The 108,029-nt window shown below is 44.3% G+C and overlaps 2 protein-coding genes across 3 annotated transcripts; one reads left to right on the forward strand and one right to left on the reverse strand.

The window, feature by feature from the left end:
* Nucleotides 1–5,893: 5,893 nt before the first annotated feature.
* Nucleotides 5,894–66,416, forward strand: LOC121535434 (SLAM family member 5-like). 2 transcript variants are annotated; one of them, XM_041842494.2, is made up of 5 exons: nt 5,894–5,980; nt 53,029–53,331; nt 53,503–53,784; nt 53,877–53,981; nt 54,147–54,352. In XM_041842494.2, exons 1-5 carry the CDS (start codon nt 5,923–5,925, stop codon nt 54,236–54,238), a joined length of 840 nt encoding a protein of 279 aa, XP_041698428.2. In that variant the 5' UTR covers nt 5,894–5,922; the 3' UTR covers nt 54,239–54,352. The 2 variants fall into 2 exon arrangements, with proteins under 2 accessions (XP_041698428.2, XP_045061916.1); XM_045205981.1 differs by lacking the exons at nt 53,877–53,981; nt 54,147–54,352 and adding an exon at nt 65,785–66,416.
* A 1,416-nt stretch (nt 66,417–67,832) lies between these two features.
* On the reverse strand, nt 67,833–71,378 carry LOC123481551 (natural killer cell receptor 2B4-like). Its single transcript, XM_045205983.1, has 4 exons — nt 71,278–71,378; nt 69,321–69,620; nt 68,877–69,158; nt 67,833–68,209 (listed from the first exon to the last, which is right to left on the reverse strand). The coding sequence occupies exons 1-4, from the start codon at nt 71,324–71,326 to the stop codon at nt 68,055–68,057; spliced, it is 786 nt and encodes a 261-aa protein (XP_045061918.1). The 5' UTR covers nt 71,327–71,378; the 3' UTR covers nt 67,833–68,054.
* Nucleotides 71,379–108,029: the final 36,651 nt, after the last annotated feature.

Raw genomic sequence — 108,029 nt, forward strand, 5'->3', positions numbered from 1 at the left:
CCATACCAACCATGAAGCACGGGGGTGGCAGCATCATGCTGAGGGGCTGTTTTGCTGCAGGAGGGACTGGTGCACATCACAAAATAGATGGCATCATGAGGAGGAAAATTATGTGGATATATTGAAGCAACATCTCAAGACATCAGTAAGGAAGTTAAAGCTTGGTCGTAAATGGGTCTTCCAAATGGACAATGACTCCAAGCATACTTCCAAAGTTGTGGCAAAATGGCTTAATGACAACGAAGTCAAGGTATTGGAGTGGCCATCACAAAGCCCTGACCTCAATCCTATAGAAAATGTGTGGGCAGAACTGAAAAAGCGTGTGCGAGCAAGGAGGCCTACAAACCTGACTCCGTTAAAGGGTTCAAGACTGCCATGATGCGTTCATCCATGTATACGGGTAAGAGTGTAGCTACAATTTCAGGTATTATAAGTTTCTAATTTTGTCAGGAAGTCATTTTTGTTGAAAGTTAAAGTGTACTGTTAGCTAGCTAGCGAACGTTAGCTTGCTGGCTCGCTAGCTAACGTTATGGGTATGGTCTGTGTAGTAATATTATCAGTATCAGAAAACCATTTGCATTGCTAGTTATAGCATAATGTTAGCTAGCTAGCTAAAATGTAACCAAGTTTGTTAGCTTTAGCTACCTGCAGATTCATACTACAGCTATGACAATAAGTTTGTATTGCTAGTAGTATGGGTTGTGATTGTGGTTCATTGTTTAGCTAGCTAGCTAGCTACATGTCTAAACAAAAGACTCCACTTCGCCAGATGATTACATGACTCATCAAGTTAGCCAGGTGCATCTGGGGGTGATTACAGCCATCTATTGTATTTCATGAACATGTGTACATACATTTACATTTTAGTCATTTTAGTCAGTACTAGTCAAAAGTTTGGACACACCTACTCATTCAAGGGTTTTTCTTTATTTGTACTATTTTCTACATTGTAGAATAATAGTGAAGACATCAAAACTATGAAACAACACATATGGAATCATGTAGTAACCATAAAAGTGATAAACCAATCAAAATATATTCTTCAAAGTAGCCACCCTTTGCCTTGATGACAGCTTTGCACAAGTGGCTTTCTCTCAACCAGCTTCCTGAGGTAGTCACCTGGAATGCATTTCAATTAACAGGTGTGCCTTGTTAACGTGTGGATTTGTTTTCCTTTGTAATGTTTTTGAGCCAATCAGTTGTGTTGTGACAAGGTATGGGTGGTATACAGAAGATAGCCCTAATTGGTAAAAGACCAAGTCCATATTATGGCAAGAACAGCTCAAATAAGCAAAGAGAAATGACAGTCCATCATTACTTTAAGACATGAAGGTCTCAACAGATACATCTCAACATCAATTGTTCAGAGGAGACTGCGTGAATCAGGCCTTCATGGTCGAATTGCTGCAAAGAAACCACTACTACAGGACACCAGTTAGAAGAAGAGACTTGCTTGGGCCAAGAAACACGAGCAATGGAAATTAGACCGGTGGAAAACTGTCCTTTGGTCTGATGAGTCCAAATTTGAGATTTTTGGTTCCAACCGCCGTGTCTTTGTGAGACGCAGAGTAGCTGAACGGATGATCTCCACATGTGTAGTTCCCACCGTGAAGCATGGAGGAGGAGGTGTGATTGTGTGGGGGTGCTTTGCTGGTGACACTGTCTGTGATTTTATTTAGAATTCAAGGCACACTTAACCAGCATGGCTACCACAGCATTCTGCAGCGATACGCCATCACATCTGGTTTGCACTTAGTGGGACTATCATTTGTTTTTCAACAGGACAATGACCCAACACACCTCCAGGCTGTGTAAGGGCTATTTGACCAAGAAGGAGAGTGATGGAGTGCTGCATCAGATGACCTGGCCTCCACAATCCCCCGACCTCAACCTAATTAGCGTCATCTAATAATTATAACATTTTTTTAACTGGGTACTTTCCTTTTTTCATATTGCTTCAATGCAAATATGCAAGTAAACAATTCACTGTACCGTTTATGCCTTCTGTATCCTGTGCACGTGACAAATAATGTATGCACACATGACTGTAAGTCGCTTTGGATAAAAGCGTCTGCTAAATGGCATATTATTATTATTATTATTATTTGACATAGTGTGTGTTTACCAGAGACAGTAATGTGAAGAACAACATGACCTGCACCAAAGTCAGATTAGGATATAGGCCAAGGACTAGATAAAGTGTATTTTTACCTGGAGTTTTCCCTTATTCTAGGCCATTACTTTCACCACTTTTAGTCTTAATCTTTGGTTGTTTACTACACTACCTTACTCCCTCTGTTTAGCACATGGCCTCAGGGTGAATGCGTAAGACAAAATACTTAAGTGCCTTTGAACGGGGTATGGTAGTAGGTGCCAGGCGCACTGGTTTGTGTCAAGGTTTTTCACGCTTAACATATTCCCGTGTGTATCAAGAATGGTGCACCACCCAAAGGACATTCAGCCAACTTGACCCAACTGTGGGAAGCATTGGAGTCAACATGGGCCAGCATCCCTGTGGAATGCTTTCTACACCTTGTAGAGTCCACACTCCAACAATTCAAGGCTGTTCTAAGGGCAAAGGGTGGTGCAACTCAATATTAGGAAGGTGTTTCTAATGTTTTGTACACTCAGTGGAATTGGCTATTGTAAGCACTAAGGTTAAAAGAGTATATGAGCATTGTTTCCAGAGAAAAGTGAAATATTCTTTGGTATCTGGAAGTGTGACCTGTCAGATTCAGTGAAACTGAGCAGAATTTATTTGAATTGCACTGAATTAAATTATTCTTCCTGTCATTGAGCCCAAACCTGCTAGGTTTTCACTGAAAAACTTGAATGTTGTCTTCCAAATGTTTAACTGAATGTTGCCTTTTATGTCCTAGTGACATTATGTGTGTACCTTTTGATACAACACTCAATTTAAGAGTTGGATGACATAGACCTATGCTTTAACTAAACCATGTTAAAAATTCCAATAGTGTGTTTTCATTCAAATAAATTAGTTGTTTTCTCTGAAAATTTCCATTTTGGTATGTCCCACTACTAGAAAGATTCTAACCCATGTTTTCACCATCATTGGTAAAGCCCTCGTTATTTTATTGCTTTGACAATGTCATATCTGAAGATTAATCACTAATCACATGAAATAAATAATAATGTACATTTGTCTCTGATGTTTAACCCAATGAGTCCCACTGTAACGCTGGCGCGCATCCGTAGATACCAACCATTAGTCTGTGTGATCACTGAGCGGTGTTTGTGAGACGGGCAGATCCCGTCTTTGCTTTTTTTAGCTGTTTTTGCCATAATATGGACTTGGTCTTTTACCAAATAGGGCTATCTTCTGTATACCACCCCTACCTTGTCACAACACAACTGATTAGCTCAAACACATTAAGAAGGAAAGAAATTCCACAAATTAACATTATACAAGGCACACCTGTTAATTGAAATGCATTCCAGGTGACTACCTCATTCAGCTGGTTGAGAGAATGCCAAGAGTGTGCAAAACTGTCATCAAGGCAAATGGTGGCTATTTGAAGAATCTCAAATGTAAAATATATTTTGATTTGTTTAACACTTTTTTGGTTACTACATGATTCCATATGTGTTATTTCATAGTTTTGATGTCTTCACTACTATTCTACAATGTAGAAAATAGTAAAAATAAAGAAAACCCCTTGAATGAGTAGGTGTGTCAAAACTTTCAAATGGTACTGTACATTACACTACGATCAGAGCCGGCTGCAGACAATGATCAGCTACGGGGGAATCTGATTTTCCACATTTTGATGCCACATTTTTTATTATATAAAATACAGTATTTTCAATGAATTTTCCACCAACAGGTTTCTGTGCCAATGCACCACACAATCAATAAACAAAGCATACCGACTTTGGGCGCTTCATCATGGTTTGCGTTTTCAACACCACAATAAACAGACTACTGGTATGTCAATCTGGACAAACAGAACATACAGTGGGGAAAAAAAATATTTAGTCAGCCACCAATTGTGCAAGTTCTCCCACTTAAAAAGATGACAGGCCTGTAAATTTGATTGTAATTGTAATTTTGAGTCCCTGGCGGCGTAGTGTGTTACTGATGGTAGGCTTTGTTACTTTGGTCCCAGCTCTCTGCAGGTCATTCACTAGGTCCCCCCGTGTGGTTCTGGGATTTTTGCTCACCGTTCTTGTGATCATTTTGACCCCACGGGGTGAGATCTTGCGTGGAGCCCCAGATCGAGGGAGATTATCAGTGGTCTTGTATGTCTTCCATTTCCTAATAATTGCTCTCACAGTTGATTTCTTCAAACCAAGCTGCTTACCTATTGCAGATTCAGTCTTCCCAGCCTGGTGCAGGTCTACAATTTTGTTTCTGGTGTCCTTTGACAGCTCTTTGGTCTTGGCCATAGTGGAGTTTGGAGTGTGACTGTTTGAGTTTGTGGACAGGTGTCTTTTATACTGATAACAAGTTCAAACAGGTGCCATTAATACAGGTAACGAGTGGAGGACAGAGGAGCCTCTTAAAGAAGAAGTTACAGGTCTGTGAGAGCCAGAAATCTTGCTTGTTTGTAGGTGACCAAATACTTATTTTCCACCATAATTTGCAAATAAATTCATAAAAAATCCTACAATGTGATTTTCTGGAAAAAAAAATTCTCATTTTGTCTGTCATAGTTGACGTGTACCTATGATGAAAATTACAGGCCTCTCTCATCTTTTTAAGTGGGAGAACTTGCACAATTGGTGGCTGACTAAATACTTTTTTTCCCCACTGTACATCCCTCCCTACATTGTAGACTTACCCAGTATCAAAGGCTTGGCTTGACAATCTCCCAATGTCATTCAACTTTTTGGTGTTTTGTAACAGAGGTCTCTTTCAATTCATCAATTTGCCGCTGCACAGTTTTGAATGATTGACTTTATTTGTCAGTTAAAAAAATATACATATGAAGTGTATATATATATATATATATATGAAGAGAAGCTTAGGCCTAACCCCAGAGAGATATGCCGGTGGCATGCTACGACACCGACATGCATTTCTTTATGTCAGATGGCTACTGCATCTGCTGTACAGAAGGAGGGTACATTTTCATTCCAAACATTTAGCATAAAGATAAGCATTATATTGTTAGATTATAGGAGTAACTCTGGTAGGCCTGAAACAGTCTTCCTCACCTCAAGTTGAACTGTCGGAGTCCGTTGGAGCGCCGGGGTGCACTGCCTTCATATCATAGGCCTGCAGTAGCTAAAGCTTAATAATAGCCACCAAGATTCTTTATTTCTGAGCTCAGAGAGAATAACAGTTACACAGCACAGTGTGTAGACAGTCTGAATTCTCACCCAATGGGTAATGAGCATGTGTCTTTACAGTTCCTGTCCTTGGGTGGGATGCTCCTGTGATTATGCTCACTGCTGCTGTTTTTCCCAGCAACAGTGTTAAACGATAGGATGTCACAATCCAACCTTGTTCTCTGCCAGGAACATCCCACTCAACAGGAGAGGCTCAGTTCCCTTTTATCAATACAGAGATACTTGAGCAAGCTGTTTCACAAAGATTAAACTCTGCAAACCAGAAGATTACAAATGAGACAGTTTCACAAGGTTACACATACTCAGTTATGTGGACACATACTATTTAAAATGTTCCATTACACACACCATAACAAACCTTCATAAGCGTTTCTAAACTTTATTAGGGTAATATCAAAAGAAAGTCAAGGAAAGTACGAGCAGAAGAGTGACTGTAAATCAGGGGGAAACCCACTACCCACCCCTGTGCCCAAAACCCCCCACAACCCTCATGTATTTTGGACCACCCTCCCCCCATTTTTTTTTATGACACAACACAAAAGGCACTCTATTGGTGGAATGCCCCATTACACTGAAACTATTTCCTCTTTCTTAGACATTTGTCAAAGTATGGGGACCCTCGTACATTTCACCATCGCTATTCTACTGACTTTTATCCTTCAAGCAGGTAAAACAATTTTTCAAGACATCTTTATATTGATTGCATTCATTAGACATGTGTACCTATAATCATTTGGGGTGGGGTGAAATGTTGGTTCTGTCACAATCTCTCCTTTCTCCTGAGGTGTGCACTTTTTCACTTCCTTTTATGGATTTGAAAGGAAATGGCTGGTGAAAAACTCCCTTTAGTCTATGCCAACACAAATCCAATGCGTTTTACATTGATATGGAAATAGTGAACGAGTGCACACTTCAGGAGGAAGGAGAGATTATTGGGACGCACCCAGGGATGACAGAGGGAAGAAGTCATATGATCTAATGAAATACTGAAGGTTTAAGTCACTGTTGTGATGTTGTGAATTTTACACCATTCAAGTAATTCATGAAGACTTTCGTTATAGGGTGTTATCAAATTTAGGGCAACAGTTTTTGATGATACTGTCATTTTAAACATTATGAAGCTAAACATGTTTATTTACCAAGCCTGAAATAACACAAACAATTGAGTAATCAAACCATTTTTATTATACTGTGAGATAAATGTGTCAGTTAGGCTACAGGAAAGTCAGTAACAGGAAGCAGCGCCAAACCTTTGAAGCATAGGAACTTCAACTAGATAGACAGTCACAGCACAGACCGCTATGCATAGCGCAACTCATTTACAGATATGTCTGTCACAGTTGAACCACAATGAAAAGTGGCCAGAAAAGACAGCCACTCTGAGCACCCAACTTATAGCTACAGCAGGGCCCATAATTATTGGATCCTTGATAAAAATGAGCCAAAAGGACTCTATACAATAAATAACAAATACCTCAGCTATATTGTATGCTGAATTTTTTTTGGAAATGTATATCATTCTATACTAATACAACTGCTCAGAGAAAGAGATTTTGTTTAACAATAATAATAAAAAAGATAGGGTCAGAATTATTGGCACCCCTGTTTTCAATAGTCCAGCACCCTCCCCTTGTGAGGATAATGATACTGAGCCTTTTTCTAAAATGTTGTATGAGATTGTAGAACACATTGGGAGGGATCTCAGACCAATCCTCCATACATAAACACATATTTTTTTTTTTTAAATTACGCCAAACCCACCACTGGTGTGTGTGGCCAAAGACCTCTATTTTCATGTCTTCTGACCAAAGCACCGCCTGGAGTTTGAGAAACGTCATTGGCACTTGGATTGGAACTGGTGCTATGGTCAGATGACATGGAAATAGAGCTCTTTGGCCACACACACCAGTGGTGGGTTTGGTGTGGAAAAACAGAAGTATATGCAGAAATGTACCTCATGCCTACGGTAAAATACTGTATGGTGGTGGATCTTTGATGTTATGGGGCTAGTTTGCTTCCACTGGTCAAGTGGCCCTCATTTTAGTAGGCTATATTTTGCCGTAATGATCTCATCACACCATGCAACAAGGGATGTACAGCTGACAGCGACCATAGCCTTGCAAGCCAGGGCCAAATTGCCTTCTTCGAGTGAGCAAAAGAATGTGATGGAATTTTTTGAAAATTGAAAAGTATTCTTATGTTTGCATCAAATACCCTACTCCTTGAAAGTCGTGATTATGCTGTATATAGCATAGGCTACATGATTAATGATGATCACTGATAATCAACAGCTACATTGTTGCTCTTTGGATTACCCCATGTCATGGGATAGGCTGTGTGAACGTTTATAAAGACAAAGGCAAAACACATGGAATTGTTTGATTTAGATGGATGACAGAATGGTCGGCAGATATTTTCTTATCTAAAAAGGTGGGTGAACGTTTGCAAAATTTCTCGAGCGCATAAAATATATAGGCTGTGTGTTGTGTCGCACACGGGTTGTGTCGCGCCTCGTAAAAAACCTTATATCCTATTGCGCAATATGTTCCAAAATTCTAACAAAATACACCAGCGACACCATTTAGGAGGTGAAGGTTGTGAGCAGTGTTTCGGATCGGTTTGACAATTATCTTCTAATGTATTACAATGCCATCTTTAGCCCACAGCATTTTCTGCAGATCATCCGTTCAACCACACCGTGTCTCACAAAGCCACGTCGGTTGGAACCAAATATCTCCAATTTGGACTCCAGACCAAAGGACAAATTTCCACCGGTCTAATGTCCATTGCTCGTGTTTCTTGGCCCAAGCAGGTCTCTTCTTGTTAATGGTGTCCTTTTAGTAGTGGTATCTTTGCAGCAATTGGACCGTGAAGTCCTGATTCACACAGTCTAATGTTGTGCTTTATGGGAAAACCAAAGGGTTTGTACAGTGAGGGAAAAAAGTATTTGATCCCCTGCTGATTTTGTACGTTTGCCCACTGACAAAGAAATTATCAGTCTATAATTTTAATGGTAGGTTTATTTGAACAGTGAGAGACAGAATAACAACAACAAAATACAGAAAAACGCATGTCAAAAATGTTATACATTTATTTGCATTTTAATGAAGGAAATAAGTATTTGACCCCTCTGCAAAACATGACTTAGTACTTGGTGGCAAAACCCTTGTTGGCAATCACAGAGGTCAGACGTTTCTTGTAGTTGGCCACCAGGTTTGCACACATCTCAGGAGAGATTTTGTCCCAGTCCTCTTTGCAGATCTTCTCCAAGTCATTAAGGTTTCGAGGCTGACGTTTGGCAACTCGAACCTTCAGCTCCCTCCACAGATTTTCTATGGGATTAAGGTCTGGAGACTGGCTAGGCCACTCCAGGACCTTCATTTGCTTCTTCTTGAGCCACTCCTTTGTTGCCTTGGCCGTGTGTTTTGGGTCATTGTCATGCTGGAATACCCATCCACAAACCATTTTCAATACCCTGGCTGAGGGAAGGAGGTTCTCACCCAAGATTTGACGGTACATGGCTCCGTCCATCGTCCCTTTGATGCGGTGATGTTGTCCTGTCCCCTTAGCAGAAAAACACCCCCAAAGCATAATGTTTCCACCTCCATGTTTGATGGTGGGGATGGTGTTCTTGGGGTCATAGGCAGCATTCCTCCTCCTCCAAACACGGCGAGTTGAATTGATGCCAATGAGCTCGATTTTGGTCTCATCTGACCACAACACTTTCACCCAGTTCTCCTCTGAATCATTCAGATGTTCATTGGCAAACTTCGGACGGGCATGTGTATGTGCTTTCTTGAGCAGGGGGACCTTGCGGGCGCTGCAGGATTTCAGTCCTTCACGGCGTAGTGTGTTACTAATTGTTTCCTTGGTGACTATGGTCCCAGCTGCCTTGAGATCATTGACAAGATCCTCCTGTGTAGTTCTGGGCTGATTCCTCACCATTCTCATGATCATTGCAACTCCATGAGGTGAGATCTTGCATGGAGCCCCAGGCCGAGGGAGATTGACAGTTATTTTGTGTTTCTTCCATTTGCGAATAATCGCACCAACTGTTGTCATCTTCTCACCAAGCTGCTTGGCGATGGTCTTGTAGCCCATTCCAGCCTTGTGTAGGTCTACAATCTTGTCCCTGACATCCTTGGAGAGCTCTTTGGTCTTGGCCATGGTGGAGAGTTTGGAATCTGATTGATTGATTGCTTCTGTGGACAGGTGTCTTTTATACAGGTAACAAACTGAGATTAGGAGCACTCCCTTTAAGAGTGTGCTCCTAATCTCAGCTCGTTACCTGTATAAAAGACACCTGGGAGCCAGAAATCTTTCTGATTGAGAGGGGGTCAAATACTTATTTCCCTCATTAAAATGCACATAAATTTATAACATTTTTGACATGCGTTTTTCTGGATTTTGTTGTTGTTATTCTGTCTCTCGCTGTTCAAATAAACCTACCATTAAAATTATAGACTGATCATTTCTTTGTCAGTAGGCAAAGTACAAAATCAGCAGGGGATCAAATACGTTTTTCCCTCACTGTATGTCCCTACCCTCTGAACATTTGAAAGTTGGTTTGAGGTGTCTAGGTCATGTGATCAAGGAGCTATTGAATTTTAAGTGCTTTTGTATATACACTACCTGTCCAAAAGTTTTAGAACACCTACTCATTCAAGGGTTTTTCTTTATTTATGGTTTGGGATGAGTCGGACGGCAGAGTGAAGGAAAACCAGGTGGGAACACAGGTGAAGTGCCAAGAGTGTGCAAAGCTGTCATCAAGGCAAAGGTGGCTATTTGAATAATCTCAAGTATATTTTGATTTGTTTAACACTTTTTTTGGTTACTACATGATTCCATATGTGTGATTTCATAGTTTTGAGGTCTTCACTATTATTCTACAATGTAAAAAATAGTCAAAATAGAGAAAAACCCTTTGAATGAGTAGGTGTGTCCAATCTTTTGACTGGTTCTGTATATAAAAAGTGGAATTATTTTTATATAACTACAGTTGAAGTCGGAAGTACACCTTAATACATCTTAGCCAAATATATTTAAACTCAGTTTTTCACAATTCCTGACATTTAATCCTAGTAAAAATTCCCTGTTTTAGGTCAGTTAGGATCACCACTTTATTTTAAGAATGTGAAATGTCAGAATAATAGTAGAGAGAATTATTGATTTATTTAAGCTTGGTGTTCTTCGCTTGCAAGCATCCCCCTTATTCCTCCAAACATAACGATGGTCATTATGGCCAAACAGTTCTATTTTTGTTTCATCAGACCAGAGGACATTTCTCCAAAAAGTACGATCTTTGTCCCCATGTGTAGTTGCAAACCGTAGCCTGGCTTTTTTATGGCGATTTTGGAGCAGTGGCTTCTTCCTTGCTGAGCGGCCATTCAGGTTATGTCGATATAGGACTCGTTTTACTGTGGATATAGATACTTTTGTACCTGTTCCTCCAGCATCTTCATAAGGTCCTTTGCTGTTGTTCTGGGATTGATTTGCACTTTTCGCACCAAAGTACGTTCATCTCTAGGAGACAGAACGCGTCCTAAGCGGTATGACGGCTGCATGGTCCCATGGTGTTTATACTTGTGTACTATTGTTTGTACAGATGAACATGGTACCTTCAGGCATTTGGAAATTGCTCCCAAGGATGAACCAGAGTTGTGGAGGTCTACACTTTTTCTGAGGTCTTGGCTGATTTCTTTTGATTTTCCCTTGATGTCAAGCAAAGAGGTACTGAGTTTGAAGGTAGGCCTTGAACTACATCCACAGGTACACCTCCAATTGACTCAAATTATGTCAATTAGCCTATCAGAAGCTTCTAAAGCCATGACATACTTTTCTGGAATTTTCCAAGCTGTTTAAAAAGGCACAGTCAACTTAATGTATGTAAACTTCTGACCCACTGGAATTGTGTACAGTGAATTATAAGTTAAATAATCTGTCTGTAAACAATTGTTGGAAAAATTACTTGTGTCATGCACAAAGTAGATGTCCTAACCGACTTGCCAAAACTATAGTTTGTTAACAAGATATTTGTGGAGTGATTGAAAAACAAGTTTTAATGACTCCAACCTAAGTGTATGTAAACTTCCGACTTAAACTGTATGTAAGGAATAAACTAGGTTGAAATGAAGTTGCTAAGTCATGTGGTTGATGAGCTATTTAAAATCTAAAGTTTCAAATACTTATGAGGGGCGTTTTGTCAAAATAACATCTAAAAGAGTTGATTTTTCAGGGTGTTTAAAGTTGGGGCAGGTTGGTTCAGTTATCAGCAAATTTAGCTTTATCTCAATGCAGATATCTTTCAGCCTATCAGAAGCTGGCATCAACCAATGCTATTTAAGATCACCCAAAATGTATTTTTCAGATTTAGTACAGTTAGCTGATTTTCTGACTTGCTATCTAAGAGCACAGTTTGAGGCAGAGGGAGGGCAATACATTCCCACTAGACTAAGTTAGACATTATTAGTTCCACGTTTAGGACAAGACATTCAAATTGCTTAGGGACAGAGGTAGTGAGAGATACAGAAACATTTAAGTTATCCTTTGTAAATATGGCGACACCTCCACCAGATCTAAAAATGTTATAACCAGCCAGAGACACATCAGTATCCGGCACAGAATGATTTAACAAAGTTTCAGATATTACCAGAATGTCCATGTTGGATTAAGAGGCCTGAGTTATAATGAAGTCAATTTTCGAGATCAAACTTCTGGCATTTACATTTACATGAATCAGTCCAATGCCACAGCTGCAGGATTTCAGATCAGACGGAGACTCTAATACAAGCATACTATGCTCAGTTGGTAACCACAGGTGTAACTTGAATTGGTATAGATACAATATGGTCTAGATCTGTACCGTTGGGCCTATGCCTTGAGCGAGGATGTGGGTTAAAACAGAGAGTCAATACTGGTTACCTGCAGTTTGATGATAAAGCTGATAATTTATGGTTGAGATTACCTGAGCGGGACTTGGGGTTTTGATAAATCAATGTCTCAGCGCAGCCTTGAAATGCAAGGACAGGGTTCAGGCACCAAGATGAATTGGATGGACCCCATCCTCTCTGAAGAGCATCTTCTGTTTTCCAAAAGGTGTCAAAGTTATCCACAAAAGTAACTCCAACAGAGCTACAGTACACTCGTAGCCAGTCGTATAGTGCCAGGAACCTACTGAATCTTTCGCTGCACCTACTCAGTGATGGCACTGGGTCTGAAATAATTGAACGCTTGTTGGAGTCTTTCAGAGTTCCAATCAGTTCTTTAAAATCCCATTTCAGCCATTCCAAGCCAGCGAACCTAATGTCATTAGATCCCACATGGACTACGACAGCAACAGCCCCCGTGTTCTGGCGTAGAACGGTAGGAAGCAGCCTAGTGATGTCTTGTACTCACCATAAAGCTGCCGACGATAACGGCTGGTGAGATGGCAGAGGAGGTCCGGCAGTTTTTGTGCCTCGAGCCGACCGCAAAACCCATTGTGGCTGACGGAGCCGGTGCGTCAGACACCCTTGAGGTGCGGTGAGAGGGAGAGTGCAGCGGATCCGAGGCCGAATCCCCCCAGGAACGTGGAGGATCCGTGTCCGAAGCTGTTCGACAACTGGATTTGGGCCAGGCTTCCCAATGCCAAAGAAGCCCCACTCTCCACAGGCCACTTCCCTGCATTTGGCATACGGCGGGTGACGCTCTTCTATGGTTGGGCAGCAGGATTGGTGACAATATAATCCGCTAAATCCAGCAGAAGCGATGGTTCTGCTGAATTTCTCAGGGGAGTGGAGACTTCTTCGGAGAAGGGTCCCCTGGAAGGCATTGGCCATTCAGTCAAGGAATGTTGACATGGCGGTGATACTCTCAACACATCGGAACTGCGTCCAGCCTGTGGTGTAGAAAAGGTAGGCGGGGGTACTTTCCCCAGTACGCTACCGGTCAAAAGTTTTAGAACAACTACTCATTCAAGGGTTTTTCTTCATTTTGACTATTTTCTATATTGTAGAATAATAGTGAAGACATCAAAACTATGAAATAACACATATGGAATCATGAAGTAACCAAAAAAGTCTTAAACAAATCAAAATATATTTTATATTTGAGATTCTTAAAATAGCCACCCTTTGCCTTGATTACAGCTTTGCACACTCTTGGCATTCTCTCAACCAGTGTCATGAGGTAGTCACCTCGAATGCATTTCAGTTAACAGGTGTGCCTTCTTAAAAGTTAATTTGTGGAATTTATTTTCTTCCGAATGCGTTTGATCCAATCAGTTGTGTTGTGACAAGGTAGGGGTGGTATACAGAAGACAGCCCTATTTGGTAAAAGACCAAGTCCATATTATGGCAAGAACAGCTCAAATAAGCAAAGAGAAACGACAGTCCATCATTACTTTAAGACATGAAGGTCAGTCAATTCTGAACATTTCAAGAACTTTGAAAGTTTCTTCAAGTGCAGTCGCAAAAACCATCAAGCGCTATGATGAAACTGGCTCTCATGAGGACCGCCACAGGAATGAAACACCCAGAGTTACCTCTGCTGCAGAGGATAAGTTAATTAGAGTTACCAGCATCGGAAATTGCAGCCCAAATAAATGCTTCACAGCGTTCAAGTAACAGACACATCAACATCAACTGTTCAGAGGAGACTGTGTGAATCAGGCCTTCATGGTCAAATTGCTGCAAAGAAACCACTACTAAAGGACACCAATAAGAACAAGAGACTTGCTTGGGCCAAGAAACACGAGCAATGGACATTAGACCGGTGGATATTTGTCCTTTGGTCTGGAGTCCAAATTGGAGATTTTTGGTTCCAACCGCCGTGTCTTTGTGAGACGCTGTGTGGGTGAAAGCATGATCTCCGCATGTGTAGTTCCCATTGTAAAGCATGGAGGAGGTGGTGTTATGGTGCGGGGGTGCTTTGCTGGTGACACTGTCTGTGATTTATTTAGAATTCAAGGCACACTTAACCAACATGGCTACCATAGCATTCTGCAACGATACGCCATCCCATCTGGTTTGGGCTTAGTGGGACTATCATTTGCTTTTCAACAGGACAATGACCCAACACACCTCCAGGCTGTGTAAGGGCTATTTGACCAATAAGGAGAGTGATGGAGTGCTGCATCAGATGACCTGGCCTCCACAATCCCCCGACCTCAACCAAATTTAGATGTTTTGGGATGAGTCGGACCGCAGAGTGAAGGAAAAGCAGCCAACAAGTGCTCAGCATATGTGGGAACTCCTTCAAGACTGTTGGAAAATAATTCGAGGTGAAGCTGGTTGAGAGAATGGCAAGAGTGTGTAAAGCTGTCATCAATGCAAACGGTGGCTATTTGAAGAATCTCAAATATACTAAATGATTCCATATGTGTTATTTCATAGTTTAGAGGTCTTCACTATTATTCTTCAAATTAGAAAATAGTCAAAATAAAGAAAAACCCTTGAATGAGTAGGTGTTCTAAAACTTTTGACCGGTAGTGTATGTTGTGCAAGTTCTTAATCTGTTTGCTAAGAGTAGCCACTTATTCCCTATAGTCCTCCGCCAGTAATCAATTTTTGCATCGGAACTTCGGTCGGTCCACATCGTCCCGGAAGAGAGCATAGTAAATACAGCTCCTGCAGCGCATGAAACATTCTGTATTTCCTCTGAACGGGGAAGCCTCATTGAGAAGACATAGCAACTCAATCAGTGTCGCAGAGATAGCAATTTACAGGCAGAGTTTTTTAAAAAGAAGAGAAAATAACATGTATTTTTTCCGGACCTGTACAGGCCGTCGGTAAATACAGCCAATACAAAACATTTTTTGAAACTAAATAGGCTCTAGCCTGTTACACTTAACTTTTTGGGTGAGAAAATCATGCATCAAGTGGCAACAAACAGCACAGTGAAGTAGTGAAGGTTTTCCAGTAGACCTAGTCCAGGGCTGCCCAACCCTCTTCCTGGAGATCTACTGTCCTATAGGTTTTCAGTCCAACCCTAATCTGATTCAGCTAGTTAAGGTCTTGTTGAGCAGCTAATAAGTAGAATCAGGTGTGTTAAATTAGGGTTGGACTGAAAACCCACAGGATGGTAGATCTCCAGGAAGAGGGTTGGTCAGCCCTGTCCTATTCCTTCACATATTCCATTCTGATCATCAGTCACCAGGCTGCTGATTTTCAGCACCTGGCTCAAGGTGGAAGGCGTGCTTTCCTGAATGTTGCATCTATCTCCTTGCAGTGTTGCCAACTCCTCAGTAAGGAAAGTAGCTATTGGCTGTCTTAAAAGTCGCTAGAAGTCGTTGAATGACGTCATCAACTAATTTGCGTAATTGGCCATGTGCATGTAATTGTGATGGACACTGTAGTAGAGAGGAATAACGTAGTGGGAGAGACAAAAAGGGAGTAAAAAACACCCTACATTTACATCCTGCCCTGAATGTAAGTCAGGGCGGGATCAGCCAGCAGCGGCTTTCCGCATGCGCGATTCATTTGCAGTCTGGACGCGGAGGGGTGAACATCTCCTGCTCTGACTGCAGCTGGGAGGGACTGCTACACGAGGACTGGGCCGGCTGTGAGTGCGTTGGGACGGGGGTAACAAAGCACCCGCTGCTCGTTGAGAAGAGTAAGAACAATACGCACTTTCACGTCAGTCTCCAAAAGTCTCCAATAACACCAGAAAAAGTAGCTAGATTTGTCGCTAGTCGCTTTTTTGAAAATGTGTCGCTAGAGGGGTCTGAACCCGCTAAATATAGCGACAAAGTCGCTAAGTTGGCAACACTGTCTCCTTGTTTTAACTAATGAATGTTGAAAATCACAATTGAGTGTTTTAACTAAAATCCACATGCTGGCGTGAAAGTCAAAGACCCTACACCACGTGTCAAACTCATTCCACGGAGGACTGAGTGTTTGCAGGTTTTCACTCCTCCCTTGTACTTGATTGATAAATTAAGGTCACTAATTACTGTCAAAGTCGCGTCAATTCAAATCTGGTATCAGGAACAAAAGAGGTCAACACGACTTCTGTTGGTGAACACATTTTTTGGAGAGGAAGTACAAAACCAACGACGCTAGACAGAGAGGAATTTGCTTTAAGCAAAAGGCAGTTTATTAAAACAGAGATAGCTGGTACTGCTCAAGCTACATGCATGGGCCCATTGCATGGACCCAATCAATTGCCTCTTATGGAGACAGTTGAGAAGGATGATTAAAAAGAGTTTACAGCATTACTTTATACAATGTAACATAAAGGAAGGGGTCCTTCTTCTAGTCCCTTGATTGGTTCCCGAGGCGTAGGAGGCGGGTCTGCTCTGTCCAGAGCAGATGCCCCATTGGTGCACGGCAGAGTCCTCTGCCCTTGGCACCCGACCAGTAGAAGGGGAGTTGAGAATGTGTGTGCGTCCACAGTGAGATGTGTGTGTGTGTGTGTGTGTGTGTGTCTCAAGGGAAACTCGTGGGGAGCAGCAAGTGATTGTGGCCTGTGGCGTGGGTGTTGTCCTTGGCCACCTGGTGACAAGATATGGTCCTCTGTCCATTGTTCTTGCATAGGAACAGCATTTATTGAAAACAAGCTCCTGACACAATTTGTCTTGCACAACCTTTTGCACAACCTTTTACTCAGATCAATCTATAACATTTTATATTTACTACGACAAATCCCCTCTTCACGTCTTCTAGACGTGATCCATTAATTATGTTGGCATTAAGCATAGTTGAATCAGTCTTAAAAGAAAAACAATAATGCAGGAAAGAAAACAAAACTAGCATACTAATTATATGGCCAGTTAATTAAACAATGTTAGTCCCCCTCTAGTGCACGATTAAATACATCAAAGCTGTTGTTCAAATTCTATTTCATCTTCATTTTGGTGTCAAATTTTGGTTTTGGCTGCTCAAATCAGCTCTGACTTCTGTCAGTGTTCTAGAAGGAGTGGGGGCTGGTGTGCAATGAGTTAGATGGTGCCAGGGTGCGCCTAATTTACCTCTGACCTGGACTGAATGTGAAGTAACCTCCTTCACTTCGTACGGTCCAGTCCACCTGGGTTCCAGCCACTTTCTCTTGTGGACTTTTACCCTCACCCAGTCTCCCACTTTTACCTTCAGTGGCAGCGTACTTCCTGTCAGCTCCTCTCCTGGACCTTCCGCACCTGAGAAGAGAGTGCTGCAGAAAGCTCCGTCAATTTCATCACATAATCAGTCATTTCTATCTGTTGTACATCAAGGGCGGGCATATGACCTCCCTCCCTTGGCTAGGTTGGCGCTTTCCACGAGTCCCTGGGACCGAGGATGATAAACTGAACCGAATCCGTGCATGATTCCGAATCTTTCCTCCACCTTTTTCAGGTGTTTTTTTTGCTAAAATGTGTGGTTGTCAGATCTTATCTGCCTTGGTATACCGTATCTGGGTATTAATTTAGTTTGTAGCCACTTAATGACTGACCTATCATCCTCTATTTCTGTAGTTTTCTGTAGGAATTGCCTCTACCCATTTTGAAAACCTGTCTACAGTTTCTGTCATGTGAGGGTGCCACCAGATGTGTGAAACCTTTTTGGAGGGTCTTAAACTTCCCCTCATGTGTGGGCCCGTGAGCTTCACTCAACAGTTCTGGGCAGAGTCTAGCTGGTTCAAATAGTCTTCCATCATGGCACCTCCAGAGTTCGTCCTGTCCTCTGCCGCCCCCTCCTGGGCCCAGACTGAGTGTTCATAGGGTCCTGCTGAGCTCTGTAACTGTGCTATATCGCCTTGGTTGAGTTCAGTCTGTGATGTCGGTGGTAGTAGTATTGGATGAGGATCACGCCTTCGGGCACCTGGTGTTCAGACAGGTGGGTTTATGGTTGTTGTGGGGGTCCTCCCTTCCTCTACCTCTCCATTGTGGTGTACCTCTGCCTCTTCCCTCCCTGGGGGTTGATGGTTAGATTTCTGCAGATCCCAACAATCACGCTTGAAATGTCCAGTTCTTCCACAATGGTAGCACAGGTAGTTCCCTCTTCTAGGAGGACCCGGTGGAGTGCCGCTGAGGCCATGGTTGTGGTTGTGGGCCAAAGTCATGGTGCCTTTTAGGCTGTATAGTGAGGTGGGGCCAGGAGTGGTGCTGGTGTCTGGGCGACTGTAGGAGACCCTTTCACACACATTGTGTCAGATTTTTTAGGTTGCACCCTCCTACTCTCCTCTATTTCCCATGTCCCTACTCTCAACTCTCCCTCTGCTCTCTCTGTCATTCGTTGTTCTAGGCATTCATTAAATTTGGGTTTAGTTATGTTTGGCCCTGCCATCTTGCTTTCTCTATCTTTATACACTTATCCCGTCCCTGGTGTTTTATTTTCCAAGGATGTATTATCGGTATCAATACAAACTTATCTCATGTACGACACCCTCGTATATAAAGAGTTAATTTATATAATTTGTAATGCAATCATTATCATAAAAATCAGAATTCCAGTCACATATACCAATGCAGTTATTCCTCCACAGCACACAACACGCTTTAATTGTCTCAGCTCTTGTTAAAGAATATGCACAGATCCAATATCAGTTTCCCCAGTCCCTGGTTCCTGAAAGCCTAGGTCAAATTCACTCAATTCCACAGATTGGTATTCAGTTTCGTAAGTCTCACTATAACTTCCCATCATCCATTACACGTTTAAGATATAACACAGACACGTTAAAATATAAACATAGACACGTTAAAATATAAACACAGCAAAAACAAAACTGCCAATTAGAATACAATACCTTAAAAAATTTAGGTTACCAGAGCGTCCCTAAAACATAGTCTCAGTTCGACTGCACCCTTCACACAACCTTAAAAGGCACCTTCATTATGTGAAGTCACAGAAGCAACTGGATCCCTATCAAAGGATTTTTAGTTTAGACAACTCGATCACTAGGAAAGACTTAATCTCAGCTTAATTGTACCTTTCACACAACCATTTATATGGAACGTTTTAAATGTGAAATCACAGAGATAACTGGCATCCCCGGGAATTTAATACCTCTGGTCAATTTCGGTGATTCTCCCCCACCTAATGATGGGTCAAATCTTATCCACTCATACGTCAAAAACACATCCCCCACACAACCTATCTAAAAATAGGACCTTTTAAATGTGTAAACCCCACACAACCTATCTAAAAATAGGACCTTTTAAATTGTGAAAACTTATACATGTGACTACACACTTCCACACAACCTATCCAAAAAATAGGACCTTTTAAATTGTGAAAACTTATACATGTGACTACACACTTCCACACAACCTATCCAAAAAATAGGACCTTTTAAATTGTGAAAACTTATACATGTGACTACACACTTCCACACAACCTATCCAAAAAATAGGACCTTTTAAATTGTGAAAACTTATACATGTGACTACACACTTCCACACAGCCTATCCAAAAAATAGGACCTTTTAAATTGTGAAAACTTATACATGTGACTACACACTTCCACACAACCTATCCAAAAAATAGGACATTTTAAATTGTGAAAACTTATAACTAAATCACAGTACCAGATATCTCACTTATGCCTTAAATCATTTAGGATGGAAAATTATTTTAATAAGTATTCATACTCACACTCAGTACTTCTGATCAAAATTTGGTATTGGTCTATAATACAATATGCAAGATTTCGTTTTAACAGGCTCTGCATACCTTTTTTTTTGGAGAGCTCTCTGATCAGGTTCCTGAGGTAAGATGAATAGTTGATGTCTCCTGGATTACAGGTCACTCTTCCGTCTGTTTTTAGATCGATGATTTGCCTTTTCCTCTCGCACCAACTCTTTAGATCGAATTAGAAACCATCCTCTGCTACCAATTTGTTGGTGAACACATTTTTGGAGAGGAAGTACAAAACCAACGACGCTAGACAGAGAGGAATTTGCTTTAAGCAAAAGGCAGTTTATTAAAACAGAGATAGCTGGTACTGCTCAAGCTACATGCATGGGCCCAATGCATGGACCCAATCAATTGCCTCTTATGGAGACAGTTGAGAAGGATGATTAAAAAGAGTTTACAGCATTACTTTATACAATGTAACATAAAGGAAGGGGTCCTTCTTCTAGTCCCTTGATTGGTTCCCGAGGCGTAGGAGGCGGGTCTGCTCTGTCCAGAGCAGATGCCCCATTGGTGCACGGCAGAGTCCTCTGCCCTTGGCACCCGACCAGTAGAAGGGGAGTTGAGAATGTGTGTGCGTCCACAGTGAGATGTGTGTGTGTGTGTGTGTGTGTGTGTCTCAAGGGGAAACTCGTGGGGAGCAGCAAGTGATTGTGGCCTGTGGCGTGGGTGTTGTCCTTGGCCACCTGGTGACAAGATATGGTCCTCTGTCCATTGTTCTTGCATAGGAACAGCATTTATTGAAAACAAGCTCCTGACACAATTTGTCTTGCACAACCTTTTGCACAACCTTTTACTCAGATCAATCTATAACATTTTATATTTACTACGACAAATCCCCCTCTTCACGTCTTCTAGACGTGATCCATTAATTATGTTGGCATTAAGCATAGTTGAATCAGTCTTAAAAGAAAAACAATAATGCAGGAAAGAAAACAAACTAGCATACTAATTATATGGCCAGTTAATTAAACAATGTTAGTCCCCCTCTAGTGCACGATTAAATACATCAAAGCTGTTGTTCAAATTCTATTTCATCTTCATTTTGGTGTCAAATTTTGGTTTTGGCTGCTCAAATCAGCTCTGACTTCTGTCAGTGTTCTAGAAGCAGTGGGGGCTGGTGTGCAATGAGTTAGATGGTGCCAGGGTGCGCCTAATTTACCTCTGACCTGGACTGAGTGTGAAGTAACCTCCTTCACTTCGTACGGTCCAGTCCACCTGGGTTCCAGCCACTTTCTCTTGTGGACTTTTACCCTCACCCAGTCTCCCACTTTTACCTTCAGTGGCAGCGTACTTCCTGTCAGCTCCCTCTCCTGGACCTTCCGCACCTGAGAAGAGAGTGCTGCAGAAAGCTCCGTCAATTTCATCACATAATCAGTCATTTCTATCTGTTGTACATCAAGGGCGGGCATATGACCTCCCTCCCTTGGCTAGGTTGGCGCTTTCCACGAGTCCCTGGGACCGAGGATGATAAACTGAACCGAATCCGTGCATGATTCCGAATCTTTCCTCCACCTTTTTCAGGTGTTTTTTTTGCTAAAATGTGTGGTTGTCAGATCTTATCTGCCTTGGTATACCGTATCTGGGTATTAATTTAGTTTGTAGCCACTTAATGACTGACCTATCATCCTCTATTTCTGTAGTTTTCTGTAGGAATTGCCTCTACCCATTTTGAAAACCTGTCTACAGTTTCTGTCATGTGAGGGTGCCACCAGATGTGTGAAACCTTTTGGAGGGTCTTAAACTTCCCCTCATGTGTGGGCCCGTGAGCTTCACTCAACAGTTCTGGGCAGAGTCTAGCTGGTTCAAATAGTCTTCCATCATGGCACCTCCAGAGTTCGTCCTGTCCTCTGCCGCCCCCTCCTGGGCCCAGACTGAGTGTTCATAGGGTCCTGCTGAGCTCTGTAACTGTGCTATATCGCCTTGGTTGAGTTCAGTCTGTGATGTCGGTGGTAGTAGTATTGGATGAGGATCACGCCTTCGGGCACCTGGTGTTCAGACAGGTGGGTTTATGGTTGTTGTGGGGGTCCTCCCCTTCCTCTACCTCTCCATTGTGGTGTACCTCTGCCTCTTCCCCTCCCTGGGGGTTGATGGTTAGATTTCTGCAGATCCCAACAATCACGCTTGAAATGTCCAGTTCTTCCACAATGGTAGCACAGGTAGTTCCCTCTTCTAGGAGGACCCGGTGGAGTGCCCCGCTGAGGCCATGGTTGTGGTTGTGGGCCAAAAGTCATGGTGCCTTTTAGGCTGTATAGTGAGGTGGGGCCAGGAGTGGTGCTGGTGTCTGGGGCGACTGTAGGAGACCCTTTCACACACATTGTGTCAGATTTTTTAGGTTGCACCCTCCTACTCTCCTCTATTTCCCATGTCCCTACTCTCAACTCTCCCTCTGCTCTCTCTGTCATTCGTTGTTCTAGGCATTCATTAAATTTGGGTTTAGTTATGTTTGGCCCTGCCATCTTGCTTTCTCTATCTTTATACACTTATCCCGTCCCTGGTGTTTTATTTTCCAAGGATGTATTATCGGTATCAATACAAACTTATCTCATGTACGACACCCTCGTATATAAAGAGTTAATTTATATAATTTGTAATGCAATCATTATCATAAAAATCAGAATTCCAGTCACATATACCAATGCAGTTATTCCTCCACAGCACACAACACGCTTTAATTGTCTCAGCTCTTGTTAAAGAATATGCACAGATCCAATATCAGTTTCCCCAGTCCCTGGTTCCTGAAAGCCTAGGTCAAATTCACTCAATTCCACAGATTGGTATTCAGTTTCGTAAGTCTCACTATAACTTCCCATCATCCATTACACGTTTAAGATATAACACAGACACGTTAAAATATAAACATAGACACGTTAAAATATAAACACAGCAAAACAAAACTGCCAATTAGAATACAATACCTTAAAAAATTTAGGTTACCAGAGCGTCCTAAAACATAGTCTCAGTTCGACTGCACCCTTCACACAACCTTAAAAGGCACCTTCATTATGTGAAGTCACAGAAGCAACTGGATCCCTATCAAAGGATTTTTAGTTTAGACAACTCGATCACTAGGAAGGACTTAGTCTCAGCTTAATTGTACCTTTCACACAACCATTTATATGGAACGTTTTAAATGTGAAATCACAGAGATAACTGGAATCCCCGGGAATTTAGTACCTCTGGTCAATTTCGGTGATTCTCCCCCACCTAATGATGGGTCAAATCTTATTCACTCATACGTCAAAACACATCCCCCACAGAACCTATCTAAAAATAGGACCTTTTAAATGTGTAAACCCCACACAACCTATCTAAAAATAGGACCTTTTAAATTGTGAAAACTTATACATGTGACTACACACTTCCACACAACCTATCCAAAAAATAGGACCTTTTAAATTGTGAAAACTTATACATGTGACTACACACTTCCACACAACCTATCCAAAAAATAGGACCTTTTAAATTGTGAAAACTAATACATGTGACTACACACTTCCACACAACCTATCCAAAAAATAGGACCTTTTAAATTGTGAAAACTTATACATGTGACTACACACTTCCACACAACCTATCCAAAAAATAGGACCTTTTAAATTGTGAAAACTTATACATGTGACTACACACTTCCACACAACCTATCCAAAAAATAGGACCTTTTAAATTGTGAAAACTTATACATGTGACTACACACTTCCACACAACCTATCCAAAAAATAGGACCTTTTAAATTGTGAAAACTTATACATGTGACTACACACTTCCACACAACCTATCCAAAAAATAGGACATTTTAAATTGTGAAAACTTATAACTAAATCACAGTACCAGATATCTCACTTATGCCTTAAATCATTTAGGATGGAAAATTATTTTAATAAGTATTCATACTCACACTCAGTACTTCTGATCAAAATTTGGTATTGGTCTATAATACAATATGCAAGATTTCGTTTTAACAGGCTCTGCATACCTTTTTTTTTTGGAGAGCTCTCTGATCAGGTTCCTGAGGTAAGATGAATAGTTGATGTCTCCTGGATTACAGGTCACTCTTCCGTCTGTTTTTAGATCGATGATTTGCCTTTTCCTCTCGCACCAACTCTTTAGATCGAATTAGAAACCATCCTCTGCTACCAATTTGTTGGTGAACACATTTTTTGGAGAGGAAGTACAAAACCAACGACGCTAGACAGAGAGGAATTTGCTTTAAGCAAAAGGCAGTTTATTAAAACAGAGATAGCTGGTACTGCTCAAGCTACATGCATGGGCCCAATGCATGGACCCAATCAATTGCCTCTTATGGAGACAGTTGAGAAGGATGATTAAAAAGAGTTTACAGCATTACTTTATACAATGTAACATAAAGGAAGGGGTCCTTCTTCTAGTCCCTTGATTGGTTCCCGAGGCGTAGGAGGCGGGTCTGCTCTGTCCAGAGCAGATGCCCCATTGGTGCACGGCAGAGTCCTCTGCCCTTGGCACCCGACCAGTAGAAGGGGAGTTGAGAATGTGTGTGCGTCCACAGTGAGATGTGTGTGTGTGTGTGTGTGTCTCAAGGGAAACTCGTGGGGAGCAGCAAGTGATTGTGGCCTGTGGCGTGGGTGTTGTCCTTGGCCACCTGGTGACAAGATATGGTCCTCTGTCCATTGTTCTTGCATAGGAACAGCATTTATTGAAAACAAGCTCCTGACACAATTTGTCTTGCACAACCTTTTGCACAACATTTTACTCAGATCAATCTATAACATTTTATATTTACTATGACACTTCTAAGGTATACTAGTTATTTTAATTAATGAAAAAACCTTCAATGGTAAATATGATGTTTCGTATATACGGGCTCTCTGAGATGTCTCGCAGAACACCCCAGACAACTCACACATTGTTCCAGAAACAATACCCAAATACTCTGACAGAGGGAGTTTCCCACTTCTCTGCTGGCCAATTAGAGTAAAGACTTGAGTGTGGTTTAAACTTTCTCAGCCAATCCGTTGTTTCAGGGGTTGTTCTCATCTCTTCGGCGCAATTTGTTACACACTTCAGCCAGGCACAAGATTATCATAACAACCTATCATAGCGAGAAGAGCCAGCTCCCTTAGACATCATTCCTAGTCAAAGGAAGGCTCACAGATCACAAATAACTATTATAGTCTAGCATTTGAAGACACAATCCTTATCTTATTTTTACCCCCTAAAGCAGCTCTTCACATCAATCACAGCCTTGCCAGGTGTCACAGCCTACATTAGCCCAGTTAAGAATGCATTCTTTCTAAATTAGTCATCCCATCAGTTTAGGAGAATAATAAATCCCCAATAGTCCCCCTTTTCACACCTAATAAAGTGTGATTCAAAAATAAGAAAACACAGATTGTCATTCATTATAATACAATACAAACAAAAAATCACACTTTTATTAATAGGCCATAATGATACTAAAAAATTCAAACCCTCAGTCCATCTACACCCCACTTGCAAATTGTTACCAGTCACCAAGGAATTTCAAACCATCACATAAGAAAAGACAAACATTCACATGGTTAACTTGATTAATAAAGCATAAAACACAGGATTAATAGAACACAAAACATAAGACTATTAAAACATAAAACACAAACAGAGAAGTATATTTTGGCCCCCTTTAGACACCCTCTAGTGTCACTCCACCAAGCCTGGTAGGTCATATCCTCCATTCCTAGGTTGGAGTCCAGGATTGGGCCTTATCTCACCATCTGTGGGAAATCACCTTCTCCATCTCCTTTCTCACCAAACCTCAGACACAGGAAATAAGACAACATCCACAAAGAACAAGTATACCCACAGAAGCTATAACTTCACCCAGAATAGTTACAACAATAGTTTTTCCATTTATCAAATATGTTATCAAACCAACCGTTTATGGAGCTATCAATATCAGATCTCTCAGCCAGTTTGTTTGTCAGTGTAGTTACTCCCATGAAGCTCTTTTGTCACTGACCCGTCCGGTGCTATATTATTTGAGGATGAAAATACAGCACATAGATCCAAACAGAACACAAACTCCGCCCCTCTCAGCCAAAAGCATATCTAAAGCTATTCTATTCTGCCTTGTCATTAAGATAGTTGCCGCTGTCTGCTCATCTAATCCCTTTTATTGCATCACAAGTGTGGTTTATAAATCTTTGCTGGTTATAGTAAATATAATTTATCCAATCTACGTTTTTATTAATTGTTGACCACCAAAAAATACTTGATTCAAACTCAACTGCGATCTGATTCCTAGCTTTGAATTGTTCTGGAACCTCTCGAGGTACTCCTATCCCATCAAAGGCTCCTTTCATCAAAGGATCCCGGGAGGAGGTCCTACTTTCTACGTGACAACTCACCAGTCTCTGACACGTTTGATTGTTTACATATGTAGTTGAGTTCACAATCAGTTATCACCACACAACCATCAGATGTCGGCACGGGCCTGGTTTTAGTTCCTACAATCCTCTGGCTGCAACAAAGAGGAGAGATTAGTCATGTTCTCTTTCAGTTGTGATATTCTCTGTGTAGGAGCAGAGCTAAGATGCCCTACTCTGTATCCTATCTTACTAGTCCTAGAAAAACAATTAGAATCCCCTGAGACTTCAAACGTAGGCAACCTAGGTCGGAATGACCTTGTTATCGGGGGATACTGATAGTTCAAGTTACTACAAGACTCTTTCACCACATTCCCAGGTGGCTTGTATGGAGGATAAACCTGTTTTTGCGTACTTCAGACTTTCAGACAGTACCTACCCTTCTATGGGTCGCACTGCCATTTCTGGTAATTCCCTATTTTCACAATACTTCACCTGTCCCTAAACTGTGCACGGAGACCTACACATCCCCCACGCTCTCGACATGAGCAACTACATAGTCCCAGGATGTACACGGCGACACACATACAGTGATGTCCTCCCCTAAAGTCCCTAATCTTCCCCTTTCCCTACGTCTAGCTGTCTCCTATGCCTTCGTATACTGTGCTCAGGTATTATTTTATCAACTTGTTTTAGGTTAACTACTACTTTCGGCTGATCAGAAGGGTTTGAGTGTGTTAGGAATATGGCCCCCACAATCAGACAGCTACCTACCGTCAGGGAGACCTGTGAATCCCCACCCTCGCCCTGAGAACATGTCAGACGCCAACCCATTACTTCACCTTCTACCAAACTCACACAGGGATGATCAGACAGGGTAAGGGGAATCTTCGTTAAGGAGCCAACCCCCGAGCCCTAATGGTGATCGGATCTTTCTCCTAACTCTGTGTTTGTTCATCAGGTGTAACTGGGTTTACCTTTTTGCAGTGTGTGACATGCACCCAGATGGATCTAATAGGACTTGATAGGGCCCTTCCCAACAGGCCTGCTTCCAGTTTTTCTTCTTTTAGGGACTGGATCCACACGCAGTCTCCTGGTGTGATAGAGTGGGTCACCTTCTCCTTTAGTTCACCTGTGGGGCACAAAACCTCTGACATACGGGTGTGGTTAATAAACTATCTTCACACATACATGTTGAGCTCTCAATTTCTATTGTTGTTCTTTCTTTTTAAGTAATTTTATTTTATTTATTTAATCCTATCATTATTATTTAATCCTATCACTCCCCCTTTTTGACACATGATTTGCCCATGTGTCAATATTACCACCTTTCTAAACCATTCCTTATGTAATTTATCATCCTATTGCCATGCCTTTCATTTTTTAGATTATCTTTTGCTTCTTTATTGCTCCTCCCACTTCCTTTGTCTTTTATGGCAGCTAAATTCAACTTTCATCCAGTTCAGAATCAATTAGTAATCCAATCAATCAATCTCTTATCTTGTAAAAACACTTATGTTTAGTTCAAACTCTGTTCTACCCAGGCTCTCCCGGGCTTGACCTGAAGACTAATTGTTGGACATGACAAGTCTGTAACGATTCCGGCAGTCTGAGTCGGTTCCTGTCTGTGTATTAGTTTTTCTGCTCGGGATCTCCAGTTTCCCAAGGGTTCTGGAACGCTCCCTGCCTGGTTGCTGGGCTACGTTGCTAGGCGGGAGCTCTCCTGATTTCCACACCTGCATTCCATCAGCAATCTGCACACCTGGCCCTGATCATCACCTTCATAAGCTCTGACCTGACATCCATTCCCTGCCGGATCGTTAGCCATGAACAGTATGTTTATCAGTGGATCAGCCTTAGAGCATGTAAGCGTTAGTTTTGTTGTTTTGCACCTTGTTTGCTTGTTTTGTACTTACCTCCGTTTTGTTCCATCTGCAGTCACTCATCCGGAACCTTCACCCAACCTCTGCCTGATGGTCGGCGGCTGCCGAGCCATTACTGGACCTACCACTGCACCCTCAACAACCCATCCACGCCACCCGCTCTGTTCCCTGGATTATTCAGCCTCACTCGTGGATCTATTAAATAAACACTCACCTTTGTTTCAACCTACCTTGTCCTGGTCTGCTTCTGGGTTCTGGCTTAGTAAACCGTGACAGAACGATCCGGCCAGTATGAACCCAGCGGACCTGGACTCTGTTCGCCATGCCATTTCCCATCAGGAGAAGATGTTGGGCCATCATAGCACGGAGCTACAGGAGATCGCGTTGGCAGTTCGGAACCTTTCTACCGGTCTGACGGAGGTCCAGAACCGGCGCAAGTTTCCGGTGGAGGATCCACTACCGGTTTCACCCATCTCGCCTGCCGCTTCTGGAGCTGTGTCCTTCCGTGAGCCCAAGGTTCCGACGCCGGATAAATATGAGGGGGAGCTGGGAAGATGCCGTTCTTTCCTTATGCAGTGTGGGTTAGTGTTCGATCTACAGCCCTACTCTTATGCCACAGACAAGGCTAGGATAGCCTTTGTGATTGAGTTGCTGCGTGGTCGAGCGCTGGAGTGGGCTTCAGCCGTTTGGGAACGACAGGACCCTGCATGGCTTCATACCAGGGGTTCACGGCCGAGATGAGGAAGCTCTTCGACCATTCCGTCCGAGGGAGGGACGCAGCTAGGCGCCTGTTTTCGCTTCGCCAAGGAACTCGCAGCGTGGCCGACTTTGTGATCGAGTTCAAGACGTTGGCTGTGGAGAGTGGTTGGAATGAGGAGTCTCTGCAAGCGGCCTTTTACCAGGGTCTGTCGGAGCAGCTCAAGGATGAGTTGATCTCCTATCCGGAGCCTAGTGACCTGGACAGCTTGGTAGCCTTGTCTATTCGGGTGGATAATCGAGTCCGAGAGCGAAGGAGGGAGAAGCAATGGGTTCCGTCCAATCGATCAGCTTCTCAGGTTCCAGTCGGGTTCGGTGATTGGACCAGAATACGTCGATCATCGTCCACCACACAGGATTAGTGGAGAGGTCCTGTCTCCGATTCTGAACCAATGCAAGTAGGGCGGCACGGGTTAACCAAGGAGGAACGCCAACTCAGACGTAGGACTAACTGTTGCCTCTACTGTGGTGGTTCGAGACATTACCTCGCCACCTGTTCCCTACGGTCGTCAAACTGCGCGGCTCGCTAAAGTTGGGAGGACTTTTAGCGAGCCAGTTTCGACCTCTCAATACCTCTGTCAGACCCCGTTTCCCGGCTACCCTTATGAACAGGAATCAGAGCTTAGCGATTAACGCTTTTATCGATTCAGGTGCCGATGGAAGCTTTCTTGATGCCGAGTTGGTGGAACAGCTGGGGCTTTCCAAGGAGCAATTGCCGGAAGCCATTGAAGCGACCACTCTGAACGGCAGTAGTCTGGCACGTATCACGATGAGGACTGAACCGGTTAAGATGCTGTTGTCGGGAATCATTCTGAGATGATTTCATTCTTCATTCTGCCGTCTTCCCATGTTCCTCTGGTCCTTGGATACCCCTGGCTGAAGGAACACAATCCCACGTTCGATTGGGTGACGGGCAAGGTAACGAGTTGGAGCCTTGATTGTCATGCTAACTGTCTCAAGACTGCCTGTCCCCATTCGGTTCCCAGTCAGGTGAGTGAGGCTAAACCCCCCAGATTTGTCCCTGGTTCCCGAGACATATCACGATTTGGGGGAAGTGTTCAGTAAGCAGAAGGCTCTGTCACTCCCTCCCCAACCGACCATATGATTGTGCCATCAACCTGTTCCCTGGAGCTGTCTACCCCAAGGGAAGGTTATACAGTATCTCCCGACCTGAACGTGAGGCTTTGGAGACCTACATCAAGGAGTCCCTAGCTGCGGGTCTCGTTCGGTCCTCGTCATCACCCCTGGGGGTGTCAGGATTCTTCTTTGTGGGTAAGAAGGATGGCTCTCTTCGACCGTGTATTGATTATCGGGGGTTGAATGACATCACGGTCAAGAACAAGTATCCCCTGCCCTTGATGAGCTCTGCCTTCGACTCCTTACAGGGTGCTACGGTGTTCACCAAGCTAGACCTACGCATGCGTATCACATGGTCCCGGATCAGAGAGGGGGACGAGTGGTTGACGGGTTTCAATACACCGATGGGTCACTTCGAGTATCAGGTGATGCCGTTTGGACTGACCAATGCTCCAGCGGTATTCCAGAGTATGGTGAACGACGTCCTGAGAGATATGATCGGTCTCTTTGTGTTTGTTTACCTGGATGACATTCTGATCTTCTCGAAGGAACCTTCCGACCACGTCCAGCATGTCCGGCAGGTTCTGCAGCGATTGTTGGAGAATCGCCTGTTCGTGAAGGCCGAGAAGTGCGAGTTTCACGCCCACACGACATCCTTTCTCGGGTACATCATCTCCAGGGGGAGAGATTAGGATGGACCAGGAGAAGGTTAGAGCGGTTCTGGAATGGGCCCAGCCCGGTACGAGATTGCAGCTCCAGAGATTTTTGGGGTTTGCGAATTTCTACCGCAGATTCATCCGGGATTACAGCCGTGTGGCGCGCTCCGTTAACTGCCTTGACTTCCAGTATCAGGACCTTCAAGTGGAATCCGGAGGCGGATCGAGCGTTTCTGGATTTGAAGAGACGATTCACCAACGCACCGATTCTCTCTCAACCGGACACGGCCCGTCAGTTCGTCGTTGAAGTGGACGCGTCTGATGTGGGGAGTTGGCGCCATCCTGTCGCAGCGATGCTCCACGGACAGTAAACTCCATCCCTGCGCCTACTACTCGCGTCGCCTTTCGCCTGCGGAGAGGAACTACGATGTGGGCAACCGGGAGCTTCTCGCGGTGAAACTTGCCTTGGAGGAGTGGCGCCACTGGTTGGAGGGGGCGGAGCAACCGCTTTATTGTCTGGACTGACCACAAGAATCTTGCTTACGTGCAATCGGCTAGACGTCTCAACTCCCGTCAGGCCAGGTGGGCGTTGTTTTTCGGACGATTCAATTTTTCCCTGACGTTCCGACCTGGATCTAAGAACGGCAAGGCGGACGCCTTGTCCCGGATGTTCTCCAAGACGGAAGAGAGTGGGTCCAAGACCGAGACAATTCTCCCCCGGAACTGCGTCGTGGGGAGCAGTTATGTGGAAGATTGAGGAGGAGGTGATGGCGGCCCTTCGGACGCAGCCCGGTCCCGGTAACGGTCCACCCGGTCGGTTGTTTGTGCCTGAGTCGGTTCGTCCTGCTGTCCTCAAATGGTCCCACGCCAGCAAGATGGCTTGTCACCCTGGCGTGGCTCGGACGATGGCGTTTCTTCGCAGACGTTTTGGTGGCCTGCCATGGCCGAGGATACTCGGGGTTTTGTTGCTGCCTGTCCAGTGTGTGCGCAGAATAAGAGTACCAATCGGCCCAGCTCTGGACTACTTCACCCCCTTCCTATTCCCCCGCGACCATGGTCGCATCTGGCCCCTGGACTTTGTCACTGGGTTGCCCTCTTCTGAGGGGAACACGGTCGTTCTGACTATCGTGGACAGATTCAGCAAGTTCGCCCACTTTGTGCCAATTGCCAAGCTTCCCTCTGCCTTGGAGACGTCCGAGATCCTGGTTAGGGAGGTTTTCAGGGTCCACGGTTTGCCCAGTGATATCAAGTTTTCCGACCGTGGCCCTCAGTTTACCTCTGCTGTCTGGAAGTCCTTCTGTTTGGCCATTGGAGCTACAGTCAGCCTCATATCTGGTTTTCACCCCCAATCTAATGGTCAGGCGGAGAGAGCCAACCAGAAGATGGAATCCACGCTACGCTGCCTTGTCTCTTCCAACCCCACCTCCTGGGTCTCTCAGTTGCCTTGGGTTGAGTATGCCCACAATACTCTCCCTACATCTGCCACTGGGATGTCTCCCTTCCAGTGCCTGTATGGCTACCAACCTCCCCTTTGTTCCCTTCTCAGGAGAAGGAGCTCTCAGTGCCCTCTGTTCAGGCCCATATTAAACGCGTGCCACCGGACCTGGCATCGGGCCAGAAAGGCACTCCTTAGAGTTTCGGACCGGTATCAGCTCCAGGCGGATCGTCGCGGATCCCCGCTCCCACCTATACCATCGGAGATAGGGTCTGGTTGGCCACACGGGATCTTCCTTTACGGACTGAGTCTAGGAAGTTGTTACCGAAGTTCATTGGTCCGTTTGTGGTGGAGAAGGTGATCAATCCGGTGGCAGTTCGACTCAAACTACCGAGGACGCTCAGAGTCCATCCCACCTTTCATGTCTCCTGCCTCAAGCCTGTTTTCCTCAGTCCTCTGTTGCCTCCTCCGCCTCCTCCTCCTCCTCCTCGGATGATCGGAGGTGGTCCTGCCTACACGGTGCGACGCATCATGGATTCCAGACGGCGGGGCCGGGGTTTCCAGTATCTCGTGGACTGGGAGGGGTATGGTCCTGAAGAGAGGAGTTGGATTCCGCGGCGACAGATCCTAGATGCTGACCTCATTCGTGACTTCTACCGCCTCCATCCTGGCGCTCCGGGAGTCCGCCCGGTGGCGTTCGTCCGGAGGGGGGTACTGTAACGATTCCGGCAGTCTGAGTCGGTTCCTGTCTGTGTATTAGTTTTTCTCTCGGGATCTCCAGTTTCCCGAGGATTCTGGAACGCTCCCTGCCTGGTTGCCGGGCTACGTTGCTAGGCGGGAGCTCTCCTGATTTCCACACCTACATTCCATCAGCAATCTGCACACCTGGCCCTGATCATCACCTTCATAAGCTCTGACCTGACATCCATTCCCTGCCGGATCGTTAGCCATGAACAGTATGTTTATCAGTGGATCAGCCTTAGAGCATGTAAGCGTTAGTTTTGTTGTTTTGCACCTTGTTTGCTTGTTTTGTACTTACCTCCGTTTTGTTCCATCTGCAGTCACTCATCCGGAACCTTCACCCAACCTCTGCCTGATGGTCGGCGGCTGCCGAGCCATTACTGGACCTACCACTGCACCCTCAACAACCCATCCACGCCACCCGCTCTGTTCCCTGGATTATTCAGCCTCACTCGTGGATCTATTAAATAAACACTCACCTTTGTTTCAACCTACCTTGTCCTGGTCTGCTTCTGGGTTCTGGCTTAGTAAACCGTGACAAAGTCTATTTTTTAAGTCACCTAAGTCTTCTGTCTAGCAACAAAGAATAAAAATCTTTATGTTCATGATTAACCCAGTTATATCTAATAGCCCACCAAAAAACTTCATCATCTTTAAATCACTACCAATGTCATATCCCTCGTTACTCTCTACCATTTGGATAACATCCCTGATGTATGTATGCCTCCTTAGAGTTCCAAATTACTTTACCATGGGCTACCATTGCCTTCCCATAGATAAGATCACTTAATTTACCCATATGCAGTACATAATGGAGTACGCAAACTTTACAGCACTTTATCATTACCAATAAGCTCATCATTTGTTTTTTGTTTTAACGGTTTTGGCGCTCCAAATATAGCAGTTTTCCTGGATGAGTTTAACATTCGCCCTCCTGTGTTATAGTGTGTCCTAGGTAAATGACCTCGCTCTACCAAAGTTGAAGTTTCTTTTTGCTCACTTTGTGTCCCTGTTCTGCCAGGAAGGTTAACAATTGGATTGTATCCCTCTTACATCCCTCCTGAGTGGGATTAGCCAATAGAATATCATCTACATAAACTAACATTTGCGTCCTTCCCTATGTTCAAACTTTCCCCAAATTTTTAGTTATAGCCTGGGCTAAGATTGTAAGACTTTCCGAGTAGCCTTGAGGCATCCTAGCCTAAGTCCATTTCCTTCCCTGAAAAGTAAAGCCAAACCACCCCTGACTATCCGGACGAACTTGGATACTAAAGAAAGCATTAGCTAAATCTATCACTGTAAAATAGGAGTTCTCTGGTTTCAATTGGTTCAGCAATGTATTTCAGCAATGATATTTCTATTAACCCCCTGCAAGTCCATGACCATCCTCCAGTCGGCGCTAGGTGCCTCCTTTCTAACAGGAAATATTGGAGAGTTTCATTGTACCTAATCTCCAGGAATTATCACCCCTCCCTTAAGTAAATGCTCAAATGTAGGTGTTATCCCTTTTATTGCTTCTGGTTTCATAGTATATTGCTTTTGGTATGGTCTATTATCGAATCGAGGAATCACTTGTACTGGAGCTACCCCCTTAATTAGTCCTACATCTGTTGTCCTTGTGACCATAATTTGAACGGAATTGCTTCTAACTCAGCCTCCTGTTCCTGAGTTAAGAAAATCTCTTCCTGTCATCCGTTAAAACGTATCTCCAGATGGACACTGGGCTGGGTTTTTGCTCTCCAATTTAACTGTCTTCTATATCTCCCAATGGAGTGGCCATACTGATCCCCATTTGGTGTATTCTGCCAGTCAGTAATGTTTTTCCCCTGTTTTATCCATTTACCTAGTGATAACCATTCCTCTGAATGTTCTTTCACTAGGGCAACATGGGGGCTCCACCTTTCTCTGTACAGCCTCTGGCTCTGTGAACCCATTTTAACCCAATTTGAAAAAACAACAATCACAAATAGCCAGGCCTCACTCAATTTGATAGCTCACTTTTTATGACCTAAATCCTGCCTAACTGAGATGAGCTAATCTCTTTCTCCTAGTTATATTCTAAAGATGGTAGTACACACAAAACATGATAGATATTCCCAGTCTTAACCCATCAATAATTGTTTGTATCATTCTAATTCCTCCTAACTAATCCATTAAACCACTCAAAATTCCTCGAGTATACAATGATTATTTAATTGATTACCCTAACTCTGCTACATGTGATCTCATCTCAAATGATCCATTTATCAATTATTTATTCAACCCCCTAGGAAAATCTGTCTTCCCTTCTATTGTTCCTGTCCTCCCCTGTAAATGTCATATTTGAGTTTTTAGCCAATACAATCACGGTTACATCAAATGTTCCCTCATTTAATGGTATTTTCTTCCTAATATAACTTCCTAAATGAGATTAAATCCCCTGCCTTCCTCTACTATCCTTATATCATTACTGGATCAATGATAATAACTGTAATAACTATCAATAATACTTGTAATAACTATTTCACATTAAATTGTGTCTTTTTTCTGATAATGTTATAATTGTAGCCTATTCCATCACTTTAATTTAAAATATAAGTTTATGTAACAAATCCATAACTCACTACAGGCTGGCGCTATTCCCCAGCACAACAGCCAATGCATACTTTCATCCTAACCAAAATTAATTATCGTTTTAAAATCGTCCAATTATTCTGTATTTTCCCGCTAACCCATTTCAGTTCGCTATTCAATGTATTTAACTGTTCTCTCTGATTATGCCCTAATTAATAAAACAAATACTTGCTATCGTTGGTCAGCATACGCTTAATGACATTCTTATCATCTGAACTATACTGTCTCTCACCCTCCCCTTGCTCCCTTCGGGAGAGCGCATGGTAACCTTATAACATATTTTCATAGACTTTTCTAGAATACTTCTATTTAAGCTATCTAATTCAATCTTTCACATTTCTCAATCCACATAGTAATTTAGGTACATAGCCCCACTGCGAAAGCTTTGTCTACTGTCCCTACCTGTGTTCGAACCAGGGACATCGCCAGTCACTCCACACCATCTGCGATGCTCTCAAAGTAACTACTTCCAGTTCATAGAGCAAGTGACGTCACCAAATGAAAATCGCAGTAGCTTTCACCTCAGCAAAAACTCTCTCTCTCTTTGATTCCCTATTGAATAAGTTAGTTTTTCTATTTAACCCCTAAACACGCTCGCTACAAATAGTCCATTCAACATTACCAAACCAAATACTCATCGTACCCATTCAATCAACACATCAGCCGTGGAATTTACACTCATAAATGCAGATTGTTACTCCATGCCTTGAAATGATAAATAGATTTCCACCAATAGCATATTACAATGATTTCTCATTTTACCCTCTGACACAAAATGAAGTTCCCTCACTGTACTACGTTAGCTCTACCATGATAATTAGTTCAATTTAACCCTCTATTTGTTTTGTACTATATTATACATTACGTCTAAAACAACATTACTTATGGTCAGTTTATTCCGCCATCATATTATCCAACAACGCCACAATCTTAAACTCATATGGGGCGGCTGGCAGTTTAGTGACCAATAGCGCCGCGCCAACAACCGAGAGGTCGCCGGTTACAATCCCCGAGCCGACCAGGCGAAAAATCTGCCGATGTGCCCTCGAGCAAGGCACTCAACCCCAATTGTTCCCATAAATCGCTCTAGACAAGAGCGTCTGCCAAATTACCACAAATGCAAATGTAAATATTCTCTACTTTCTCACCCAACGCACGTCTACGCTCGGTGAGCAAGTTTAGAACACTCTCTCGTCAGATACCCACATGCGTTCCCAGCCATCTCCCAGTCTTTTCATGGCTCCAAAAGCCACACTTTCGCTCTCTCCAGCCCCTCCCCTCGCAACTCTACCTGTTTGAGGAGCTGTGAGGAGCTGCTTCTCGTCCCAGCGCGCCTCCAATATTCCGCCGTTACTCAAAGTACTCCAGTCCATTTATTTAAATCAAATAATTCCCACCTAATTAGTTAAAGTTGGTGCACGTTTATAAACCAAATTATTTCGGTCTAATTGTTTAACCAGTATTTTGCACGGTCAAACATCAAACGTCAAATCAAATACTAAACCGAATTGCTTCGACACAACTATTCAAATGCAGTATTATGCTATGTCAAACACCAAATGTTATATTTCAAATATATCAATTCAAACGTTCTAGTTCAGTCACACAATTCATCACTTTTCATTTCATGTTTTCGATTGTTACTGACGGGTTATATGGTTTGAGTAACCACAAATCCAACATGTATTCCCAAATTATACCGTTTGGACAGCCACAGACGTCTTATGATTCCCAATTTGTTTTCTATCAAGGTATACAGGTTTATCATTCACACTTTCATGCACACTCGCACTGTTTAACTTTTTATAGTACCTCCTATGGGTGTCTTTTGTTAACGTTTGCACAATTTAAACCTTATTTCCTATTTGTAATTCTCATTATTTACTGTTTTAAAATATTCTTTGTATTCACAGCCAAAAATGGTACACAGTTAAGCGTAGTATACAGTTATCACACAGCAAAAATAGTACACAGTTATCGCCCTCACTCACAATACACAGTCATAATCCTATCATACAGTCAAATATGTCACACAGTCATCAATGACACCCATGTCACACAGTCATAAATGACACCCATGTTCCACACACAATCTATTTGGGCACACAGCCTCTTCTACTATCTTTAAAAAATACTCCGCTGAACCTAGCCATATCCTCGAAGTTATGGAACTTGCCAGTCGCTAGTATTTATCTAAAATTTTCCGAACCTAGCCGTATCTCAGTTACGGACCTTGCCGGTGTAATTCTTCGAACCTAGCCGTACTGTCGTAGGTACGAACCTTGCCGATAGCAATTACTTAAACCAATTATTCCCTATATCTTCCGAACCTTAGCCGTATGTCGCAATTACGGACCTTGCCGGTAGATGTCAGCATTGTCTCCTGAACCTAGCCGTCTCTTAGCGGACCTTGCCGGTAGAATCAACACTCTCTGGTACCATGGTTTTTTAAACATCACATTTAGCAAAGGTTTGCATGTCACAATATTGTGCTTATCTACTCATAATAATTTCATAATTTAGTTCACTTACATCAGACAGGTGTTTCACAAAATTAATTTGGATAAAGCCAATTTGCAGATCTTTGGTTATTTAACAACAGGTATCTGCTTACCTTTATAGAAGCCCGGGCAGTTTGTGAAACACACGGTTCGATGAAAGAGTTGACCAAATGGGCCGGACAGTATCCAGCGAAGTCCCTTCTACCAGAACGCGTCGGGGTCACCAATTGTCAAAGTCGCGTCAATTCAAATCTGGTATCAGGAACAAAAGAGGTCAACACGACTTCTAAGGTATACTAGTTATTTTAATTAATGCAAAAACCTTCAATGGTAAATATGATGTTTCGTATATACGGGCTCTCTGAGATGTCTCGCAGAACACCCCAGACAACTCACACATTGTTCCAGAAACAATACCCAAATACTCTGACAGAGGGAGTTTCCCACTTCTCTGCTGGCCAATTAGAGTAAAGACTTGAGTGTGGTTTAAACTTTCTCAGCCAATCCGTTGTTTCAGGGGTTGTTATCATCTCTTCGGCGCAATTTGTTACACACTTCAGCCAGGCACAAGATTATCATAACAACCTATCATAGTGAGAAGAGCCAGCTCCCTTAGACATCATTCCTAGTCAAAGGAAGGCTCACAGATCACAAATAACTATTATAGTCTAGCATTTGAAGACACAATCCTTATCTTATTTTTACCCCCTAAAGCAGCTCTTCACATCAATCACAGCCTTGCCAGGTGTCACAGCCTACATTAGCCCAGTCAAGAATGCATTCTTTCTAAATTAGTCATCCCATCAGTTTAGGAGAATAATAAATCCCCAATATTACTAAAGAACTCCCCTCACCTGGTTGTTTAGGTCTTAATTGAAAGGAAAACCTCAAAAACACTAGGCCCTCCATGAAATGAGTTTGACACCCCTGCCCTACACATCACACCAATAGGGTAAACCCACTTGGGAATGGTAACGTGGCTCATAATAGCGAGGACCGCTAAATTGCCCCCTCCGAGTGGGAATGGCATGTCAACATGCTTTGACCACATCAGCCTCCTTAAATGTCCGGCCGTGCATTCCAATGGCCTCACGGCCACCATCCCAATTCTGACACCAATGTAGCGAATGGCAGGGCAGGGAAGGGAATGTGAGTCACTGGCATTAAAGGCAAACATCCTACGCTTTGCGCCAACAGGGTTAACTCACTTGGTGGGAATTGTAACATCGCTAAAATACATTTGCAAGTAGCCTCCTTAAAGGGATAGTTCACCCAAATTACAAAATGACATATTAGTTTTACTAACCTGTAAACAGTCTATGGACAACGTATGACAGCAATACATGCTTTGGTTTAGCTTCCCTGACACTGTTTCCAAATACTAATATTTTAGCATTCGTGGCACAAATCCCATTAATCATGGGACTGATATTAGCATATTTCGCAAATCATCCAAAAATATCTCAAATTGATTGTGAAGCTCAACAAAGTCAGTTATAGATGATTTGAACATAATGCGCGAAAAATGCGAATATCGGTCCCATGACTTGAATGGGATTTGAGCCACAAATGCTAAAACGTGCCAGGGAAACTAAACCAAAGCATGGATTGCTGTCACACCTTCTCCATATACTGCTTACAGGGTAAGAAAACCAATATGTACATTTCTCCCACATTTCAGAATGACATATTGCTTTCCTTACCCTGTAGACAATGTATGACAGCAATCCATGCTTTGGTTTTGTTTAACTGTTTCAAATGCTAACCTTTTTATTAGCGTTTGTGGCACATATCCAATGCAAGTCAATGGTGTATATATAATAGTATTTTCTCAATTCATATCCAAATCATCCTAAAGTATCTAAAAATGTATTGTGAAGTTAGCTGATTTGGACAAGATAGCATTTGAAACAGTGGCCAGGTAAAATAATCCATGGTAGGCAACCAATATATCATTTAGTAATTTGGGTGAACTACCCCTTTAAATGAGTAATAGCCTGGGACCCTCACCTAACACGCTGAACAGTATCAATAGCCCATACAATTGGTATAGTTCATAGTGTTAGTCTTCCGAGCTTTGTGGCTTCCAAAATGTGCTGCATTGGTGTCAGAAATTAGACAATGTGTCTTGCCATAAGCAGGGTTGGGTAGGTTACTTTCCATTACATTTACTAGTTACCTGTCCAAAATTGTAATCAGTAATGTAATTTTTGGATTATCCATTTACGTCATTTAGCAGACGCTCTTATCCAGAGCGACTTACAGTTAGTGCATACATTATTCATTTTTATTTTCATACTGGCCCCCCGTGGGAATCGAACCCACAACCCTGGCGTTGCAAACGCCTTGCTCTACCAACTGAGCTACCTCCCTGCCGGCCATTCCCTCCCCTACCCTGGACCAATTGTGCGCCGCCCCATTGGTCTCCCGGTTGCGGCCGGCTACAGCAGAGCCTGGAATCGAACCAGGATCTCTAGTGGCACAGCTAGCACTGCAATGCAGTGCCTTAGACCACTGCGCCAACCTCAGTAACGTAATCTGATTACTTTCTGTTACTTTTGGATCACTTTCCCCTTAATAAGAGGCATTAGAAGAAGACAAAAAGGATCCATCAAACGCATTTGGTGTTTCATCATAGTAGTTTCTGACTTGTTGTCAGACTCGCTCAGGTGGGACAAACTTAAACTTGCACCTTTTTTCAATGCTGAGTTGAATGTCATTGAGAGAACAGAAAGGTGTCATAACATATATTTTTTTGCTAACATCCTTTCTGAATTTCAAAAGTGTATGTAATCTGATTACAATATTTTTGCTGGTAAGGTAACTGATTACAAGTAGTAAAAAAAGCAGGTGGGGGATTACATGTAATCAGTCACTCCCTGACCATAAGTGTAACATAATCAGAGATGGAGGTGCAAAGGTGCAGTGTCTGAATGTAGTGTCAGCATCCTGATTTATAGTGCATTAAGGCCCCTCTTTGGGTCCCCAGGATCAGGATTAACAGACACTGCCTGGGGTATAGTGTTACATATCCACAGCCATTGGAGGCTGGGAAGTCCCGCCTTAACTTTAATTTGCTGGTTGGACCATCCGCCAACATGTTACAGAAATACTGCCTATCTATGGCTAAAACAATGGGATACATTATGTTAGAAGTTGATTCAACTCAATAGACAAGTTGTAGTTATCTTAACTTGACATTTTTAGTCAACACATCTGTTATGTTGCTTCAGTTGATTTGACTTCATGGATGTACATTTTTAAGTTGAGTAAACACATAGGTTTTAGCTGATTCAACTTGATTTCATAAGTTAAGACAATTTGATACGTTATAGTTATCTCAACTCAGGGGTCTGCAACAGCTCGACCAGTAGCTTGCAGCCCACCTATGAGTAGCTCGCCAAACAATTCTGAAAGTATACTCTAAAAAGAAACGTTTCCAGGAAGATCCTTTAGGGGTTCTTCATATTGAAACTGTGGGGGAACCCCTATAAGTTCTTTAGAAAAATAACCCCCTTTAACAGTAGGGTCCATGGGTAAAATCACTGGGCAAGACAAGCCAGTAAAAAAGCCATATTACAACCTATGTTGTGATAATTGCGTTGTTTGCTCTACAGTCACACAGTGGCAGTATAAATTAAACTGCACATGCGTTTGTTTCATCACAAAACCGGAGAGCACCATCTGTCTGGTAAAGTCCACAAAGCCATTATTGCATGTAACCAACAGTTACAGTGGGGAAAAAAAGTATTTAGTCAGCCACCAATTGTGCAAGTTCTCCCACTTAAAAAGATGAGAGAGGCCTGTAATTTTAACCATAGGTACACGTCAACTATGACAGACAAAATGAGAAAAAAGAATCCAGAAAATCACATTGTAGGATTTTTTATGAATGTATTTGCAAATTATGGTGGAAAATAAGTATTTGGTCAATAACAAAAGTTTCTCAAGACTTTGTTATATACCCTTTGTTGGCAATGACACAGGTCAAACGTTTTCTGTAAGTCTTCACAAGGTTTTCACACACTGTTGCTGGTATTTTGGCCCATTCCTCCATGCAGATCTCTTCTAGAGCAGTGATGTTTTGGGGCTGTCGCTGGGCAACACAGACTTTCAACTCCCTCCAAAGATTTTCTATGGGGTTGAGTTCTGGAGACTAGCTAGGCCACTCCAGGACCTTGAAATGCTTCTTACGAAGCCACTCCTTCGGTTGCCCGGGCGGTGTGTTTGGGATCATTGTCATGCTGAAAGACCCAGCCACGTTTCATCTTCAATGCCTTTGCTGATGGAAGGAGGTTTTCACTCAAAATCTCACGATACATGGCCCCATTCATTCTTTCCTTTACACGGATCAGTCGTCCTGGTCCCTTTGCAGAAAAACAGCCCCAAAGCATGATGTTTCCACCCCCATGCTTCACAGTAGGTATGGTGTTCTTTGGATGCAACTCAGCATTCTTTGTCCTCCAAACACGACGAGTTGAGTTTTTACCAAAAAGTTCTATTTTGGTTTCATCTGACCATATGACATTCTCCCAATCCTCTTCTGGATCATCCAAATGCACTCTAGCAAACTTCAGACGGGCCTGGACATGTACTGGCTTAAGCAGGGGGACACGTCTTGCACTGCAGGATTTGAGTCCCTGGCGGCGTAGTGTGTTACTGATGGTAGGCTTTGTTACTTTGGTCCCAGCTCTCTGCAGGTCATTCACTAGGTACCCCCGTGTGGTTCTGGGATTTTTGCTCACCGTTCTTGTGATCATTTTGACCCCACGGGGTGAGATCTTGCGTGGAGCCCCAGATCGAGGGAGATTATTAGTGGTCTTGTATGTCTTCCATTTCCTAATAATTGCCCCCCACAGTTGATTTCTTCAAACCAAGCTGCTTACCTATTGCAGATTCAGTCTTCCCAGCCTGGTGCAGGTCTACAATTTTGTTTCTGGTGTCCTTTGACAGCTCTTTGGTCTTGGCCATAGTGGAGTTTGGAGTGTGACTGTTTGAGGTTGTGGACAGGTGTCTTTTATACTGATAACAAGTTCAAACAGGTGCCATTAATACAGGTAACGAGTGGAGGACAGAGGAGCCTCTTAAAGAAGAAGTTACAGGTCTGTGAGAGCCAGAAATCTTGCTTGTTTGTAGGTGACCAAATACTTATTTTCCACCATAATTTGCAAATAAATTCATTAAAAATCCTACAATGTGATTTTCTGGAATTCTTTTTCTCAATTTGTCTGTCATAGTTGACGTGTACCTATGATGAAAATTACAGGCCTCTCTCATCTTTTTAAGTGGGAGAACTTGCACAATTGGTGGCTGACTAAATACTTTTTTTCCCCACTGTATATTACATTTTAGTCATTTAGCAGACGCTCTTATCCAGAGCGACTTACATGAGCAATTAGGGTTAAGTGCCTTGCTCAAGGGCACATCGACAGATTTTTCACCTAGTCGGCTCAGGGATTAGAACCAGCGACCTTTCGGTTACTGGCACAACGCTCTTAACCACTAAGCTACCTTCCGCCCAGCATGATCAATCAAGTTGATGTTTTCGACAGTTTACTAAACAACTACTGAATTAGAACCACAGAGTTACCGCAAGTCAGCGCAAAGACAACAGGAGCACTGCCTCCACTATTCCAGCACCATTTAAACATAATTAAATCAACGAGTCTATATGTGCTTAGTTTAATATACTGAAAACAAACTTAAGGATACCAAAAACTATTGGTTTGGAGACCCCTGTCTTAACTTGACATTTTTTGTAAACACAATTTATGTTGGTTTATTTTATTTGACTTCTTGGTTCTGATTTGAAAGTAGAGTGAACACATTGTTCTTTGCTAACTCTACTTGATTTTATAGGTTTTGACATTTTGAGTGAATTGCGGAAATGTAATTGACTTAACTACATTAAACCTGTCATTTGACTGAATCTCAATATCTTTTTAACAGTGTAGGCTATGCTTGGTTTTTAATCAAATTCAACGAAATGGTGGGAAACCAATCGTTTTTTCAGCAAAATAAGAAATGTCCCTTTTTCAGGACCCTGTCTTTCAAAGATAATTTGTAAAAATCCAAATAACTTCACAGATATTCATTGTAAAGGGTTTAAACACTGTTTCCCATGCTTGTTCGATGAACCATAAACAATTAATGAACATGCACCTTTGGAACAGTCGTTAAGACACTAACAGCTTACAGACAGTAGGCAATTAAGCTCACAGTTATGAAAACTTAGGACACTAAAGAGGCCTTTCTACTGACTCTGAAAAACACCAAAAGAAAGATGCCCAGGGTCCCTGCTCATCTGCGTGAACGTGCCTTAGGCATACTGCAAGGAGGCATGAGGACCGCAGATGTGGCCAGGGCAATACATTGCAATGTCCGTACTGTGAGACGCATAAGACAGCGCTACAGGGAGACAGGACGGACAGCTGATCGAAGCTATTCATCACATACAGATCCAATTATGAGAAAAATAGAACCCAACAATCCCCCTTTTGACGCCCTCTAGGGTGTCACTCATTAAAATACAATACAAACAAAAATAAACACTTTTATTAATAGACAATTTGATAATAAAAGGCCTTCAGTCCTTCCATCTACACCCAACTTGCAAACGGTTGGCTACCAGTCACCCAGGAACTTCAAACCTTCACATAAGGAAAGACAAACATCCACAATGGTTAGCTTGATTAATAAAGCATAAAACACAAACAGGGAAGTACATTTTGGCCCCCTTTAGACACCCTCTAGAGTGTCACTCCACCAAGCCTGGTAGGTCATATCCTTAATTCCTTAGGTCGGAGTCCGGGATTGGGCCGTATCTCACCATCTGTTTGGAAACCACCTTCTCCATCTCCTTTTCTCACCAACCCTCAGACACAGGAAATAAGACAACATCCACAAAGAACAAGTATACCCATAGAAGCTATAACTTCACCCAGAATAGTTACAACAATAGTTTTCCATTTACCAAATATGTTATCAAACCAACCGTTTATGGAGCTATCAATACCAGAGTTCTCAGCCAGTTCGTTCGCCAGCGTGGTGAGTCCCTGAAGCGCTTTGGTCACGGACCCGTCCGGTGCTGTGTTGTTGGAGATGAAAGTACAGCACATATATCCAAACAGAACACAAACCCCGTCCCGCTCAGCCAAAAGCATATCTAAAGCTATTCTATTCTACCATGTCATTAAGCTAGTTGCCGCTGTCTGCTCAGCTAATCCCTTTATTGCATCACGAGTGTGGTTTATAAATCTTTTGCTGGTTATATTAAATATAATTTATCCAATCTAAATTTTTATTAATTGTTGACCACCAGAAAATACTTGATTCAAACCCAGCTGCGATCTGATTGTGGATCCCATCAATATATATCCTTTCATCAAAGGATCCCGGGAGGAGGTCCTACTTTCTACGTGACAACTCACCAGTCTCTGACACGTTTGATTGTTTGCGTATGTAGGTGAGTTCACAATCAGTTATCACCACACAACCATCAGATGTCAGCACGGGCCTGGTTTTGGTTCCTAAAATCCTCTGGCTGCAACAAAGAGGAGAGATTAGTCATGGTCTCTTTTAGTTGTGACATTCTCTGTGTGGGAGCAGGAGCTAAGATGCCCTACCCTGTATCCTATCTTATTAGTCCTAGAAAAACAATAAGAATCCCCTGTGACTTCAAACTGAGGCAACCCAGGTCGGGATGACTTTGTTATCGGGGGATACAGATAGTGCAAGTTACTACAAGACTTTTTCACCACATTCCCAGGTGGCTTGCATGGAGGATAAACCTGACAGAGAGTTAAAGCCTGTCAAGGGGAACGGAGTATTTGTTAACCTTGGTTTGGCTGTCCTATAGGCATAACAGTCCTCTTTAGACCGTATACTGAACCCATTCCAACCACAGGTTAAAATCTATTTACTCCGTCTCCATCTGTACTACTTCCTTCAGGTCTATAGTTTGCACTGTCTCACTACCTCCCTCAGAGAGGTTTACTCTATAGGGTGCCCCAGTTGAAGAAGATATCTCACTTGTCAGGTCTGTAATCTGTTTTAGCATAATTCAGACTTTCAGACAGTACCTACCCTCATATGGGTCGCACTGCCATTTCTGATAATTCCCTACTTTCACAATACTACACCTGTCCCTAAACTGTGTATGGAGATTGGTGATGTCCTTCCCTATAGTCCCTAGTACTTCCCCTTTCCCTACGTCTAGCTGTCTCCTATGCCTTTTCAACTTGTGTTAGGTTAACTACCACTTCTGGCTGAAACAGGAGGGTCCGTGTGTGTTAGGAATATGGCCCCCACAATCAGACAGCTACCTACCGTCGGGAGACCTGTGAATCCCCACCCTCGCCCTGAGAACATGTCAGACGCCAGAGGCCAACCCATTGCTTCACCTTCTATCGAACTCACACAGGGATGATCAGACAGGGTAAGGGAATCTTCGTTAAGGAGCCAACCCCCGAGCCCTAGTGGTGATCGGTTCTTTCTCCTAACTCTGTGTTTGTTCGTCAGGTGTAGCTGGGTTTACCTTTTTGCAGTGAGTGACATGCACCCAGATGGATCTCTCAGCTATTCTGCTGGCAAAGGCAGTACTTGGTAGGGCCCTCCCCGCCAGGCCTGCTTCAGTCTCCTGGTTAGATAGAGTGGGTCACCTTCTCCTTTAGTTCACCTGTGGGGCACAAAACCTCTGACATACAGGTGTGGTTAATAAACTATCATACATGTTGTTGTTTTTTTAAGTATTTTGTCCTCTCCTTCGTATATATTTAATATTTAATCCAACCATCCCCCTTTTTGACACATGATTTGGCCATGTGTCAATATTACCACCTACCTAAACAATCACTTTGGTAATATTGGTAATTCATTATCCAATTGCCATTCCTCCACTCTCTCTTCTGTTATTTTATGGTTCAAATTAAATATATTATTACCAAATTATAATCTTCTTCACAATTTTCACAGTACTATAAATTACCCTCAACTTAGTAAAATAAACTATCTTAAAGTCCTCCTCTCATGCCTTTAGAATTTACTAGCGTGGATGATTAATTAACCCCAGAAGGTTAAAACAGAGTTCAGAGGCAATTGAAATCATTTAACGAACTGTTTAATCCCATAGTATACTAAACATTACCATTATTCTAAATATTTCATAAATGTTAGTTATCCCAAGTGTTCATTAAGTCCTCATGACATTCATTCTCATAAGAAATCATATATACCCCAAACTCAGCCAAAAGCTAAAAAACTCCATAAAATTCACTAAGACCTATCACCCTTGACCTGCTGAAACCCCCCCAAAATTGAAACAACAAGGCTTTATAAACATCATACTAGGTGTGTTGTTTTTTGTTTGAAAAACCCAATTTGAAAAACAACCACAAATAGCCAGACCTTAATTTGGTAGCTCACTTTTATGACCTAAATACTGCCTAACTTCACTACTGCTCCCCTAGCCCTTGGCAACATTCCAACGAGATGAGCTAATCTCTTTCTCCTGGTTATCCCCAGTCTTAACCCATCAATAATTGTTTGTATCAATCTAATTCCTCATAACTAATCTATAAAACCACTCAAAATTCCTCGAGTATACAATGATTATTTAATTGATTACCCTAATTCTGCTACATGTGATCTCATCTCAAATGATCCATTATCAATTATCTGTTCAACCCCCTAGGAAAATCTGTCTCCCCTTCTATTGTTCCTGTCCCCCCTGTAAATGTCATATTTGAGTTTTTAGCCAATACAATCACGGTTACATCAAATGTTCCCTCATTTAATGGTATTTTCTTCCTAATATAACTTCCCTAAATGAGATTAAATCCCCTGCCTTCCTCTACTATCCTTATATCATTACTGGATCAATGATATAATTGTAATAACTATTTCACATTAAATTGTGTCTTTTTTCTGATAATGTTATAATTGTAGCCTATTCCATCACTTTAGTTTAAAATATAAGTTTATGTAACAAATCCATAACCCACCACAGGCTGGCGCTATTCCCCCATCACAACAGCCAATGTCACTTGCATCCACGTAACCAAAATACATTATCGTTCTTAATTGTACCAAAAGTGATCAATAGTGATCAATAGCGCCGTGCCAACAACCGAGAGGTCGCTGGTTCCAATCCCCGAGCCGACCAGGCGAAAAATCTGCCGATGTGCCCTCGAGCAAGGCACTCAACCCCAATCGCTCCTGCAAGTCGCTCTGGACAAGAGCGTCTGCCAAATCACCAAAAATGCAAATGTAAATATTCTCTACTTTCTCACCCATCTCATCCCTCGTCAGAAACCCACAGGCACCTCTCAAATAATCACCCCGTGGTGTTCCCAGCCAACTCCCAGTCTTTCCTCGCTCCAAAAGCCACAGTTTCGCTCTCTCCAGCCCCTCCCCTCGCAACTCTCTCTCCAGTGCTCGGTGGGAGCAGGCTCCTTTGAAGAGCTGCTTCCCGTTTTAGTGTTCCCAATATTCTGCCATAATTCAAAGCACTTTAGTCCATCCATTTAAATCAAATCACTCCCACCTAATTAGTCAAAGCTGGTGCATGTTTATATTGAAACGATAAACCAAATTATTTCAGTCTAATTGTTTAACCAGTATTTTGCAGGGTCAAACGTCAAACGCCACAGTTCAATCATATCAGCTCAAACGTTTCAGTTCAGTCACACTAGTCATTCATCACTTTAGCTTTATGTTCCTAATTGTTATTAACGGGTTATATGGTTTAAGCAACCACAAACCCAACAGTTATCCCCAAATTATACAGTTTGGACAGCCACAGACGTTTTAATTCCCAATTAGTTTTCTATCAAGGTATACAGGTTTGTCATTCACACTCTCATGCATACGACAACACTCGCACTGTCTAACTTTTAAAGTACCTCCTATGAGTCTCTCAGTCATAGCGTCGTACTATCTAATCTATTTTAAAGTACCTCTTATGAGCCTCTAGTCATAGCTCGCACTCCCATGGGATCAACCATCACATTCATCAAACATTTGCATAGTATATAATGAAATCGAAATAGTATACTGTAATTGTTATTTATAGTACAATAGGGTTCACTTACATCAAACAGGTGTTTCACAAAATTAATTTGGATAAAGCCAATATGCAGAACTTTAGTTATTTAACAATGGGTGTCTGCTTACCAGTGTTTTTAGAAGCCCGGGCACTTTGTGAAACACACAGTTCGATGACAGTGATGTCCAATAGGCTGGGTGAATTCCAGCGAAGTTCCGCTACCAGATCACAGTCGGAGGTCACCAATTGTTAGAAATTGCGTAATTCAAATCTGGTATTGGAATAAGAATCAAGAGATCTTCGATCCAAGCTTAATTTATTACATGCAAAATGCATGTATGATAAGTATGAAGGTTCGTATATACGGTTTCACAGATAACAAAGAGAGAGTGTTCGTATCTGTAAGAAATACAAGTCCTATCTGACCTACCCCCTAACGTTCCCCACATGAATCACAGCCTGCTATGTGAAACAATCCATATCAGTACAGTTCAAACCTATGCTCCTCATTAATGCATTCCTTCCAAGCTATTCATCACATATAGATCCAATTATGAGAAAAATAGAACCCAACAGTAACGTAATCTGATTACTTTCTGTTACTTTTGGATCACTTTCCCCTTAATAAGAGGCATTAGAAGAAGACTAAAAGGATCCATCAAACGCATTTGGTGTTTCATCATAGTAGTTTCTGACTTGTTGTCAGACTCGCTCAGGTGGGACAAACTTAAACTTGCACCTTTTTTCAATGCTGAGTTGAATGTCATTGAGAGAACAGAAAGGTGTCATAACATATATTTTTTTGCTAACATCCTTTCTGAATTTCAAAAGTGTATGTAATCTGATTACAATATTTTTGCTGGTAAGGTAACTGATTACAAGTAGTAAAAAAAGCAGGTGGGGGATTACATGTAATTAGTCACTCCCTGACCATAAGTGTAACATAATTAGAGGTGGAGGTGCAAAGGTGCAGTGTCTGAATGTAGTGTCAGCATCCTGATTTATAGTGCATTAAGGCCCCTCTTTGGGTCCCCAGGATCAGGATTAACAGACACTGCCTGGGGTATAGTGTTACATATCCACAGCCATTGGAGGCTGGGAAGTCCCGCCTTAACTTTAATTTGCTGGTTGGACCATCCGCCAACATGTTACAGAAATACTGTCCATCTCTGGCTAAAACAATGGGATACATTATGTTAGAAGTTGATTCAACTCAATAGACAAGTTGTAGTTATCTTAACTTGACATTTTTAGTCAACACATCTGTTATGTTGCTTCAGTTGATTTGACTTCATGGATGTACATTTTTAAGTTGAGTAAACACATAGGTTTTAGCTGATTCAACTTGATTTCATAAGTTAAGACAATTTGATACGTTATAGTTATCTCAACTCAGGGGTCTGCAACAGCTCGACCAGTAGCTTGCAGCCCACCTATGAGTAGCTCGCCAAACAATTCTGAAAGTATACTCTAAAAAGAAACGTTTCCAGGAAGATCCTTTAGGGGTTCTTCATATTGAAACTGTGGGGGAACCCCTATAAGTTCTTTAGAAAAATAACCCCCTTTAACAGTAGGGTCCATGGGTAAAATCACTGGGCAAGACAAGCCAGTAAAAAAGCCATATTACAACCTATGTTGTGATAATTGCGTTGTTTGCTCTACAGTCACAGTATAAATTAAACTGCACATGCGTTTGTTTCATCACAAAACCGGAGAGCACCATCTGTCTGGTAAAGTCCACAAAGCCATTATTGCATGTAACCAACAGTTATATTACATTTAAGTCATTTAGCAGACGCTCTTATCCAGAGCGACTTACATGAGCAATTAGGGTTAAGTGCCTTGCTCAAGGGCACATCGACAGATTTTTCACCTAGTCGGCTCAGGGATTAGAACCAGCGACCTTTCAGTTACTGGCACAACGCTCTTAACCACTAAGCTACCTTCCGCCCAGCATGATCAATCAAGTTGATGTTTTCGACAGTTTACTAAACAACTACTGAATTAGAACCACAGAGTTACCGCAAGTCAGCGCAAAGACAACAGGAGCACTGCATCCACTATTCCAGCACCATTTAAACATAATTAAATCAACGAGGCTATATGTGCTTTGTTTAATATACTGAAAACAAACTTAAAGATACCAAAAACGTTTGGTTAGGAGACCCCTGTCTTAACTTGACATTTTTTGTAAACACAATTTATGTTGGTTTATTTTATTTGACTTCTTGGTTCTGATTTGAAAGTAGAGTGAACACATTGTTCTTTGCTAACTCTACTTGATTTGATAGGTTTTGACATTTTGAGTGAATTGCGGAAATGTAATTGACTTAACTACATTAAACCTGTCATTTGACTGAATCTCAATATCTTTTTAACAGTGTAGGCTATGCTTGGTTTTTAATCAAATTCAACGAAATGGTGGGAAACCAATCGTTTTTTCAGCAAAATAAGAAATTTCCCTTTTTCAGGACCCTGTCTTTCAAAGATAATTTGTAAAAATCCAAATAACTTCACAGATATTCACTGTAAAGGGTTTAAACACTGTTTCCCATGCTTGTTCAATGAACCATAAACAATTAATGAACATGCACCTGTGGAACGGTCGTTAAGACACTAACAGCTTACAGACAGTAGGCAATTAAGGTCACAGTTATGAAAACGTAGGACACTAAAGAGGCCTTTCTACTGACTGAAAAACACCAAAAGAAAGATGTCCAGGGTCCCTGCTCATCTGCGTGAACGTGCCTTAGGCATACTGCAAGGAGGCATGAGGACCGCAGATGTGGCCAGGGCAATACATTTCAATGTCGGCGGTCCAGAGACATGATCCTCATATTCTGAAAATTCTTCATCTTCCAAAGTGGAAGACGCTCCTTCCACACTAGCTTCTCTCTCTGCCAAAAAATATTCTAAGGCCCTCTGAGCAGAGATTATTTTTGCCATACTGATTGAATGTGGTAAAGAGCCACACATGCAAAGCTATTTATTTGTTGTGTCCCTCCCCCAATTTGCACCTGGCTGGGGTAGAGTGTGGGAAAAGACTGCATTTTTTACAATGTATCGAAACAATGTATTGAAATAATGTATTGTAATAACATTGTGCAGGTTCCCGCAAGACATTGTGAGGTTTCACACACTACAAAGGGTAAAGAGTGTGAGAAAAGCGGGAGACAGGCAGGTTCTTGGTGCTATGTTGAAACAGCAGGCCCTATGAAGGAGGAAGAAGACAGAGTGAAGGCACACAGAAAACCTTTTTTGTTTCATTATTACTTGTTTTCACCTACACACACACTTTTCCACACTTGTATTACCCTCAGGTCCAGTGGACCCGAACACCACATACTGTATGTAATATACATGTGTAGGGGGGTGCACAGTGTGCACTCAATGAAAATGTGTTATTTTACATGTTTTTCACAGAAAATGAGCCAAGGCCAATGAGTCTCAGGTTGATAAAAATAATTAATTGTATAATTTTTCATTTTGTAAACATTGAAAATGGGTCCCACAGACCCGAACACCACACAAGGGTTAAAAACCTCAAACCAGCTATAAATTGTAGAAATTCATACATACATAATGAAAGCATTTAAGCAGACAACTTCATTTACATTGTTTAATTTATTGACGGTCCCTAACTAGCCCCACAGACTATCTAAGTCAAACCAACTTTGCCACAGTCGCACACCGGGCGGCTGAAGCTAATTGGCGAAAGAAGTTGGCTAGCTTGCTAGCTAGTCTAGGGCTAGGCTATGATATCCTTGTTCTTTATCGTAAAGATACTTATTTATTACTTATGGCAAGGGCTGTAACTATGGCTCTGTACACAAGTTGTACAAAGGAGAGTTTGCTGTGGAGACAGCCAAATGGTTGTGTAAATGTTTTTTGTGCAGACAAACTGTGCATCACATTGAATGTGTCAAATGTGCGTCTGATGCTGCAAAGGCAGAAGATATGTTTAATAGGTTCATCTTTAAAACATCTTGCAAATATGGTGTATAGGATAATTCATATTTTCTACTGCTCTATTCGTCATATTGCTTGCTGGATTTTCTTAATCTTTTTCACATAAAGTATTTATTTTCTGTGTGTTTATTTCAGAGCCCAGTGCCGAGACCCCTGTGTTTGTGCTGAAGGGACAGGATGTTCATCTGGATGTCCAGACAAATATTACACTGAGAAAGGATATTGATGTGCTATTTTGGAATTTTGAAACATCAGTCAATGTTGCAAAGTACCCCCCAAAAGTAACCTTTGAAAGGTTCAAAGGTAGGGCTGAAATTATTGAGGGAAACTTCTCTCTGCTACTGAAGAACCTACAGGAAGGAGACAGTGGATGTTATACTGCAGTAGTGTCTGGTAACAAAGACACCAACGTTACTACATACATGTTGGTAGTCCAAGGTATGGTTGACAGTTTTTCTATTTTATTATACAGTGACACAGTTACAGAATCAATCAATAGAGCTAAACATGGTGTTATAGGTTAAAGGCTAATTCTTTAGACGCATTGGTACTCTAGCTCATGGACTCAGGTTAATATACGAACGATAATGGGTTTCTATGTGTTTTCAGCGAGGGTTGAGCCTCCAGTCCTGACAGTGAACTCTGTCTCCTCCATCAATGGCACCTGTAATGTGACTGTGACCTGCAGAGGCCAGAACAGCTCTGTCACCTCCATCTGTAACAACAGCACCTGCTCTCAGGTGGGAGGAGAGAGTAGAGGGGCTGAGACCTCCACTGTCCCCCTGCTCTCTGTCTATGTGGCAGGGGGTTCCATCATCTGTAACCACAGCAACCAAGTCAGCTGGGCCAAAGACACCAAGGAGATAATGGAACTCTGTCGAATGACATCTGGTAAGACATGCTAACAAATGATCTCTCTCACACACACACACACACAGAGAGAGAGTGTAGTGATTTTGATGTTGCTATATTTCCACACCAAGGGAACTACAACTATGCTCTCACAGTCGGGACACCTGTCGGCGTTGCTGGTTTCGGTGGCACTGCTGCCCTGATTGGTTTTATTCTTTGGCGAAAGCAAAAAAAACGTAAGCTGCTGCTGCATCATATTACAGTAACTTCCTTAAACTATTGTGAAAACTGTTAATGTCATGATGTGATGATTTCACATTATTTATAGACTGTGTACTCAAAGCAACTCTGAAGATCTTAGTTTTAAATATTTGTTGGATTTTTATGTGGTTGATTTATAGGTGGCAAAGAGGAAATTATAAGCACAGATTACGCCACAGTCATGGTAAGATACATCAGATATTTAACATCACTGGTACTGTGTCACTGTTGATGACATTTTTAGAAAATGTCGTTAGTGGAAAACGTATAAATTCCAAATGAACAATAAACTCATCTTAATTTAATGCGCATATGTAGAGCATTGAACAGCCACTGAGAGATATTTAATGTATTGATTGCATGTTATACCTGAGTCACCATTCATATTGCAGCTGTTAATTTGTTTTTATTGTCCAGACTCCCGATAACAGCCAAGCAGGTGGTGAAGAGCAGGTGTCTCCGGGTGAAGGTCCAGCATCACTCACCATCTACAGTATGGTGGGACCGCAACACCCCCAGCCTGTGAACCACCAGCCTCCGCCTGTTGACCTCCCCATGTCCACCATGTCCCCCATGCCTGAGAGTTTATATGCTGTAGTGGAGAAAAAGACTAGCAAACAATAATCAGGAATTTTAACATAATCTTAGGCCGGGATTCTATTCAATCCATTTGTCTGTGAAATGCTTACTTACGGGCCCTTCCCAACAATACAGAGAGAAAGAAAATAGAGAAAGAATAGAAAAGTAGAAAACCTATTAAAAAATACACCATGAGTAAAGATAACGTGGCTATATACACGGGGTACCCAGTCGATGTATGAGGTAATTGAGGTAGATCTGTACACATAACTAGGAATAAAGTGACAGACAATAAACAGTAGCAGCAGTGTGTGTGTGATGAGTCAAGAAAGTTAGTGCAAAAAAAGTGTCAATGTAGATAGTCGTGGTAGCTATTTGGTAACTATTTAACTAACTATTTAGCAGTCTTATGGCTTGGGTGTAGAAGCTGTTCAGGGTCCTGTTGGTTCCAGACTTCGTGCATTGGTACCGCTTGCCGTGCGGTAGCAGAGAGAACAATCTATGACTTGGGTGGCTGGAGTCTTTGACAATTTTTAGGGCCTTCCTGATACTGCCTGATTACAGGTCCTGGATGGCAGGGAGCTCGGCACCAGTGATGTACTGGGCCATACGCACTACCCTCAGTAGCACCTTGCGGTCGGAGGCCAAGCAGTTGCCATACCAGGCGGTGATGCAACCAGTCAAGATGCTCTCAACGGTGCAGCTGTAGAACTTTTTGAGGCTCTGAGTGCCCATGGCCTCCTGAGGGGGAAGAGGCGTTGTCGTGCCCTTCTTAACCTCCTGAGGGGGAAGAGGCGTTGTCGTGCCCTTCTTAACCTCCTGAGGGGGAAGAGGCGTTGTCGTGCCCTTCTTAACCTCCTGAGGGGGAAGAGGCGTTGTCGTGCCCTTCTTAACCTACTGAGGGGGAAGAGGCGTTGTCGTGCCCTTCTTAACCTCCTGAGGGGGAAGAGGCGTTGTCGTGCCCTCTTCACGACTGTGTTGGTGTATTTGGACCATGATAGATCCTTAGTGATGTGGACAGCGAGAAACTTGAGGCTCTCGACCCGCTCCAATACAGCCCTGTTGATGTGAATGGGAGCGTGCTCGGCACCTCCGTTTCCTGCAGTCCACGATCAGCTCTGTCTTGCTGACGTTGAGGGAGAGGTTGTTGTCCTGACACCACACTGCCAGGTCTCTGACCACTTCCCTGTAGGCTGTCTCATCGTTACAGACTGGGTCAGGGAGAGGTTGAAAATGTCAGTGAAGACCAAGGGTAGGAACCGGTTCAGGGAACAGAACCGAAAGCAGCATTTTTTCCAGTCCCACAAAAATCGTAAACAAAGCACCTATGCAAAATCCTCACTCTGTCACTCAGAAACGTATTCCAGCGTCTGCCTGCCAGCTGGAAATCTTTGCCAGTGGGTGTGCATGTCTGTGTAGATTACCTGCCCCTCCCCTCTGAAGCTTAGGTTACTGTAGCCTACTGACATTACAAGCGCAATTCAGAAATTAGGGAGAGGTGTTCAATTAGAGAAGAATGGATAAACTTTTTCAATGCTTTTATCACGTTTCACATTGGATGTATGAACTACAAAAAGGTAAGATGTGTGTTTTAATTCTAGTACTGCTCGGCACACACAAGCTTGTTAGCTAGTTAACGTTTGCTCTGGTCCAACGTTAAACCAACTCGGAAGTTCAAAGACATTCAAAGTTCCTCCATAGAAGTTGCTAATTCTGTGGGCCTAATTCAGATCATGTATGTCTTAACAAGATGCCCAGTGCTTCAAGGCAAGATCCTGCATTCTCTCTCGCTCTTTCCTCACCCTCAAAATGTCAGTTCCATCTCGCGCCCTACACTGTGACTGGCAGCACAGTGTGTGTTTGTCTTTCATTATGATTAAACCATGCTGTTACGGCAAAATACAATTTGTTCTTAACGACTTTCCTATACAGATTAAATCGCTTACCCATGCCAAATCAAGCTGCTCTATCCGCACTGATTGTTGAAGTAATTTAATGTCGAGCTAAATGTATATTTCAGAGGTTTAAAAAGGAACTAAAAACCTGTTTATGCTTTGCCAGTATGGGGTATTGTGTGTAGATTGATGAGGGGAAAAAAACATTTTAATCAATTTTAGAATAAGGCTGTAACGTACCAAAATGTGGAAAAAGTAAAGGGGTCTGAATACTTTCCAAATGCACTGTATGAACCCACGTCTCCCATAGGAGCAACCAATGTCTTAGACCAATAGGAAATTCCCAGTTGGGCCGAGGGCAGACACTGGGTTTTGAAGTTCGCAGGTGGGGTTACCTCATCACGAGAACATGACCGACACATGTCCCCTACACAAGCTTAGAAGGCGTTTAGCTACTCTGGTTGGCACGCGTCACTGGGCAGCTCACGTCTGGGTTTCCCTTTCTAATCCATGATAGTTTGCAAGCCCAGCCACATCAGACGAGTTTCAGAGCCGGTGTAGTAGGATTCGATTTTAGTCCTGTATTGACGCTTTGCCTATTTGATGGTTCTTCCCAGAATCCCAGAACATATTCCAGTCTGTGCTAACGAAAGAGTCCTGTATCTTACCATCCATTTCATCGGACCACTTCCATATTGAAAGTGTCACTGGTACAGCCTGTTTGAGTTTTTGCTTGTAAGCAGGAATCAGGAGGATAGAGTTATGGTCAAATTTGCCAAATGGAGGGCGGGGGAGAACTTTGTATGTGTTTCTTTGTTTGGAGTAAAGGTGGACTAGAAGTTTTCACCTCTAGTTGCACAGGTTACATACTGGTAGCAATTAGGTAGGGCGTTTTTCAGTTTCCCTGCATTAAAATCACCAGCCACTAGGAGCGCCGCCTCTGGATGAGCATTTTCTTGTTTGCTTATGGCCTTCTACAGCTCGTTGACTGCTGTCTTAGTGCCAGCATCGGTCTGTGGTGGTAAATAGAGAGCTACAAAAATGTTATGATTAAAAACTCTCTTGGTAAATAGTATGGTCTACAGCTCATCAGAACCTGGAGACTTCCTTAATATTAGAGATAGCACACCAGCTGTTGTCAACAAAGAGACACACACCCCTGCCCTTGAGTTTACGAGATGCTGCTGTTCTGTCCTGCCGATGCATAGAAAAAGGCAATGTTCCCACGTTCGCGGAGACAGCATGCGAAGTAAATGCTGCATATGTTGGCTCAATCAGGTGCGTCCCATTAATAATAATAATATCCCTTTTGTGCACTTGACTGGTATTTGGAAACTCCTTCTAGCCTATGCCTACACCAATCCAATGTTTTTACATTTGTAAGGAGTAGTGAACAATCACGCACTTCAGGAGGAAGGAGAGATTATTGAGACTCACCCTATGGGTACACTCCTCCCTCTGATGGTAACTACTTGTGTACTGTATACCGTATTCTTAAGGAATTTGTGGAGATCAAACATTCTTGGTGTCAGATGAGTCAGGGAACAGTCAGATAATATGGATGAATTTAAAGGCTAAAACAAGGAAACCTATTGGTATACAGAAGATAAGAACCCTGATGGTTATTGATGAGATGTGTTGAGAGGATGGTGAGGTAGATGTGATTATGATGTGATTGTGATGTAGTAGTGATGTTAATCTTGATCATGCTATTATGGAGAAAGTGTTGCCCTGATGGTGAAAATGGTAAAGTTGGAAGTGCATGGTCCAAATCAGGATGATACAATGAGGGGAAAAAAGTATTTGATCCCCTGCTGATTTTGTACGTTTGCCCACTGACAAAGACATGATCAGTCTATAATTTTAATGGTAGGTTTATTTGAACAGTGAGAGACAGAATAACAACAACAAAATCCAGAAAAACCATGTAAAAAATGTTATAAATTGATTTGCATTTTTTAATGAGGAAATAAGTATTTGACCCGTCTGCAAAACATGACTTAGTACTTGGTGGCAAAACCCTTGTTGGCAATCACAGAGGTCAGACGTTTCTTGTAGTTGGCCACCAGGTTTGCACATATCTCAGGAGGGATTTTGTTCCACTCCTCTTTGCAGATCTTCTCCAAGTAATTAAGGTTTCGAGGCTGACGTTTGGCAACTCGAACCTTCAGCTCCCTCCACAGATTTTCTATGGGATTAAGTTCTGGAGACTGGCTAGGCCACTCCAGGACCTTAATGTGCTTCTTCTTGAGCCACTCCTTTGTTATTGTTTTGGGTCATTGTCATGCTGGAATACCCATCCACGACCCATTTTCAATGCCCTGGCTGAGGGAAGGAGGTTCTCACCCAAGATTTGACGGTACATGGCCCCGTCCATCGTCCCTTTGACGCGGTGAAGTTGTCCTGTCCCCTTAGCAGAAAAACACCCCCAAAGCATAATGTTTCCACCTCCATGTTTGACGGTGGCGATGGTGTTCTTGGGGTCATAGGCAGCATTCCTCCTCCTCCAAACACGGCGAGTTGAGTTGATGCCAAAGAGCTCCATTTTGGTCTCATCTGATCACAACACTTTCACCCAGTTCTCCTCTGAATCATTCAGATGTTCATTGGCAAACTTCAGACGGGCATGTGTATGTGCTTTCTTGAGCAGGAGGACCTTGCGGGCGCTGCAGGATTTCAGTCCTTCACGGCGTAGTGTGATACCAATTGTTTTCTTGGTGACTATGGTCCCAGCTGCTTTGAGATCATGGACAAGATCCTCCTGTATAGTTCTGGGCTGATTCCTCACCGTTCTCATGATCATTGCAACTCCACAAGGTGAGATCTTGCATGGAGCCCCAGGCCGAGGGAGATTGACAGTTATTTTGTGTTTCTTCCATTTGCGAATAATCGCACCAACTGTTGTCACCTTCTCACCAAGCTTCTTGGCGATGGTCTTGTAGCCCATTCCAGCCTTGTGTAGGTCTACAATCTTGTCCCTGACATCCTTGGAGAGCTCTTTGGTCTTGGCCATGGTGGAGAGTTTGGAATCTGATTGATTGATTGCTTCTGTGGACAGGTGTCTTTTATACAGGTAACAAGCTTAGATTAGGAGCACTCCCTTTAAGAGTGTGCTCCTAATATCAGCTCGTTACTTGTATAAAAGAAACCTGGGAGCCAGAAATCTTTCTGATTGAGAGGGGGTCAAATACTTATTTCCCTCATTAAAATGCAAATCAATTTATAACATTTTTGACATGCGTTTTTCTGGATTTTTTTGTTTTTATTCCGTCTCTCACTGTTCAAATAAACCTACCATTAATGTCTTTGTCAGTGGGCAAACGTACAAAATCAGCAGGGGATCAAGTACTTTTTTCCCTCACTGTACATACTTCTTCAAAAATATTTAAACCAATTTATTTAACTTACAGGCAACAAACGATCAAAACATTATGGTGGGAGACTATAACACAGTGTCAAGTACCTCAATGGGCCGTAAAGGAAATCACTCTACAAACTATCATCACTGTGCCCTTAAGGAGATCAGAAATATTATGGACACATTAGATATAGTGGATATTTGGAGACTAAAAAATCCTGACCTAGTGAGATATACATAGAGGAGACTTAATCAAGCTAGTCGTCTTGACTACTTTCTTGTCTCTTTCTCTCTTGCATCAAAGGTTAAAAAGGTAATGATAGCAGACAGAATGCGATCGGACCATCATCTAATTGGTCTTCACATAACTCTTACAGAATTTCCACGTGGACCGGGGTATTGGAAATTTTATCAATGTCTACTGGCTAACTATTTATTCTTAACTAAGACAAAATAATTTAGATATACATTTTGCCAGTACAATATAGGTTCAGCAAATCCCGTTATTGTTTGGAATACCTTTTAATGTACCTTCAGAGGTTCAATTCAATATTAATGTCACGCGACGTGTATGTGGTAGCGAAGTCAAAAGCAGGACACAGTGCGGCTGGCAAAGTTTTTTACTGAACACAGTAAAATAAACGTACAAAACAACAAACCTCCAAAACAGGGAGGAAAGCACAAAGACCCTTACATACAAAAACTGCCGGAATGACAACAAACAATAACACACAAAATACCAATGAGAGACAGGGGTTAATGTAGGGAATACAATCCAACATAATGGGAAACAGGTGTAAACAATAAAGACCAAACAAGACAAACACCGAAACATCGATCGGCAGTAGCTAGTACTCCGGGGATGACGAACGCCGAAGCCTGCCCGAGCAAGGAGGAGGAGCAGCCTCGGCTGAATCCGTGATTAATTCATCACAAAAAAATAGCAGTTTCTGTCTAAAGAGAGAAGACTAACAAGGGTAATACAGGAACTAATAGTACAGGTAGATAGCAATAAAAATTGTACTACAGAGATTCAAAGCAAGTTACAGGAAAAACTAAAAGAACTGGAGGAACTTATAAAAGAACGATCTAATGTAATCTATTACACAAATAAAGCAAACTGGATGGAATATGGAGAAAAGTGCACCAAATCCTTCCTGAAACTCCAACACAGGAACACTACCAACAATTATTTGCAGAAACCCGTTACTACAGACGGATTCATCCATGATTCTCTGATTTTATATATTTTGAAAGAGGAAGCTAAATATTTGAAGCAGATGTTTTCTTTTCCATCTCATCCTCACCCTCTGACTGACGATTACTGTAAGGAATTATTTCCTAATAATACAAAAAAATTGAAAATGAACAAAGATCAGTGCGAAGGCCAAATTATTGAGGCTGTTAAGTCCTTTCAGTCTGTAAAAACCCCAGAGCTTGATGGGATACCGGTAGAGGTATATCAAGCCTTTTTTTATTTACTCAAAGCTCCATTAGTAGCTTGTTTTAACTGCTCCTATAGAAATGGTAGTCTGTCAGGTACTCAGCAGGAAGGCCTGATTTCACTATTATTAAAACAAGACCCAGATGGCAAATATAAAGATCCAGTCTATCTAAAAAAAAAAAAAATAGAGGCCTCTTACACTTCAATGCTGTGATGCAAAAATACTAGTGAAATGCATAACACTCAGAATGTAAAAGATTTTACCAGATATTGTTCATCCTGATCAGACAGGTTTTTTACATGGACGATATATTGGAGATACGACAACTACTAGAAATAATAGAACAACATGAAACATCTACAGTGCCTTGCAAAAGTATTCATCCCCCTTGGCGTTTTTCCTATTTTGTTGCATTAAAACCTGTAATTTAAATGGATTTTTATTTGGATTTCATGTAATGAACATACACAAAATAGTCCAAATTGGTGAAGTGAAATGAAAAAAACACCTTGTTTCAAAGAATTCAAAAAAATAAATCACGGAAAAGTGGTGCGTGCATATGTATTCACCCCCTTTGCTATGAAGCCCCTAAATAAGATTTGGTGCAACCAATTACCTTCAGAAGTCACATAATTAGTTAAATAAAGTCCACCTGTGTGCAATCTAAGTGTCACATGATCTGTCACATGGTCTCAGTATATATTACATACAAAAACTGCCGGAATGACAACATAATGGGAAACAGGTGTAAACAATAAAGACCAAACAAGACAAACACCGAAACATCGATCGGCAGTAGCTAGTACTCCGGGGATGACGAACGCCGAAGCCTGCCCGAGCAAGGAGGAGGAGCAGCCTCGGCTGAATCCGTGACAATTAATCACAAAAAAATAGCAGTTTCTGTCTAAAGAGAGAAGACTAACAAGGGTAATACAGGAACTAATAGTACAGGTAGATAGCAATAAAAATTGTACTACAGAGATGATAGGATGGAAGAGGAGAGAGTAGCGGGAGAGAGAGAGCGAAGGTTGCGACGGCACATTACCATCTGAATAGGGGCAGAGTGAGTAGTGTTGGAGGAGAGCGAGAGAGAAAAGGATACAAAGTAATGGTCGGAGACTTGGAGGGGAGTTGCAGTGAGATTAGTAGAAGAACAGCATCTAGTAAAAATGAGGTCAGGCATATTGCCTGCCTTGTGAGTAGGGTGGGACGGTGAGGTCAAAAGAGGGAAGGATTGGAAAGAAGGAGGCAGAGAGAAATGAGTCAAAGGCAGACGTAGGGAGGTTAAAGTCACCCAGAACTGTGAGGGGTGAGCCATCCTCAGGAAAATAACTTATCAAGGCGTCAAGCTCATTGATAAACTCTCCAAGGAAACCTGGAGGGCGATAAATGACAAGGATGTTAAGCTTGAATGGGCTAGTGACTGTGACAGCATGGAATGAGGAGATAGACAGATGGGTCAGGGGAAAAAGAGAGAATGTCCACTTGGGAGAGATGAGGATTCCTGTGCCACCGCCGCACTGACCAGATGCTCTCGGGGTATGCGAGAACACATGGTTAGACGAGGAAAGAGCAGTAGGAGTAGCAGTGTTTTCTGTGGTAATCCATGTTTCTGTCAGTGCCAAGAAGTCGAGGGACTGGAGGGTAGCATAGGCTGAGATGAACTCTGCCTTGTTGGCTGCAGAACGGCAGTTCCAGAGGCTGCCAGAGACCTGGAACTCCACGTGGGTCATGCGTGCAGGGACCACCACATTAGAGTGGCAACAGCCACGTGGTGTGAAGCGTTTGTATAGCCTGTGCAGAGAGGAGAGAACAGGGATAGACAGACACAAAGTTGACAGGCTACAGAAAAAGGCTACAATAATGCAAAGTAGATCGGAATGAAATGAACTAAACATCTGAGAAAGCGAGAGAGCGGGGCCTCCCTCACTTACATTTCACTGAAACACTCAAATATAACTCTCCCAACTTCCACTTTAGAAATTATAATTATTGCAAACTACAGCGGTTCAATGTTTCTAGGAATAGACTAACTTCGTTTATTCAGCTAGCAACTTGGTACAGTATTCTTCCGTGAAAACCGTCCAGGGCACCTATGACGCCAAAGCCAACTAGCATGCCAGCCTCCATGCCAGACTTCCCCCCTGGGCGGCGCTTCACCTTGGTTGCTCCTGTGGTTTGCTCTGGATGCGAGTGTCTGCTAGATGACTGAATGTAATATATATGTTGAGTGGCTTCACTGCTGGTAGATTGTATGTTTTAAAATTCAATAATAACAAATACAAAAAAAACAAGTTGGAAGTGAAGATGATGGTTTCGCAGTGCTTGAGGCGTCACTACAAACCCGGGTTCGTTCCGGGGCTGTGACCGGGAGACCCATGAGGCGGCACACAATTGGCCCAGCGTCGTCCAGGTTAGGGAGGATTTGGCCGGCTGGGATTTCCTTGTCCCATTGCGGTCTAGCGACTCCTTGTGGCGGGCCAGGCGCCTTCAAACCCTGACTACCATTTCCCAAGTCAGATGAAGTTGACTGATCGATGCATCCATCAAGGCAACTGGAGACTGTATGTGGGAAGAACAATCAACTGACTAGCCAAGACCAGTACGACCACCATTTCTTTCAAATAGGAAACCAGCTGAGATAACATGCTGATTAAAATCATCACAAATCTCAACATTTTCAGTAACATTTTCAGTCTAAAACTACTTGCTTATGCAGGGAAGAAGAGGAATTAACGGTTTTCCAGAATTTAGAGGGATCACTAGAAGAGTCTGCCATAGCGCTAAGGACGTAGTTTGATTTGGCCTGTTTAACCGAGGCAATGCACCCATTTCTCAATTGACTAAATAGCTTCCAATCAGCTAACGAGCCAATTTGTCTAGCCTTGACCCAGGCTTGATTTCTTATCAAGAAGAGGTCTGAGAGTAAAGTAGAGTACCATGAATTAGTTCGGTTGTTGACTCTGAGTCGCTTGAAAGGGGCATGTTTATCTGCCAGAGAAGTAAAAATGGATGTAAAAAAGTCAAGTGCCAAAACAGGGTCTGGTATGAAGCTAGTAGAAAAAAAGCTATGAAAAATATAAATCATGAAGGAAAGCCTGGGGCGAGAATCTTTTTATATTTCTCTTCACAATTATACAAGGGTCAGAGTTTCTCAATTTGGTATCTGTAATGCAAGCAATAGGGCAGTGGTCGCTGATGTAATGTATTTAAACACCGCTAGCCAAGTACGTATAAGGATATATTCATTGACGGATAAGGTCAATCAATAAAGAGTTTGTTGGGTTTTTTACATTCATCTGAGTGGCTTTCGTTATCAGCTGAACTCGACAGATATTCTTAACCTTTTACTGCAGTGGGCTAAATCAGGTGGCGGAAACTCTGGATCCAGGGCGGCGAAGCTGTTTGAAGTCTGTATCCGGTCCAGACTTCCCACCGCCAAGGAGGCCCCAATTGCCAAAGGCCATTTCTTTTGACTTCCATGGCAAGTGACGTGCCTCCATGGCTGGTTGGCAGGGTCAAGAATAGGAACATTCACAAAGTCATCCAGATAATAAGGATAATAAAGATGCTGCCTTTTAGGCAGGATGTCAGAGTCGGCACGTCCCAATCCCATGTAGGTACATGCCACCCAGAATCCCTGGGACGTCCCAATCCCATGTAGGTACATGCTACCCAGAATCCTTGGGACGTCCCTATCCCATTGAAGTTGAAATGTAAAATAGTTAAGGTTAGGGTTAGGGAGGGGGGGCAAAAATGAATTTTCAGAATGTGGGGGGTTGTGCCCCTGGTTTTCACATTGTTTGCTTAACATTAATATTACTGTAAGTTACTGTACTAAGGGTAATGCTGCAGCAGGAGCAGTTAGCGTACGTCTATTTTTCACCAAATCAGGACAATTATGATGAAGGCAACGCCGCCGACAGCGACTGTGACAACGACTATGACAGCGTAGTTGTGGTCCTCTTGGTCTGGAAATACAGTCAGCAATCATCAAAACCACTACACCCTGAGTGTTACTTTGTGTGTGTGTGTGTGTGCTTGCCTTTGTGTGTGTGTGTGTGTGTGTGTGTAAGCACGCTTGCGTGTCTTACCAGACTTACCAGACAACTACACATTGTTTCAATCTCCTTGGTGTCGTACAGATGTCAGATCTTAATATGACCCATTTCGTCACAGGAGGAAAATAATCATGCAGCAGGAGTATTTGGATAAATAGGGGGCAGCTGGAAGCTGTGTTTGTAGGCTAAGCAATGCATTACTGTACCTAGGGGGCTATGATTTGGGGAAGGCTCTGCAAACCAACTTACTTCATACCATCAAGTATTCTCACGGCTTGCTAGAGCATTGTGAACTGCTTTAGCGCAGTGGTCTGAGCAGCATGCTACAGCTCTGAGCATCACGAGTTTGCGCCCAGTGCTGGGCAATCGTTTTGACACTTGGGAATGGAAATTCAATATGTCATTGTCCGGATGGATGGCTGTATATTTGCATCTCACAGGAGTCACACCTTTGCCGTAGCAATCTTCAGGACGAAACGTTCTCACCGAAGTCCTGGGGTCACTGTCACCACCAGGAGAGGTGTGAAGACTGATGAAACTTGAATCAACGAAATGAATGTTATTGTGTGAATTAATTTGTCATGTTTGGATTGTTTCAAGAGTTCATAAAGAGCTATGAATGTTTATGTTTTATTGTACTATAAGTGATATGGATTCATTGTTACAGACAAACTATATTATTCTGTTCGTCCAATGGTGGATAGTTCAAAGAGGAGCGACACAGGGGTGTCTTGTCATACAGTGTTGAAGTGTGGTGATAAGATTAGAGAATGTGTGTGAAGTTTCATGTCTTTTGTTTTAATGTTTTGGGCCATGCAAAGTCATGTTAATTACACAATGGGAGATACTGGGATTGGGCGCTCTTGGAAGAATAAAAGCTGGGTTTACATTTTTATGACGGAGTCATTGGTTAACCAATGAAACATAATAATTTTGTAGGTGGTGAAATTTCTATGCTGTTAAGATTCAGGATATTTTGTATTCTTCTTAATGTGAAGATTTCTGGTATGTACCATTTGCTAATTGTATTCTTATTGTGTAACTGTAATAAATCTGATTACTTTTAAATGGATACGAACCGTAGTCCTCATATTTTTTTGGAATATTCCTTGAATTATTATTTAGTAAAATGTGTAATGGTAAATGTTATTCACAATGCACATAGCATATATGCTTGGTCTCTAACTGTGCATCTCTGAGCTAAGGTTAAATCAATTGTTTAATGCTAGGACATCGATTGCAAGATATTAGCTCCTTGTCCATTAGTAACCTCTTAATAATTGCATAACGGTAAACCTAGACACGTGCATCTTATAGTATTTAGAGCAGTGAAGCAAGGCTCGCTACCTTAACTATACACGCTGGATACGATTATGGGCCTAAAGCAGTCACATGATAATGGAATGAGATGGTATATCATATTAGGGTCATAGACCTCTACACTAATTCTCTGTCATCTTCAGACAAAGTGAATTTTCACTATTCTACAGGTTAATGCCATTTGGGACGGGATTCGAAGGCAGCATCACGTGATAACGCATTCACATTCCACCGAGCGCGAGACGTTTGTAGCCACTGTAGAAGTTTGAACAACTGGTGCTAGCAATTCAGTGAAGAACTATCCCAAAATTGAAATATGTGACACGAATCACAAGTAAATAAGTAACCAAATCAATCTCTTGCCCGTTCACACTCTGAATAGCACACATACACAATCCATGTCTCAATTGTCTCAAGGCTTAAAAATCCTTCTTTAAACTGTCTCCTCCCCTTCATCTACACTGATTGAAGTGGTAGCTCAAGTGGTCCTCTGTAGCTCAATTGGTAGAGCATGGCGCTTGTAATGCCAGGGTAGTGGGTTCGATCCACCCATACGTAAAAATGTATGCACACATGACTGTAAGTCGCTTTGGATAAAAGTGTCTACTAAATGGCATATTATTATTATTTAACAAGTGACATCATTAAGGGATCATAGCTTTCACCTGGATTCACCTGGTCAGTCTATGTGATGGACAGAGCAGGTGTTCTTAATGTTTCTACACTGTGTATATACCAGTAAGGGAGCCTGAAGATAAATAATACACTTGGTTAGAGAGAACTTTTTTAATCAGTTTTTTATCAAATTTAAAGTCAGTGTGTATGGGGCAAACTGCCCCCAGGGCAATCAATGCACGTCAATGGTACCTATATTAGCATTTTCCAAATCATGTCCAAATCATGTATAAGTAACTTATTTGAGTTACACTATCAATTTTGAGATACTTTAGGATGATTTGGACAGGAATGGCGAAAATTATCAGAGTGGCCGTACATCAAAACCTAATTCTAGTGAGGATATTAACAGTGAGATGTGCAATGTCATTCTGTTTCGATATTTAAAGCTTGTAACGATTTCTATTTTTTGTTTTGTATCTTGATGACCCGTCAGTATGCATTTCACTGTTAGTCTACACCTGTTGTTTTCGAAGCATGAGACAAAAAAAAATTAGTTTTGATTTGATTTAATCATACTGGGAATTAAACAGAAACAAATGGACCAAAAACATGTGATACGGTATGCTATGCTGTGCTATGTTACGCTATATTATGACAAGCCATTTTATGTTATGCTACCTTACGTTATGTTAAGTTATATTATGTAGCAACTAAAACATTTTAAAAAGTACTTTCATGACCTTACTGTGACACAGAGCAGGAATAATTTTGTCTAAGCTAGAAAATAATACAGTTCACACGATTCTATCCATTGTGGAATCTGTCCCTGATGTGGACAGTGATGACAGCAGAGATCATGATGGCCAGCCCCACAGACAGCAGGATGATCTTCGACATGTACACAGACATGCCAGCAGGGGGGAGACACTGGTTTACAACAAACAGACAATATGTTACAGTTCCTCTAGTCTGGCAGATCAGACACTTCCTCCTGTTTGCAATTAGCCTGGGAACAAGGTTACAGTTCTTCCATTAATACACAGAATGTACAAAACATTAAGAACACCTGATCTTCCATGACATAGTTTGACCAGGTGAATCCAGGTGAAAGCTATGATCCCTTATTGATGTCACATGTTAAATCCACTTCAATCAGTCTAGATGAAGGGGAGGAGACGGGTTAAAGAAGGATTTTTAAGCCTTGAGACTATTGAGACATGGATTGTGTATGTGTGCCATTCAGAGGGTGAGACAAAAGATTGATGTGCCTTTTGAACAGGGTTTGTTAGTACGTGCCAGGCGCACCAGTTTGTGTCAAGAACTGCAACGCTGCTGGGTTTTTCATGCTCAACAGTTTCCCGTGTGTATCAAGATTGGTCCACCAACCAAAGGACATCCAGCCAACTTGAGACAACTGTGGGAAGCACTGGAGTCAACATGGGCCACCTTGTAGAGTCCATGCTCTTACAAATTGAGACTGTTCTGAGGGGAAAAGTGGTGGTGCAACTCAATATTAGGAAGGTGTTCTTAATGTTTTGTACACTCCGTGTATAACTGACATACAATATTTGAGATGTGTATTTGTGTGTCTTACCAGATGTCATTGGACAGAGTTCCACTATATCTTTGGTGTCGTTGGCCCAGCTGACTTGGTTGCTGTGGTTACAGATGATGGAACCCCCTGCCACATAGACAGAGAGCAGGGGGACAGTGGAGGTCTCAGCCCCTCTACTCTCTCCTCCCACCTGAGAGCAGGTGCTGTTGTTACAGATGGAGGTGACAGCGGTGTTCTGGCCTCTGCAGGACACAGTCGCATTACAGGTGACATTAGTGGAGCAGACAGACTCCACTGTCAGGACCGGAGGCTCAACTCTCTCTGAAAACACATAGACAAACAGGGTAAGAAACAGGAAAGAAAACAACTTGTTTTAACAGATGGATAAATAGGGTTGTATACCAGTAGAAAACGTTTAGTCAAACAAAGTGCTACCAAAACAACAACAAGAAAAACAACAACAAATAATGACGGAAAACAAACCTTGAACTACCAACATGTATGTAGCAACGTTGGTCTCTTTGACACCAGACACTACTGCAGTATAACATCCACTGTCTCCTTCCTGAAGGTTCTTCAGTAGCAGAGAGAAGTTTCCCTCACTAATTTCAGCCCTACCTTCGAACCCTACAAAGGCTACTTTTGGGTTGTACATTACAACAATGATTGATGTGTCAAACTTCCAAAATAGCACATCAATATTATCCAGTGTAATATTTGTCGGGACATCCAGACGAACATCCTGTCCCTTCAACACAAACACAGGGGTCTCGGCACTGGGCTCTGAAATAAACACACAGAGGCCTTCATGTGATGAGGATGAAATGAAGAGGATGAATCCATAATTCCACAAGTATTAATTAGGGCACTGTGTTTTGCACAATCATGTAGCATAGCCTACCTGTGTTTAGCTTCAATCATGTAGCATAGCCTACCTGTGTTTAGCTTCAATCATGTAGCATAGCCTACCTGTGTTTAGCTTCAATCATGTAGCATAGCCTACCTGTGTTTTGCCCAATCATGTAGCATAGCCTACCTGTGTTTATTTTCAATCATGTAGCATAGCCTACCTGTGTTTTGCCCAATCATGTAGCATAGCATACCTGTGTTTAGCTTCAATCATGTAGCATAGCCTACCTGTGTTTAGTTTCAATCATGTAGCATAGCCTACCTGTGTTTACCTTCAATCATGTAGTATATCCTACCTGCGTTTTGCCCAATCATGTAGCATAGCCTACCTGTGCTTGGTTTCAATCATGTAGCATAGTCTACCTGTGTTTTGCCCAATCATGTAGCATAGCATACCTGTGTTTAGCTTCAATCATGTAGCATAGCCTACCTGTGTTTAGCTTCAATCATGTAGCATAGCCTACCTGTGTTTACCTTCAATCATGTAGCATAGCCTACCTGTGTTTTGCCCAATCATGTAGCGTAGCCTACCTGTGTTTAGCTTCAATCATGTAGCATAGTCTAGCTGTTTTTAGCTTCAATCATGTAGCATAGCCTACCTGTGTTTAGCTTCAATCATGTAGCATAGCCTACCTGTGTTTAGCTTCAATCATGTAGCATATCCTACCTGTGTTTAGCTTCAACCATGTAGCATAGCCTACCTGTGTTTAGTTTCAATCATGTAGCATAGCCTACCTGTGTTTTGCCCAATCATGTAGCATAGCCTACCTGTGTTTAGCTTCAATCATGTAGCATAGCCTACCTGTGTTTAGCTTCAATTATGTAGCATAGTCTAGCTGTGTTTAGCTTCAATCATGTAGCATAGCCTACCTGTGTTTAGCTTCAATCATGTAGCCTAGCCTACCTGTGTTTAGCTTCAATCATGTAGCATAGCCTACCTGTGTTTAGCTTCAATCAAAGCACATCTTTTGCCTAGTGGTCCGCTGCAAGCGTTCACAATTCTAAAATCTCATAAGAAATGGGATGGTGTTTTTGTCTTCCAGTAACAATATACTATGCTATTATATTAAATTATGTAGAACACTATCATTATGTGATGTTGCAGACATTGATTCATCTTAGATCTGACTTTATTAAACGAGCACAATTTGCCTGAGTAGCCTGTTCTCTATGACTAGAGCAGAGACTGTGCACAAAGTAGAGAATCCTGCACATCAACAGAAGCTTCTGGACTGTGATTGTAGTCTTTAAAAATACTGTCCTAATTGTCAAATAATGGTGTCTTGGCTTTAACTTCAGTATTAGTTAAATTCTAATACAGACATCCAGTATCTTTTTAAAACAATATACTTAAATATGTTTTTCCTTTCATTATAAAAATGCCAGAATTCCTCTCAGACAATAATAATTACAAGATGGATGAATCAGAAGCCGTCCAATATTTGCCTGTCAGTATGTCTTCATTTACCATTGCATTGCTGCTCTTTATGAGGTCCACACAATAGAACCTGAGAGATACACACAAGCCTACCTGATGATGCTATGCAGGACAGCAATCCAAACCCTAAAAGGAGAGACATGGTGTTGAGGTGACGCTCCAATGAATATGATAGATGGGTAGATGGACGGACGGACAGATCAACGTTTGAAATGTCTGTGTTTCCTGTTGAGCAACTTCTCTTTTCTGGCTTAAACCACACTGACAGGGGCCGGAAGGGAAAAGTTTCCCCTTCAGTATCTCTCCTTATTTGGTCCTGCCGTGCATACCTATACACGTACGCTTCAGTCACAAGACGAAGGCCTCCTTATTGTCCCTAGAATTTCTAAGCAAACAGCTGGAGGCAGGGCTTTCTCCTATAGAGCTACATTTTTATGGAATGGTCTGCCTATCCATGTGAGAGACGCAGACTCTGTCTCAACATTTAAGACTTTACTGAAGACTCATCTCTTCAGCAGATCCTATGATTGAGTGTAGACTGGCCCAGGGGTGCGAAGGTGAACGGCAAGGCACTGGAGCGACGAACCGCCCTTGCTGTCTCTGCCTGGCCGGCTCCCCTCTCTCCACTGGGATTCTCTGCCTCTGACCCTATTACGGAGGCTGAGTCACTGGCTTACTAGTGCTCTCCCATAATGTCCCTAGGAGGGGTACGTCACGTCGTGCCAGGCTTTTTTCGCTATACTCGACTTGAGTGGGTTGAGTCACTGACGTGATCATCCTGTCCGGTTTTGCCCCCCTCGGGCTTGTGCGGTGGAGGAGATCTTTATGGGCTATACTCAGCCTTATCTCAGGGTGGTAAATTGGTCTGTTGAGTGGTGTGGGGGATGTGCCTTGGTAAAGTGGGTGGGGTTATATCCTGCCTGGTTGGCCCTGTCCGGGGGTATCATCAGACGGGGCCACAGTGTCCCCCGACCCCCCCTGTCAGCCTCCAGTATTCATACTGCAATAGTCTATGTGCTGGAGGCTAGGGTCAGTCTGTCCTATCTGGTGTAAGTCTCCTGTTATATCTAGTGTCCTGTGTGAACTTAAGTATGCTCCCTCTAATTCTCCCATCTCTTTCTCTCTCTTCTCCCGGAGGACCTGAGCCCTAGGACCATGCCTCAGGACTACCCGTCCTGATGACTCCTGGCTGTCCCCAGTCCACCCGGTCGTGCTGCTGCTCCAGTTTCAACTGTTCTGCCTGCGGCGATGTAACCCTGACCTGTTCAACGGACGTGCTACCTTGTCCCACACCTGCTGTCTCGACCTCTGAATGCTTTGCTATGAAAAGCCAACTGACATCCTAAGGTGCTGAACTGTTGCACCCTCTACAACCACTGTGATTATTACTTGACCCTGCTGGTCATCTATGAATGTTTGAACATCATGAAGAACAATCTGGCCTTAATGGCCATGTACTCTTATAATCTCCACCCGGCAAAGCCAGAACAGGACTGGCCACCCCTCAGAGCCTGATTCCTCTCTAGGTTTCTTCCTAGTGTAATATTCATATGTGTCAGCATACTGAATTGTAATTGGATTCATTATAATGTCATACCATACTGTGCTATGATTGGTTAAGACCACCCAGGTGGTGAGGTCATTCTAAGATGATCATGGCCAGAGACACATGGACATGCAAGTTATAGCTAGTTAATAAAGAGCTACGTTTATAAATGTCCTGCATTTTATTATTTTGTACAAAGCATACAAAACAAGACATGGTGTCAGAGTAAAAGGACTAAAAGATGGATTTTGCTGGAGTTCCTTCACCTCGAATGGATTGGGGGTCTACAAATCTACCCGATGCATGGCGTAAGTTCAAACAGCATGTGGAGCTGATGTTCACGGGTCCTCTGAAGGAAAGAGGAGAAGAGGGAAAGTGCAGCTACCTGCTCCTCTGGATCGGTGAAAAAGGGAGAGACATTTACAACACATGGACACTTACCGAGGCTGAATCAAAGGTACTGAAAACATACTACGATCGTTTTGAAGCATATGTTGTGCCAAAGACCAATATAATTTTCGCTAGGTACAAATTCCATGAGAAAGTACAAGGCGCTAGCGAATCGTTTGAACAGTTTGTCACTGAGCTGCGTCTGCTTGTGAAAGACTGTGATTATGCAAACAAGGATGAGATGGTCAGGGACCGTATTGTATTTGGAATACACTCACCGCGAGTGAGAGAGAAACTTTTGAATGTTGGATCAGAGTTAACGCTGGACAAAGCTATCGACATAGCCAGATCTCACGAGCTAGCACAGGTTCAGATGAAAACCATTTCAGGCGGCAGCACGAGCGCATCACGTGAACAAGCAGTGCACGCAGTCAGGCAGACATCAAAGCACACCTCCAGTGCCCAGAGAGCATGTTTCAGAACGGAGACAGACAGAACTCCAAAACAGAGCGACACAGACTCCAAACGCCCCAAAACATGTGGATATTGTGGCTACAAAGTGCATGGCGAACAGGGGAATTGCCCAGCTAAAGGCAAACAGTGTACTAAATGTGGAAAATGGAATCACTTTGCAAAAGTGTGCAGAGTTTACCGTGGAAAAACAGTACATACAGTGAATGAAGATGAAATGTCAATCAAAGAGTCAAATGCTGATGAACTGTTTATTGATTCAGTGACACAGAAAAGTCAGATATCAGAGACAGAGCAAGCCTTTGCTGACATTGAGATAGGAAGACAAGGCACAGAGCTAAAATTCAAACTAGACACTGGTGCACAAGTAAACATTATTCCTCTGAGTAAGTACAGAAGCTTGACATCTGAGTGTGAGCTACAGCCCACCATGCGCAGACTGACTGGTTATGGTGGTGAACAGCTCCCAGTAAAAGGCACATGCACTCTCAAATGCAAATACAAGGAAAGGGACATGATGTTGGACTTTTACGTTGTTGACACTCGAGCACCTGCAGTGCTAGGTCTTAAAGCATGTTTAGACATGGACCTTATCAAGCTAGTTTTATCAGTGACAGCACCAGTAGAGATAGAGAATGTCATGGAGGAGTTTGCTGATGTTTTTACAGGAATAGGACTATTCCCAGGAGAATGTACCATTCACCTTGACCCAGACGCAACCCCTGTGGTCTACCCACCGAGAAAGATTCCACTTGCTCTCAGCGCCCGTCTGAAGAAAGAGTTGGAGAGCATGGAGCAATCTGACATCGTCACCAAGGTTACAGAACCGACGGATTGGGTCAAAGCGTTAGTGGTGGTGGAGAAACCATGCACAGGCAAGCTCAGAGTATGTCTCGACCCAAGAGACTTGAACAAGGCTATCAAACGCCCCCATTACCCCTTACCGACGCTAGATGGCATCACACACAAGCTAGCGGGCGCACGCTACTTCAGTGTCATGGACGCCAGATCAGGCTACTGGGCTATCAAGCTCACAGAAGAGTCATCTAAGCTCACAATGTTCAACACACCGTTTGGACGCCACAGGTTCCGTCGCCTGCCTTTTGGGATTATCTCAGCCCAAGACGAGTTTCAGCGAAAGATCGACGAGGTGTATGAAGGCCTCGATGGAGTCGTGGCAATTGTGGACGACATCCTTGTCTATGGTCGAACCAAAGAGGAACACGACAGAAACCTCAACACGATGCTGCAAAGGTCCCGCGAGAGAGGAGTCCGGCTCAACCCCGAGAAGAGCACAGTCGGCGCTACAGAGGTCAGCTACTTCGGGCATCTTCTCACAGCGAATGGAATCAAGCCAGATCCGCAGAAGATCTCAGCCATAAAGGAAATGGAGCCACCAAAGAACCGCGCAGAGCTGGAAACAGTGCTTGGCATGGTCAACTACTTAGCCAAGTTCGCACCCAGCCTCTCCAATGCTAATGCACCCCTGCGTCAGCTGCTAAAGCAGTCCAGTGAGTTCCTCTGGGACAACCAACACGACATCGCTTTCCAGAAAGTGAAAGACTTGATCACGAGAGAACCAGGACCAATCCTTGCCTACTACGACCCCAACAAAGAGCTCAGACTCCAGGTGGACGCGTCAAAGTATGGACTAGGGGCAGTGCTACTGCAAGAAGGAAAACCCATCGGCTACGCTTCCAAATCTCTCACAGACTGTGAAATCAACTACGCTCAAATCGAAAAGGAGCTGTACGCCATTCTGTTCGGATGTAAGCGTTTCCATCAGTATGTCTATGGACGACAAGTCATTGTGGAATCAGACCACAAGCCCCTCGAGTCAATCATGAGGAAACCGTTAGCCGCAGCCCCGCCAAGGCTACAGAGAATGATCCTTCAACTACAAAAATACGACTTCACAATCACTCACCGTCCAGGCAAAGACATCCCTGTCGCAGACACACTCTCCAGGAAGTTCCTTACCTACAAGGACAGCAGCCTCAGTGAAGGCATGGACATGCAGGTGCACACTGTGTACCACACTGTGTACCTCTGTAGCTCAGCTGGTAGAGCACGGCGCTTGTAACACCAAGGTAGTGGGTTCGATCCCCGGGACCACCCATACACAAAAAAAATGTATGCACGCATGACTGTAAGTCGCTTTGGATAAAAGCGTCTGCTAAATGGCATATTATATTATTATTACCAGTTAGTGACACAAAACTGAAGGAGATCCGAGCAGAAACAGAAAAAGACAGACAACTCACACAGCTGAGGAAAGTCATACAGTCAGGATGGCCTGAGGAGAGGAGAAAATGCCCTCAGAGCGTCTCAGAGTTCTGGAACCATCGTGACGAACTATCACAGATCAACTGAATAATTTTCAAAGGAGAGAAAATCATCATTCCTACCAGTCTCAGAGAAGAGATTTTGACAAAGATCCATGCTGGACACATGGGCATGGAAAAGTGCAAACAGAGAGCACGGGACATTTTGTTTGGCCCGGAATGTGCAAACAAATAGAGGACATGGTTGGTAAATACACCACCAGTCTTGAACGACGCCCCTCAAACACCAAAGAGCCAATGTTACCTCACCGTATCCCAGACCGACCCTGGCAGGTCGTGGCAACCGATCTGTTCACGTGGAACAACGAGGACTACATTATAACAGTGGACTACTACAGCAGATACTTCGAACTCGACAAGCTTCACAGCACCACATCTGCAGCTGTGATACACAAGCTGAAAGCAGCCTTTGCCAGGCATGGCATTGTAGAGACTTTAATATTTGACAATGGCCCCTGTTACAAATCAAATGAGTTTGAATCCTTCACAAAAGCATGGGAGTTCACACACGTCACCACAAGCCCACATTACCCTCAAAGTAATGGCCTTGCTGAAAAATCTGTGCAGATCGTTAAATCACTCATGGACAAAGCAAAAGCAGACAAGAGAGACCCCTACCTCAGTCTCCTTGAATACCGCAACACTCCAGTTGACAACTTCAAATCACCAGCCCAGCTGTTGATGAGCCGCAGACTTCGCTCAATCCTTCCCAGCACCAACCAGCAGCTGCAACCTGAGGTCGTCAGCTACAAGGAAGTGCATGCAAAACGTGCACAGAGACAACAACAGCAAAAGCGATACTACGACAGGTCAGCCAGACCACTGCCACCACTGAACGACGGAGAGTCAGTTAGAATCGAGGAGCATGGCTACTGGAAGCCAGCAGTCGTCATCCAACCAGCTGACACTGAACGTTCATATCTCGTTCGCACCGCAGAAGGAGCGGTGTACCGCCGCATATCGTCGTCACCTACTGAACACAAAAAGAACAACACACTGACGAGATGAACTGTTCCCCTGAAAGAGAACGGGGTGGACTAAACACAGACACAACACAACATACACCATACTTACCTGCAACACCACAAGAACTGTTGACTGACACAGAAGCATGCTCAGCTTCATATCACACAAGGTCAGGAAGAGAGGTCAAGCCTAGAGCTGTCCTAGACCTGTGAAATGTCAAAGGGTGTAGGCGGATCACTGCCCTAAAAGAGTTCCAGACTGTAAACTTGTTATTGAAAGTTAACTTGAAATGCTTTGGTATGGTATTTGTTTGATATGTTGAGATGTCATTGCTACAGTGAAAAGCTGAGTTGCTGAGAAATATTTGTTCTAAAAGTAACAGTATGCTGAATCATTGTTTGTCTGTTATGTTGATGCAGTTGGTGCAGTTTAAATGGTTACTTACCTCGAGTTCAAACTACAGAGCATATATTCAAAAGAAACGCTTTATTGTTCTACATATTTTTTTTCTTTTTTTTTAAAAGAAGGGGGATGTAATATTCATATGTGTCAGCATACTGAATTGTAATTGGATTCATTATACTGTCATACCATACTGTGCTATGATTGGTTAAGACCACCCAGGTGGTGAGGTCATTCTAAGATGATCATGGCCAGAGACACATGGACATGCCAGTTATAGCTAGTTAATAAAGAGCTACGTTTATAAATATCCTGCATTTTATTATTTTGTACAAAGCATACAAAACAAGACACCTAGGTTCCTGCCTTTCTAGGGCGTTTTTCCTAGCCACCATGCTTCTACATCTGCATTGCTTGCTGTTTGGGGTTTTAGGCTGAGTTTCTGTATAAGCACTTTGTGACATTTGCTGATGTAAAAATGGCTTCATAAATAAATGTGATTTGATTTGATTCTGACTCTACACACCCGCACACCCACTCACATGCAAGCTGCTGCTACTCTGGTTATCTTATATCCTGTTGCCTAGTCCCCTTACCCCCTATACATATCTACCTCCATCACTCCAGTATCCCTGCACATGTAAATATGGTATTGGAACTGTCTTTTTAAATATTTCCTGTATTTAGTATGCTTACTGACTTTCATATTTCGTATTCTTATTTCTTATTTCTAGTAATACATTGATATTGATTATAGCATTGTTGGGTTTTGAGTTTCAAAGAAAGGCATTTCACTGTACTTGTGCATGTGACATTAAAACTTGAAGTAGACACAAACACACCTTAATGTGTTAAAGCAGCATGGAGATGCATAGAGAGGAATAAGAGTCCTCAATAAAATAAAAAATAGATTATGAAACATTAGTTTATTAAATCTATTACATTTTTGAAAAGAATCAAGATTATTCAGTGTGCTGGTGTTGTTCATGGTGAGTGTACAGCAGGGGTTGTAACCGGTTCAGGGAACAGAAACAGAAACGGAAACAAAAGTAATCTCTATGTCACGCCTGCTCCCCCCTCCCCCTCCCTGTCGCTCGAGTAACTGTAATAAATCTGATTACTTTTAAATGGATACGAACCGTAGTCCTCATATTTTTTAGGAATATTCCTTGAATTATTGTTTAGTAAAATGTGTAATGGTAAATGTTATTCACAATGCACATAGCATATATGCTTGGTCTCTAACTGTGCATCTCTGAGCTAAGGTTAAATCAATTGTTTAATGCTAGGACATTGTCGTATCGGGTGAATGGTGGCAATTATTGCTGATAAACAAAGGAGTCCGCTCATACTGAACCTTGATCATAAGGTTTATTCAGATCACAAGCTTTCAGCATAAGTTACAGGTGACATGCCCACCCGGAGAGCGACGCCTCAGAATGGCCGCTCTGACTTCTTCTTCGTTTAGCCCCTACTTATAAACAATGCAAAAAGGTGGGTGGCTCCCTCTTATGGCCAATCACCAGTCTCCCCTGTCTACAACACACTTCCTGTCTGTTGTATGTGGCGTTACACTAAAACATTCCCTCTTGATACTAAAATTAACGTCCTCTCTGGTTCCACTTAAAACATTTAACAAAGGCATAATCCTAATACACGACATTTCCCCCCTTCGAGACGAACTAAAAGTCTCGAAAACAAACAGAATAGGATTATGACAAGTAACAATTTATCTTATTGAGTATCTTTAACATTAAACCAAAAACATTCTTCTCTAGAGTGTAAATACCTTTCTATGAAATATGAATAACTGTTTATGAAGTGTGAATACATTACTATGAAATGTGAATAACTGTTTATGAAGTGTCAATACATTACTATGAAATATGAACAAATCTTTATGGAGTGTAAGAGCGAAAAACTGTCTGGCAACCTTCGTTCCAAATCCATCCATCAATCAAGACAGTAAAATTCTTTCACGGTCCCTCTGCCCCAGGCAACCACCTAGATACTCCAGATAAACTCATAAACCATGTAAATGCATTTGAAACTATGATGCAATTAAATACACATGTAAGCCCCTGCAAACAAAATCCTATCCAAAAAATATCCACTCTAAGGCTGGTCAACCCATTGGACCCTATAGTGGACCTCTCCCTGCCTAGACTCCCTGTCCCTAAGCATCACCGAAATAAACAAAAACATCTAAGATCCCCACATGTATCCAATAACATCAAACATCATTCTACAAAAATTAATACGTAAGAGTATGACACAATTATGTATTACACATCAAATATGTCTATATTTCATTGCAGACACTGGAATGTAGTCCACTACACTTCATCTCCCCGTAGTCTCGACTTCCAATGGACTGTTGATGATGGAATCGGAATCTTTCCACCCCCTCCTTGTTTTATCTCCTCCAGTCATTGTCCTTTCATATTGTCCTTGTTTGAGTATTTCAATCTCCAAATGTCCCCCAAATGCTTCTGGAAGAAAAGGAAAGACCAAACAGTATCTTTTGCAAAACAACACTTTCAAATTAAACATCAATATCAACTAAGAATATAAAAATGATATATAAATGATGTATGAATCACATTAAATGATAGAATAATGAACTAGGATAATTATTAATTCATACACTTCCCCCCTTTGATTCATAAAATCATACCAAAATCACCCTAATATTGAAAAAAAAAATTTTATCAAAACATGAAGAATGATATTTATCCATTCAGTTCCACTTGTCCATCTTCATCCAGATCAGGAACAGTCAACACCGGCATCTGAGTGTTGTCTCCAGGCATCACTCTCCAACCTATCTCAATATCATAGCTTTCTCAAAGGTCAGTAACAAATTACAAACATCACACACAGTGTTATCAAAGCTGCAACTAGAATTTGAACCATCACTGCCCCTACTGGCCTACCTGATCTTGCAACCAAGTCTTCGCTGACTTCCGCTCCTTCAGATCTACCAAATGCATCCATTATATTCTTCAATGCATATATAACTATCTGAACTATCTGGACTCAAAGTATAACTATTATCATCAATATGATCTTCCCAAATGTTACACCATACCATGGAAAAAATCCCCCCTTCTCCCTTAGATTTATCCTTCAATGATAGGCTTGAAGACTATGACATGCCGCCATGTCTCTTTTCATCCAATTTCAAACCTAGATTTAAATGTATCTGTGTCCGGTGCTACCCCTCTTTTAATGGTAAAACCTCATATGGAAGCTTCAACGTTGACATGTAACAACATCCTGTCCATCCATAGGGTAAGAATATATATACTTTATCACCACAAACCCTCCAAATATCTCTAAAATTCCCCATAGTCCCATTGTCAGGCAAAAGCTAATATTTTAACCATCAAATTCCTGCTCTTCTTACTACCTGGTACATAAAAAGTTACATTATATTTGTCATTACTACCCTTAAGGTCATGCATACCCAAAGTTATCATATAGTCATCACAATCTGATATTCCCATAAACATACCCCTTACCTCATATGTTTTATTAGAACCAAACAACTTTTAGCCCTCACTGCTTTCACCTCAAATGCTTCAGGGCTCGCTGTTACCTGATTTTTCTTCCCATCTAACAAATGCACACAAGTTAATTCACTTAACCCAATAACACCTAAACCTAGGCTTAAACAAATGTTTTGACAACGACATTATTTTATCGGTTACTGATTGTTGCTGATACCACAGTCATGACAAAGCATAAGATTGACACATACTTGATAGAGGTCGAGCGACCGTCTCTAACATGTTTGACTGGAATTCTCAACAGACATAGACCCTCAAGATTCCTCACTGATATTACAGAATGAGTTACTGGAACCAAAGATTCCTACCTGCTATCTTTAATTTTTCACAACAGAAGAATCAAACCCATCCATTTAGTTTCTCTCTTCCCTAACGAGCGGTACTGCAGATACCTCTCCTTGTCTGTCATTAAAATCAAAGACCTCATCCTGTACCTCCATGATAGTATCACTATTTCAGATGAATCTATATTGTTCTCTACTACTATCTGCTCTCCTATTTTAACCCTATTCGTACTATCATTGACAGCACTCTCCAATTCGTAACATAAACCCCTGAGTCCTTCTTGCTACCCCCTTTCATTTCAGAAAAGTTGTTGTCGGTGTCGTACTTCCTACATTTGCTATTGCCATCGTATCATTAATCCCTTCCAAAGTTACCATTAAAGTAGTTGACTTAGTTGATGTATTACCACCTTTAATTACGTCCTAGTGGGAAAGTTACCAATATACTCTGTGTATTATTTACTGTTGGAGTGACTACTGTAACATATTCTTCCTGACCTCCTTTGATTAGGTGCAACAGCTTCTACTCCTGGTCCTGATAACAATACTTATTCTCCATAATTATCTCTCCATGTGGGAGGAACGTCCCCATCCTAACCCTAAATACAGCGTTCCCCTAAAATGGGTGCTGGAGATATTGGTTCCCTTATAATCAAATGCGATATATTTATGGCTTTAATAACTATCAATGTTGAAAGAGTTAAATTGCTTCTCACTGTTGTTTTAATAGACTGAAGTGTTAATGTCATTGTTGTTACTTCTAGTTTCCCCAAAGCTTTGAACTCTTTACTTGTACTTCCATCTATCACCACTAGTGTCACTTTTCCCAACTCTCAGTCCTAACTTTCAAACTTTTGATTATAAAAATACACCTATAATTACCTTGATCTCCCTACTCTAAAGTGTAAATATAGATACTCAATCACCCTCAATCTTCTCTTATCATTCAGCAACACATACTTTCTCATGCTTCTAACAGATCTAAACTCCTACCATATCTTCCCACTCAACTCTAAAATGTCCTTCCCCACTGTTCTCTCTCTTACTACTAACTTTGAAACTTAGCTTACTGTCTTAGAGTTCCTTCAACCTAGTTCTCCTAACTTATTTTAATCTAATCTTTTCTCCTAACCTTTAAAAACATTTTCCACTGATTTATTCACAAAATCCCTTTACCACCAAATTTTTAGGATATGTGATTGGGAAAGTCCCCACCTGCTTCTGACTTCTTTACACACAGACTTGGCAAACGACTAAACACCTTTTAACCTAGCCTGAAATCTCTTGGTGTAAGAATGTAACCCAGAATAACAGTCACCCCTTTTAACTTTATTTTTCAGACAGATTGTCTAATAGGCAGTCTAATAGATTATCATCCTTCCTATGATATTATCTTTTGAAGCAAATATGATTCCCAAAAACCCTACTTTTTAAAATATTCTACCAGACAGCCGTTTAGTGTACATCTTATTGTACAATTCAATTTAAACAATGCATCTCTTCCCAACAATGCAATAGGTATATTTTTTAATATTAGTATGTCTATTTTAATTTCTCTTTGAGTTCTTATAGCATAGCTCAATTGGTTCCCTAAGAGTAATTAACTGTTTTACTACCTCAACTCCCTATCCTAATTAGTTAATTCTACATAGTGAGATGTTTAACCTCTTTAGGCTGAACACAGATAAAAGCTTTTACACTATTCACTATCACTTCTCATAGTCCTCTGGTTTTACTTCAATTGTTAGATATTTTCTCTTCTTCTCTAATCGGTGCTATCAGCTGACACCCCCCTTCGTATCTTCTAGGCACTCTAGAATCCTTAGGGTTCACCTGTTACGGTTCGGCACTGTTGTTCTTGTTCCCTCTTGTTTTCTGTTTCCCTTTTTCCCTGTGTGTGTGTTGTTTGTGTCTGTCTCCCCCTGCTGTGCAGCCCAGTCAGAGGATCTAGGTCAGGGGGCGTGGCCATTCTCTCACAAGATCAGTTACATCCAGCTGCGGCTCATTGTCACCAATCAACAAGCAGTTATCTACCCGGGCTGGACACCTCTCCAGCGCCAGTTCGTTCCTTCACCACCTGTGGTAACTTGGCTCCGTACAGGAGTCTCAGTTTAGTTGTTACTCTCTTAGCTTTATAGTTGTTTCTGCCAAGTTTGTAACCTGTTTTCTTCTTCGACCAGATCCCGTCGATTCCTGCTGCCTGCCTGCCTGCCACTCCCACGCCGCAACCCGCTCACCAGTTGTCTGTTATCCTCGGCATCCAGCTCTCGGTGCTACTGGCTCTCCTCACCACGCAGCTCCTACCCCGGTCTGTAGCTGCTCCACCCTCACTACTCCTCTCTGCCAAAACCCCCTGAATAAAACAACATCATATTCACCCTCGTTGTCCGTGTGTCCGTCTCTGCGCCTGAGTCCCCACAAATCTATCAGAACGACTGGCCATACATGGACTCAGCAGAGACGCCACATGAAACGGGTGATGGCGTACAACGCGCCCTCCATTCACAGGGGAATGTTATTGGGACAACACACCAACTCCTCGGGTCTCTATTGGATAACAACCAGCGGTTGTTGGATCAAATATCTCAGCTCACCTCTCAGGTAGCTAACCTGGTAACACTCACTACTCTTCCTCCCTCTGCTTCTCCTCCGCCTGCTCCTCCTACGTTGCTCCAGGCTCGGTTTTCGCTCCTGCCCTTCGGGAACCCCCTACGACCTCACCCGAACCTTTTACCGGGGACCTGAACAAATGCCGTGGTTTCCTGCTTCAGTGCCGCTTGGTGTTCAAACAAAGCCCCTGTCGTTCTCCACGGAATCCTCAAAGGTACATTACGCTCTGGGGTTACTAAGGGGCAAAGCTTTGATTTGGGCAGAAGCGGCTTATTCTACTCAGCAGATTGCCAGCCTGTCGTTTGTCGATTTTTCCTCTCAATTGGAGTTGTGTTTGATCACCCGGACCATGCCGGACCGCCACAAGAGACTGTTGAAGCTACGACAGGGCATGGGTTGCGTGGCTGAATACGCCATTGATTTTTGGACCTTGGCAGCCGATTCCAAGTGGAATGACGACCTCTTCAGGGGGCGTTTGTTAGCGGTTTGAGTGACACAATTAAGGATGAACTAGCTGTTCGTGAGGAGCCTGCTAACCTTCATTCTCTCGTTTCTCTTGCTACCCGTATAGACACAGGCTACGGGGAGAGGGGACAGGAGAGGAGCGGTCGAGTCCGCACTGCAGGCGGGGGGCCCTCGCTTTCTGCAGCCCGAGCAACACCACCACTCGGACACCGCCCATACACCTCAGCGGATCCCTCCACGGAACTGGACCGGGCCCATGCAGCTGGGCCGTGCTCGTCTGTCCCCCTGCCGAAAAGGGCGGCGCATGCGGGCTGGTGAGTGCGTGTACTGTGGGGACCGCACTCATTTTCTGGTTAACTGTCCGGTTCGCCCCAAAGACAAAGCTTGCAGGTGCGTGGGCGTACTTGCAAGTGTTACACCTGACTCCATGCCCTCAGCACCCCGTCTAGTTATCCCAGCTACAGTCCAGTTCAGGAATCTGTCTCTCCCTTTAGCTGCTCTCATTGACTCTGGTGCTGAGGATAGTTTCCTGGACATTGACCTTGTTACTCAGGCTGAGATCCCTGTTAAGCCCCTGCCTAAGCCTATTACAGTAACCGCTATTGACGGTCATCAGTTTGCCAACATCACCCACCAAACTGTCCCGTTTCTCTCATACTGTCAGGCAATCACAAAGAAACCATCCAGTTTAAAGTAGTCTCCTCCCTCTGCCTCCCCTCTTATCCTCGGTTTCCCTTGGCTTAGCCTTCACAACCCCCCATATTGACTGGCAAAACCACAAGATACACAGTTGGAGCACTCACTGCCATTATGCTTGCCTTGGGTCGGCTATTCCGCCCTCTGTAGGTTCCCCTGCATCCCCTGTCAAACCCCAGACCTCTCTTCAGTCCCTGACGAGTACCTGGACCTGGCCGAGGTATTCAGCAAGTCCAAAGCACTTTCACTACCACCTCATGGCCATACGATTGCGCCATTGAGTTACTGCCTGGAGCCCCTTTGCCATCCAGTCGGCTTTTCCAATCTGTCCCGTACTGAGAGAGAAGCTATGGGAAACCTACATAGGCGACTCTCTAGCCTCTGGTCTCATTCGTCCCTCATCTTCCGCTGTTGGGGCGGGGTTCTTTGTTGAGAAGAAGGACAAAACATTACGCCCCTGCATTGACTACAGAGGACTTAATAACATCACAGTCAGAAATACGTACCCCCTGCCTCTCATCAACTCAGCTTTTGAACCCCTTCATGGAGCTACCGTGTTTACCAAACTCGACCTGCGTAACGCTTACCACCTCGTTAGGATCAAGCAGGGAGACGAATGGAAAACTGCGTTCAATACCCCTCTCGGACATTTTGAATACCTAGTCATGCCATTCGGTCTCACTAACGCCCCAGCAGTGTTTCAGGCCATGGTTAACATGTGTTGAGGGATTTTCTACACCGTTTTGTGTTTGTCTATTTGGATGACATTCTTATATTCTCTAAGTCACAGGATGAACACGTCTCCCACGTCCGTCTGGTTCTCCAACGCCTCATGGAAAATAAACTATTGTGAAGGCAGAAAAGTGTGAGTTCCACCGGCAGTCCGTCCCCTTTTTTGGGTTTTATTATCGAGCGGGGACAAGTGTCACCAGACCCTGACAAGATCAGAGCAGTTGCGGAGTGGCCCACACCCACGTCCCGGAAGCAGCTACAACGCTTCCTGGGCTTCGCCAACTTCTACCGGCCGCTTCATCAGGGGTTTCAGCCAAGTGGTTGCCCCCCTGACCAAGCTCACCTCCCCTAAGGTGCCATTCCTGTGGACACCGGAGGCCGAGTCAGCCGTGAGTACACTGAAGGAACTATTCACCACCTCACCAGTTCTTATTCATCCAGATGCTAGTTTGCAGTTTATTGTGGAAGTGGACGCCTCTGATTCAGGGGTGGGGCTGTCCCTGTCACAACGTTCCTCCACGGACCAGAAGATCCATCCTGTGGCCTTTTTCTCGAGGAGGTTGACCCCTGCGGAGAAGAACTACGGCGTGGGTAACCGGGGAGTTGCTTGCCGTTAAGTTGGCATTGGAGGAGTGGAGGCACTGGCTGGACGGAGCAGAGCAACCCTTCATAGTCTGGACAGACCACAAGAACCTGGCTTACATCCAGTCATCCAAGAGGCTAAACTCCCGTCAGGCCAGATGGGCCCTGTTTTTCAGCAGGTTCAAGTTTACTTTAACATACCGTCCTGGCACACGCAATGTCAAGCCTGATGCTCTCTCTCGCCAGTTTACAGACAATGAAGACTCCAGCAATCCTGAACCTATTCTGCCCGCTTCCTGTTTGGTGGCGGCTGTTCACTGGGAAATCGAGTCCCTCGTCCGATCGGCTCAAGAGTCGGGAACCTGGACCGACCGATGGTCCCTCCGACCTTCTCTATGTTCCCGCAGCCGTGCGGCCGCAAGTGCTCAACTGGATCCACACCTCAAGCTTCTCCTGCCACCCTGGTATGAACCGTACACTGTCGCTACTGAAGAGGCACTTTTGGTGGCCATCTGTTGAGGCTGACGTCCGGGAGTACGTGGCGGCCTGTTCCATCTGTGCCCAAAATAAGGCCTCCCACCGGGCTCCTTCGGGCCTGCTGCGGCCTCTCCCAGTCCCGAGTCGTCCTTGGTCTCACGTGGCCTTGGACTTCGTCACTGGACTTCCTATGTCGGAAGGTAATGACACCATACTCACCATCGTGGACAGATTCTCTAAATCTGCCCATTTTGTTGCATTACCAAAATTACCGTCTGCCAGTGAGACGGCCGACCTCTTGGTCCTACATGTATTCCGTCCCCATGGAATACCTGTGGACATAGTGTCCGATAGAGGTCCACAGTTCATTTCTCGGGTATGGAAGGAGTTTTGTTCTGCTCTGGGTGCCTCTGTCAGTCTCTCATCAGGTTTCCATCCCCCAGTCCAATGGCCAGACTGAGAGGACCAATCAGGACCTGGAGGCTGCTCTCGCTGTGTGACATCCCAGAACCCGTCCACCTGGGCCAACACCTCCCGTGGAGTCGAATATGCCCACAATTCCCTCACCTCATCTGCCACTGGTCTCTCACCATTTGAGGCGGCTTTGGGATACCAACCGCCATTGTTCCCGTCTCCAGGAAAAGGAGTTAGCCGTCCCATCAGTTCAGGATAACCTTCGTCGCTGCCGCAAGGTGTGGGTGGACACCCGTGAGGCCCTTCTACGGACAGCAGAGCGCAACAAGAGAGTGGCGGACAGACACCGGATAGTCGCTCCCCCAGTTCCAGCCTGGTCAGCGAGTCTGGCTCTCCTCCAGCAACATCCCTCTCCGCACGGACTCCCGTAAGCTGTCGCCCCGGTATTTGGGTCCTTTCGTGATCGACTCCATCATCAACCCTTCGGCTGTTCGGTTGAAGCTTCCCCAGGCCATGAGAGTCCATCCTACATTTCACGTGTCCCAGCTTAAACTGGTCTCCTCCAGCCCTTTGTGTCCGCCGGTGGATCCCCCCTCCGCCAGCGTATTGTGTCGACCATCCAGCCTACGGTGCGGGAGACTGCTGGACGTCCGGAGGCGTGGTGAGGTTTTCAGTACCTGGTGGACTGGGAGGGATATGGTCCGGGGGGTCCTGGATTCCCGGCGGTTTATACTGGACCCGCAGCTGGTGGCTGACTTCCATAGGGACCACCCTGACAAGCCGGGGGTCGCCGGGTGGCGCCCGTTGAGGGGGGTACTGTTACGGTTCGGCACTGTTGTTCTTGTTCCCTCTTGTTTTCTGTTTCCCTTTTTTCCCTGTGTGTGTGTTGTTTGTGTCTGTCTCCCCCTGCTGTGCAGCCCAGTCAGAAGGATCTAGGTCAGGGGCGTGGCCATTCTCTCACAAGATCAGTTACATCCAGCTGCGGCTCATTGTCACCAATCAACAAGCAGTTATCTACCCGGGCTGACACCTCTCCAGCGCCAGTTCGTTCCTTCACCACCTGTGGTAACTTGGCTCCGTACAGGAGTCTCAGTTTAGTTGTTACTCTCTTAGCTTTATAGTTGTTTCTGCCAAGTTTGTAACCTGTTTTCTTCTTCGACCAGATCCCGTCGATTCCTGCTGCCTGCCTGCCTGCCACTCCCACCGCAACCCGCTCACCAGTTGTCTGTTATCCTCGGCATCCAGCTCTCGGTGCTACTGGCTCTCCTCACCACGCAGCTCCTACCCCGGTCTGTAGCTGCTCCACCCTGCACTACTCCTCTCTGCCAAAACCCCCTGAATAAAACAACATCATATTCACCCTCGTTGTCCGTGTGTCCGTCTCTGCGCCTGAGTCCCCACCAAATCTAACATCACCTGGAGAACAGGTGATCTTGACTGGCCCCTGTATCTTCCTTAAAAATGTTCTCTGTTGTTTCCTCCTGGCCCATTGCACTCACAGGTAAAGTGACCAACCTGTCCATAATTATAACAGTCTTCTGAAAGTTGCTGGAAGTGTAGCTGAAATCTTCCTCCTCTTCCTCTCCAATTCTGTGTCTGTCCAGAAACTGGCTGTGGATATGGAACATCTGGTACCCCCCTTGGTGGCTGGTACATTGCATTTGATATTGTTCAGTTGAAGCTGTAACAGTGATTGTTGATTTGGTTCACTCTGAGTTCTTCCTAACCAAAGCTTCTCTTCTCCACCAGTTGTATGATTGAGTTTCTTGAGAGTTTCTTCGTCCTGTTCTTTCTTGTTGACATATCAGGATTCTTCAACAGCTTATATTCTAAGTTCTGTCCTCGAAAATAACATCTTCCATCATCTTCTTACTTTTCCTCTGTGCCAGTCCTTGTAGGATAAACTCCTTTTGAATACACAGCACCTTTAGTCTCCTCTTTATCGCTGTCTTCATCTGACTCGAATCTCTTGTATCCTTCTTCCTTCAACTTCCATCAGAGATCAAATCTCTAGTATCCTTCTTTCCTCTCTTGCCAACTTCCTTCTGATCACAGAGTCATATCCACCCATGATCTCTTCTCAATCACTCTGATCTTCATCATCTTCTTCAAGTTCCATCTTCCTTAACCTCACTCTTCTCTTTCAGACATCTCATTTTCTTCCTTCTGGAGTTCTGGATTCATCTTCATTGTCATTTCTGCTTGTCCTCTATCTATTATTCGTCTTCATCTCTGATGCAACAATCACCCTCCTGGATGATCACTGGAAGCTGAGGATAAACATCCCTAAGCTCTACTTCCTTCTCATAAGGTGGGTGTTTTTTCGCTGAATCCGTATGTGAGAAAGGTGTACTAACTTCTGCCATTAGTTTTCCTGTCACCTTCTCTATACCTTTGTTTATCTTATCGCCGGAATATTTTATCAGTTTTTGTTTGAGAATGAAGGGCAACTTTTGTTTCATTTGCCGGATAACCTAGCAATACTTTAGTTAAAGGGTTACTATTTTGTACTATATCAATCGGTGTAATGACTTTTATATAGCCTTGCTGTCCTTTCTCCCCATTGTAACAACCCTTTTATATTCCTTTATCGTGAATTATTTTATTTTAGACTATATAGCCTATGTGTCACGATCGTCTGAGGAAGCGGACCAATACGCAGCGTTGCGAGTGAACATAATGACTTTATTTCATAAAGCAACCACGAAAAAACAACAAATGACGATAGTGAAGTCCTCTGTAACACTGACAGAAACATGGAACACTGGAACAAAAACCCACAAACAAACAGTGAAACACAACAGTATATATATGGCTCCCAATCAGAGATAACGAGCCGACAGCTGACACTCGTTACCTCCGATTGGGAGTCATTGACCAATCACCACTAAACACCAACAAAATGAAACTCACCCAACCCCAACACCACCAAATGAAATACACCCTGGCTCTAACACACAGTCCTGGAGCCAGAGTGTGACAATACCCCCTAAAGGTGCGAACTCCGGGCGCACCCAGCATACAGTCTAGGGGAGGGTCTGGGTGGGCGTCTGTCCACGGTGGCGGTTCTGCCCCTGGTCGTGGTCCCCATCCCACCTTAGTCACCACCCGCTTCCCTAGCCTCCTCCACATGACCACCCCCCAACTAAACCCCACTGGGTTGAGGGCGGCACCGGACTAAGGGCAGCACCGGACTAAGGGGCAGTACCGGACTAAGGGGCAGTACCGGACTAAGGGGCAGTACCAGGCTGAATGGCGGATACTGGCTGGGCGGCTCTGGTGGCTCCCGGCTGGTCGGCTCTGGCGGATCCCGGCTGGGCCGGCTCTGGCGGATCCCGGCTGGGCGGCTCTGGCGGATCCCGGCTGGGCGGCTCTGGCGGATCCCGGCTGGGCGGCTCTGGCGGATCCCGGCTGGGCGGCTCTGGCGGGTCCCGGCTGGGCGGCACTGGCGGTCCCGGCTGGACGGCTCTGGCGGGTCCCGGCTGGGCGAACTCTGGCGGATCCCGGCTGGGCGGCTCTGGCGGATCCCGGCTGGGCGGCTCTGGCGGATCCCGGCTGGACGGCTCTGGCGGATCCCGGCTGGGCGGCTCTGGCCGGATCCCGGCTGGGCGGCTCTGGCGGATCCCGGCTGGGCGGCTCTGGCGGATCCCGGCTGGGCGGCTCTGGCGGATCCCGGCCTGGGCGGCTCTGGCGGATCCCGGCTGGGCGGCTCTGGCGGATCCCGGCTGGACGGCTCATGGCTGGCTGACGGATCCTGGCTGGACGGCTCTGGCGGATCCTGGCTGGACGGCTCTGGCGGATCCTGGCTGGACGGCTCTGGCGGATCCTGGCTGGGCGGCTCTGGCGGATCCCTGGCTGGGCGGCTCTGGCGGATCCTGGCTGGGCGGCTCTGGCGGATCCTGGCTGGGCGGCTCTGGCGGATCCTGGCTGGGCGGCTCATGGCTGGCTAACGGATCTGGCTGCTCATGGCTGGCTGACGGATCTGGCTGCTCTGGCTGGCTGACGGATCTGGCTGCTCATGGCTGCTGTACGGATCTGGCTGCTCATGGCTAGCTGACGGATCTGGCTGCTCTGGCTGGCTGACGGATCTGGCTGCTCTGGCTGGCTGACGGGTCTGGCTGCTCATGGCTGGCTGGCGGATCTGGCTGCTCATGGCTGGCTGACGGATCTGGCTGCTCATGGCTGGCTGGCGGATCTGGCTGCTCGTGGCTGGCTGACGGATCTGGCTGCTCGGCTGGCTGACGGATCTGGCTGCTCATGGCTGGCTGGCGAATCTGGCTGCTCGTGGCTGGCTGACGGATCTGGCTGCTCATGGCTGGCTGACGGATCTGGCTGCTCGTGGCTGGCTGACGGATCTGGCTGCTCATGGCTGGCTGACGGGTCTGGCTGCTCTGGCTGGCTGACGGGTCTGGCTGCTCATGGCTGGCTGGCCGATCTGGCTGCTCATGGCTGGCTGGTGGTGCTGGCTGGGCGGCTAGCGGTGGAGGCGGACCCCAGCCTCGGATTGCAGTCATCACCTCCAGCAGGGCGGCTCCCATCCGCATGAGCCGCTCCTGCCCGTCACGAACCCGAGCCTCCAGTCCAGCATAGGCTGCGTCGGCTCCTGCTGATTCCATAGCAGGTGTATGATTCTGTCTGGCGGAAGGCTCTAGCGGCTCCCGGTCTGGCGGACGGCTCTGAAGGAACAGGCCGGGCTGGGCTGGTGGCGCACCCCGTAGGATACGTGCGTGGAGCAGGAACAGGCCGTCCGTGCAGGAACACACACCACTGGCCTTAACTGGGGATCAGGAACGGGCCGGACCGGACTGGTAACACACTTCAGTCTCTCATGCCGTGCGACAACAACTTCCCTCCTCTACTCGCCAATGGCTCCCGTAATCCGATAGCCTTCTCTCCACATCTCCCTGTGGCAGCCTCCTGCTGCCCAGGCGCCCAACCATGTGCCCCCCCCAAAAATTTTTTGGGTAGTACTCCCGGCTTCCAGCCTTGCCTCCGTGCTGCCTCCCTCATATCGCCTCCTCTCGGCTTTAGCTGCCTCCAGCTCTTCACGAGGGAGGCGATATTCTCCGGTTGTGCCCAAGGACCCTTACCATCCAGTATCTCCTCCCATGTCCATGAATCCTTTATGGGTGGATATAAATCCTGTGTAGGTGGATCCTGTTGCCGCTTGACACGCTGCTTGGTCCTTTTTGGTGGGTTTTTCTGTCACGATCGTCTGAGGAAGCGGACCAATACGCAGCGTTGCGAGTGAACATAATGACTTTATTTCATAAAGCAACCACGAAAAAAACAACAAATGACGATAGTGAAGTCCTCTGTAACACTGACAGAAACATGGAACACTGGAACAAAAACCCACAAACAAACAGTGAAACACAACAGTATATATATGGCTCCCAATCAGAGATATCGAGCCGACAGCTGACACTCGTTACCTCCGATTGGGAGTCATTGACCAATCACCACTAAACACCAACAAAATGAAACTCACCCAACCCCAACACCACCAAATGAAATACACCCTGGCTCTAACACACAGTCCTGGAGCCAGAGTGTGACACTATGGCTTCCCCCTTCAATTATTAATATAAACCAAACAACCCCAAAAAAAAAAAAAAAAAAATCAATAGATTATGAATATGAAAAAAAATCTATTAAATTTTTTTATTCAAAAACCATTTATAATTAAAATAAAAAATCAATTAAAAAATCATTTAAAAATAATAAATAATTAAAACCAATTTTTTTATTTCTATATCCTATCTTACCCATTTATCAATTAGTGGCTATCTTACCACAACCCATCAGGAAAGAAAATGCAAGTAGTCAACTTCAGACTACAATCCTAAAAACAAAGCCTCTAACCCTACCATTACTACAATTCCCATAACCCCTTGCTCTATAAGCCCCTAATTATCTTTATTTTACAGAATAATGTCAGTCCTTGATTCCCAACACAACTGCAATTAAACCCCAGTGATGCACATAGCCTCCAAAATGCAATTTTTAATGAATCAGTTTGCCAAGCCTATGTGAAATTGTCATAACATCAAAGAAGATTTTGTAACCAGACCAGTCTCAAGCCCTTTTTGACTTGATCCTCTGCCGCGTCACGTGACGCTACGTCAGCACCCCCCTCTCCTTCTCTCTCTCTCTCTCTCCTGTCGTCTCGTCCTACTCGCCTCTCATATGACAAAAACAGAGACACAGAAAAAGATTTTGGTAGTTACTGCAATCACTGAGTTATCTCAACCATATTCAACATTCCTTCGTTCACCCATTATTCACTCTAAGACTAAACTCAGAACTAAATAGATCGCTCAAAAACATTTTTATTTTATTTTAATCCGTCATTTAATTTAATTCATTATACTCCGTCAACATATATTTAATGTATAAATTCACTACATCTCAACAAATAGTTTCATGTTCAAACACCAGCCTGTCACGACCGTCTATGAAGTAGGACCAAAGCGCAGCGTTAGTAGCGAACATATTGACTTTAATGCAACACACGAGAATACAAAACAAAAACACGATCATGAAGTCCTCAGTGACAACGACTGAACATAGAACAAAAACCCACAACCCCAAGGTGAACAATGACAGTTTAAATTGGCTCCCAATCAGAGATAACGAGCCGACAGCTGACACTCGTTACCACTGATTGGGAGTCACTGGACCAAACAATGAAACAACCAATAACAACCCAACTAATCCCCAAACACAACAAAAATGAACACACCCTGGCTCAATAATACAAAGTCCCGGAGCCAGAGCGTGACAGTACCCCCCTAAAGGCGCGGACTGCGACTGCGCCTCAAAGAACCCAAATAGGGGAGGGCTGGGTGGGTGTTGCTCCTCGGAGGCGGCTCCGGCTCTGGCTCCGGGCTTGACCACCATCCTACATCCATCCCCCGTAATGGCCCCGGTCCGATCCCACCCAGCTGGCTGGATCCGGACTGATGACGCGCACCCCTAGCTTGGCGCGTGAGGCAGGACGGACCGGACCTGGCTGACGATACGCATCCTCGGCTTGGTGCGTGGAGCCGGAACGGACCTCCTCAGGCTGACGACTCGCCTCCCTGGCTTGGTGCGCGTAGCAGGAATAGGCTGAACCAGGTTGACGACTCGCCCCCTTGGTTTGGTGCGAGTAGCCGGAACAAGCTGACCCAGGTTGACGACTCGCACCCTTAGCCTGGTGCGAGTGGCAGAAACAGTCCGGGTTGGGCCGGCGACGCACACCGTAGTTTTGATGCGTGGAGCAGGAACCGGCCGGGCTGGGCTGGCGACGCACCCCTTTGGCTTGGTGCGTGGAGCAGGGACAGGCCGGGCTGGGCTGGCGACGCGCACCATTGGCTTGGTGCGGGGAGCAGGGACGGGCCGGACAGGGCTGACGAAACGCACCACAGACTTGGTGCGGGGAGCGGAACAGGTCGAGCTGGCCTAGCGACGCACACCGTTGGCTTGGTGTGGGGAGCAGGCACGGGCCGGACAGGGCCGGCAAACGCACCACAGACTTGGTGCAGGGAGCAGGAACAGACCGAGTCGGGCTGGCGGCGCGCACCACAGGCTCCATGCGAGGAACAGGAACAGACAGGACCGCACTGAGGACACACACCCCTGGCCCTACACGGGGATCAGGAACGGGCCGGACCGGACTGGTAACACACCCCAGTACCCTTCGCCGTGCCTCCACACCTTCCCTTCCCCTTCGTGACCAGTGGCCCCCCTTAACCTGGCGGCCTTTTCTGCCAACCTACTGCACTCCTCTAACCCCGTACTCCTGCTGCCCCGACGTCGTGAGCCCCCCTAAAAAATTTTCTGGGGTCTCTCCTCTCGGTGGACCAGGACTCTATAGTCCTCTCCCAACCTTCGGCTCTTCTGTCTCCACCACTCGTCATCCAACTCCTGGAAACGCTGCTTGGTCTCGTTGTGGTGGGTTTTTCTGTCACGACCGTCTATGAAGTAGGACCAAAGCGCCAGCGTTGGTGCGAACATATTGACTTTAATGCAACACACGAGAATACAAAACAAAACACGATCATGAAGTCCTCAGTGACAACGACTGAACATAGAACAAAACCCACAACCCCAAGGTGCACAATGACAGTTTAAATATGGCTCCCAATCAGAGATAACGAGCCGACAGCTGACACTCGTTACCACTGATTGGGAGTCACTGGACCAAACAATGAAACAACCAATAACAACCCAACTAATCCCCAAACACAACAAAAATGAACACACCCTGGCTCAATAATACAAAGTCCCGAGCCAGAGCGTGACACAGCCGCTTTAAACTATAAGATTCACGTTAAAATCTCTCCTCTTTGTTCCCTCGTCTGTGTCTATTCCTGCAGCACACAGCCCCCCAGAAATATGACACGTTACCCACAATCCCGTTTTGTAGTTTTAGCAAACAACGTTTTGTAGTTTTTTAGTACCGGAACCCAACGTCTCATAATCTCGTGCCATAAACTACAACTCCCACGTTTTGTAGTGAAGTGTCATAAAATTAAACGCATGCGCAAATGCATTCAATGATACGATTCCCAGACAATAGAACGATAGCATTACGCTACAGCTTCACTATTTTATACCTTATACTCACACAATTACACATAACAGAGCTCACATTTGCGTAGAACTTTGAATTCTACACACACATACATATTTTAAGAGGCTTATCCTATCGCAATAGGACCTCTAAGGACACGTTAGCATGTAGCACGCAACACAATTAGCATTTAGCATTAGCATTCAGCATTAGCCGCTATGTACCATGTAGCATGAAACCCAATCCAGCATTTAGCATTAACATTAGCCTTAGCCTTTAGCTAACTGCGGCCTACCACGCCATAAGTAACCTGCATTGTGCCTAAATCATTGTCCATATATCCCCTGCTAACTTTATGCTGCCGTAAGTTCTGGATAATCATATGAGCGGTTACCCCAAACGAATACTCCAGTCGACTATAAGATGAGCAAAACATACATATAATCGTCCACCTTATGGTTCCCAGAACCAACCTGACCCCACACTAGCGCGTTGCCCGGATTTATGGCCCACTCCTAAGGAGTCGCCTCATTTCGAGGTCTTTAACAGATTCACAATGCTCTAATTGCATACGTATTCCTGACTTTATTCTGCCAATATCTGCCTTAATCTCTACCATCGATTGCTCTAAAATTCCAAGCCTACTCTCCCCCCTTTTTGCCCTGTCTACCAGTGCAACAATTGATAATGATTAGCCAGACCCCAGTTATCAGCAATAACGCCACACGAGGCACGGTCGTATGGTACATTTCTCCAGTGTACACAAGCAGTATCAAAACTAACAATCTCACAAAGCTTGTGAGGAAAAACTCACCCTTGTCTGGTCATGACTTCAGACCGAGTTAGCTTGAGTTAGCTTGGCGGCTACAAATGAAGCAAAGGAGAGATGCAGACCAGCCCACGTTGGGCGCCATTTGTCGTATCGGGTGAATCGGGTGAATCGCTCTGGATAAGAGCGTCTGCTAAATGACAAAAAAAAAAAAAAAAATAAACATATATATATAAAAAATTTTTTTTATAATATATTAAAAAAAAAAAAAAAAAAAAATTGCTGATAAACAAAGGAGTCCGCTCATACTGAACCTTGATCATAAGGTTTATTCAGATCACAAGCTTTCAGCATAAGTTACAGGTGACATGCCCACCCGGAGAGCGACGCCTCAGAATGGCTGCTCTGACTTCTTCTTCGTTTAGCCCCTACTTATAAACAATGCAAAAAGGTGGGTGGCTCCCTCTTCTGGCCAATCACTAGTCTCCCCTGTCTACAACTCACTTCCTGTCTGTTGTATGTGGCGTTACACTAAAACATTCCCTCTTGATACTAAAATTAACGTCCTCTCTGGTTCCACTTAAAACATTTAACAAAGGCATAATCCTAATATCAATCAATCAATCAATCAATTTTATTTTATATAGCCCTTCTTACATCAGCTAATATCTCGAAGTGCTGTACAGAAACCCAGCCTAAAACCCCAAACAGCTAGTAATGCAGGTGTAGAAGCACGGTGGCTAGGAAAAACTCCCTAGAAAGGCGAAAGCCTAGGAAGAAACCTAGAGAGGAACCAGGCTATGAGGGGTGGCCAGTCCTCTTCTGGCTGTGCCGGGTGGAGATTATAACAGAACCATGCCAAGATGTTCAAAAATGTTCATAAGTGACAAGCATGGTCAAATAATAATCAGGAATAAATCTCAGTTGGCTTTTCATAGCCGATCATTAAGAGTTGAAAACAGCAGGTCTGGGACAGGTAGGGGTTCCATAACCGCAGGCAGAACAGTTGAAACTGGAATAGCAGCAAGGCCAGGCGGACTGGGGACAGCAAGGAGTCACCACGGCCGGTAGTCCCGACGTATGGTCCTAGGGCTCAGGTCTCTCAGTTGGCTTTTCATAGCCGATCATTAAAGAGTTGAAAACAGCAGGTCTGGGACAGGTAGGGGTTTCGTAGCCGCAGGCAGAACAGTTGAAACTGGAATAGCAGCAAGGCCAGGCGGACTGGGGACAGCAAGGTGTCATCATGCCCGGTAGTCCTGACGTATGGTCCTAGGGCTCAGGTTCTCAGAGAGAAAGAGAGAACGAGAGAATTAGAGAGAGCATACTTAAATTCACACAGGACACTGGATAAGACAGGAGAAGTACTCCAGGTATAACCAACTAACCCCAGCCCCCCGACACATAAACTACTGCAGCATAAATACTGGAGGCTGAGACAGGAGCGGTCCGGAGACACTGTGGCCCCATCCGAAGAAACCCCGGACAGGGCCAAACAGGAAGGATATAACCCCACCCACTCCGCCAAAGCACAGCCCCCGCACCACTAGAGGGATATCCCCAACCACCAACTTACAATCCTGAGACAAGGCCGAGTATAGCCCACAGAGGTCTCCACCACAGCACAAACCAAGGGGGGCGCCAACCCAGACAGGAAGATCACTTCAGTAACTCAACCCACTCAAGTGACGCACCCCCTCCCAGGGACGGCATGAAAGAGCACCAGCAAGCCAGTGACTCAGCCCCTGCAACAGGGTTAGAGGCAGAGAACCCCAGTGGAGAGGGGAACCGGCCCGGCAGAGACAGCAAGGGCTGTTCGTTGCTCCAGCCTTTCCGTTCACCTTCACACTCCTGGGCCAGACTACACTCAATCATATGACCTACTGAAGAGATAAGTCTTCAGTAAAGACTTAAAGGTTGAGACCGAGTCTGCGTCTCTCACATGGGTAGGCAGACTGTTCCATAAAAATGGAGATCTATAGGAGAAAGCCCTGCCTCCCGCTGTTTGCTTAGAAATTCTAGGGACAATTAGGAGGCCTGCGTCTTGTGACCGTAGCGTACGTATTGGTATGTACGGCAGGACCAACTCGGAAAGATAGGTAGGAGCAAGCCCATGTAATGCTTTATAGGTTAACAGTAAAACCTTGAAATCAGCCCTTGCCTTAACAGGAAGCCAGTGTAGGGAAGCTAGCACTGGAGTAATATGATCAAATTTCTTGGTTCTAGTCAGGATTCTAGCAGCCGTATTTAGCACTAACTGAAGTTTATTTAGTGCTTTATCCGGGTAGCCGGAAAATAGAGCATTGCAGTAGTCTAACCTAGAAGTAACAAATGCATGGATTAATTTTTCTGCATCATTTTTGGACAGAAAATTTCTGATTTTTGCAATGTTACGTAGATGGAAAAAAGCTGTCCTTGAAACAGTCTTGATATGTTCGTCAAAAGAGAGATCAGGGTCAAGAGTAACACCGAGGTCCTTCACAGTTTTATTTGAGACGACTTTACAACCATCTAGATGAATTGTCAGATTTAACAGAAGATCTCTTTGTTTCTTGGGACCTAGAACAAGCATCTCTGTTTTGTCCGAGTTTAAAAGTAAAAAAGTTTTCAGCCATCCACTTCCTTATGTCTGAAACACAGGCTTCTAGCGAGGGCAATTTTGGGGCTTCACCATGTTTCATTGAAATGTACAGCTGTGTGTCATCCGCATAGCAGTGAAAGTTAACATTATGTTTTCGAATAACATCCCCAAGAGGTAAAATATATAGTGAAAACAATAGTGGTCCTAAAACGGAACCTTGAGGAACACCGAAATGTACAGTTGATTTGTCGGAGGACAGACCATTCACAGAGACAAACTGATATCTTTCCGACAGGTAGGATCTAAACCAGGCCAGAACTTGTCCGTGTAGACCAATTTGGGTTTCCAGTCTCTCCAAAAGAATGTGGTGATCGATGGTGTCAAAGGCAGCACTAAGGTCTAGTAGCACGAGGACAGATGCAGAGCCTCGGTCTGACGCCATTAAAAGGTCATTTACCACCTTCACAAGTGCAGTCTCAGTGCTATGATGGGGTCTAAAACCAGACTGAAGCATTTCGTATACATTGTTTGTCTTCAGAAAGGCAGTGAGTTGCTGTGCAACAGCTTTTTCTAAAATTTTTGAGAGGAATGGAAGATTCGATATAGGCCGATAGTTTTTTATATTTTCCGGGTCAAGGTTTGGCTTTTTCAAGAGAGGCTTTATCACTGCCACTTTTAGTGAGTTTGGTACACATCCGGTGGATAGAGAGCTGTTTATTATGTTCAACATAGGAGGGCCAAGCACAGGAAGCAGCTCCTTCAGCAGTTTAGTAGGAATAGGATCCAGTATGCAGCTTGAAGGTTTAGAGGCCATGATTATTTTCATCATTGTGTCAAGAGATATAGTACTAAAACACTTAAGTGTCTCTCCCGATCCCAGGCCCTCGCAGAGATCGTGCAGATCCAGGACAGCTAAGCCCTGGAGGAATACGCAGATTCAAAGAGGAGTCCGTAATTTGCTTTCTAATGGTCATGATCTTTTCCTCAAAGAAGTTCATGAATTTATCACTGCTGAAGTGAAAGCCATCCTCTCTTGGGGAATGCTGCTTTTTAGTTAGCTTTGCAACAGTATCAAAAAGAAATTTTGGATTGTTCTTATTTTCCTCAATTAAGTTGGAAAAGTAGGATGATCGAGCAGCAGTGAGGGCTCTTCGGTACTGCACGGTACTGTCTTTCCAAGCTAGTCGGAAGACTTCCAGTTTGGTGTGGCGCCATTTCCGTTCCAATTTCCTGGAAGCTTGCTTCAAAGCTCGGGTATTTTCTGTATACCAGGGAGCTAGTTTCTTATGACAAATGTTTTTCGTTTTTAGGGGTGCAACTGCATCTAGGGTATTGCGCAAGGTTAAATTGAGTTCCTCAGTTAAGTGGTTAACTGATTTTTGTCCTCTGACGTCCTTGGGTAGGCAGAAGGAGTCTGGAAGGGCATCAATGAATTTTTGTGTTGTTTGAGAATTTATAGCACGACTTTTGATGCTCCTTGGTTGGGGTCTGAGCAGATTATTTGTTGCGATTGCAAATGTAATAAAATGGTGGTCCGATAGTCCAGGATTTTGTGGAAAAACATTAAGATCTACAACATTTATTCCATGGGACAAAACTAGGTCCAGAGTATGACTGTGGCAGTGAGTAGGTCCAGAGACATGTTGGACAAAACCCACTGAGTCGATAATGGCTCCGAAAGACTTTTGGAGTGGGTCTGTGGACTTCTCCATGTGAATATTAAAATCACCAAAAATTAGAATATGATCTGCTATGACTACAAGGTCTGATAGGAATTCAGGAAACTCAGAGAGGAACGCTGTATATGGCCCAGGAGGCCTGTAAACAGTAGCTATAAAAAGTGATTGAGTAGGCTGCATAGATTTCATGACTAGAAGCTCAAAAGATGAAAACGCCATTTTTTTTTTTGTAAATTGAAATTTGCTATCGTAAATGTTAGCAACACCTCCGCCTTTGCGGGATGCACGGGGAATATGGTCACTAGTGTAACCAGGAGGTGAGGCCTCATTTAACACAGCAAATTCATCAGGCTTAAGCCATGTTTCAGTCAGGCCAATCACATCGAGATTATGATCAGTGATTAGTTCATTGACTATGACTGCCTTTGAAGTGAGGGATCTAACATTAAGTAACCCTATTTTGAGATGTGAGGTATCACGATCTCTTTCAATAATGGCAGGAATGGAGGAGGTCTTTATCCTAATAAGATTGCTAGGGTGAACACCGCCATGTTTAGTTTTGCCCAACCTAGGTCGAGGCACAGACACAGTCTCAATGGGTATGGCTGAGCTGACTACACTGACTGTGCTATTGGCAGACTCCACTAAGCTGGCAGGTTGGCTAACAGCCTGCTGCCTGGCCTGCACCCTATTTCACTGTGGGGCTAGAGGAGTTAGAGCCCTATCTATGTTGGTAGATAAGAGGAGAGCACCCCTCCAGCTAGGATGGAGTCCGTCACTCCTCAGCAGGTCAGGCTTGGTCCTGTTTGTGGGTGAGTCCCAGAAAGAGGGCCAATTATCCACAAATGTTATCTTTTGGGAGGGGCAGAAAACAGTTTTCAACCAGCGATTAAGTGCTGAGACTCTGCTGTAGAGCTCGTCACTTCCCCTAACTGGGAGGGGGCCCAGAGACAATTACTCGATGCCGACACATCTTTCTAGCTGATTTACAAGCTGAAGCTATGTTGCACTTGGTGACCTCTGACTGTTTCATCCTAACATCGTTGGTGCCGACGTGGATAACAATATCTCTATACTCTCTACACTCGCCAGTTTTAGCTTTAGCCAGCACCATCTTTAGATTAGCCTTAACGTCGGTAGCCCTGCCCCCCTGGTAAACAGTGTATGATCGCTGGGTGATTCGTTTTAAGTCTAATACTGCGGGTAATGGAGTCGCCAATGACTAGGGTTTTCAATTTGTCAGAGCTAATGGTGGGAGCCTTCGGCGTCTCAGACCCCGTAACGGAAGGAGTAGAGACTAGAGAAGACTCAGACTCAGACTCCGACTCGCTACATAATGGGGAAAACCGGTTGAAGGTTTCTGTCGGCTGAATGAGCGACACCGGTTGAGCATTCCAACAGTATTTCCCTCCAGAAGCCATGAGAAAGTTGTCCGGCTGCGGGGACTGTGCGGGGGATTTATACTAACGTTACTGTCTGTACTTACTGGTGGCACAGACGCTGTTTCTTCCTTTCCTACACTGAGATTACCCTTGCCTAACGATTGCGTCTGAAGCTGGGCTTGTAGCACAGCTATTTTCGCCGTAAGGCGATCGTTCTCCTGTATATTATGAGTACAGCGACTGCAATTAGAAGACATCATGTTAATGTTACTACTTAGCTTCGGCTGTTGAAGATGTTGATGAACCATGTCCAGATAAAGCGTCCGGAGTGAAAAAGTTGAATAAGGGAAAAAAGTTGCGATGGAAAAAAGGAAAATAACGTAAAGTTGGCAGCTAAAACGCACAGGAAAATGACTCTTCTGTCTCGGGATAAACGTCCGGGGTGAAAAAGTTTAACGAAAAAAGATGAGTGAGGACAAAACTAAAAAGTTGGTAAATTTGTTGAACACAAAGATTGATTAAACGTTTATTAAAAGTAAAACGTGAATAGTTTGGCAGGTAGCCAAGTAGCAACAAACAGCACAGCAGTACGGAGACAATGCGGAAGCGAGACGGAAGTCACGTCAAATCTCGTCAAATCTCGTACAGTCCTCTCTCTTGCTTTCAGTTTCAGTAATACACGACAACATCGATTGCAAGATATTAGCTCCTTGTGTCACAATCCGGGTAGAACTCCGGTCTCAGAAGTGTAGAGCTGGGGGTACTACCCCTTAGCCACAGAGGAGATGTTGTAGGACCCAAATGAAACACCCAAGGCAATACTCCAGGCAAGTAGATTTAATGTTCACAAAACAGGAGGCAAAACAAAACAACTCCACGAGGGAGAAAAACAAACTAAAGATAACTTCAAAAACTTACTAGGACAGACACGGTGAGACAAAGCAGGAGACACACAGTCAGGACGCAATAACCAAGTGACAAACAAGGGGAAAACACACAGCTAAAATACACAAGGGGAAACAAGGCACAGGTGACCTGGATAAGCTAATTAGGACACATGAGGAAGAACTAAGGCAAAGGGGAACACAGCTGACCTCTAGAGGCCAGGAGACAAACAGGGGAAGCAGGAAGCTGACAGGACCCCTCCTCTAGGAACGACTCCTGACGTTCCTTCCAGAACACCCTGGCCCCAGGGTGCGAAAATCTCGGATCAACCCTGGGTCCAGGATGTCCCTGGCTGGAACCCAGGAGCGCTCCTCTGGCCCGTAGCCCTCCCAGTCCACCAGATACTGCAGAGAGTTCTGGACCCTCCGGGAGTCCAGTATCCGGCGGACTGTGTAGGCTGGCTGGCCGTCTATGATCCTGGGAGGTGGCGGGGGTCTGTGTGGGGGGGCAAAAGGAGAAGACAAGACAGGTTTAAGGAGTGAAACATGGAAAGTGGGGTTAACTCTAAGGGAGCGAGGCAGAACTAAACGATACGAAACAGGGTTAACCTTTCTAGCAATGCGGAAAGGGCCGATGTATCTCTGGGAAAGCTTCTTGGATTCGACCCGGAGGGGCAAGTTCTTAGTGGCCAACCAAACTCTCTGACCAGCTCGGAAACTAGGGCCGTCCGGCGGTGGCGATTAGCCTGACTTTGGTATCTCTGGGAGGTCCGAAGGAGGGTACACCTGGCCTTCTTCCAGGTCCGCCTACAGCGTTGGACAAAGCGCTGGGCCGAGGGAACACCAACTTGCGCCTCTTCCTCTGGAAATAATGGAGGGTTGTAACCGAACTGGCATTCGAAGGGGGACAATCCGGTGGCTGAGGACTGGAGGGTGTTGTGGGCATATTCAGCCCAAATGATATAGGTGGCCCAAGACGTGGGATTACTGGCCGCCATACACCGCAGGGTGGTCTCCAGATCCTGATTAATCCGTTCCGTTTGGCCATTAGACTCTGGATGGAATCCTGACGATAGGCTGGCTGTGGCCCCAATAAGCCTGCAGAAGGCCCCCCAAAACCGGGACGAGAATTGGGGACCTCGGTCAGAGACCACGTCCAGGGGAATGCCAAATATCCGGAAGACATGGTTCATGAGGAGCTCAGCAGTCTCCTTAGCCGAGGGCAGCTTGGGCAGGGGAATAAACCGGGCAGCCTTAGAGAAACGGTCTACCACCACAAGGATGACGGTGTTGCCCTGGGATAGAGGAAGTCCCGTAACAAAGTCCAGAGAAAGGTGTGACCATGGCCTTCGAGGAACAGGTAAGGGATGGAGCAGTCCCTGGGGTCGCTGGCGTGTCGACTTTCCCCTGGTTGCACACAGGGCAGGCCTCAACAAAGACCTGCACGTCCTTCTTGATGGACGGCCACCAAAACCGCCGTCGGAGGAACTCCAGTGTGCGAGCACTGCCAGGATGGCATGTCAAGGGCGACTCATGACCCCACTGCAAGACGCGGGCCCGAACCGAGAGAGGAACGTACAGGCGACCGGCAGGACCACCGCCTGGATCGGGCTCATGGGCAAGAGCTTCTCGTACCCCTCTTTCTAGTTCCCACTGAAGAGGTGCGACGATCCTAGACCTCGGAATAATCGATGCCAAGGGCTTCTCTTGTACCTCGGGAGAATAGACTCGAGACAGAGCATCCGGCTTGACGTTCTTGGTGCCAGGTCGGTAAGTCAGGAGGAACTGGAATCGATTAAAGAAAAGGGACCATCGTGCTTGCCGAGGGTTCATCCGCTTAGCCTGTTGGAGATATTCCAGGTTCTTGTGGTCTGTGAGAACCTGGAAAGGGTGCTGAGCCCCCTCAAGCCAGTGGTGCCACTCTTCCAAGGCCAGTTTTACCGCAAGCAACTCTAGATCCCCCACGTGGTAGTTGCGCTCGGCCTCAGACAGGCGGCGAGACATGAAGGCACAAGGGTGTAATCTCCCATCCGCACCCCTCTGTGACAGGACGGCTCCCACCCCCACCTCTGAGGCGTCCACCTCCACCACGAAAGGTCTCTCTGGGTCAGGGGTCACCAGAATCGGAGCAGAAGTGAAGCGGCGCTTGAGATCCTCGAAGGCCCCTGCTGCTTCCGGACCCCAGTGAATCTTGGTCCCTCCTCCCTTGGTAAGCGTCGTCAAGGGGGCTACCACCGAGCTGAAATTCTTGATGAACTTCCGATAGAAGTTAGAAAAGCCAATGAACCGTTGAACCTCCTTGACCGTGGCAGGTGTGGGCCAATCGTGGACCGCCTTGACCTTCTTGGGATCCATCTCTAGGTGCCCGGGAGTGACAATAAACCCGAGAAACTGAGTCTGAGAAACATGAAATTCACACTTCTCAGGCTTAACGTAGAGGTGATTGTCAAGGAGCCTCTGGAGAACCCGGCTAACATGCCCCTCATGTTCCTTCAGTGACCTCGAGAAGATGAGGATATCGTCCAGGTACACGAAGACGAACAGATTAAGCATATCCCGGAGAACATCATTAATCAGGGCTTGGAATACTGCGGGGGGCATTGGTGAGCCCGAACGGCATCACCCGATATTCATAGTGTCCCGTGGGCGTGTTGAACGCCGTCTTCCATTCGTCTCCTGGCCGGATCCGCACGAGATGGTAAGCATTGCGGAGATCCAGCTTAGTAAAAATGGAAGCCCCTTGAAGCAGCTCAAAAGCAGTGGCCATGAGAGGAAGGGGGTATCGATTCCGAACCGTGATCTTGTTGAGTCCCCGGTAATCAATACAAGGCCTAAGACCCCCGTCTTTCTTTTCAACAAAAAAGAAGCCCGCCCCAGCCGGGGAAGTAGAGGCATAGATGAGGCCGGCTGCCAAGGACTCCTTAATGTAGGTGTCCATAGCTGCGTGCTCGGGGAGGACAAGGAAAAGATCCGACCTCTAGGAGGGCAGCACCCAGGGAGTAGATCAATGGCACAGTCATACGTGCGATGAGGCGGTAAGGAAGTAGCCCGGGCCTTGCTGAACACTGCCTTGAACCGATGGTAAACACTGGGGACTCGGGAGACGTCAACAGACTCTTGAAACTGGGTACTAGGGGCTGAGGGACTCTGAAGCATGCAGGTGAGTTGGCAGGCAGGACCCCAGCTAAGAATGGTGCCCGTAGGCCAGTCGATCTGGGGATTATGTCTGCATAGCCAAGGGTGACCCAGGATAATAGGATACTCGGGAGAGTCAATGAGATAGAAGGTCTCCTCCTGCTGGTGTTGAGAGACGGTAAGTCGCAGGGACTGAGTCGCCTCGGTAACCTTTCCTGGTTCCAGAGGTCTGCCATCTAAGGCTGTAACTGCCTGGGGTTGAGGAAGTAGTTGGGTAGGGATCTTAAGTTCCTTAGCCAAGGTTACATCCAGGAAATCACCTGCGGCACCGGAATCGATCATAGCCTGGACCCGATGCTGGTGGCCCCCCCCAGGACAGAGTGGCTGGAATAGCCAGGACAGCGTTAGTAGGAGGCGCTCTAACTCTCCCCATCACAGCCCTCCTGTAGCTGGGCGGGGACAGGCGTTTCCCGAAAGCTCGGGGCAAGTGGAGCGGAAGTGGCCGGCAACCCCGCAGTAGAGGCACCGACGTTCCCTCATGCGACGTTCCCTTTCGTTGGGAGATAGCCTGGAACGGCCTAACTGCATGCTCTCCGGGGAATCCTGGAGCAGTTCAGGAGCCGGGGAAGCTCTGAATGACGGAGTCCAAACAGGAGAAACAGAGCTGCTCAGAGGAACTTGGGAATGAGACACCTGACGGCGAGCCGTTCTCCGCTCTCTTAGACGATTGTCCAGGCGGATGGCCAAGGCTATGAGGGACTCGAGATCACCAGCTGGTTCTCGGGTGGCTAACTCATCTTGAAGGGGCTCAGATAACCCTGGCAAGAGCTTGGATCCCCAGAAAAGGGCTTGGGAGGTGGTAGTCGGGGCTCCGCCAACCGAGACGACCTGTCGTCACTGGGGGGTGACCTGGGGGAAGGGAGAGGACCAGGGAGGCGTTCAAAGAGCTGGCGGAGGGAACTCATCATTTCGGCCAGGAGTTGAGAATGACTAGCCATCAGCTCCTCTTGTCGGCTGAGAACGGCTTCATGGCGCTGGAAAGAAGCCTCATGTCGAGTGATCACCGCCAACAGGTCCGGGGAACTGAGTGTTTCTGGGTCCATGATTGACTTGGTTATTCTGTCACAATCCGGGTAGAACTCCGGTCTCAGAAGTGTAGAGCTGGGGGTACTACCCCTTAGCCACAGAGGAGATGTTGTAGGACCCAAATGAAACACCCAAGGCAATACTCCAGGCAAGTAGATTTAATGTTCACAAAACAGGAGGCAAAACAAAACAACTCCACGAGGGGAGAAAAACAAACTAAAGATAACTTCAAAAACTTACTAGGACAGACACGGTGAGACAAAGCAGGAGACACACAGTCAGGACGCAATAACCAAGTGACAAACAAGGGGAAAACACACAGCTAAAATACACAAGGGGAAACAAGGCACAGGTGACCTGGATAAGCTAATTAGGACACATGAGGAAGAACTAAGGCAAAGGGGAACACAGCTGACCTCTAGAGGCCAGGAGACAAACAGGGGAAGCAGGAAGCTGACACCTTGTCCATTAGTAACCTCTTAATAATTGCATAACGGTAAACCTAGACACGTGCATCTTATAGTATTTAGAGCAGTGAAGCAAGGCTCGCTACCTTAACTATACACGCTGGATACGATTATGGGCCTAAAGCAGTCACATGATAATGGAATGAGATGGTATATCATATTAGGGTCATAGACTTCTACACTAATTCTCTGTCATCTTCAGACGAAGTGAATTTTCACTATTCTACAGGTTAATGCCATTTGGGACGGGATTCAAAGGCAGCATCACGTGATAACGCATTCACATTCCACCGAGCGCGAGACGTTTGTAGCCACTGTAGAAGTTTGAGCAACTGGTGCTAGCAATTCAGTGA

The sequence above is a fragment of the Coregonus clupeaformis genome, chromosome 21 (genome assembly GCF_020615455.1).
Source record: "Coregonus clupeaformis isolate EN_2021a chromosome 21, ASM2061545v1, whole genome shotgun sequence".
Taxonomy (NCBI): Eukaryota; Metazoa; Chordata; class Actinopteri; order Salmoniformes; family Salmonidae; genus Coregonus; species Coregonus clupeaformis.

What these genes read in the sequence shown, in the direction of transcription:
- LOC121535434 (XM_041842494.2), top strand. Translation starts at nt 5,923, where the DNA reads ATGGGGACCCTCGTACATTTCACCATCGCTATTCTACTGACTTTTATC. An exon ending in GACTTTTATCCTTCAAGCAG is followed by an intron (nt 5,981 to 53,028) that starts GTAAAACAATTT and finishes TGTTTATTTCAG; the next exon opens with AGCCCAGTGCCGAGACCCCT. An exon ending in TTGGCGAAAGCAAAAAAAAC is followed by an intron (nt 53,982 to 54,146) that starts GTAAGCTGCTGC and finishes GTTGATTTATAG; the next exon opens with GTGGCAAAGAGGAAATTATA.
- LOC123481551 (XM_045205983.1), bottom strand. Translation starts at nt 71,326, where the DNA reads ATGTCTCTCCTTTTAGGGTTTGGATTGCTGTCCTGCATAGCATCATCA. An exon ending in ATACATGTTGGTAGTTCAAG is followed by an intron (nt 69,159 to 69,320) that starts GTTTGTTTTCCG and finishes ATGTGTTTTCAG; the next exon opens with AGAGAGTTGAGCCTCCGGTC. An exon ending in ACTCTGTCCAATGACATCTG is followed by an intron (nt 68,210 to 68,876) that starts GTAAGACACACA and finishes GTTGTAAACCAG; the next exon opens with TGTCTCCCCCCTGCTGGCAT.